Source organism: Oncorhynchus tshawytscha, linkage group LG02, assembly GCF_018296145.1.
Source record: "Oncorhynchus tshawytscha isolate Ot180627B linkage group LG02, Otsh_v2.0, whole genome shotgun sequence".
NCBI lineage: Eukaryota > Metazoa > Chordata > Actinopteri > Salmoniformes > Salmonidae > Oncorhynchus > Oncorhynchus tshawytscha.
Window position 1 is genome coordinate 50,308,163 of NC_056430.1, and position 144,179 is coordinate 50,452,341.

The 144,179-nt window shown below is 42.4% G+C and overlaps 4 protein-coding genes across 4 annotated transcripts; 3 read left to right on the top strand and 1 right to left on the bottom strand.

Annotated features, from left to right (window-relative positions):
- Window positions 1-19,262: 19,262 nt before the first annotated feature.
- LOC112267647 (thioredoxin reductase 1, cytoplasmic) lies at window positions 19,263-47,670 on the top strand. Its single transcript, XM_024445845.2, has 16 exons — window positions 19,263-19,687; window positions 19,882-19,942; window positions 23,558-23,667; window positions 24,688-24,795; window positions 25,331-25,403; window positions 31,323-31,445; window positions 31,738-31,880; window positions 32,335-32,450; window positions 36,713-36,938; window positions 37,469-37,561; window positions 37,802-37,878; window positions 43,109-43,265; window positions 43,634-43,741; window positions 45,267-45,362; window positions 45,726-45,860; window positions 46,416-47,670. The coding sequence occupies exons 1-16, from the start codon at window positions 19,571-19,573 to the stop codon at window positions 46,476-46,478; spliced, it is 1,806 nt and encodes a 601-aa protein (XP_024301613.1). The 5' UTR covers window positions 19,263-19,570; the 3' UTR covers window positions 46,479-47,670.
- Window positions 47,671-52,785: 5,115 nt separating this feature from the next.
- Window positions 52,786-82,139, top strand: LOC112267636 (carbohydrate sulfotransferase 11). Its single transcript, XM_024445837.2, has 3 exons — window positions 52,786-53,343; window positions 69,400-69,482; window positions 80,374-82,139. The coding sequence occupies exons 1-3, from the start codon at window positions 53,250-53,252 to the stop codon at window positions 81,220-81,222; spliced, it is 1,026 nt and encodes a 341-aa protein (XP_024301605.2). The 5' UTR covers window positions 52,786-53,249; the 3' UTR covers window positions 81,223-82,139.
- A 10,018-nt stretch (window positions 82,140-92,157) lies between these two features.
- On the bottom strand, window positions 92,158-117,185 carry LOC112267627 (solute carrier family 41 member 1). The gene is made up of 10 exons (XM_024445827.2): window positions 115,966-117,185; window positions 108,365-108,472; window positions 107,705-107,776; window positions 107,155-107,299; window positions 106,532-106,678; window positions 102,364-102,508; window positions 101,900-101,979; window positions 99,695-99,829; window positions 97,463-97,611; window positions 92,158-93,195 (listed from the first exon to the last, which is right to left on the bottom strand). Exons 1-10 carry the CDS (start codon window positions 116,158-116,160, stop codon window positions 93,013-93,015), a joined length of 1,359 nt encoding a protein of 452 aa, XP_024301595.2. The 5' UTR covers window positions 116,161-117,185; the 3' UTR covers window positions 92,158-93,012.
- A 14,191-nt stretch (window positions 117,186-131,376) lies between these two features.
- LOC112267616 (zinc finger protein 25) lies at window positions 131,377-136,105 on the top strand. The gene is made up of 2 exons (XM_024445819.2): window positions 131,377-131,683; window positions 133,277-136,105. Exons 1-2 carry the CDS (start codon window positions 131,491-131,493, stop codon window positions 134,101-134,103), a joined length of 1,020 nt encoding a protein of 339 aa, XP_024301587.1. The 5' UTR covers window positions 131,377-131,490; the 3' UTR covers window positions 134,104-136,105.
- Window positions 136,106-144,179: the final 8,074 nt, after the last annotated feature.

A 144,179-nucleotide genomic window follows, 5' to 3' on the forward strand; every position in this document is an offset into this window, starting at 1 on the left:
TAACTCATCATGTTAATCATACCATCGTCAAGGTAGATTGCAGGATGAATACAAAATATTATTTATTATATTGACAAGATGGTTGTCCACTATAACCATGTAAATACATATCGGCGAAAGGCAGGTGGGAGGGAATATTCTAGCTCAGTCTTTCCAAAACTCTGTGCTAGGACCCCAAGGGGTGCACGTTTATATTTTTGGCCGAGCACTACACAGCTGATTCAAATAATCAAAGCTCGATGATTAGTTGATTATTTGGATCAGCTGTGTAGTGCTTGGGCAAAAACCAAAACGTGCACCCTGTCACACCCTGACCATAGTTTGCTTTGTATGTTTCTATGTTTTGTTTGGTCAGGGTGTGAACTGAGTGGGCATTCTATGTTGGATGTCTAGTTTGTCTGTTTCTGTGTTTGGCCTGATATGGTTCTCAATCAGAGGCAGGTGTTAGTCGTTGTCTCTGATTGGGAGCCATATTTAGGTAGCCTGTTTTGTCATTTTGGGTTGTGGGTGATTGTTTATGTTAGTTGCTTGTGTCAGCACAGGTCTCATTATAGCTGCACGGTCGTTATTTGTTTTGTATAGTTTGTATTCAGTGCTTTCTTTAATAAAAAAATCATCATGAACACATACCACGCTGCATTTTGGTCCGCTCCTTACGACGATCGTGACACACCCCTTGGGGTCCCCAGGACCAAGTTTGGAAAACCCTGTCAGACGAATCTGGCCAATTATATTTTGTAGAAAACATCAATATACTCGTAACAACCTACCATTATAAAACTTAAATTTAATAAAATATTCCTCACCTATCAAAATACTGTTGGAATTCACTTTTATCTTGAACAAATTCGACACTCATTGCCCCCCATACAAAACCTCCTTACTTGTTCTGCTTAACATCTGCATGGTCAGACTTAGGGTAGAATCAACCTTCGCCATTTGCCTCTTCCTCTGTGAATACTCACCTGAGAAATATGATACCTTAATTATTTTACATTTTGCTGTAAAGAGCGGCAGGCAGCATCAAATGATGTGGATAGATAGATGGATAGCCATTCAATGTTTTTTTCTGTATTGTTTTTTTTTTCTGGTTCTATGAAAGTCAATGATCTAAGACCAGACCCAACTGCTATTGCATTGGTGTCTATGGGAGATATATTCAGTTATTAAGTATACTGGAACTGACCATTTTTTTCAATGGTAAACCGCCTAAGTGACCCATCTTCATTTATCCACCATCTTTGGTATCTTTTGCCAATCAAATCAAACTTTATTGGTCACATGCGCCGAATACAACAAGTGTAGACCTTACCGTGAAATGTTTACTTACAAGCCCTTAACCAACAGTGCAGTTCAAGAAGAGTTAAGAAAATATTTACCAAATAAACAAAATAAAATAAAAAAATGATAAAAAGTAACACAATCACATAACAATAATGAGGCTATATACAAGGGTTACCAGTGCCACACTGCATAGATAATAAACAGCGAGAAGCAGCAGTGTACAAACAAATGGAGGGGGGGTGGGGGGAATGTAATAGTCCGGTGGCCATTTGATTAATTGTTCATTAGTCTTATGGCTTGGGGGTAGAAGCTGTTAATGAGCCTTTTGGTCCTAGACTTGGCACTCTGGTACCGATTGTTGTGCGTTAACAGAGAAAACAGTCTATGACTTGGATGACTGGAGTCTCTGACAATTTTATGGGCTTTCCTCTGACACTGTGTCCTGGATGGCAGGAAGCTTGGCCCCAGTGATGTACTGGGCCATACGCACTACCCTCTGTAGCGCCTTACGGTCAGATGCCGAGCAGTTGCCATACCAGACGGTGATGCAACCGGTCAGGATGCTCTCGATGGTGCAGCTGTAGAACTTTTTGAGGATCTAGGGACTCATGCCAAATCTTTTCAGTCTCCCGAGGGGGAAAAGGTTTTGTCATGCCCTCTTCACTGGGCCCCAGTGTTGGGGATCAGGGGCAGACGTGTTGTTGCCTACCCTTAACACCAGGGGGTGGACTGTCAGGAAGTCCAGGATCCAGTTGCAGAGGGAGGTGTTTAGTCCCAGGGTCCTTAGCTTAGTGATGAGCTTCGTGGGAAATATGGTGTTGAACGCTGAGCTGTAGTCAATGAACAGCATTCTCACATAGGTGTTCCTTTCGTCCAGGTGGGAATGGGCAGTGTGGAGTGCGATTGAGATTGCGTCATCTGTGGCTCTGTTGGGGCGGTATGCGAATTGGAGTGGATCTAGGGTATCTGGGATGATGCTCTTGATGTGAGCCATGACCAGCCTTTCAAAGCACTTCATGGCTACCGACGTGAGTTCTACGGGACGATAATCATTTAGGCAGGTTACCTTGGCTTCCTTAGACACAGGGACTATGGTGGTTTGCTTGAAACATGTTGGTATTACAGAGCTACTCCAGGAAGTGACGTTGCAGACTAGCTCAGTGCTGCCCCCTCTTATTGAGTAACTCAAGCTGAAGGCCGACTGAGGTACTGCAGGCTGCCATTAGCAACTTTATTATCCTTATAACTTCTGTGTGATTTTTAAATAATCGGTTCAAGGACATACGTCTGGCGTATTAGAAGCAATTATTGGTACCTTGATTGTCTTCAAAACATTTTTATTTACACGAAGATTGACCAGTTGTCACTAATTACCACAGCCACAGTCATAAACCCTGCCTATTTCTACAAATGATCTTCTTAAAATGTGATTTTAAACCTAACCTTATCCCTAACCTTAACCACACTGCTAACCCTAACCTTAAATTGAGACCAAAAAGCAAAAGAAAAAGCCTGAAATTGTGGCTGTGGTAGAATGACCACGAAGATTGCAATTTTTCCATTCACTGTAATAGGGGATCATGTTTTCTGCTAACAATGCCTGCAGTACTGCGGTCAACCTTGAATTTCCGTAGCTTCAATGAAAGGGGGCAGTCATCATTCTCCCCTGGTAACTGTTTACGTGGAGAGTGTAAGTGGGAGGATCAAAATAAGAGGATCAACATAACTGAAAACATAGCTAATTGGGCAGATTGGTTGCCAAGATCGTTTTGCGTGGCTGCTTAATTGCTATTTCCTTGTAACATTTTAGCTAAGCTGGAGAGGCTGGTTAGGATAATTAACCTGGGAGGTTAGGAGAACTAACCTAGCAGGTATGAGAACTAACCTAGCAGGATAAATAAAAACACACATCACGACAAGAGAGACAACACAACACTACATAAAGAGAGACCTAGGACAACAACATGACAACAACATGGTAGCAACACAACATGGCAGCAGCACAACATGGTAGAGGCACAAAATAGTGTACAAACATTATTGTTTGTGCTTTGGGGACCTTTAACAGAATGTGACTGGCAGAATGGGTGTTGTATGTGGAGGATGAGGGCAGCAGTTGATATCTCAGAAAGGGGGGAGTGAGGCCTAGTCGGTTTTATAAATAAGCATCAACCAGTGGGTCTTGCGACGGGTATACAGAGATGACCAGTTTACAGAGGAGTATAGAGTACAGTGATGTGTCCTATAAGGAGCATTGGTGGAAAATCTGATGGCCGAATGGTAAAGAACATCTAACCGTTCGAGAGCACCCTTACCTACCGATCTATAAATTATGTCTCCATAATCTAGCATGGGTAGGATGGCCATCTGAATCAGGGTTATTTTGGCAGCTGGGGTGAAAGAGGAGTGATTACGATAGAGGAAACCAAGTCTAGATTTAACTTTAGCCTGCACCTTTGATATGTGCTGAGATAAGGACAATGTACCGTCCAGCCATACTCCCAAGTACTTGTATGAGGTGACTACCTCGAGCTCTAACCCTCAGAGGTAGTAATCACACCTGAAGGGAGAGGGGCATTGTTCTTACTAAACCACATGACCATTGTTTTGGAGGTGTTCAGAACAAGGTTATGGGCAGAAAAAGCTTGTTGGACATTAAGAAAGCTTTGTTGTAGAGCATTTAACACAAAATCTGGAGAGGGGCCAGCTGAGTATATGACTGTATCATCTGCATATAAATGGATGAGAGAGCTTCCTACTGCCTGAGCTACATTGTTGATGTAAATTGAGAAGAGTGTGGGGCCTAGGATCGAGTCTTGGGGTACTCCCTTGTTGACAGGCAGTGGTTGAGACAACAGATGTTCTGACTTTATACACTGCACTCTTTGAGAGAGGTATGCTTAGAATCAAGGGCAATGGTGACATCATCACCTGAGCGGACACCAGAGTGCATACCAGAGACAATACTATAGACATCAAGAAAGCCAGTCAGTTGATTATTGACATGTTTTTCCAACACCTTTGATGAACAGGGCAAAATAGAAATAGGCCTATAACAGTTAGGATCAGCTTGATCTCCCCCATTAAATAAAGGACGAACCGTGGCTGCCTTCTAAGCAATGGGAACCTCCCTGGAGAGGAGAGACAGGTTAAAAAGGTCAGATATATGCTTGGCGATTATAGGGGCAGCAACCTTAAAGAAGAAAGGGTCTAAACCATCTTACTCAGATGTTTTTTGGGGGTCAAGTTTAAGGAGCTCCTTTAGCACCTCGGACTCATTGACCGCCTGCAGGGAGAAGCTTTGTAACGGGACAGGGGAAAAAGAGGGAGGAGCATCAGGGCTAGTCGCATTAGAAGGGGTGGGAGATGAGGAAATGTTGGATGGGCAAGGAGGCATGGCTGAGTCAAATAGGAATCCTGAGTCAATGAAGTGTTGACTAAAAAGCTCAGCCATGTGCTTCTTGTCAGTAACAACCATATCATCAACTTTAAGGGACATGGGCAGCTGTTAGGAGGAGGGTTTTTTCTCCAGGTCTTTAAACGTTTTCCAGAACTTCTTGGGGTTAGACCCACAGAGAGAGAACTGCTCCTTAAAGTAACTAACTTTGGCCTTCCGGATAGCCTGAGTGCACTTATTTCTCATTTGCCTGAATGAGAGCCAGTCAGCCTGAGTATGCGTGTGCTGAGCAAAATGCAATTCTTGAGGGGGAGTAACTCTGCCAGATCACAGTCGAACCAGGGGCTGAACCTGTTTTTAATTCTATTCTTTTTTACTGGGGTGTGTTTGTTAACAATATCACTGAAAATATCAAAAAAGAAGGTCCTAGCGTCTTCAATCGTCTTCAATAGAGGGGATCAAGCTGATTCTATACCAATTTACAGAGGCCAGGTCATGAAGGAAGGCTTGCTCATTAAAGTTTTTTAGCAAGCGTTTATGACAAATCAGGACAGGTTGTTTCTCTTAGCAGCCGTTACAAACGCAGGCTGTAAAACAGGGATTACTAATGTCATTACATAAAACACTAGACTTGAAACCTATCAGGATTATTTGTGAGTATAACATTACGGAGGGTAGCCTTTTCTGGGTGTTTGGGCTCATACCTTGTGGGGTTGGTAATAATCAGAGTAAGATTTAGGAAGTCCCATTGCTTTAGGACTTGGTCAGGTGGTTTAAGTATGTCCCAGTTTAGGTTAGCTAGCAGGACAAATTCAGACCAGGAGAAAGCTTAGGGCAGGTAGGGTGCAGATGGAGGACGATAGCACCCAGCACCAGTCAACAAAGAGCTATTTGAAAGTTTAATGCTTAAAACCAGCAAATCAAATTGTTTGGGGACAGACTTTGCGGACACAACCGAGCACTGAAGGTGATTCTTGGTAAAGATTGCCACTCCCCCACCGTTAGAAGATCTGTCTTGTCGAAAAAGTTTATAACCAGAAAGGTAAACATCAGTATTCAAAACACTCTTTCTTAACCACGCCTCAGTAATGACCAACACATCTGAATTGGAGCTGTGAACCCACACTTTCAATTGATCCATTTTTAGGTAATAAGCTTCTCGTGTTAATGTGCAGAAAACCCAGACAGAAAACCCAGCAGAAATCAGTGAAGCAGATAGAGCACAAGTCAAAATTTGGGCTAGCAACAGTAGATGGGCCAGGGTGTACATGCACATTTTCAGATATCATCAGCGGTAATACAATCAGGGCACGGCAGAGGACAGGGAGAGCTCTGCCGTGTTGATTTATGACATGTGAATGTGCATTAGATGGCAACAAGATCATATTGTACAGCAAATTTCATCTGGTAACATGAATACAAAGCTGGCGAGAGGTGGTTAGAATAGGATGGGAGGCCAAAAGTCTGTGTAACCAATAGAGAGTCAGAGTCCCCAGTGTGGGAACAAACATGGTCTGTCCCACGGTTGGGTAAACAAGGAAGTTCATAGTCAACATGAGGCAAATAGCAAAATGCATAAGAAAAAAATATATAACGACTTAGGGCTAGCCAAGTTCAGAGTCACTCAACAGTGCCTGTGTGCTGGAGGCGAGCGAAAGCTTGGGAAACAGGGAGGAGTGTGGTGGGGTACCTGTACCAGACAGGGGGAGACAACCAGGGCAGACGGTGAACAGATCACCCGGTGGAATCAAAGCAGCAGTGCAGCAGGCAACAGGAGTAGGTGTCACACCCACTTGGGAGAAGCTTTTATTTCTGGAGGCAGATTTCTTGTAGAAAATGCCAGTGGATGGTCTCTGAACAGCAGGAGGGGGCTTCAAGGACTCTGGATTTGGGTCGGTTAGCCTGCCATTTTTGGGGTTTAAAGGTTTTGACACTGTTAAGGGAATTTTTATCAATGATGACAAATTATGTATACATTTCAATCAGGACTGACTAATCAGAATACTATTATGTTACTGTATATGTACTAATCAGAATACTATTATGTTACTGTATATGTATTCATTTTCTTTTTAATCCTAGTACTGAATATAATGTGTGTAAATATAATCAAGAATTAGAACAATGTCTGCCTGTACCATGGTAGAAATGAATGAACTTATAGCCAGACTGGCTAGAAGGCTTATCTACACAAGCTTACCTTGGCTCGGTCATATATAATCTTAATAGGGAGAGACATGTGAGAACCATACAGCCATTGTACTAGAGCGGAGATGACACGGCCTAGCACTGAAATTAATGACGTCATTTTCAGTTTATAACCTGTGGTAAAATGTGTAATAAAAGCTGCTGGTTGACTTTAAGACTGGGCTCTGTCCATTTTATACAAATAAGGGTCATACAATCTCTTATGAATTGACAGACACCTCTCACTTCACACATCTGTGCTAATTGAAGTTGTGTCTGGTCTGTCTCAGTTCCAGGTTGGATGGTGTTCTTGGCAGTATTAATCCTTCCAGGTAATTTTGTCCAAAATTAGGTTGTAGGTTTGGTGTTTTGATCTGGAGTGAAGGTTATGCTGTGGTGGATAGCATCCCATACATGTCCCTGCCGAAAAATCTAAGTTTATCTAACTCCAAATCTATCTTTTAGTAAAAAAACATCTTGAAAAATGTGAGAACTCACATTCAGCTGTGTCTCTCTCTCTCCTTCAGCAAGGGGGGCAGGGAAAAAAATATGTCATCCTATGCACTTCAATAGCGAATGGAGGACGCTTTTCTCGCAGTTCATTTTCATGCCAGCCGGTTGGAAAGCAAAGCAATGTGCTTAGTTTTAGGGAAGTTAAGAAATAAATATAGTAGGCCTCTACTATAGAAAGCTGATGGGATCCTCTTTTTAATAGACACCATCAAAACTATTGCATAGCCTATAGGAATGTTGCGCAACATGGGCTTATGGGCTCTTGTGAAGTGTTTGATTAGATTTTCGATTTCATTTCCATTGATGTCCGAGTGATTGTGGGGACAATAGAGCACTGAGTACCAGACCATTAGCAACTGGCAGTTAGCAAGTTTGGTAGGCTACTAATGGCCATTGGCGGCATCAGAGCGCAGTTTTGGAGAAGCCTAGTTACCATAACTAAATTATCACATGGTTTTTGAGGTCATGACTCGTGACTGCCAGTGTGGCGGCAATTCGTTCACCGTAACAGCCCTAGTCCAGCATAAAGGAGCAAGGCTTAATCTGTGTTTGGGAAGAATCTATTACCATGGCTTGCTGTGAAGTAACTGTTTTGTAATTGAACTCACGTTTGATAGCATTGCACACACTCATGTTTTTACAGTAAGTGCAATTTCCCCCCGTTTCCCTTTCAGGCTACAGTATAGTGCCTCCAAACTTGGCTCGTTGTGAGGGTCCTCATCACCCTCCTTGTACACTCTTCCGGGGTTGGACCCAGCTATAAGGCTGAGATGATGAGTCTGCAACGTAACAGGAATTGAATCAGAAATGCTGTTGGGAAAGGGCATAACGTTTTTAAGACAGCAGGTTTGATGTCAGCATTTGCACACTTGTGAAATTGTTTTACCGCCATAAAGTTGTGGCAGACAACAGAGCTGTGTGCCAGCCACACATTTGTGCTCATTGGCCATTGAGGAAGTAGACTAATGTTGATGGCAAATTGGTGAGCCTAGTTGATTTATTTCATGACCCATTTTCTAAATAATTATCGGGCCAAGGGGTGATATGGGGATATTGAAACTCAGTCAGAACTAACTGTTACATGGCCAGGCCAGGTCTCCTTGTTTAGCAGCCCACATCTTTCACAAATGAAGGAGGATCTCTTGTTGTGTTTCTTTAATGACCTTCACTTTTTGAATGAAAACCTGTAGTGTGTCTGTTTGAGATACTGTACAAAAAAGTTTAAAATATATATTGAATAGTAAATGATTGCCTCAATAACTACAAAATGCAGTACTTTATTGCAGGAAAACTTAAATCTGTTTTACCTCATTTCTACCAGCATGTCACATGTGCAACCAGAGGAAAAGCAACTCTCGACTACCTTTACTCCACACACAGAGACGTGTACAAAGTTCTTCCTTTTCCTCCATTTGGCAAATCTGACCATAATTCTATCCTCCTAATTACAAGCAAAAACTTAAGCAGAGAAATAACAGTGACTCACTCAATACGGAGGTGGTCAGATGTCGCAGATGCTAAACTACAGAACTGTTTTGCTAGCACAGACTGGAATATGTTCCAGGATTCATCCCATGGCATTGAGGAGTATACCACCTCAGTTACCGGCTTCATGAATAAGTGCATCGATGATGTTGTCCCCAAACAGAATCCATGGATTACAGGCAACATTCGCACTGAGTTAATTAAAAGCTAGAGCTGCCGCTTTCAAGGAGCAGGAAACTAATCCGGACGCTTATAAAAAATCCTGATACACTCTCAGACAAACAATCAAAGGCAAAGTGTCAATTCAGGACTAAGACTATTACGGATTACAAAGGGAAACCCAGCCGCAAGCTGCCCAGTGACGCGAGCCTAACAGACGAGTTAATGCCTTCTATGCTCGCTTCAAGGCAAGCAACACTGAAGCATGCATGAGAGCACCAGCTGTTCCGTAGCCAATGTGAGTAAGAACTTTAAACAGGTCAACATTCACAAGGCCGCTGGGCCAGATGGATTATCAGGACGTGTACTCAGAGCATGCACAGACAAAAAGGCAAGTATCTTCACTTGCATTTTCAACCTCTCCCTGACCGAGTCTGTAATACCTACATGTTTCAAGCAGACCACCATAGTCCCTGTGCGCAAGAACGGCAAGGTAACCTGCCTAAATCACTATCGCCCTGTACCACTCATGTCTGCAGCCAAGCAGTGCTTTGAAAGGCTGGTCATGGCTCACATCAACGCCATCATCCCGGAAACCCTGGACCCACTCCAATTCACATACCACTCCAACAGATTCAGAGATGACACAATCTCAATCGCACTCCACACTGCCCTTTCCAACCTGGACAAAAGGAACACCTATGTGAGAATGCTGTTCATTGACTACAGCTCAGCGTTCAACACCATAGTACCCACAAAGCACATCACTAAGCTAAAGACCATGGGATTAAACACCTCCCTCTGCAACCGGATCCTGGACTTCCTGACGGGCCGATAAATCAGCCCACATTCACATCGACGGGGTGCAGTGGAGTGGGTCAAGAGCTTCAAGGTCCCTGTTGTCCACATCACCAACAAACTATCATGGTCCAAACACACCAAGACAGTCATGAAGAGGGCCCAACAACGCCTATTCCCCCTCAGGAGACTGAAAAGATTTGGCATGGGTCCCCAGAGCCTCAAAAAGTTCTACAGCTGCACCATGGAGAGCATCCTGACTGGTTGCATCACCGCCTGGTATGGCAACTGCTCAGCATTCGATCGTAAGGCGCAACAGAGGTTAGTGCATACGGCCCAGTACATCACTGGGGCAAAGCTTCTTGCCATTCAGGACCTTTATAATAGGTGGTGTCAGAGAACGGACCAAAAAAAATGCCAAAGACTCCAGCCACCCAAGTCGCAGACTGTTCTCTCTGCAACCGCACAGCAAGCGGTACCGGAGCATCAAGTCTAGGTCCGAAAGGCTCCTTAACAGCTTCTACCCCCAAGCCATAAGACTGCTAAACAATTAATCAAATGGCCACCCAGACTATTTGCATTGACCCCGTCCCGCTGCTGCTACTCGCTGTTTATTAACCTCATCAAGTTTGCGGACGACACAACAGTGGTAGGCTTGATTACCAACAACGACGAGACGGCCTACAGGGAGGAGGTGAGGGCCCTCGGAGTGTGGTGTCAGGAAAATAACCTCACACTCAACGTCAACAAAACTAAGGAGATGATTGTGGACTTCAGGAAGGAGTCAGAGGGAACACCCCCCTATCCACATCGATGGAACAGTAGTGGAGAGGGTAGCAAGTTTTAAGTTCCTCGGCATACACATCACAGACAAACTGAATTGGTCCACTCACACAGACAGCATCGTGAAGAAGGCGCAGCAGCGCCTCTTCAACCTCAGGAGGCTGAAGAAATTCGGCTTGTCACCAAAAGCACTCACAAACTTCTACAGATGCACAATCGAGAGCATCCTGGCGGGCTGTATCACCGCCTGGTACGTCAACTGCTCCGCCCTCAACCGTAAGGCTCTCCAGAGGGTAGTGAGGTCTGCACAACGCATCACCGGGGGCAAACTACCTGCCCTCCAGGACACCTACACCACCCGATGTTACAGGAAGGCCATAAAGATCATCAAGGACATCAACCACCCGAGCCACTGCCTGTTTACCCCGCTATCATCCAGAAGGCGAGGTCAGTACAGGTGCATCAAAGCTGGGACCGAGAGACAGAAGCTGTTTTTCAATCTCAAGGCCATCAGACTGTTAAACAGCCACCACTAACATTGAGTGGCTGCTGCCAACACACTGACAATGACACTGACTCAACTCCAGCCACTTTAATAATGGGAATTGATGGGAAATGATGTAAATATATAAACAATGCTACCTTATATAATGTTACTTACCCTACATTATTCATCTCATATGCATACGTATATACTGTACTCTATATCATCGACTGCATCCTTATGTAATACATGTATCACTAGCCACTTTAACTATGCCACTTTGTTTACATACTCATCTCATATGTATATACTGTACTCGATATCAGCTACTGTATCTTGCCTATGCTGCTCTGTACCATCACTCATTCATATATCCTTATGTACATATTCTTTATCCCCTTACACTGTGTATAAGACAGTAGTTTTGGAATTGTTAGTTAGATTACTTGTTTGTTATTACTGCATTGTCGGAACTAGAAGCACAAGCATTTCGCTACACTCACATTAACATCTGCTAACCATGTGTATGTGACAAATAAAATTTGATTTGATTTATTATCTATGCATAGTCAATTTACCCCTACCTACATGTACATATTGCCTCAATTACCTTGACTAACCTGTACCCCCGCACATTGACTCGCACATTGAATCAGTACCAAAAACCCCATATATACTGTAGCTTCATTTTTGTTATTTTGTGTGTAACTTTTAAAAATATTTTTTATTTATTTAGTAAATATTTAATATTTTCTGTAAACTCTCCTTCAAGACTCATATCAAACATCTCCAATCGAAAATCAAATCAAGAGTCGGCTTTCTATTCCGCAACAAAGCCTCCTTCACTCACGCTGCCAAACTTACCCTAGTAAAACTGACTATCCCTACCGATCCTCGACTTCGGCGATGTCATCTACAAAATTGCTTCCAACACTCTACTCAGCAAACTGGATGCAGTTTATCACAGTGCCATCCATTTTATCATCAAAGCCCCATATACTACCCACCACTGCGACTTGTATGCTCTAGTCGGCTGGCCCTCGCTACATATTTGTCGCCAGACCCACTGCCTCCAGGTCATCTACAAGTCCATGCTAGGTAAAGCTCCGCCTTATCTCAGTTCACTGGTCACGATGGCAACACCCATCCGTAGCACGCGCTCCAGCAGGTGTATCTCACTGATCATCCCTAAAGCCAACACCTCATTTGGCCGCCTTTCGTTCCAGTTCTCTGCTGCCTGTGACTGGAACGAATTGCAAAAATCGCTGAAGTTGGAGACTTTTATCTCCCTCACCAACTTCAAACATCTTCTATCTGAGCAGCTAACCGATCGCTGCAGCTGTACATAGTCTATCGGTAAATAGCCCACCCATTTTTACCTACCTCATCCCCATACTGTTTTTATTTATTTACTTTTCTGCTCTTTTGCACACCAATATCTCTACCTGTACATGACCATCTGATCATTTATCACTCCAGTGTTAATCTGCAAAATTGTAATTATTCGCCTACCTCCTCATGCCTTTTGCACACAATGTATATAGACTCCCCTTTTTTTCTCTACTGTGTTATTGACTTGTTAATTGTTTACTCCATGTGTAACTCTGTTGTCTGTTCACACTGCTATGCTTTATCTTGGCCAGGTCGCAGTTGCAAATGAGAACTTGTTCTCAACTAGCCTACCTGGTTAAATAAAGGTGAAATAAAAATAAAATAAAAAAACATAAACACATTTAGCATCTCCTGGCTTCCAAATCAAATCAAATTTTATTTGTCACATACACATGGTTAGCAGATGTTAATGCGAGCGTAGCGAAATGCTTGTGCTTTCTAGTTCCGACGATGCAGTAATAACCAACAAGTAATCTAGCTAACAATTCCAAAACTACTACCTTATAGACAGACACAAGTGTAAGGGGATAAAGAATATGTACATAAAGATATATGAGTGAGTGATGGTACAGAGTGGCATAGGCAAGATACAGTAGATGGTATTGAGTGCAGTATATACATATGAGATGAGTATGTAAACAAAGTGGCATAGTTAAAGTGGCTAGTGATACATGTATTACATAAAGATGCAGTAGATGATATAGAGTACAGTATATACATATACATATGAGATGAATAATGTAGGGTATGTAAACATTATATTAGGTAGCATTGTTTAAAGTGGCTAGTGATATATTTTACATCATTTCCCATCAATTCCCATCAATTCCCATTATTAAAGTGGCTGGAGTTGAGTCAGTGTGTTGGCAGCAGCCACTCAATGTTAGTGGTGGCTGTTTAACAGTCTGATGGCCTTGAGATAGAAGCTACAAGCCACTGATGCAGACCTTTGAAACATCTCCATTTTAAAAAGTATAATAAATCCATGTAATATGAACTCAGCAAAAAAAAGAAACATCCTCCCACTGTCAACTACGTTCATTTTCAGCAAATTTAACATATGTAAATATTTGTATGAACATAAGATTCAAATACTGAGACACAAACTGAACAAGTTCCACAGAGATGTGACTAACAGAAAATTAATAATGTGTCCATGAACAACGGTGTCAAAATCAAAGTAACAGTCCGTATCTGGTGTGGCCACCAGCTGCATTAAGTACTGCGCTGCATCTCCTCCTCATGGACTGCACCAGATTTTCCAGTTCTTGCTGTGAGATGTTACCCCACTCTTCCACCAAGTTCCCGGATATTTCTGGGGGGAATGTCCCTAGTTCTCACCCTCCGATCCAACAGGTCCCAGACGTGATCAATGGGATTGAGATCCAGGCTCTTTGCTGGCCATGGCAGAACACTGACATTCCTGTCTTGCAGGAAATTACGCACAGAACGAGCAGTATGGCTAGTGCCATTGTCATGCTGGAGGGTCATGTCAGGATGAGCTTGCAGGAAGGGTACCAGATGAGGGAGGAGGATGTCTTCCCTGTAACGCACAGTGTTGAGATTGCCTGCAATGACAACAAGATCAGTCCGATGATGCTGTGACACACCACCCCAGACCATGACGGACCCTCCACCTCCAAATCGATCCCGCTCCAGAGTACAGACCTCGGTGTAACGCTCATTCCTTCGACGATAAACGCAAATCCGTCCATAACCCCTGGTGAGACAAAACCGTGACTCGTCATTGAAGAGCACTTTTTGCCAGTCCTGTCTGGTCTAGCGACGGTGGGTTTGTGCCCATAGGCGATGTTGTTGCCGGTCATGTCTAGTGAGGACCTGCCTTACAACAGCACTTCATGATGACAGAAGTGAGTGCTACAGGGCGATAGTAATTTAGTTCAGTTACTTTTGCTTTTGAAGCATGTGGGGACAGCAGAGTGGGATAGGGAGAAATTGAATATGTCCGTATACACACCAGCTAGCTGGTCTGCACATGCACTCAGAACGCAGAGGGGGTGAAGAAGGTGTTTAGCTTATCCGGAAGCAAGACGTCGGTGTCCACGCCATGGCTGGTTTTCCTTTTGAAATCTGTGATTGTCTGTTAGACCCTGCCACATACGTCTCGTGTCTGAGCCACTGAATTGCGACTCCACTTTGTCGCTATACTGACGTTTTGCCTGTTTGATTGCCATGCGGAGGGAATAACTACACTGTTTCTATTCTGCCATATTCCCAATCACCTTGCCATGGTTAAATGCGGTGGTTCATGCTTTCAGTTTTGCGCAAATGTGGCCATCTATCCACGGTTTCTGGTTAGGGTATTTTTTATTAGTCACATTGGGTACAACATCTCCTATACACTTCCTGATGAACTCAGTCACCGTGTCAGTATATACATCGATGTTACTCTCTGAAGCTACCCAGAACTTATCCCAGTCCGCGTGATCAAAACCATCTAGAAGCGCAGATTCCGATGGGTCAGACCAGTGTTGGATAGTCCTTAGCACAGGTACTTCCTGTTTGAGTTTCTGCCTATAGGAAGGGAGGAGTAAAAGGGAGTAATGGTCAGATTTCCCGAAAGGAGGGCGGGGGAGGGCCTTGTATGCATCCCGGAAGTTGGAGTAACAGTGGTCGACTGTTTTAGCAGCGCGAGTAGTACAGTCGATATGTTGATAGAACTTTGGCAGACTTTTCCTCAAATTTGCTTTGTTAAAATCCCCAGCTACAATAAATACAGCCTTAGGATATGTGGTTTCCAGTTTGCATGAAGTCCAGTGAAGTTCTTTGAGGGCCGTCGTGGTATCGGCTTGAGGGGGATATATACGGCCGTGAGTATAAACAAAGGAAAATCTCTTGGGAGATAATAGGGTCGGCATTTAATTGTGACGTATTCTAGGTCGGGTGAACAAAGGGACTTGAGTTCCTGTACGTTATCACAATTACACCATGAGCCGTTAATCATGAAACATACACCCCCGCCCTTCTTCTTCCCAATCCAATTGGCTGGACCGACTCAGACAGTATATCCCGAAAGATCCATGTTTCCATGAAACAGAGTATGTTACAATCCCTGATGTCTCAATGGAAAGAAGTCCTCGCCCTGAGCTCGTCAACTTTATTATCCAGTGACTGAACGTTTGTGAGTAATATACTCGGAAGTTGTGGGTGGTGTGCGCGCCTCCTAAGTCGGACTAGAAGACCGCTCTGAGTACCTCTGCCGTCATTGTTTTGGGTCAGCTTCTGGAATCAGTTCAATCGGGGTGCGAACAAAGGATCCACTTCGGGACAGTCGTATTCCTGGTCGTAGTGCTGGTGAGTTACTGTCGCTCTGATATCCAATAGCTCTTCCCGGCTGTATGTAATAACACAAAAACATTTCTGGGCTAATAATGTAAGAAATAATACATTAAAAAAACAAAATACTGCAAAGTTTCCAAAGAGCGAGATGCGAGGCAGCCCTCTCTGTCGGCGCCATTACAATCTGAGCGCTCTGAAGCAGGTTTTCATCAAGGATCTCTCTGTACTTTGTTCTGTACATCTTTGCCTCGATCCTGACTGGTCTCCCAGTCCATGCCACTGAAAAACATCCCAACAGCATGATGCTGCTGCCACCACCATGCTTCACCGAGATGGTGCCAAGTTTCCTCCAGACATGACGCTTGACATTCAAGCCAAAGAGTTCAGTCTTGGTTTCATCAGACTAGAGAATCTTGTTTCTCATGGTTTGAGAGTCTTTAGGTGCCTTTTGGCAAACTTCAAGCGGGCTGTCATATGCCTTTTACTGAGGAGTGGCTTCCGTCTGGCCACTCTAACATAAAGGCCTGATTGGTGGAGTGCTGCAGAGATGTTTTTCCTTCTGGAAGGTTCTCCCATCTCCACAGATGAACTCTGGAGCTCTGTCAGAGTGACCATCAGGATCTTGGTTCCCCCACTGACCAAGGCACTTCTCCCCCGATTGCTCAGTTTGGCTGGGCGGTCAGCTCTAGGAAGAGTCTTGGTGGTTCCAAACTTCTTCCAATTAAGAATGATGGAGGCCACTGTGTTCTTGGGGACCTTCAATGCTGCAGAAATGTTTTGGAACCCTTCCCCAGATCTGTTCCTCGACACTGTTTTCCTGTCTCGGAGCGCTACGTACAATTCCTCGACCTCATAGCTTGGTTTTTGCTCTGACGTACACTGTCAACTGTGGGACCTTATATAGACAGGTGTGTACCTTTCCAAATCATGTCCAATCAATTAAATGTACCTAAAGTTTTTTCTGATTTTTTTAAATAAATGTGCAAACATTTCTAAAAGCCTGTTTTCACTTTGTCATTATGGGGTATTGTGTGTAGATTGCTGAGGATCTTTTTTAGAATATTGCTGTAATTTAACAAAATGTGGAAAAAGTCAACGGGTCTGAATACCCAAGGCACTGTACATGTAAGTCGATGTAAAACATGGAGGACCACAATAATAACCCACAGTGGAATGCTCAAAAGTAACAAATATTGTTTCTCATCACACAAACTGTGACCACTTTGTGTGTGTCACACAAAACATTGGAGTAAAACAAGCTCATATTTTTGGTTATTGATAGCTTTTTTCAGTATCATGTTGAAAGAGTCAAACAATAGTTAAGTGTCAGAACTTATTTCATATCATTCTATTGCAATATGCAGTTCCAGAAACAGCCAATGGTTGTTTCAACAATGGTTGAACGCAAATAATCCAGTTTCTGTGCCAGATACAATCCTACCATTAGTTAAAGGAACCCAATCCAATGCAGTGCAATCCACCATCACTGTATAATGAAACCATGAAAAGTGATGCACCTAAGCTGAGATCTGGTGTTTGGTGGCTGTAAACCCAATATAAGTGTTATGATACACAGAATGCAATTTAAAACAGTGAAACAAGTTATCTTCAGTCTGAATATTGATGTTTAAGACACTTTTTGGGGTTTCAGTGTATGTAAAAGTAAATACTGTATGTATTTTCCGACACTGTCTCTCATACAATTAAATAAAATTGCAAATTGGCTTTCTTTTGTGTCACTTTATGCATTGTGTATGTTATTTATTTATATTTTAAAGGGGAATTTCACCATGGGGGAATATGGGCTTGTTTTCATCACGTCCGAGGCATTTCTAGGTCATAGGCACAGAGATTAGATTTAGAACAATATCTAGCCTAATAGAAAGAAATATGGCATAACCCTCAACCTTTGACCAGTGACCAGGCCATACAAATGTACCTAGGTAGGGAGGAAGACAGTATCTAGCTACAGCCATGTCTAGAAGGCATGCTTAGGAAAATAACATTTTATACATATTTTTGGGTTGGGGGGCGCCTGAACTTGCCCATTCGGTAACCCGGCCCTGGTCGGACCCCAGGAAGAGTAGTTGTTGACATTGGCATTGGCTAATGGGGATCCCAATAAAATCTAAATGTACACTTGGTTTCCAACAGATGGTGCTATGAGCCAAAACATTGGGACTGAGTAATGCATTTCTTATTTGTAATGGATTATGACTTTGAACAATAACATAACATTAGATGCAACAACCATTATATCAAATAATTAATGTAGCCTAATAAAAGCACAAATCCAGAAAAGTCAAGTTTATTGTAGTCTTTGAGAAAAAAATGTAATTTTTATACTAAGTAGCTAATACATTTTTAATGTGGACATATATGTAGATGGATAGATCCAAATAGATACATGTATGTATTTTTTGTGTGCTTTCCCCCTCAAGAATGTTTGTGGCAATCACAGGACTTTTCATTGGAGTGACAAAAAAGGTGGATAAATTAAGATAGTTCACTCTGGCCGTTTTCCATTTAAACAAATGGTCAGTTCCTGTCTATTTTAAGGGGTGGCTCTCCCATAGTTACCAATGCAGCTGGGTCTGGTGTACTTAGTTCATTGCCTTCAATTGAAAGAGAACAAATGAGGGAGTGGGACTTTTTGTTTCCTCTTCCATCTCTGACTCAGAAGGAATGCTGTCAAAAGGTTCAGTGCTATGCGGGATCCTTGGGACGTCCCTACACTAGACCTTAACCCCGCTTTTCCCAAACTCGGTTCTCGGGACCCTGCGCTAAAACCTTAACTATAATCCTTACCCAAATCCTTCATTCAACCATTTTACATTTAAATTTCAATGGGCTAGGGACGTAATTATAAATAAGATTTTATTTTTTACTGACTTGCCTAGTTAAATAAAGGTCGAATAAAAAAATATATAACGTCTTAACGATTCAAGATAGCACGGACCCTGCCAAAAGTAACGTTGTAGCTGTCTGAAAATATTGCCTGTTGGTCCGCGTCATCCTACAATGTAATACATTCTGATTAATATCACGTGGATTATCAATTTCACTGCTTCATCAATTTAATCGTATAATGTGGTTTGATCATATATAAATATATTTCTTTAGGGTAGAGTTTGAAACAATTGTTAGTATACATTCAGGCAAGTAAACAGACATACTCACCCCCCCTAAACCAGAGATTTTACCAGAGATACTGTATATAATGACGAGATGCTGTGTCTCCGCTTTAACACAATGATTCGTTGTCCACAGAGCGGAAACGGTGGGCTGTCAAACTCCGATATAAACTCCGATACAACTCCGATATAAACAGTACACTCGTAACAACCTAACCATTACGAAAATAGCTATACATGTTTATATTGACTAAATTCGACACTCTCATTGTCGCCCTCCAACCATACAAAAACTCATCACTTTGAATGATCTGCTTATCGTGGACAGATTTTGAGTGGGGTAAACCCTCTCGCTTCGCCTCTTCCTCTCTGATCCTAAACTAAATTTACGCAAGACATTTCGCGGGGTTGATATACCGGGCGGGTGCTGAAACGACATGAGGGCAAAAGTTGACCTGTTGGAATTATATCTAGCTAGCAAGGTAGTTTCTATCGATCTGTGATTCGCAAGGACAACTACTTGAGATATCGGACTTGCTGGGTCATCGTTTAACAGCTAGGTTGCGTGTTGGAGGGAGTTTCGCTCCACTCTTTCCCATTTTTCGCATACGTTCAAGCTTGCCAGGAGGCAAGCCAGGCGAAAATAGTCCAACAATGCCTCCCATCGACAATGACACTGGGAGGAATCAACTAAAAACTCGGATACAGGAGCTTATTGATTCAAACCAAGTGTTGGTATTCAGTAAAAGCCACTGTCCATTTTGTGTGAAAGTAAGTCCAACATATTTGTTTTTACTTTTTATCTACCTACCTTGCTAGCTAGTTAGTAGTTGCCGGTTACTTGCTAGCTTCTGACAGAATTAAGTAACGTTAAATGACTACAGTAACACGCAGGATAGATAGATGGGTAGTTAATCCAGCGAAGATAAAACGGGATTCAAGCAGCATATTTGTTTTGCTTTCAGGTGAAGGATCTGTTCAAGGAACTGAACGTGAGTTGCAATGTGGTGGAGCTGGATCTAATTGGTAAGGAATTGTTCACAGGAAGTGGTGGCAAGGTTCTTTCTTGGAAGGCCGGTGTACAGCATTCAAAAATCTGACATGAAGTTCTCTTTGTTATATGACCAGTATTTTTCTAGCCTCAGTAAAGTTGGCAATACGTTTTAGGATATCATTGAATTGGTAATGGAAGTTCAAAAGCTATTAAGTAGTACTCTACTAAGGATCCATGCCTCTAGACCAGTTGCCTCGTCATTCAGTCAGTGTGGACTATCAAGTGCTAAATTAGGAAATTAAATTAACTTGGGAAATGTTGATGGACCATACACACATTTGCAATATATCTTTTGAATGGTGAAACACAAAAATATGTACAGGACCTGTTATTCTACTAATGGGTTGTTTCCTCAAGCTCACCTTAAAGCTGTTCCTTATTGCTTTATCTGATATTTCTCACTTGTTAATGGTTGATCAGAAGGTTTAAAAAAAAAAAAAAAAAAAAAAGGCTAATGGGTGCCCTTTAATCAAATTAACATTGTTTTTACTTGCATAGTCAATATGTTAATGTTTGTTTTATCACAGAACACACTGTCAATGTTTGTTAGGGCCACCACAAAATGTGCTGAGTCACTCCCTCAATCTCTTTCTCTCCTCTGGATGCTTGGCCATTTTATCTCTCACTGGTCACAGCTGTTCTGGTAAATACACACTGGGCACTACATAAATTGCTCTGGAAAATACACTTAGAAAAGATTGCCAGTACTGAATTATGCAGTGTATTTAAACGGTTTTGTTTGCAGAACAGACCCAAAGTACATTTGCATCAGACTGAACCCACTGTCAGCACTTAGAATTCAAGTTGTATGTTTTACGTTTACTGCTGATCCCAATTAGTCGACTGGCCAATTGTTTGTTCGATAGGCTGTTGGTCGTGCTAGATTTGTTTTAATCGAGCAGAAGCAAATGTGTATATATTTTTCATAACACACGGGACACCAGTCTTATTCGACGACGACGATCTCAGTGTACTAATCGATTGCGGAGACTGTTTGGGATGGCGAAGTCCAAGAAGGGGAGTGTGGCTAAGATGCCCAATGCACCCCTCTCTGCAGAATGCACTCTCTCCTGCCAATTTGTGCACTTTCATTGTTTCATAAGTTCATTTGTGTGAAGTGTTTGCATTTGACTGTCAGTCTCAATCAGTTCCCCATTACATTTCACCATTAGTACATTTACTGTTAATTCCTATTATTTCTAATCTACGATGTTTGTTTTGCTAATTTCTGTTAATGCATTCAATATATTATTATTCCAGTCTTTTACCACTCATTGAGTGGAATGTTGTTTGCAGAGCGCACAACCTATACTAAAGTTTTTATTTATTTAATTCCATTTGTGAATTTTGTCAATTTATTAATTGTCTTTTGTTTGGAGCGCTCCTGTCAAGGTTGCGTTAGGACGCGCACCTGATTAGGCCTATAGGCTACCTGGCTTGCGCACAAATATAGGCATATAAATGTGCCCATTTTGGGGATTTGATAGTATTTCCGATTGAATTAACGCATCACCACAAATCTGCCGTAGAGCTTCTCAAAGTAATATTTTCTTCACCTCAAACATCAAGCAACGTTGTCTGTTTTTACATCATTGAGAATGACAACACATCCGCAATGTATTTGACAAATCTTATCAGCTCTCTCTGTTTCGTTAACCACTCGGTGTGAAAGGGAAAAATGTCATTCTGATCCATTGGAAATGTCATAAAATAGGCCTACCTGTTTTCTTTTTATCCCTTGCGCAAATAGCTTACAGCTGGGTCTGTCCTGAGCTCACTGGCACAGGAAACTGAGGACCCAGAATATTTTATAAAATGTTGCAAGTTAATAGTTGATACAGTGTTGCAAGTAGTTTTTTTTGTCAGGGACAACTGTAAAGTTTATACATGTACTGTTTGTATTAGAGGTTGACCGATTAACCAGAATGGCCGATTAATTGGGCCCGATTTCAAGCTTTCATAACAATCAGAAATCGGTATTTTTGGGCGCCAATTTCCGATTAAAAAAAATATATATATATATATTATACCTTTATTTAACTAGGCAAGTCAGTTAAGAACACATTCTTATTTTCAATGACTGCCTAGGAACGGTGGGTTAACTGCCTTGTTCAGGGGCAGAACGACAGATTCTCACCTTGTCAGCTCAGGGGATCCAATCTTGCACCCGTACAGTTAACTAGTCCAACGCTCTAACCATTGCACTCCACGAGTAGCCTGCCTGTTACGCAAATGCAGCAGAAGCCAAGGTAAATTGCTAGCTATCATTAAACTTCTCTTATAAAAAAACAATCAATCATAATCACTACTTATAACTACTAATCCAGTTTATCAGGCAATGTTAGCCAGGTGAAATTGTGTCATTTCTCTTGCGTTCATTGCACGCAGAGTCAGGGTATATGCAACAGTTTGGGCTGCCTGGCTCATTGCGAACTAATTTGCCAGAATTTTACGTAATTGTGACATAACATTGAATGTTGTGCAATGTAACAATAATATTTAGACTTAGGGATGCCATCCGTTAGATAACATACCGAATGGTTCCGTATTTCACTGAAAAAATAAGCGTTTTGTTTTTGAAATTATAGTTTCCGGATTCGACCATATTAATGACCAAAGGCTCGTATTTCTATGTGTTATTATGTTATAAATTAAGTCTGATTTGATAGAGCAGTCGGACAGAGCAGCAGCAGGCCCGTAATCATTCATTCAAACAGCACTTTCGTGCGTTTTGCCAGCAGCTCTTCGCAAAAACAGCGCTGTTTATGACTTCAAGCCTATCAGCCTAATGGCTGGTGTAACCAATGTGAAATGGCTAGCTAGTTAGCTGGGTGTGCGCTAATACCGTTTCAAACGTCACTCGCTTTTAGATTTGGAGTAGTTATTCCCCTTGCGTTGCAAGGGCCGCGGCTTTTGTGGGGCGATGGGTAACGATGCTTCGAGTGTGGCTGTGGTCGATGTGTTCCTGGTCCGAGCCCAGGTAGGGGCGAGGAGGGGGACGGAAGCTATACTGTTACACTGGCAATACTATAGTGCCTATAAGAACATCCACTAGTCAAAGGTATATGAAATACAAATGGTATAGAGAGAAATAGTCCTATAAATACTATATTAACTACAACCTAAAACCTCTTACCTTGGAATATTGAAGTCTCATGTTCTGAGCAAGGAACTTAAACATTAGCTTTTTTACATGGCACACATTTTTACATGGCACATATTGCATATTGGCACATATTACTTTCTTCTCCAACACTTTGTTTTTGCATTATTTAAACCAAATTGAACATGTTTCATTATTTATTTGAGGCTAAAATAAGTGTTAATTCAGTATTGTTGTAATTGTCATTTATTACAAATAAATCACTTTAAAAAAAAAAAAAATTTTTTAAACCGTCCGATTAATCGGTATCGGCTTTTTGGGCCCTCCAATAATCGGTATCGGCGTTGAAAAATCATAATCGGTCGACCTCTAGTTTGTATGAATGTGACTTATAATGACCCTAGTGCACATGTCAGAGATATGAATGGTTAATTTCATATACATTTAGCTGCTACTCTGCTAACATCTTTTAACTGTTGTCTAGATGATGGATCAAACTATCAAGAACTTCTGCTTGAGATGACCAGGCAGAAAACTGTCCCCAATGTCTTTGTCAACAAAACCCACATTGGCGGCTGTGACAAAACAATGCAGGTATGGATCGTTGTAGCGTAAGATTTCAAGAACATCTTCATTGTCATTTGTCAAACACTCGTGTTTTTGCAAATGCAACTAACTTTTGGAATTATCCTTTTTTGATTTACATTTTAGTCATTTAGCAGATGCTCTTGTCCAGAGTGACCTTAAAGTAGTGAATGTATATATTTTCATACCCCCCATATTGGTTCCCATTGGGAATTTAACCCACAACCCTGGCGTTGCAAGCGCCATGCTGCACCAACTGTGCCACACAGGACCCATAACTCAAACTTCTGCTAAAATGTCAGGTTTTGGAAATAAAAAGTGACATTTACATTTGATGTCATAGGTTCCCCTTGCATTTTAGTATGTGGTAAATTATGCCCACCTGCAGGCTTTAATTGCATTGTAATATTACTGACTAGTGTCTTTTGTCCATTTGCCAGAAACAAGGGTTGAGTGGATCTATTTGGGTCAAGTGGGGTTATAAGAGCCTGATGCCACTGCCAAACTTCTATTTACATGAAAATGGCTACTTAAGAACACCCAAATCTAGAGTCTCCTCTTCACTCTACACTGAGCTGCAATTAGCTTATGAAACTCTGTTTTTGTCTTTTCATGCGTAGCATAAGGTGGCACTTTGCCAGCATGACACAATAGCTTATGTTTTACTTGAAGCCACCAACACATTCTCCTTCAGTGTATAATGTATTTTTATCCTTAAAATGTACATGCGTTCTTTCTCCTGCCTTTATCTTGGAAATGCTGGTTTAGTTTCATTTTATGTGGCACGAAGAACGCCCTCTCCGGCATGAATGGCATCGCTATTGAATGTAGAATAACCACACAGCCATGCACATTTTTTGAATAACACCTTTTTTTTCTGGATCATAAATCAGCATGTCGGGTGTCCTTACTACATTACATTAGTTTTATTCCCACCACAAGCTGAAACATGTTTGTGTGCCTTTTTAAGATTTTGTTGGGTTAATGTTGTTCTTGCAATGGTAGCTGACCACCTGTCATCCTCTTCAGGCCCACAAAGATGGCATCCTGCAAAAGCTACTGTGCGGGGAGAGTGAGGTCTACGAGTACGACCTCATCGTCATCGGGGGCGGATCGGGAGGCCTGGCCTGCTCAAAGGTGAGAGCCTCCCAGACAGTGCATCTCAAACCAAGCATAACTACAGGCCTGTACCTTTTCAAGTGTTGCGGCCCTTGAAGGAAGGGTCTAGTCTATCATGGGCTGTGTCTGAAAGCATTACTAGCTGTCCAATCCTTGCTTCCTCTCCTTGTTTCCTCAATTCCTCTCAAAACGGATTGGAGGAGAAGGATCCAAGGTTTCCCTCAAACCTTCTTCTCTAATGAGCTTTGACTTCTAGTAATGTTTTCAGACTCTGCGAAATGAAGTTGCCACGAGCAGCACCGCAGATATTGAGATGAGCGAGATGCAAGACCTCGCTCTCACACAGTATCTGCGTATGGGCACGTGTTTGCTTCGCCCTGTTCACCTGAATGGTAGCCAGGGCACCAAAACAGTTGAAGTTGAGCCTCGAGCTTCAACGCTCTTCGTTGCAGAAATTTACCCTCTACGCTGTTTATTTTCTGAGTATTGCTGAGAACCTTTTAATCAAGTTGTCTAAATGGACATCTGCCCTCTTGTGATTCTCATGGGATAGGAGGCAGCGACGCTGGGCAAGAAGGTGATGGTGTTGGACTATGTGGTGCCCACGCCGAAAGGGAACTCCTGGGGTGAGTAGGGCTTCCCTGGCGTACTCCTTACGTGTCACTCTTCTTCAGCCAACCTTGTATTAACTTTAAGGGGTTACCGAGTTCGTTTACAGTGAATTCATTCAGATTGTTTAAAGAGTTTATTGACGTGCAATGGGAATTGTATTACTTTTATGTGATTGAGAACTACACGACATGACTAAGTATGGACACCTGATCGTCGAACATCTCATTCCAAAGTCATAGGCGTTTAATATTAGGTTGGTTCCCCCCTTTGCTGCTATAACAGCCTCCACTCTTCTGGGAAGGCTTTCTACTAGATGTTGGAACATTGCTGCAAGGACTTGCTTCCAGTCAGCCACGAGCATTAGAGAGTTCGGGCACTGCTGTTGGGTGGTTAGGCCTGGTTCTCAGTCGGCTTTCCAATTCATCCCAAAGGTGTTCGATGGGATTGAGGTCAAGGCTCAAGTTATTCCACACCGATCTCGACAAACCATTTCTGTAGGGACCTCACTTTGCGCATTGGGGACATTGTCATGCTGAAAAAGGAAAGGACCTTCCCCTAACTGTTGCCACAAAGTTGAAGACACAATGTCATTGTATGCTTTAGGGTTAAGATTTCCCTTCACTGGAACTAAGGGGCCTAGCCCGAACCATGGAAAAACATCCCCAGACCATTATTCCTCCTTCACCTAACTTTACAATTGGCACTATACATTGGGGCAGATAGCGTTCTCCTGGCATCCGCCAAACCCAGGTTTGTCTGTTGGACTGCCAGGTGGTGAAGAGTGATTCATTACTTCAGTTTCCACTGCTCCAAAGTCCAATGAGCTTTACACCACTCCAGCCGACACTTGGCATTGCGCATGGTGATCTTAGGCTTGTGTGCAGCTGCTCGGCCATGGAAACCCATTTCATTAAGCTCCCAACGAACAGTTCTTGTGCTGACGTTGCTTCCAGAGGCAGTTTGGAATTCTGAAGTGGTTGTTGCAACGGAGGACAGGCAATTTTTTTTTTTAAATTACCCGCTTCAGCACTCTACAGTCCTGTCTTGTGAGCTTGTGTGGCCTACCACTTCGAGGATGAGCTGTTGTTGCTACTATACATTTTCACTTCACAATAACAGCACTAACAGTTGACCGGGGCAGGTCTAGCAGGGCAGAAATTTGATGGACTGTCTTGTTGGAAAGGTATCATCCTATGACGGTGCCATGTTGAAAGTCACTGAGCTCTTCAGTAAGGCCATTCTACTGCCAATGTTTGTCTGTGGAGATTGCATGGCTATGTGTTTGATTTTATGCAATGGGTGTGGCTGAATTAGCCGAATCCACTAATTTAAAGGGGTGTCCACATACTGGTATGTATGTACAGTTGAAGTCGGAAGTTTACATACATTTAGGTTGGAGTCATTAAAACTCATTTTTCAACCACTCCACAAATTTCTTGTTAAACAAACTATATAGTTTTGGCAAGTCTGTTACGACATCTACTTTGTGCATGACACAAGTAATTTTTACAACAATTGTTTAGACAGATTATTTCATTTATAATTCACTTTCACAATTCCAGTGGGTCAGAAGTGTGCATACACTAAGTTGACTGTGCCTTTAAACGTCTTGGAAAATTCAAGAAAATGATGCCATGGCTTTAGAAGCTTCTGATAGGCTAATTGACATCATTTGAGTCAATTGGAGGTGTACCTGTCTATGTATTTCAAGGTCTACCTTCAAACTCAGTGCCTTTTTGCTTGACATCATGGAAAAATCTAAAGAAATCAGCCAAGACCTCAGAAAAAAAAATTGTAGACCTCCACAAGTCTGGTTCATCTTTGGGAGCAATTTCCATATGCCTGAAAGTCCAACATTCATCTGTACAGACAATAGTATGCAAGTATAAACACCAGCTCTGTCAGGAGGATTGGGCCAAGCTTCACCCAACTTATTGTGGGAAGCTTGTGGAAGGCTACCCAAAACGTTTGACCCAAGTTGAACAATTTAAAGGCAATGCTACCAAATACTAATTGAGTATATATAAACTTCTGACCCACTGGGAATGTGATGAATGAAATCATTCTCTCTAATATTATTCTGACATTTCACATTCTTAAAGTAAAGACCCAATGCAGGGAATTTTTACTAGGATTAAATGTCGGGAATTATGAAAAACTGATATTAAATGTATTTGTCTAAGGTGTATGTAAACTTCCGACTTAAATGTATGTGTGTGCATTTTTTCTGTATCGTTGGTTAGTATTGGATTACGCTATTGACTGGAAATGGCAGTAATTGGTACTCATTCTTTCAAGTGATTAGCCTGGCTTGTGCTAGCAACGTTATTTTGTTTGGTATGATCTAATGTGTTACACTTTTACGTGAACAAGTATTATTACTAAAAGGTGCACAGCCTTGAGGAAAGTTTGGTGAGCAGATTCAACATGAGCTCAAGAGGAAAGGACTGCTGCTCGCAGACTTTTCAGGATCATCACCTCCTGTACTCTCTGTCCTGATAGGAGCAGACTACTACTGGCAGATAGTCTCTCCACTTTGCTGGATACTAACAGAGATGCTAGTTGCTTTAGAGAGCACTTTTGGATGGTCGGTGTAGGCACCAGTGATGGACGATACCATGTGGAGTTACCATGAAAACACAAACGACTAGAACCCGAGACAACTACAGTTCAGACTGCACGAGATCGCATGGCAGACATCAAGAAAGCTTTTCTGCAGATATCCCTAGCTGAGAGACAGCGACTCCGTGAAAGTCCTGTGGGTCACCAAATGGAGAAAATTAAGAGGAGCTGTGTGCTGATGATGACGAGTGGTATTTGGAGCTTCCCCAAGTCCATTCTTGCTCTCAGCTATAATCAGGAAACACCTGAAACAATAAAAAACAGAACAACCAGGAGTTGTAGAGGGACAAAGAGTGACTCGATGTAGATTACTTAATTTCAAGTTCACGCAATGTTAGAGGCTTACTCTGTGAGCATTTGCTTTGCAGTTGAATCGACTGCAGGCATGGACCTCTGCAAGTGGATGACTCTACTGAGCTCAAAACAAAATGGGAGGAGAGTACAACAACTGACCACACGTTGGTGGCAGGGACACGGAGCAGTGCTGAAAATGTTAGGCTTAGTGTAGAAACAAGAAACCAATTACTTTGTTTGACCTCAGACCACTACTGTACATTCTAAAGCAAAAGGAGCACGCAAAGAGAAGGGTTTTGCAGTCATTTTGCATGCATCTTCGACCCTATTGGCTTCCTGACCCCCTTTACCAGGATCAAGTGTGTGTTCCAGGAAATGTGGGACTGGCTTGGACAAAAGAGTGACCACCGGATTTGACACTAGAATGTGTTCAGAACTACACCATCTTGCCATACCAAGGTGGTACAGAACAGACATGCAGCCTCAGAAAAACCACACCCTGAAACTAGACATGTTCTGTGACAAGAGAAAAGGCTTACAGTGCAGTATCTTACCTGTAAGGTGTAACACAAAACAGAGAAACAAGTCCAGGATGGCCCCTCTCAAGAAAATGACGCTGCCACGCCTGGAGCTGTGATTGTTTGCTAGTCTCACTCCAATCTGACCACACTGAAAAATGGTACAAACACAGATCAGAGTGTGGACAGACTCGATGATTGTGCTGCATTGGCTTTGCAGTTCAGCTCAAAAATGGAAACCGTTTGTCGCAAACAGTGACGGAGATCCAGTCCTTGACCAAACGAGAGTCCTGGTCACACAATGAAGGGAAAACAAATCCAGCCGATCTCCCAAAGGAGAACAAACTGTTCAAAACATTAGAGCCAGCAATGGTGGAACAGACCTAGCGATCAGTCAGAGGAAGCTAATAAGGTCCCAGAAGAGGTGATCACAGAACATAAGTCCAGTCACTAGGTCACTGTAGAGGTCACTGTAAACAACACAGACATCACTGAGCCATTGTTGGAGCTCTACGGGTACAGCAAACTGAAAGGAGTGTTCACAGTGACTGCCTGGATATAGCAATTCACAGCCAATGCTCATACAGACACAAGGTGAACTGACTGCTGGCAAACTGTTTGAAGCAGAAAAGTACTGGCTCAAAGTGACACGCGTTTCAGTCAGGAGATCAAACTGCTGAATGCAGGAAAAAACCTAAACAATGACTGTGAAATCAAACAACAAACTGTTCCTGGACAAGGAAGAACTACTCCATGTAGGAGGAAGAATGCAACAGTCCAACATACCATTCAGAGAGCAGCACCCATGGGTTCTGCCCAGCAAACCCAGGTACTCAGTAATGCTGATGTAGTACTATCATGAAGGTGATGCATTCTGGAAAACAGTCACTCTAGGGCAAATCAAAGATACTGGATCTTGCGTGCTAGTCAAGAGCACCATGGCTAGATGCACAATCTGCAAGAGATTCAAAGCAAAGGCCGGACAGCAGGACACTGCTTTTACCAAAAGACAGATTAACTGACTCCCCACCACAGATGTGGATCTTGCCGGATCATTTTACGTGAAAGCAAATGGTTCTGTGAAGAAGTCCTATATTGCGCTGTTCACTTGTGCTGTTCCCAGAGCAATAGATTTGGATCTGATCTCAGGTCAGTCAAGAGACATTTCATGTTAGGTTATGCAGAGTAACCCATTCTGACAATGCAAAAATCTTCAAGGGAGGTGGTCAGGACTTGGAAGATCTGTAGAAATCAATAAAAGATCTCCCAAGCCTTGGAGTTCTTCTCAGAAAGAGGCATTGCCTGGAGGATCATCATCGGCGAGTGAGCAGCCTGGTGGGGCAGATTCTGTGAGACTCGTCAGATCAGTCAAAACATGCCTGAGAAGTTCTCGAGAGCTTCACTCAACTTTTGAAGAAATGTACACACCAAATATGAAAATGCACTCACTAGTATAAATCGCTCTGGACAAGAGCGCCTGCTAAATTACAAAAATGTAAATGTAATTTGCACAGTCCTGACGGGTTGAAGCAATCCTAATCTTTAGGCCTCTGACCTTCAAGTACAATGAAGTGATTGAACCACAACTCCTGACACCAGCCCACTTCCTGGCGCCCAAGCTATTTCCGAATGATGCTCAACAAGGTAGGAAAAGACATGTAAGTACAGGCAGAGACTTGTGACCAGCTTCTGGAACAGCTGGCGAAGAGACTACTTGCTGGACTTAGTCAGCACACAGCCCACCACACTAAAAGTGGGTGACGTTTGCACTCATCGGAGAAGATGACACCCAGACAAACCTGGAAACTAGGGAAGATCAAGTAACTTTTTCCAGGCCGAGATGGCCTAGTTAGGTCATGTTCAGTTTGTGCTACCTCGGGGACATTGTTGAGACCTATTCAGTCGATCTAGGTGAACAGTTGTTTTATTGAGTTGTGGTAACTTGAATGGGTTACGGAGTTAAGTTTTTTACAGTTAATTCATTGACTATTTACAGTTATTTACATATGTACAAGAGTAATTGTATTACATTTCATGTGATGGAGATTGAGAACTATCTGTTTTGGATTACGCTATTGACTGCAAGTACCAGAATGGATTTGCGACAGGAAGTGATGAGAATGCTCCAGTTATAAACAACTGACGAGTGATTAGCCTGGCTTGCACTAACAACTTTCTTTATTGTTTTGAACTGTCTAAAGTGGTGAAATGTAGCGTGAACAAGTACTATAAGCTTTCATCTTATACCCGACGTCTCAAGTCATTACTTTGAAGATAGTTTTACTATATTACGAGTGTGTGTGTGTCTTCAACCTAACTTGCAGTTGTTTTTTTGTTGTTTCAGACATACAATCTTACAGAAACTGCTGCAGGGCCACCGACGCATAAATCAAAATAGCTAGCAGAATACTGCTGTTTTCAGTTGCAACATGTCTGCGTGTTTCAATGGGATCTAAATGAAATCTCCAAATGTGTGATTCTGTACGTGTCCCTGAACAGGCCTGGGTGGCACGTGCGTGAACGTGGGCTGCATCCCCAAGAAGCTGATGCACCAGACAGCCCTGCTCGGGACGTCCATGCAGGACGCCCGCAAGTTTGGCTGGGAGGTGCCTGAGGAGACAGGTAGCGTCTGTTAGGTTACTGTGTCTAGTTTGGTTGCAGTGTCTGTATTAGCCACCTCATCCAAAGTTGTATGCTTCTAAGGATATTTGGAACAGAGCCACGGTCAGTGCTAGGCATGAAACATGAGGTGTAAGAGTACACTTTTTTTTCTTTGAAAACATTCAACATATAATGAAGAGGTCAAAATGTAATACTTCCAGCTGAGTACTTTTTCAGTAAGGGCAATAAATGACTAAATACAAACATTTTTTTGACATTTTTGTTGACGTTGTCATTCTGGTCTGGTTTCCAGTGAAGCACAACTGGGAGACGATGAAAACGGCAGTGAACAACTACATTGGCTCGTTGAACTGGGGCTACCGGGTGGCACTGCGCGACAAAAACGTCAACTACGTCAACTCCTACGCAGAGTTCATCGAGCCACACAAAATCAAGGTTGGCACCCTATACATTTATAAGCAAATGTCTAACCATGGTTATTTTCTGATGCGTTTTAATTTTGAATTGACTTGCCTTCCATTTTCATACTTAATTTACTGCCTTCCATTTTCATACTGAATTGATTGTCTTCTAATGGTTAAAATTGATCAACTTTTTTTTTTAGATGCACGGCACAATGTATTCTGAAACTGGATAGAAACTGTTTTAGTTCCTTGGCTTATCGTAAACAAACCCCAAAGATATGTAATGACTCCATACAAACACACATCACAACACTTAGTACAGCAGCTCGTGGACGGTTTCAAACCACACCCTTGAATTGATGCATCGATGAATTAATTTAAACCATACTGTAGGATTGACGCAACAGACTGGGATACGCTGGGTGACTTAAAACGACTATTCTTTCAGTGTGTAAGAGAGCGTTTGACACCCTACTTCCCCTCAGGCGACCAACAAGCGAGGAAAGGAGACCTTCCACACAGCAGCTAAGTTTATCCTGGCGACGGGCGAGAGGCCGCGTTACCTGGGCATCCCCGGAGACAAAGAGTACTGCATCACCAGGTGAGACCACCCCCTCCCCAATTGCTCAGACGTTGCATGCCAATGGTTGTGTACCACGTCATTGACTGTGCCGTCAGGCACCAGATTGTTATAACATAAGATGTGGGTTGCTGATAGGTAAAATACAGATCTGGCATGCATCAGCAATTTGACTGCTGTCCAGCCAGTGGAAAGCCCTCATTATTCAATCAACACAACAAGATAGTGTATTCAGAAAGTATGCAGACCCCTTGACACTCTCCACAGTTTGCCTTATTCTAAAATCAACTATTTTTTCCCCCCTCATCAATCTACACACAATATCCCATAATGACAAAACAAAAACTTAAAATGTATATATATATATACGTTTTGCAAAAGTATTCAGACCCTTTACTCAGTACTTTGTTGACGCACCTTAGGCAGAGATTACAGCCTCGAGTCATCTTGGGTATGACGCTACAAGCTTGGCACACCTGTATTTGGGGAGTTTCTCCCATTCCTCTCTGCATATTCTCTCAAGCTCTCTCAGGTTGGATGGGGAGTGTCGCTGCACAGCTTTTTTCAGGTCTCTCCAGAGATATTTGATCTGGTTGAAGTCCAGGCTCTGGCTGGGCCGCTCAAGGACATTCAGACACTTGTCCTGAAGCCAATCCTGAGTCTTGGCTGTGTGTTTCGGGTCATTGTCCTGTTGGAAGGGGAGCCATCACCCCAGTCTGAGGTCCTGAGAGCTCTGGAGGAGGTTTTCATCAAGGATCTCTGTACTTTCCACAGAGGAACTCTGGAGCTCTGTCAGTGACCGTTGGGTTCTTGGTCACCTCCCTGACCAAGGCCCTTCTCCCCCGATTGCTCAGTTTGGCCGGGAAGCCAGCTCTAGGAAGAGTCTTGGTGGTTCCAAACTTCTTCCATTTTAAGATTGGTGGAGGCCACTGTGTTCTTGGGAATTTTCCTAGATCTGTGCCTCGACACAATCCTTACACGGAGCGCTACGGACAATTCCTTTGACCTCATGGCTTGGTTTTTGCTCTGACGTGCACTGTCAACTGTGGGACCTTATGTAGATGCACCTGAGCTCAATTTCAGGTCTCATAGCAAAAGGTCTGAAGACTTATGTAAATAAGATATTTCTGTTTTACATTTTTTGGTAAATTTGCAAACATTTCTAAGCCTGTTTTTGCTTTGCCATTATGGGGTATTGTGTGTAGATTGAGGGGGGAAATAATTTAATCAGTTTTAGAATAAGGCTGTAACGTAACAATGTGGTATAAGCCAAAGGGTCTGACTACTTTCCGAATGCACTGTATAAACACACTGCAGGTGGTTTCATTAGTGTACACTGTAGTAAAATTATTTCCATCGGCATTAGAAACGGAAGTTTCTTATTGGACAAGTTCAGGTAATCCCCCCCCCTTCAGTCAGAAAAAGCATAGTGAAATGTGGATGGACATAACTCCTTGATACTACCCATCCCGGATCCGGGAGCGTAATCATCGCCTGAAACTAATTAGCATAACGCAGCGGACATAAATATCCTATCAAATCTTCTTATTTATGAAAATCACAAATGAAATATATTGACACAGCTTAGCCTTTTGTTAATCACACTGTCATCTCAGATTTTCAAAATATGCTTTACAGCCAACGCTAGACAAGCATTTGTGTAAGTTTATCATAGCCTAACATAGCATTATGCCCTGCTAGCAGCAGGCAACATTTTCAGAAAAATAAGAAAAGCAATCAAATTAAATCATTTACCTTTGAAGAACTTCGGATGTTTTCACTCACAAGACTCCCAGTTAGATAGCAAATGTTCCTTTTTTTCCAAAAATATTATTTTTGTAGGCGAAATAGCTCCGTTTGCTCTTCACGTTTGGCTGAGAATTCGACCGGAAAATGCGGTCACTACAATGCCAAACTTTTTTCCAAATTAGCTCCATACTATCGACAGAAACATGGCAAACGTTGTTTAGAATAATGGCTACCTCTGTACTTTACGCAAGATTTTCTACAGGAGCCATCATGTGACCACTTGCTCAATGTGGTCCCTTACGGCTATTCTTCAACATAAATGTGTAAAAATACGTCACAATGCTGTAGACACCTTGGGGAATACGTAGAAAGCGTAAGCTCATTCGTAGCCCATTCACAGCCATATAAGGAGTCATTGGCATGCAGAGCTTTCAAAATATGGGGCACTTCCTGATTGGATTTTTATCTAGGTTTCGCCTGTAACATCAGTTCTGTTACACTCACAGACAATATCTTTGCAGTTTTGGAAACGTTAGTGTTTTCTATCCAAAGCTGTCAATTATATGCATAGTTGACAAAATATCCCGTTTTAAAACGGGAACGTTGTTTTATCCAAAAATGAAAATACTGCCCCCTAGTCACAAAAGGATAAGGGATGTGGAACATTGCCACTAAGCTTGTGCACCGGAACACACACACACACACACACACCTTCCCCAGGTGAGCTAAAATATCTAATTCCCACCACAGGAGGTCTTGTATCTCAGGTCATTCATTTAATAAGGCTATAATCTCCCACTTGTCTAAACACAGGTTGTCTAGAAGCTGAACCTCTTTGTGTTGGTGGGCTTTTGCTAACCTACATGTCATAGGGACAGACCCTGGTATCCAGACCCTGGTATCCATCTCTGTACCCTTTTAAAGCAAATTGTATGCCTGATAGTTGTTTTGTGACTGAATACATTTTCAGAGGACATTCTTGTCTACTGGCGTCAAAGTTCACACCCAGACCCATTTCAGACTACATAACCAGTCTTTAGCCTGACTTTTTTTTGTTTATAGTTTGGGAGTTTAACGGTTAAAGTAAGTTATTGTGTCTAATGCAGTGGTCACCAACCTTTTCTGATTCAAGCTCACTTTCGGAGTCAAAATCCAAGCCGAGGTCTACCACTCAGATTAAAAAAAGAAAGCATGACTTAAGCATGACTCATAAAATGTAAGCCTATGCAACATTAACCGAATATAAACTGTTCTGTAAGAGTGAGGTTTGTCGGCCTAATATATTATCACGCAATTACATATTGGCCATGCTTGGTCTGCCAATATTGTTCTTCTCAGACCATATATTTCAAAACTTGAGCTAAATAGATCAGTTGTAAGCTGAGCATTCTTTCAACAAAAAAAGTTGATTGTTAGTCTTAACGAATGGAAGTCGTTGCTCTCTCCCTTCCTCCGGTGAGACTGATCAGAGAGTGGTCAGTCTTCCACCTGTATTATTTCTACCTCCTGCACAAATTAACGTTGTTTCTATGGCCAGAGAAAGTTAAATATTCCTTGATATTAAAACGGAAACAACGAGCCCCTAAAAATAAAAATGCAAGCCTATCGATTGGCTACATATTCATTGCAGCTGCAGTGCTGGTTGGTTGGGAGAATGTAAATCGGGAGAAGCACGTTTTATGGTTTGTACAGTGTTTTATTAACTTTTTAAAAGAAAAAGAAACGCACACCTATTAAGACGAGGTGCTGGCTAGCGGAATAGAAACTTGAAAATAAAAGAGAGCCGCATACTCTAGGAGCTCAGAAGCAAAAATTTAATACCAACGTTTCGTATATACCCTGATGAAGACAGCTTGGCTGTCGAAACGTTGGCATTACATTTTTGTATCTGAGCTCCTAGAGTGTGCGGCTCTCTTTTATTTTCAAGTTATTAACTTTTTAAAACATGAAATCACTCATAAAAACAGCAGCTCTTTTCTGCCTTCCTTGACAGTCTCTCTCTCTGATCATAGTTTTAAAAGTTCTAACATCTCACTTTGTATCAAACTTTGCCGTAGAAGCTGCAGGCACAGTGATTTTGAGCTATCCTAATCCGATTTGGCCAGCAATAGGTGCACTTGATTTAGCACTCTGGGTCGGCCAGGTTTTATACCTTGAGACAAATGAAATGGTTCTAAATGGGAACAATTCGCTTACCTGGCGCGGAGGGCAGCTGAATCAAGTGAACCTACCACAAACTGCATGGGACAAATTTTAAACAAATAGGAGCACAAGGCTTTATCGTTGGAATTTCTACAGAAATGTTTGGCAATCGACTAGGAATGCCTTAAAGATCAACCAGGCGATCGCGATTGACTGGTTGGTGATCACTGGTCTAGTGAATGAATCTGACATTCCAGATATTTCACATACTAATCGCAGAAAGACTGGGTGAATTGTGGCGTTTTTATACATTTTTAAGTGCATTATGGGTTTAACGGAAGTGCACCCTACTATGGCTGATCTTCCCCTGTCTGTGGGTGTCTATGCTGCAGCGATGACCTGTTCTCGCTCCCCCACTGCCCCGGCAAGACCCTGGTGATCGGGGCATCCTACGTGGCACTGGAGTGCGGGGGTTTCCTTGCGGGCCTGGGCCTGGACGTGACGGTCATGGTACGCTCCATCTTGCTGAGGGGCTTCGACCAGGACATGGCCAACCGCGCCGGGGAACACATGGAAGAGCATGGCGTCAAGTTCCTCCGGAAGTACGTCCCAGTCAAGGTGAGCCAATGTGAGTTATCTACTACTAGACCTGGTTTCAAATAGTGTTTGAAGTCTTTCAAATACTATGAATGTTGCCTTAGCCTGGGTCAAGTTTGCACTCATGGGAATTTTCTATTGGTTCCCATTGCAACAGTTAAGCTTAATCATGCACGGCTAGTATTTGAAATTATTTCAATAGTATGTGAACTCAGGTACTACTACTACACCTACTACACCCTTTGTATCTTTACTCCGCTGTTCAGGGCTTTCTTTATGGCCTTTTTATGGTTCGGAAATGCCTGGACTAAATTGTTCTGTCATCAGGGAAGTTGTGTAATATTTCGCTATTTATCGGAAGAGTCCTGTCATCAGATTAAGTCTAAAGTTCATGGATGTTAGTCTTTGAAGGTGAACTAAATTAAAAACCACGATCTTTCAGAGTGAAAGATGCCTTCAGTTCACCCGGCCTTGGCAATTATAGTATTATAGAGCATTTTGTAGCTAGATACACATTTTTTTCCCCCCATACAATGAATTTTATATGTCAGGTGGAGGAGCTGGAGGCAGGCACTCCTGGGAGGCTGAAGGTGACAGCCAAGAGCACGGAGAGTGACGAGACCATCGAGGGAGAATACAACACTGTACGTACGCATTTAAGTCCCCTGAAATTAAACCAATACTGTTAATTAAATCTGCGAACAAAGTACTTTAACATATTGCATTAGGCATTATCAAACTCTGCATGATTGTCAGTCTTTGAGCCTTCACTATAAGATGTTTTGTCCAGCAAAATTGAGTCATTCTTGCTCTGTAGGGATGACGGGCTTTATTTTTTGGGTGAATGGTCCCTTTAACCCGGTGACTTCCTTGTCCTCCCTCAGGTGTTGATAGCCGTGGGGCGTGACGCGTGTACAGGCAAGATCGGCCTGGATCAAGCCGGAGTCAAAGTCAACCCTAAGTAAGTTTAACTTAGGGATAGGTGTCCCTTCAGACAGAACAGTTGTAAATCATTCAGCTTCGTGTGTCACGATCGCAGAAAGTTTAAATTCATGTTAATATAACTGCACTGTCCAATTTACAGTAGCTATTACTGAAAAAAAATGCCATGCTATTAGTTGAGCTCCCAACAACAAAACACTTTTTTCACCACGTTAGGTTTGATCAATTCACCTCTGAAGGTGAAATGTGTACTTAAATCAGAGCAAGATTTCAGAATGTATCATCCGTAGGGTCCCAGAGATAACATCAAGTGTAATTTTGTTAGATAAAATGTATTTTTCATTTCCTACAAATGTCCATATACGCATGCACGATCAATATTGTATTTCCATTCATTAAATTTGCGAAGAAAGGAATCGGTGAAAATCTAACCCTAAACGTTGTTTCAACCAGTCAAATCGCATTTCGATGTATTCCTCAGAGATCCTAGAATGTAACCAGACTTCACTATATTATTAGGAGTGTAGTATATCCTATAGGACACCAAATTTGTTCAGAGAGCAACACCTTCATAGCACGCCGATGACGTGGGCGGTCTTCACATGATTGACTTTAACTTTGGAAAATAAGCACCAATCGGGGTCAAACAAAGCTAGCTAGATAGCCAATGAGCGGGGCTTTAAGGGAGTATGCGGAAACCCAGTATCTGTCGCAAAATGTTGCTGCTAACCTTGTGCGACATCAAGCCTTTCCTTTTGGACAAATATTTAAGAGTATGGAGAGTTATGAAAACGGGGTGTTTTGCAAATGTTGAACTTATAATATGGCTACTAATACTGGAAAAGCTAAATCAAAGCCCAAGTATACCGATTTGACGATATTCTTGCAGACAAATTTAATTTGAATTTAAATGTCTCCTTCACGATTTGCCCAAATGTACCTGGGTGACTTCACACTAAATGTCATGTAGTTTGCTCATACTTCAAATTATCTGTCTGAAACTTTGCACATGCACTGCCATCTTGTGGACAACATCGCAATTACAACCAGAGTGATGGCTAGATGTAGGGACCTTCCTGTTGCATTTCAAAGATGGTGGTAGGAAACAACTGGTTGTTTTTTGTCTTTGTATTTTCTTCTACCAGATCTATTGTTATATTCTCCTACATTCCTTTCACATTTCCACAAACTTCAGTGTTTCCTTTTAAATGGTACCAAGAATATGCATGTGCTTTGGGGGCTGAGCTACAGGCAGTTAGATTTGGGTATGTCATTTTAGGCAAAAAAAACAAGTTTAAGTTAAAAAAATCCTTAAGTTAACTTTCCTTTTATTTTCTTCTATTCTCTCATTTCATTCATGCACCCTCGCGACTGTCACCAATGAGACAAGGGTGTGTGTGTGCACACGCCTGTACCTTTAAGGCTCTCTACAGTCATGGTGATTCAGCACTATTGCCTCACCAGATGTGTGTGTGAGAACTGAACGGGAGGGGTTTTGTGGGGATAAGAGTTTTTGTGTTTGTGCTTTTTTTGTGCTGTTACATTGGGACGTAACAGTATCTAAAAAATCTCAAGGTTCTTTAAAATATTGTTAACCGGATTGATTGAGGAAGAAGTGTTTTCATGGAGTTTCTAACATGCAGTTTGGTTATGAATGGGTCAGCCCTACAGAGTGCTCTCTCGGCCAACGGGATTAAGCAAGCGCATGAGCCAGGCTTAGGAGTGAGTGTGCCTTAGTCAGTCATATGCCTCAGTCATATGACCTGGTCCCTAGCAGCATTTAAGGACATGAATGTGTAGTTCATACATGCATTATCTGAGAAGAATGACTGTTTTACCTCAATTAGCTACGAAATCCGTAGTTTGAAAGTGACTGTTTACTGGAAGCTGTTCAGTGCCATTTTCCTTACATTTTCCCCCACGTGGGCCAGCCCCCTAGCAATTCATGTTCCAGCCAATGAGGTTCAGCACCTCACCATTTGAGTGAGAACTAGACCGATGCGCGCACACAGCAGAGCGAGAGAGAGCAATGACAAGATGCACATATGTGACGTAGCACACAGATTTCGGTGACCACTTTTGGCCCGTGAGTGCTCCTTTCAGCACTATTGGCAAAAGAATTATACAAATGTAACGGAGAATCTCTTTAACATGGGGCTGACTGACACACAGCTTAAGGTGCACCAGGTTCGGCCTCTCGTTTGCACTACATGAGTGTAGCTTACCAGGCTGGCTAAAGCGACCCATGTCAGGTGGACTTTGAGTTTGGTGTCAACCAGGCTCATCCTGACATGACCCTCCAGCATGACAATGCCACCAGCCATACTGCTTGTTCTGTGTGTGATTTCCTGCAAGACAGGAATGTCAGTGTTCTGCCATGGCCAGCGAAGAGCCCAGATCTCAATCCCATTGAGCACGTGATGGGTGAGAATTGTCTGTTAACTTCTTGCGACTAGCAAACCCGTATCCGGGAGCGTAATCAGCCTCAAACGCATTAGCATAACGCAACTTTTCCTATTCATGAAAATCACAAATGAAATAAATATAAATCACAAATGAAATAAATATATTCAAACACAAGCTTAGCCTTTTGTTAACAACACTGTCATCTCAGATTTTCAAAATATGCGTTACAGCCAACGCTAGACAAGCATTTGTGTAAGTTTAGCATGGCATAATGCTATGCTAGGCTCTGCTGGCAGCAGGACTTCAGATGCTTTCACTCAGGAGCCTCCCAGTTAGATAGCAAATGTTCCTTTTTTTTCCAAAAATAATATTTTTGTAGGCGAAAAAGCTCCCGTTTGTTCATCAGTTATGGCTGAGAAATCGACCAAAAAATACTTAAACTATAACGCCAAACTTTTTTTCAAAATTTGCTCCATAATATCGACAGAAACACAGCAAACGTTTAGGATCCATCCTCAAGGTGTTTTTAACATATATATTCGATAATATATCCGTCAAGGCAATTGTTTTCTCATAAGAAGTGATTGGGAAAATGGCTACCTCCAGTATTTTACGCAAGATTTTCTCCGGGAGACACCATGTGACCACTCACCAAATATGGTCCCTTACAGCCATTCTCCAATGGAAATGCCTAAAAAGACGTCACAGTGCTGTAGACAGCTTGGGGAATGCGTGGAGAACGTAAGCTCATTCGTAGCTCATTCACAGCCATATAAGGAGTCATTGGCATGAGGCGGTTTCAAAAAATGCCGCACTTCCTGATTGGATTTTTATCTGGGTTTCGCCTGTAACATTTCTGTGGCACTCAGACAATATCTTTGCAGTTTTGGAAACGTCAGAGTTTTCTTTCCAAAGCTGTCAATTATATGCATAGTCGAGCATCTTTTCATGACAAAATATCTAGTTTAAAATGGGAACGTTTTTCATCCAAAAAATTTAAATAGCACCCCCTATATCCAACTTGTTAATTGAATGATTAGAATATTCCGCCCTGAAACACAATTGTATGGAATTGATTAGAATGTATAAAATCATAATCAATAAATGTGTAGTCCTAGTCAGAATTAGGGTAAAACAATGTTTTTATGGTATTTTAAACACAGACTCTCTGAGCTTGGTGCCGTGTGTGTGTGTGTGTGTGTGTGTGTGTATGGCTGTGTGGGCGTGAGAAGTCAGTATAAAATGAATTGTTTTGTATTCTTGACTTTAGAACATTCCCGTGAATAAACATTTAACTGTGGTAGACTGGGCCTCTGCCTGTTTTCATTTCTATCAGTATCTTACAAATCCTGATTGAGTAATTACAATTAAATTGGGTTATTGAACCTGGAGAAGAAAAATTCTCTTATTAGCACGTCTCGGACCTATTTGATCGGAGGGTGAGGGCTAGGGCCCCCCCCAGAGATGTCCGGGAACTTGCAGGTGCCTTGGTGGAAGAGTGGGGTAACATCTCACAGCAAGAACTGGAAAATCTGGTGCAGTCCACGAGGAGATGCACTGCGGTACTTAATGCCGCTGGTGGCCACACCAGATAATGTGACTTGATTTTGACCCCCCCCCACCTTTGTTCAGGGACACATTATTCCATTTCTGTTAGTCACATGTCAGTGGAACTTGTTCAGTTTGTCTCAGTTGTTGAATCTTGTTCTGTTCATGCAAATATTTAAATACTTTAAGTATGCTGAAAATTAACACCGTTGACCGTGTGAGGACGTTTCTCTTTTTTTTGCTGAGTTTAGGTGTGCCAAGCTTGTAAACTCATACCCAAGAATACGCAAGGCTGTAATCGCTGCCGAAGGTGCTTCAACAAAGTACTGAGTAAAGGGTCTGAATAGTTATCTAAATGTGATATTTTATTTTTTATACAGTTGCACACATTTCTAAACTTATTTTTGCTTTGTCATTATGGGGTATTGTGTGTAGATTGGGGGGGGGGTAAATTTAATCAATTTTAGAATAAGGCTGTAACATAATGTGGAAAAAGTCTAGGTCTGAATTCTTTCCGAATGCACTGTATATGGTATTTTCTTTACTTAAATAATGCACCATTAAAAAGTGTGACCCGAACACCCTCTTATTGGTTTACCCTCAATCACGGAACCGTGGTGTTCTTTACATAGATATTTCTCAACCGGGAAACACACAACCACTCTTGTCAACATCCTATGGTCACATTACATAATTCTTTCACATCACACTGAGAATGTCTGTCGCAAGATCTAATTCTTTCATTTGCGAACATTTTCACCGAATAGCCTTAGCTTAATGTAGAATGCACGTTGGGAATGATAAAATATTTACTTTGTTTGTATTCCACTTAATTGTCAAGTGGGATTTATTGACTAAATTCTGTACTTGTTGGACCTTTCACTTTACTCTGTTCTCCAATGAGTTCCTATGATGCCCTAAACATTTTAATCCGGCGGCAGGATAGCCTAGTGGTTAGAGCGTTGGACAAGTAACCGAAAGGTTACAAGTTCGAATCCCCGAGCTGACAAGGTACAAATCTGTCATTCTGCCCCTGAACAGGCAGTTAACCTACTGTTCCTAGGCCGTCATTGAAAATAAGAATTTGTTCTTAACTGACTTGCCTAGTAAAAAAAATAAAAAAATCCGTCCACTGGATAATAAAGGTCAAATAGATTGTGTTCTGCAAACTGTTCTTATACATGTATGTGTAATAAGTCTTGACCAGGGATCTGCAACTTGTGGGGATCTATAATAGTCAAATGGGAGTCGCCAGTCATTTTACCCTAGCTAAGCTTCCACTCTTCCTCCCCCAGGAACGGTAAGGTTCCGGTGAACGACGAGGAACAGACCAACGTGCCGCACATCTACGCCATCGGAGACATCCTGGAGGGCAAGTGGGAGCTGACACCCGTGGCCATCCAGGCCGGAAAGCTGCTGGCTCGCCGGCTGTACGCGGGAGCCTCGCTCAAGGTAATTATTGGACAGCGGGCCTCGATTCACCCCTTGGGAGTTAACATGCTTTTCTATTGATAGACCATGGCTGTTTGTCAGTGTGACTCTTCTCTCTGTTGTCCCTCTGCTTTTAATAAGATAGGCTTTTGTTGCTTTCAAGTTCAAATCTTAATGTTGGCCCTCGTAGATGTTATATGGGGGGGCCTTTGCTCTCCACCTAAAATGTAAAAACGAGGAGAAACCATGTAAAAATGTTCCCTAGCTTCTATTGTCATACTGTAGTATATTCTGTCTGGTGAACCTCCAATGTGACCACCTGGTAAAGACTGTAAATTGTCATGTCTTGTTGTTTATTATTAACTGCGGTTGAATGTTGTTGTGTGCAGTGTGACTACGTAAACGTTCCCACCACTGTGTTCACCCCTCTGGAGTATGGCGCCTGTGGGCATTCTGAGGAGAAAGCTATTGAGCTGTACGGCCAAGACAACTTGGAGGTAGCTGCTGACGCAACACACACTCAGAGCCCACTTCCAGCCTAGTGGTACCACAGTCACATCACACACTTCCTTGCACTGAATGTTACAGACCAAAATCAACTGACATTTAGGCTCTGCTCCAATCTCCAATATGCATTGTAGCATACCAATTTAAATGTGGATATTGACTCGCCAGCTATTAAACGGTGATACGATCATATACACTCAGTGGTCAGTTTATTAGGTACACCACCCCGTTCACAAATGGTTAGCTCCTACAGAGTGACTCATTCAGTTACTGTTCGATTGAAAGTTAGAATGGGCAAAACTAGTGACCTAAGCGACTTTGAGCATGGTTGAGCGTTGTCACGCGCACCGGTTACAGTATCTCAGAAACGGACGTGTCGGGGCTTTTCACGCCCAGGAGCGTGACAAACAAAACCACAACATCCAGTCAGCAGCAGTCCTGTGGGCGAAAACAACACATTGATAAGAGGTCGACGGAGAATGGCAAGAATTGTGCAAGCTAACGGGCGGGCCACAAACAGGCAAGTAATGGCGCAGTAGTGGTGTGCAGAACGGAATCTCGGACCACATAACTCCGTCGATCCTTGTCACGAATGGTCTATTAGCGGTCTACACCCACACCGGGTTCCACCGCTGTCAGAGCTAAAAACAAGAAGTGGCTCCAGTGGTCATGCTATCACCAACACTGGACAATTGAGAGGTGGACAAACTTTACCTGGTCCGACGAATCCTGGTTCCGTCATGCTAATGGCTGAGTCACAATTTGGCATAAGCAGCATGAGTCCATAGCCCCATCCTGCCTGGCGTCAAATGTAAAGGCTGGTGGCTGTGGTGTCATGTTGTGGGGAATGTTTTCCTGGCACAGGTCCCTTGATACCAATTGAGCAACATTTCCATGTCCTGAAATTCCTGTTCTGGAAGCAATGGGGGGTCTGACCAGTACTAGATGGGTGTACCTTATAAAATGTCCACTGACTGTATAATACTATCATATATGTGTATATATATGAATTATGCGGCTAACGTATCACAGGTTAATGTTGTAGTGTTAGTGTTTCTGCAATAAAGAAGTTTACATTTTGTGTTGAAATGGATCCCACTGCTGACACCGTACTGTAACATGCTGTTAGAATGACAAAAAAAAACATAGGTCAAGTTCAATACCGGTAATACTGTTATAAATGGGGCCCTGTGTTTTGTGCAATCATGTGACCTAGCAGGATTTGATCCTGTATTTTAAGCCTTATCCAGACATGAGAATTGCCCATTAAATGAAAGGTATTGTCTGAGGATGGTGCTGGACCATCTGGCATAAAAAGAAAAGGTGACAGTTTGATGAATTTAACATTTTTTAAAATAATGGTTCAATAAAATAAACATGTCACACGCTTGCACAGAACACAGGGCCTAGTTATAACACCACACTCTAGAAACATACATGCATGACACTTTTAATGCAAGTTATTCTGCCCTTTCTGTACGTGTGTGTATTTAATGTGTGTCCTTAATTGTGTAGGTGTACCACAGTCTCTTCTGGCCTCTGGAGTTCACTGTCCCCAACAGGGACAACAACAAGTGCTACTCCAAGATCATCTGCAATAAACTGGACAATGTAGGAACCCTCCCCTCTCCTAACTCACCTGACTACCTGTTTGATTCATGGACACTGCAATTGTCACTTTTGCTGTGTAGAGTTTAAAAATTCTCACATTGAAAACTTCTAGGAAACCCGAAAAATGATTTTGTTGGAGGAACAAAAATCTTCCACCCTTGTCTCTGGTCAAGAAGCTATGTGAACACTTTGTCACTTTTGACACCATGTTTCTGAAAGCTGTTCTAGAATAACAGTGGACACGCATGTCGAATTCAATAGCCATATTGAAGAAGAATGCAAGTTCCGATATGCAGGGTATACATAACAAACTAGTATATTACCTATACACTTGATCTATCAGTAACATCACTCTCTCTGCAGGACCGTGTGATCGGGTTCCACTACCTGGGGCCCAACGCAGGCGAGGTGACGCAGGGCTATGGCGCGGCCATGAAGTGCGGACTGACTAAAGAGCAGCTGGACAACACCATCGGCATCCACCCCACCTGCGCTGAGGTAAGACTGATCGCACACCAGCTGCAGGCCGCGTTTTCATTCGACTTGCTCCCCCATTTTTGCCCCCGTTTTCTTTCCTCCTTGGATCGGGTGTAGACATAGGATGTGCGTCCTCTATCCATCTCCATCTTTCCCATGAATCACTTCTATGACTGCTTTTGATTGACGTAAAAAACAAAACATGTGAATGTATAACATGCAAGTCCCTCCACGGTGCAAAAAAGTAACTTGCAGAGCGTTTTCTGATTTGCCTGAGTCGATCTGGCAGTGAGCCACAACAGGTTATTCGACCTTAGAACCTATCAAATCAAGAATGTAATTGTTAACTAAAGGCTGGAAAACTAACTACTGTAACAGCTGACAGTTAGTGCCACAGGTTACTATTGCCATTACGTTCAAGGCTAATGTTATCACAGTATTTTGTAGCAAGTGTACCCTCTATCTCTATGGTTGTAGCTTTAATCGGTTGCTTTTGCTCAGTTGTTTTTACATTTGTGAACGAGCCGCAGCACCACACCACAGAGATCAACGGTCGTTCTGCTTCTTCTCTTCCAGATCTTCACCACCATGGAGGTGACGAAGAGCTCGGGCGGTGACATCACCCAGGCGGGCTGCTGAGGTTAAACCCTGCTTGTTTAGCAGGCTGTCCCGTTCTTCATCTTAGATATCTCCATCTCGCCCTCCCTCTCACCTTGTATCTCTGTGCCAACCTGGCCGCCACTCAAATTCTACATCCAAGACCAATCTCTTCTCAGGAAAAAACAAAGATGTGATTAGAAACCAGGGTAACGGGGTCTAAATGAATAAAACCACTCATTTTGGGAATAGAGGTGGATGGGGAAATATGACTCACTGTCTGAAAGATTGAGCCAAAAGATGCACTGAGGGGGCCTGTAGCGTGGACATACAAGGTGAGATAATGAGAGGAGGTGAGTTACGATCTATGGGATAGCCTACTAGACAGCGGGGTTACTCTGCTGCTTTTACAAGGTGCCACTTGTGTGTCTTGCTCAGAGGTGCACCACCCCTCTAGGGATGTGTGAGTGCTGTTTGACGTCCTGGCCCTTAACCCAGTCGCTGCGGTGGGCTAGGACCGATGTCCCTCTGTCCAAAGGCACATGGGGTGAACCGAACCCTTCGTCCAACTCCCCAATTTAAACACATTTTACACACGCATGCATACACTCACGTAAGATATTGTTACTTTTGTCATCACGTCTCCTGTCAAGCCATCAACATTCTTGGCAGAAGTGTACTGTCAAATATCTCGTATGAAGAAAAAAATCATTGAGGTTAATTAATGTGGGGGGCAAAGTATATGTTTGTTTTTAATCTGCTTTTCTCATGGTATCGACCTTTCTCCACATCAAGGTCGTTAGCCTTAGATTAAAGATGCCTCCCAGTTCCAATTTTTACCAAAGTGTTACCCAAAAAGGTGACGGAAGTCAAGAGAAAGCCTCCGACATTCAAAGCTCTGCTGCTTCAGGAAACACTTTCTGTTAGGACTTCCAAGGAATGAATACATAAAACTCGAATTGTACTGAATGTTAAAAATAAATACATCTCAAGTTTACAGTGGAGAATTAAACAAATGCTTATTTGGTTTGCTGTTTCGTTTGCCTCTGCGTTATTTGTGTATTTAAGATGTAGCCAATCTGGTAGAGGAATTTATTTACTCTTAAAATACTGTCCTATTTGACCACTGTTGAGCAGTGACACCAGTCAAATTGTATAAATGACTGCTTCACTGGTATCACCTTTGTAGATTATCTTTTGTAGACAAATAAAAGTTATGTCAACATGCAAGCTACCATCTTGGCTGTTCGTTTGCTGTCTCAAAGTGAAATTGAAGATTTTTTTTTTTTTTCTATCATGAAGCGATCTGTTCCGTGTGGTTGCCTACGTGGGGTTAGTGGTTGGCGTAATCTTGTGCATGCAAGAATGTCAGGTTTACAGGAAAGTACTGAAGGACGTGGGGTGATTAGGTTTCCTTAGCAACCCGCAAAGATACGTAGTCGGGTGTATAGTCTTCAGTCTGTGGTGTCGTTTCCTTCTTACTGGGAAGGGCCAGCAATGTAGCCTACACCGTGATCCGCTTGTGTCATCTTGCCAAGTGTGAAAGACATTGGAGCTGGGACATTACTTGCATATCAAACATTATTATTAGTACAAGTGTATTGGTAAAGGGAAAGATGTTGGCTATTTGTCAAGGAAATTGTTCTTCGACCTATTATTGAACCTGTAAGTTTCTAAAGTTTAATTATGACTGAGGGAGGATTTTAGAAAAAAAAATATTTCACATTGTTTACTGAGATCCCTCTTTCCATACAAGTGGGCGTGCTGTTTAATAGTGATGATCATTATTGGATTATTTTAATTATCTTCATTCATCGCCCACATCGGTACAGTGGATCAAGCCAGTCTGTTGAAGTGGCCACCCAACATCCGAAAAGGGAGGTTTTGAAACATTTTAAAATGGGGTGTTTCCTTTTCATTTTGTGTATTTTTATTTCTATGGGTCTATTCAGCCAGCCGAGTGGCGGTTATGATCAAAAGAAACTAGACTGGTGTGACGCGCTTGTTGGGTTTAGTGGTTCCGTCCTACGCTTAGCTGTATGAACGTTGTCACCTGCACACGCTGCCATGACAACTGGCCTTTGTGAATTTTAATTTACTTTAGTCCTACAGTTTAATTGAAACTCAATCTACCAGCAATATGATTAAATTAATCTGTTTGTCATTCAGATGAGAGATTTGTAAACATAAGTAGTTTTTTGGGCTATCTGTACTTTACTAGTTTATATATTTTGGACAACTTTTCAATACATTCCTAAAATATATATTTTTTACTCCATACATTTTCCCTGACACCCAAAAGTACTCTTTTACATTTTGAATGTTTAGCAGGACAGGAAAATGGTCCAATTCACACACTTATCAAGATAACATCTGGTCATCCCTACTGCTTCTGATATTGCGGACTCACTAAACACTTGTTTGTTTGTAAATGATGTGTGAGTGTTGGAGTGTGCACTTGGCTATCTGTAAATGAAAACTAATTGTGCTGTCTGGTTTGCTTAATATAAGGAATTTTAAATGATTTATACTTTTAATTTTGGTACTTAAGTATATTTGAGAAATTACATTTACTTTAGATACTTAAGTGTATATAAAACCAAATCCTTTTATCATTTTACTCATAGTATTTACCTAGGTGGCTCACTTTTACTTGAGTCATTTTCTATTAAGGTATCTTTTTACTTTTACTCAAGTATGACAATTGGGTACTTTTTCCCACCAATGTCTGGAGCTCTAACCCTCCGTTAGTCAACCTTTTCCCTGGGTGTGTTCAGGGTGATACCTGAGTAATTCAAGGCATAAGACAAGTTATTAGAAATGTGTGACAACGAACAATCCAGAGGTTGAATAAAGTGGGAAGTAGACTCTCTTCCGGTTTAGTTATGTATCAACAAAGTCTCAGAGTAGTAGTGCTGATCTAGGACCTGTCCGTACAATCTTATTCATGATGCTCTAAAAGGCCAAACTGACCCTAGGTCAGCACTCCTACTCGGTCTTTGTAGAAATGAGTCCATGTAAATGTATTTATGAGCTAAAAGGCTGATCCTATATAAGCACTCCTACTCTGAGACACGTTTTGAATACAGACCCAGGTAGGGAAAATACTGCTGTTTTGACTGTTTCAAGAACGAGGCTTGTTCTCCATACAGTTGTCTCACTGAGGAAGTTGTGTCAAGGATTGCAAATATGCAAAGCCCCAAAGCCACAGTGTACTTTTGTTACAGGACACAAGGCTGGCAGTTCCTGTGTTGATTCGCGATATGCTATCAATGACGAGACATTAGTCCTGTCCCACTGCAAACCATGACCACAGTTATGGCTGGCCCTCCTTATCAACATGCCCTAACCACACCATATGTTGTAATGAAGGAGTCTTTTGTTAAAATGTCTAATAGAAGGTATTCTGGTTTTACGTGCCATTATGTTATTCTTTTCATCAATCAGTGGTAGTTCACATATTTCCATTGAATGTAATTAAGTTAAGTAGCTTGGATTGCAACCTGAACAGGTAATGTAGTTTGCTGTATTTACAACTGAGTGTTTTTCAAACTTCCTTGAGCTGTAACTGACTCTTGCATCAGTGACTCACTGATCCTATCATTTAGTAAGAATGGATTGATCCTTCCTTATTACTGAGGTAATGAAGCGTTTGTATTTGGGGTTTATTTTCCCACTTCTTCCTCCTATGATCTACTGTGTTGTTCACACAGTGGCAGAGTGCGGGGACATGGACTCAACATTGCCCCCTACTGATGCTTTGGACTATTACATTCTCTGAAAAGCCTAGGTGCTATATAGAGTGAAGCTTTTGAAGGCTTCCATGAGCCTTTATAGGATGTATTTAGACTAGTTTAAAGTGCGACCATTCTACCAAACACCCTCGTATGAATGTGAGCAGTGGATAACTTTGATTCAAAATAAGTAGAGATGTAAAATAAGTAACATTTTCAGTTAGACTGAGTTGCGAATAAGGAGAATCATTTTGTTTCTCCTTGTCTCAACATGTTTCACTTTTATCAATGATGTCCAGCAGGGGACAGCACAGTCTCATATTCCTCTCCAACCACTACCTCCTAGTCCATGAAGGGTTAGTGTGTTCTCATTCCAAAACATCAATCAACTGCCACGGAGTAAAGTGATTTCAGAGAGCATTACTGTTATTCCTACACCCTTCCAATACCAGCCTCCTGGCCCCTAAATTGAGGGTGGTCCAAATTGACAGCCAGTGATCAATTAAGCATGAAAAGGTAATTGTTGTTCATCAGCATGATAAGGGAAAGGTTTTTAGCCCAACCGATAAGAGTTTGCAACTTGTCTAGCTCAAGTGAGAGCAAAACATGTATTTGCATAAAGACCAACACAGTCTGCATATTTTGACTCCTATTGATTTTTTTATTACTCATTGTATGTGTTTGGGACTATTCAAGAAGCACCATTATCAGCTAACACCTTGAACTTTTCCCCCAGAATTACCTTGGAATGGCTGCAGTTTGCTGTACAGTCTGGAAACATGATATTCCCAAATAAACAAATGTACCCTTCTCCTCCTCTGGAGAAAATGTGTTTCCAATGAAACCCTGGAGCCAGTGTAGGGTTTTCAAGGAGGAAGAGGTGGTAACGGGGGGAGGTAAGGAGTGAGCTCATATACCTCAACACTGTCAGAAGGGAGCTCAGCCTTGGACCTGTGTCAAGCGCAGAGCAAGAGACCATGCCAGGCTCTCGCTCACTTGCACTCTGCTGTCACCTTCTCCTTTGCCCTACTAATGCTAAAACAGTTATTACCACAGCAGATTTTTGTATTTTTTTTGCTGGGCAACTCAAGAAAAAATTCTTATTTACAATGACGGCCTACTCCAGCCAAACCCAGGCAACACTGGGCCAATTGTGCACCACCCTATGGGACTCCCAATCACAGCCAGTTGTGATACAGCCTGGATTTGAACCAGTGTGCCTGTAGTGACGCCTCTAGCACTGAGGTGCAGTGTCTTAGGGATCGGCCCATTTTTTTCTATTTTCAAACAGGTCCATCTGCTTTACATTTTAGTCATTTATCAGATGCTCTTATCCAGAGGGACTTACAGTTAGTGCGTTTATCTTAAGATAGCTAGGTGAGACAACCACATATCACAGTCATAGTAAGTACATTTTTCCTCAGTAAAGTAGTTATCAACAAAGGCAGTGCTAGTAGGAAAAGACTAGGAAGGTTTTATTTATTTTAAAATACATTTTTTTTTTGGAGGGGGGTCTAGTTAAACACAACAGACTAATTGGCCTCAGAGCTGACAATGAGCCCTCACCATTATCTCCCTAATAAACTGGCAAGCTTCACACCGTCTCCCTACGAGGGCTCTCGTTTGATCACTTGCATGGCTCCTAATCCACACTGGTTCCAAGCAGGATCTTCTGCTCTGAGACCCAGTGGGAAGCGGAGGTGCCAAATGTCTGGGGGGGTCAAGAGGCAAAGGCTGCTGTACAGGACATGTTACTAGCTCTTAATTAGAAGAAGTACATGCCCCGACCCGAACCTGAGTCCAACGACTGTCATGCCAACAAGTTAATTGTTACGCCAAGAGGTCCGAACATCTTGACAAGGTCGCTAGGTTTTGGGTTAAAGTCGCTACATTACCCTCTTCCTTTGTGAGAGCGTGTCCCCACGCTTCTCTTTACCGTGTCCCTCGTGTGTACACGCCTCTCCAATGGCCCAACTTCTGACACCAATGTAGCAATTTCGGGTCCAGCAACTGTCATGCCAATACCTTAACCGCTATGCCAAGAGGTCAAAACCTCTTGACGAGGTCGCTAGGTATTGAGGTCGCTACTATATGATCAGCAAACAGATTATTCAGTCCCTCTAACAACCGCATGTCCACTTAAGAATGTGTCCCTGATACATGTACAGGTATGCTGTAACTATGAGTAGATTGTTGAATATACATGCCTTTGGTGAGAGGTTACATATACACATGCCGAATGTATAAGAGATGTATAAGTAGGCTGCTATGCAACTATTTGTACCTCGACTGTAATTACACTATAACAGCGTATGTAGCTACCATGTAATACTAAATACTAGAATGCATCATTATCTTACTTTATTACTGATAACGTTTAGTTAGCCACTACTGGTAGATGCAGGGTCAATAAACACATGCCAAATATTGATTGGTTTCTAAAAGGCATTATAGCCTAAATATCACTGTAATCATATCGTTATCAATATCATTGCATTGATAGTGCATTGATACCAGAATGGTTAATTGAATACCGTATCATATTTATTTCCCAAATGTTCCAACGCTTGGGGGTGTATGTAGCAAAAGCGTCACCTGTTCCATACATGTTTCTGGAAAGTAAGGAGTTAACAGCAAAGCTCACATTTGGAAAGATCTTAAGCTCTGAAGGGTTGCTGAAGGGCATTATAAACCCCGTCGTAAGAGAAGTCGATTGCCGTTTTTATTTCGAATAAAATACCTTCTACCCTGGCCAGTAAATGTGTTCAGAACTCAAGCGACTGGCATGGCAAGTTGTGCCTGCAACTAATTGTTTGCTGACTTCACGTAACTGTCGCTCCTTTTGCGGTTGGACTGTTGTAACTTTTCACCGGCGCAGGATATGCGTGGATGTACATCAAAATGATGAATCGCACAAGTAACAACCAGCAATTTGACTTGAAGAAGAGACGGTTCTATCTGTACCCGAGCAATGTACTCGAATCTCCAAATCCCTAACCGTACTTGAGCGTTGAACGGTCCTTTTTCGCATGAACCACAGAAGGACTTGGGTCGGCTTTGTCGTTCCTAAAGATTCAGGATGAGAAAACCCAAAGTTAATCGGATGGTTCTTGCAATGTGCTTGTGGTGTTTTATAATGGTTATATTCTATTTTCACAGCAACCCGAAACCAGGTGAGTCAAATATCCTGCACCAAGCCTTTTATTGTATTCATGAATTTGTCACATTTCAGTACATTGAATGGAATATGCATGTTTTCCCATGTGTTTTGCATACAAAGTTACTTTTGAACTCATCTCTATTAAAACTCTTAAATTGCATATTTTAGGAGTAAAAAAAAAATCCATTGTATTTAGACAATGAATAATATTATAATGTCTCCTGCGTTCTAATACAGTGTGAATAGATGACAGGGGCATGTCATATCCCTACCATGGATGATAGCCAAGTAGCCTACATCCTTCCATGCCAGCACTTATTCACACTTTTCATTATAATGGGTTTAAAAGGCTCGATAGAGGTGTGCACAGTGTACAAAACATTAGGAACACCTATTTCCATGACATAGACTGACCAACATCAATAATCCTTTATTGATGTTGGTCCCATGTGGCTCAGTTGGTGGAGCATGGTGCAACGTCAGGGTTGTGGGTTTGATTCCCACAGGGGACCAGTACAAAAATGCATGCACTCACACTACTGTAAGTTGCTCTTCTCCTAAATTACGTAAATGTCATTTCACTTGTTAAATCCACTTCAATCAGTGTAGATGAAGGGGAGGAGACAGGTTAAAGAAGGATTTTTAAGCCTCGAGACAATTGAGACATGGATTGTGTATGTGTGCCATTCAGAGGGTGAATGGGCAAGACAAAATATTTAAGTACTTCGAAAGGGGTATTGTATTAGGTTCCAGGCACACCGGTTTGAGTGTGTTAAGAACGGCAATGCTGCTGGGTTTTTCAAGCAAACAGTTTCCCGTGTGTATCAAGAATGGTCCACCACCCAAAGGCCATCCAAACAACTTTACATAACTGTGGGAAGCATTGGAGTCAACATGGGCCAGCATCTCTGTGGAATGCTTTCAACACCTTGTAGAGTCCATGCCCCGACGAATTGAGGCTGTTCTGAGGTCAAAATGGGGTGCAACTCAATATTAGAAAGGTGTTCCTAATGTTTTGTACACAATGTATATGCCCATTTACTTAAACAGAAATTCTACTTCAGTGAGAAAGTTTGTCATTGTGCAGACTTAGACCACACGCTATACTACTATAGAAACACGTCTCCTTTCCCTTGCGGTCAGTGAGTAAGCCACAGAGATGATATGTTTAAAGTGTGTTATTGTTGTACGGTGTCTCCACCCCACTCAACAGCTTTCACAACTGTTTTACCTCATGTCCCACCCTCTGTCTCCGTTTCCCGTTGGGACGTAGAGCAGAATGGAGGAAAACTTGAATTACCAGCCTGATTGGTTCAGTGTTTCCTCTGCCATGTGGAATAACGTGGTGAGAGTTTGCTGCTGTCGGTGTATCCGTTCACTGTGAGTCCCGGCCTTCTCCTCTAGCCCCACACTGGTCCCTCTTTGCCCGCACAATGGCCTCATTCAGACATGTCCAACCAAACTCAGTCCATGTGGTCCTACAAGGTAACATTTTGGGCTTTTTCTAAAAACTTTTGAACAGAATGGTCACCTTTTGTGGAGCTCTGTAGGTGTGTGTTGCTCTACTTATGACATTGTTTTTAAGAACGTATTCCGTTTATCAAATCAAAGTCCTAAACTTAAAACGTTGTTGAAATTACCCCCTTTCTATCTAGCCTAATGCCATGAAAGGTTTTGCTCAAGCTAAGGTCAATCAATATGGGTTTGTCACTACTACATGTCTAACCAAAAGGCATTTTACGGGTGCATCTTATTGTAGGTCTTCAGCATGACAGAAGCACAAATGTATGCATGGAGTTCTGTAACAGGAAATGCCTCTGAGCATTCAGATGTCAATAGATCTACGTGAAAGAGCACACTTTCATACCGATGCACAGGTCTGGGTAACAAAATCTGCATCTTTTGCCAAATGAATTTGGATAGGCTTCTAAATGTTGCAGTCGGCCGTGCAGATGAGACTTTGGGAACATTTCCATTTCTAAGTCTGTTTTGTCAGACCCCAGTCTGACGTAGTTGTCTTACTATGTTAACAAAGGGAGAGTATCGTATCACACTGGACAGCATTGTTTAACTTACAAAAAGGGCAGCATCAATTTTCTCCCACTTGCTGAATGGGATTTCTGTGGGATTTCTCATGTTCAAGAAAGATAATTACATAGATTGCACCAGATGCTGGCTATAGCCTCTGATCCCCCTGACCCAGGAGACACAAATAAAATGTTTGTGGTGGCCACGCTAAAATCAATGTGTATTCAACCCAATATACCCTTTGTGGTTTGCAGCGAAAGCCAGTGGATCTTGAGGGTCCGACAAAAAAAGCCTTGGTGGAACAACACGACTTTTGAAAAGATGTGAGACAGCATGTGGCACTAAACCTCAATGGAATGTTATGTCTATAACGCAGACACACTGTCAGGATCCTTCCACCACTAACCTCTCTATATGCCCTGTAAACCAGTGCATGCTTCTGTGGTGTACAAGTCAGAAATATGTTTTACAAGTGGATGGGTGAAAGAAGACACACAAGGCTCCAACCAATGATTTCACTCATTTAGTTCTGTTCTGAGGCCTGATTGCCCTATCTTGGTCCCAACCATAATCATTATGGATAATTAAGGAAACCTGGCTGTAGATCAGTGCTTGGGGCAACTATCAGCTTACACTGTGAAGTTGGTCCCCACCTCATACCTGCCTTGCCTGGGCTTGACTCAAGAGCATTGGGGTCATAAAATACTTATCTGCTCAACACGCGAGTGTCAAAAACAATTGCAGTTCCCCAGACCTATAGAAATATCCTTAGCCACAAATCTGTACATTGTCTTACCTTTTAGAAGAGTAGGAGCACAAAGTGTCTTGAACTTTGTTCTGGGGAATGTTCCAGTCTCTCATATGTTTGTCATTGTTGTTTGACTTCAGTCTAGTACTATGTGTCCCAGAAGAGACACCGACTGACTGTCTGTCATGCAGATCTCGATGGTACTCTCAGGTTGCCAAGTGAAATTAGTTCTGCCTGAGATTGCCGTCAGATCTGTAGCCATCTTGGGATATTGATGACAGTTCAGTTCAGCCCTGCTGTTCCAACCTGTTCTTTTCCCCCTGCCAGTTGCATATTCATGTAGAACACAGGAGGTTGGTGGTACCTTAATTGGGGAGGACAGGCTCGGGTAATGGCTGGAGCGGAATGGGTGGAATGGTATCTGATGCCATTCCATTTGCGCCGTTCCAGCCATTATTATGAGCCGTCCTCCTGCTCAGCATCCTCCAATGATGTAGATCAATCGCTCCAGGATTAGATTAGTTTGTGTGATGTGGGAACACGGATTTCTTGGCTCACTCTGGTTTTGTTCATAATTGGCCTCTATTACTTCCAGCTGCTCTCACCATGGCACAAATCCCTATCTAGGATTGGATTATCTTCTCACACAGAGGACTACTGGGAATAGCAATGGGAATTCTCTCCATCATTTTGTTTTGTGGAATTTTGATGTACTCTGTCAACCCTGTGTTCTTGTTTTGTCCCCAGTTTGGCACTGTCACCTAAATGTTAGCTTTGAAGTTAAAACTGTTCCTAGATCTGTGCTGAAGGTCACTTTATCCCCCCTAGATTGCCCATGCTGACTCAGCAATTTCGCAGATCCCTGTGAAGCGCTTTGAGAGGCTTGTTCTCCTCACTAGGCAAAACACTTGTCTTCTGACCGGCACATAACGGGCGTAGCATGTAAGGTGTTCCCATGTCATCAACCTGGCACGCAATTAAAGACTTCAACCTTGGTGACGATCCAAAGAACCGTCTGGAAGACGGCCCTCGTTGTGGAACACCATAGTCTGCTTTGCTGCTATAGGCAGCCTTGCTACTCTTTTTACCCCCACAAATGTGCCTATACACAATATAAGCCCCCACCTGTTCTGTAATCCATACTATGTGTCTCGGGGAAAGACCAAGACGATACCTGCCCCACATCTGCTTGCACTCTCCTAAGACTCTCACTCTCGTTAAAAAAGGTAACCCCCCACCACCCACGCACCCGTGGATGTGCATTAACACCCTTCACATTAGAGGTCAACCGATTAATCGGAATGGCCGATTTCAAGTTTTCATAACAATCCGAAATCGGTATTTTTGGGCTCCAATTGTTTTGTTTTTTTGTGTGTTTTTTTTACACCTTTATTTAATCTTTATTTAACTGGGCAAGTCAGTTAGGAACACATTCTTATTTTCAATGAGGGTTAACGGTGGGTTAACTGCCTCGTTCAGGGGCAGAAAGACAGATTTTCACCTTGTCAGCTCGGGGGATCCAATCTTGAAACCTTACAGTTAACTAGTCCAACGCAATAACGACCTGCCTCTCCTACCTGCCTCTCGCTTGTTGCACTTGTTAGAAATTAGATATGTAGACGGGCGAGTCGGTCAAGGATCGATTCAGACAAGGTGGTAAATTGTATGACAAGCGACAGTTTATTCAGAGTGAAGATATCTAGAACAGCGTAATTACGGCTCTCCCGCTGGTTCGTACGGAACTGCAGACAAAGAGACCGTTACAATCAGTACACCACTTATATATAGAACAGAAAGTAGGTTGATTCTGGAAGATCGGATCTTTGGATTGGTTCAGCTGGGGTGTAGTCTGTAGTCTTCCGCCATTGGCTCAGTTGTCTGTCCGTCATCGTAGAATCCTCTTCGGGCACACAATGTTCAGCTACAAAGGAGATTATGTGTGTGCGCTAGTTTTGGCAGTTAGTGTAATGCGGGAGCTATCCTGTAGGGGACCCCACAGGCTTTACTTTAAGTTGTAGCCCTGTATTCGCAATAGGTTGGTCACCTGCATAAGAAATAGCATTTCTCTACACACTCCACAAGGAGACTGCCTGTTACGCGAATGCAGTAAGACAAGATAAGTTGCTAGCTAGCATTAAATGTATTTTATAAAAAAACAATCAATCCTAATCACTAGTTAACTACACATGGTTGATGATATTTCTAGATATTATCTAGCGTGTTTTGCGTTGCATATAATCTGACTGAGCATACAAGCATACAAGTATCTGACTGAGTGGTGGTAGGCAGAAGCAGGCGCGTAAACATTCATTCAAACAGCACTTTCGTGCGTTTTGCCAGCAGCTCTTCGTTGTGCGTCAAGCATTGCGCTGTTTATGACTTCAAACCTATCAACTCCCAAGATGAGGCTGGTGTAACCGAAGTGAAATGGATAGCTAGTTAGGGCGCGCTAATAGCGTTTCAAACATCACTCGCTCTGAGCCTTGGGGTGGTTGTTTCCCTTGCTCTGCACGGGTAATGCTGCTTCGATGTGGTGGCTGTTGTCGTTGTGTTGCTGGTTGGAGCCCAGCGAGGAGAGGGACGGAAGCTATACTGTTACACTGGCAATACTAAAGTGCCTATAAGAACATCCAATAGTCAAAGGTTAATGAAATACAAATGGTATAGAGGGAAATAGTCCTATAATAACTACAACCTAAAACTTCTTACCTGGGAATATTGAAGACACATGTTAAAAGGAACCACCAGCTTTCATATGTTCTCATGTTCTGAGCAAGAAACTGAAACATTAGCTTTCATACATAGCACATATTGCACTTTTACGTTCTTCTCCAACACTTTGTTTTTGCATTATTTAAACCAAATTGAACATGTTTCATTATCTACTTGAGGCTAAATAGATTTGATTGATGTATTATATTAAGTTAAAATAAGTGTTCATTCAGTATTGTTGTAATTGTCATTATTACAAATTTAAAAAAATTTAATCGGCCGATTAATCGGTATCGGCTTGTTTGGTCCTCCAATAATCAGTATCAGCGTTGAAAAAATCATAATCTGTCGACCTCTACTTCACATACATTGCAGCAGCAGCGGGGATCGGCCTCCACACAGCAGTGTCTCTCTCAGTAAAGCGCCTCTCTTTGGCAGACCTGGAGAGCCCGAGGAGGGGGATGGGGCCCCTGCTCCCCGAGGGATTTCCACACAGAGCAGCGTTCATGGCAGGGACAGGAGAAACACACATTGGCCTTTCTACATTCTGCATCTCCTAAGATCTTGCTACTGTACCAGAAAGGGAGAGTGGGAAAGAGAGAGGATCAGCATGGGTTCTAACTTCACAGTGTTAGCTAATAGGACTTGGTCAGCTCACATTAAATGGGTTTTTGGTTGAGTGCAATGAACACCTTTATAGAGTACCACGGCATGAGTCATAATACCCATAAAACCATGTGGTCAAAAAAAGAAATGATTCCAATCGTTTTTCCACCATACATTTTTCCCATAGGGATTTTAGAAACACTTAAAATAAGGGCTGTGTTTCATGTAGGCTTAGCCTGGCATGACGTTTTAATAACCGTGTAAATCTTTTCAGGACAAGGTGACTTATCAATATACAGTATGCGGCTGTATTTACTCCCCCAAAATGAAATGCTAATTAGCTGCTAATGTGGCTATCATATAGAACTACAAATGCCATGATGATATGGATGAGACTGCCGAATACAAGCAATGTTAAGAATCTCTGGATTAACTATCTAATGTTAGCTAAATTTAGTAATTAATACATTGGCTACATTTCTTTAAATTGACAATTCTGTAAACTGTTTAAAACTGTTTAAAATTTGAAGTTTTAAATTGACTAAATACCTGTTAGCAAAGGTGTCAGCTAGAGATGGCGTGCAGGAGCTTTCAAGGATTTGTGGTCTTGCACAATGTCTACTTTGATGCTAATTAGCATTTTTGAATCTGAGAGTAAATAGAGCCAAATATATTGATAAAACTCATCTTGTCTGATTGAGATTTAACTGGTTATCAAAATGTCACGCAAACGTAAGCCGACATGAAACACAGCCCTTATTTTAAGTGTTTCTAAAATTCCCTATGGGAAAAATGAATCGTGGAAAAATGATTGGAACCATTTCCCTGTTTGACCGCTAGGTTTTATGGGTATTATGACACATCCACTGTGGGGCTCTATTAGGTAGACAAGTCTGTACTTGGGTTAATTTTTTTGTCACTTAACTAGCAGATCTTTTTATTTATCCGTTATTTTACCAGGTAAGTTGACTGAGAACACGTTCTCATTTGCAGCAACGACCTGGGGAATAGTTACAGGGGAGAGGAGGAGGATGAATGAGCCAATTGTAAACTGGGGATTATTAGGTGACTGTGATGGTTTGAGGGCCAGATTGGGAATTTAGCCAGGATACCGGGGTTAACACCCCTACTCTTACGATAAGTGCCATGGGATCTTTAATGACCTCAGAGAGTCAGGACACCCATTTAACGTCCCATCCGAAAGACAGCACCCTACACAGGGCAGTGTCCCCAATCACTGCCCTGGGGCATTGGGATAATAAAAAAAATAGACCAGAGGAAAGAGTGCCTCATACTGGCCCTCCAACACCAGGTCTCCCATCCAGGAACTGACCAGGACCAACCCTGCTTAGCTTTAGAAGCAAGCAAGAAACAATCTTATTCTGAGCAATACTCAGTCAACATATACAATGAGCAATTTTTGGGGTTTACTTATCTTCCGTAATTGGATGGGAAACTCCTGAACGTATTGCTCATTAGTTTTCATCCGAATAAATTTTAATTCATCAGAAGAATAGCAAATATAGTGATTTGTAGATTTTTTGTGTAACTTTCCATGGTTGTAGAATGATAATAACTAGTGCTGTGACAATACCAGTATCGCATTTGTTTGTTTTTTTCATGGCAAAAATTAAAACACGAAGCAGACCAATTTGGTACTTTAAAACCTGCTGTTTGTAAAATATTGTGTGCTGTAGCTTGGAAAATAAATTAAAATGACTAGAAGACAACATAATGATGTCTGTTTCCAACATTATGACTGTTTTCCTAAATAAGTTACATTCACTTCATGTTTTATTTCCTTGCCACGATACTAATAAGTATAGAGATACTGGTATCGTCCCGGCCCTAATAATAACAACAGGAAGTTAAGGTACTAAGAGCGCATTGATTCAATGTGTCATCTCTGCTCGTTCCTGGTATACAGTAGCTATAGTCATCACATTCTGCCAGGTCCTGCTTCGCATATTCAAAAATAGTACTGACGTCACCTGTACTCCTGGCATTTAATTAGGGAAAAAATGAAAATGTTTGGGAGGGGTCATATTTAAAATGTGTGCTGCCTTGACTGACAGTGGCAATTTCCATAAGGAAGTTGTAATGTGTTTATAAAACAGTTTGAAATACATCAATGTACTGTATCACTGTTCACCACAAAATGCCCCCACACCTTGGCACACGCTAGGCAAGGGCCAGGCCAAAGTGACAACATTACCCTTTGGAGACCCGTTCTCTCTCTATTACTGTACAAGTTGACTCCACTGGCAACACCTTTTTTATCATCAACATTATTTAAGCATCAACATTATTTTTGTCATTGTGATTGGCCCACAAATGGTAAAGCTATGTCTGTAGAGAAAGTAACCTTTAAATGGTCTTCTATACTGAACAAAAATATAAACCCAATGTAAGTGTTGGTCCCATGTTTCATGAGCTGAAATAAAATATCCCAGAAATGTTCCATACACACAAAAAAAGTATTTCTCTAAATTTTGTGCACAAATTTGGTTACATCCCTGTTAGTGAGCATTTCTCCTTTGCCAAGATAATCCATCCACCTGACAGGTGCGGCATATCAAGAAGCTGATCAAACAGCCGGATCATTACACGGGTGCACCTTGTGCTGGGGACAATAAAAGGCTACTAAAAAGTGCAATTTTGTCACACAACACAATACCACAGATATCTCAAGTTTTGAGGGAGCATGCAATTGACATGCTGACTGCAGGAATGCCCACCAGAGCTGTTGCCAGATAATTTCATGTTAATTTCTCTACCATAAGCCGCCTCCAACATCGTTTTATAGAATTTGGTAGTACGTCCACTCCAGCCCAGGACCTCCACATCCGGCTTCTTCACCTGCGGGATCGATTATATATTTGGTCAGTATAATTTCAAGTTCCACAGTCATGTGTAATCCACAGTAAGGTGAAATGCCTTTCTTGCAAGCTGTAAACCCAACAATGCAATGATCAATATCAATGTGGTACTAAAAATAACATAAGGTAGAACAAAAACACACGAGAAATAAAAAATAAGAAGAAGAACACGAGAAAGTAAGAAGTTACTGTATATAAAGGTCAATTGTTCAGCATTTGTTGTTTCTCCACACAAATAACATGTCATTTCTATTAGCAAGACATCAGTTAGCAAGACATCAGCAAGTTTTCAAAAAATATTATATTTTGCAGTTATTCAGATCTAGCTTACCAACTTAGTAGCTGTTGGGTTTATAGGTTATCCCCAGCTACAGTGGTCTACAGTATATCTTTCCCGCATGCCTTGCTCTGGTATGGAGAGTGTGAGTGTGTTCATTGTTCACAAGTGGCTTGACATTCAGACATGCCGAGTCTCACATGGGCGTGGAGAGAGAGACACACACATCGTCCGTTTACCTTTTTCCTTGCCACACATACATACATTTCCCTCTATACTCTTCATGTTACAAAAGTAGTATTCAATTGCCTTTATCCTTGGTGGAACTACCATGTAATGCAGAAACAGCATTGTAGACCACAGTGGCTGTCCCTGACCTTTAAATGAACCCTAACCTTAACTAAACCCTTAACCATGACCCTAACCTTAACCTATTTTTAACCAATTTTAAAATTAAATATTGGTTTGCAGGTCAGGAGTGTGCATATAGCATTTCCCCTCCTTGAGCCTGCCGCACACGTTGCTTCCTGCTTATACGGTGTATCTCTATAAAGTCACTCACTCCTGACTCATGTCACAACAGCATCATCAAATTGGATCTAATGCTGCTTAGCCTAATGGGTATATATAGAGCTTGAAGCTCAACAGCCTTATAAATATTGCGATAGCATGCTATTGGTTGATTGGATTGGGATCGGACAAGATTAAGCTGTCAGAGCCAGTCCATTCAATGTGATAGCATGAATGCTAAGAAACAAAACATTTTTCCTTAGCCATTCTTTACACTATATCTTCTTTAGCATATTACCTCAGGACTCCTAGAGTATATACCGTGCACACGCACAAGGCACCTATTCTTAACTCTCCCTCATCCTTGTTGCAGGTGAAGGTTTGATTGCGTGGCAGTCTTACTCTGCTGGATTCCTGATGCACCCAACCTTTCCTCTTCTGTCAGTGTGTGTGTGTTGAAGTTAATCCACCCTGCAGTTAGGTGTCACTTTCCTCCCTCTTTTAGAACGTATGCCTTTTGGGTTAATCCAGCCACAGAACATTGAGTTGTGTCGTTTACAGACATGGGGCACCTGGTTTCAAGTTTTAATGTCATGTGCACAAGTATAGTGAATTGCCTTTGTTGCAAGCTCTAAACCCAACATTGCGGTAATCAATATTAATGTATCACTAAAAATAACATAAGGTAGAACAAAATGACAAAATAAATAAAAATAAGAAATAAGAACATGAGAGAGTAAGAAGCTATATACAGGGTCACTTTCAATACCATATTTACATTGTGCAGGGATACTGGAGTGATAGTTACTGTAGATACTGTATGTATAGGGGTAAGGCATCAGAATATATGATAAACAGAGTAGCAGCAGCGTAAATGATGATTGCATGTGAGTGTAGTTAGTATAAATGTGTGCATCAGTGTGTAGAGTCCTGTGAGTGTCTACAGAGACAGTCCAAAATACACATTTAACACAAGGGTCAAGTCAGATAGCCTGTTGAGCCATTCTGTTATCTATTTAGCAGTCATATGACTTGGGAATAGAAGCTGTTCAGGAGCCTGTTGGTGTCAGACTTGATGCACTGGTACTGCTTGCCGTGCGGAAGCAGAGTCTTTAACGATTTTCCGGAATTTCCTTTCACATCGCCTGATATAGAGGTCCTGGATGGCAGGGAGCTCGGCCCCAGTGATGTACTGGGCTGTATACACCGCCCTCTGTAGCGCCATGTGATCGAGGGCGGTGCAGTTGCCATACCAAGCAGTGATGTAATCAGTCACAATGCTCTCAATGGTGCAGCTATATAACTTTTTGAGGATTTGAGGGCCCATTCCAAACCTTTTCAACCTCCCGAGGGGGAAGAGGCGCTGTCACGCCTTCTTCATGACTGTACGTGTGTGAGTGGACCATTTTATGTCCTTAGTGATTTGGAGACCGAGGAACTTGAAGTTCTCGAACCGCTCCACTTAAAGGAGCAGTTCTCTCTGTGGGTCTAACCCCAAGAAGTTCTGGAAGACGGTGAAATACCTTGAGAATAAACCCTCCTCCTCACAGTTGCCCATGTCACTTAATGTTGATAATCTGGTAGTTACTGTGGCTGAGCTCATTTATCAACACTTCATTAAGTCAGGATTCCTATTTGACTCAGCCACGTCTCCTTGCCCGTCCAACACTTCCTCATCTCCCAGCCCTTCTGGGAGCGACTAACCCTGATGCTCCTCCCTCTTTTCCCCCTGACCCGCTAAACAGCTTCTCCCTTCAGGCGGTCTCTGAGTCTGATGTGCTAAAGGAGCTCCTTAAAAGTTGACCCCCCAAAAAAACATCTGGGTCTGATGGTTTAGATCCTTTCTTCTTTAAGTTTGCTGCCCCTATCATCGCCGAGCCTATTGCTGACCTTTTTAACCTGCCTCTCCTCTCTGGGGAGGTTCCCAGTGCTTGGAAGGCAGCCACGTTGCGTTCCTTATTTAAAAGGGAGATCAAGCTGATCCTAACTGTTATAGTCCTATCTATTTTGCCCTGTTTGTCAAAAGTATTTGAAAAACTTGTCAATAATCAACTGACTTGCTTTCTTGATGTCTATAGTATTCTCTCTGGTATGCAATCTGCTTTCCACTCAGGTTATGGATGTGTCACTGCAACCTTAAAGGTCTTAAATTATGTCACCACTGCACTTGACTCTAAGCAATATTGCTGCTATATTTATTGACATGGCCAAAGCTTTCTCTGCTTTTAACCTTGTTCTGAACACCTCCAAAGCAAAGGTCATGGGGTTCGGGAAGAAGAATGTCTCTACCTTCTTGCCCTTCATGCTCTCGTCAGTGCCTAACAATGTTTGCACCATGTTTGTATTGCTACCATGTTGTGTTGCTGCCATGTTGTGTTGTTGTCATGTGTTGCTACAATTGTTTTGTTGCTACCATTGTTGTGTTGTCTTACGTCTCTCTTTATGTAATGTTGTGGTGCCTCTTTTGTCGTGATGTGTGTTTTGTCCTACTTTAAAAAATGGTTTTATCCCAGCCCTCATCCCCACAGGAGGCCTTTTGCCTTGGTAGGCCATCATTGTAAATAAGAATGTTATCTTAATTGACTTGCCTAGTTAAATAAAGGTTAAATACAAATAAAATAAATAAACATACCACAATGTATATTTATATTTTCTCTGTGTGATGTCTCTCCTCTCTGGGGAGGTTCCCAGTGCTTAGAATGCAGCCACGTTGCGTCCTTTATTTAAAGAGGGAGCTCAAGCTGATCCTAACTGTTATAGGACAATTTCTATCTTAAAGTTTCCTCTTAAAACGGACGAAATGCATAGTCATTTGCTTCGGGTTAGTCTCACCATACCATACTCCCATACTCCTGAAATCGAGGCTAGCGTTGGGTCAACACACAGATGCCACTTCAAATTGTGATGCCAAGTCTTAAACCAGTTCTCTTCCATTAAAGAATATGAATTGTGAATTCTCCCAGTAAAGAAAAAACTGACAAAATATTGAAAATGCTAGTTTTGCCAAGTGTCAAACACTGCATGTCTCAGCTGGTCTTTTATGCCGTAAAATCACATCTCAAGTGTTGCAGTCAATTGTAAAGTGGAATAAGAAAATTCAGGCGATACAAATGTATACAGTGATACAAATTTATGACGGTCGTAACTTCGCAGGTAGAAAGTCTCCTCAATTCCTTTTGACAGGTTTGAGAAGTGCCTCCGTATAGCTTTACTCGAGAGTTGAAACATGTCGGACCACTGTCAGAAGAGGCCCTCTCTTTCTCTTTGAACTGGACAGAGACTGACTGCTTTTACGGCCTAAACAGGGCTGAGTTAGTACCAGTCATATTGACTTGGAACAGCGGAGGTCGTTAAAGCAGGGGATAATATATTCAAATCGGGTATACTGAAAGCAGGTGGACAGGTCTTACGAGCTGGGAATGACTGTGTAAAATGTCATCTGTGTATATGTAGCCCCATACCTTTTTTCAATGTCTTGATGCAAGGACTAAGAACACACCAGATGGCCTTTACACTGCTAGAAGAGAAGTGTTTCCTGAAAATGTTATGGCATGGTTACAGTATGTGCTTCAGCTGTTTGCAATGTCCTTAAACTTAACATAAACACTGTCTTGCGTTTGCCAAAAGATCTGAACATATAGAAACATACGGGATGACTGTATAAACATCTTTTCTGAATGTTGATGTCCTCTTGAAGTCATGTGCTGAGGGATCTCTGGTGTGTAGTGAGTAGACTGCACAAACTGGTTGAATGGTAAAAACTGGTTTAATAAACATTGTTTCCAGGTCATTTGAACAACAAACAAATGTATGTGATGTTGAATTAATGTGGAACTGATTGGGTTTGAAAAAAAGTCATCAACGTAAGGGAATTTCGTCTTTATTTCACACAACATTGAACCTAAATCCAATCACGTGGTCATTTTTGTTGTTGAATTCACGTTAGTTGACAACTAAACCGAATGTAAAACAAAACTAGACGTTGAAATGACTTCTGTGCCCGGTGGGTAAAACTCAACGGACACTATGAAAGCTTAACCCAAGTTTATTCTTCCCAGAGGATCAATACAGCTGCATTAGACAAAGACATTTTCACAGAAGAACTGATATTTAACCCTTCCTCCTAGGCTGAGTCTCCTCCTACACATCTGAACAGACAACGCATCTCTGTTGCTAGACAGAACCTTTGTGATATCTGTTCTTCCTCACTTCCATTGACCTCTACCCCAAATTCCTCACTCCTCCCCAACTCAAGGCTGTCATGGTGATTGGTACCAGACTGTGTCTCTTCTCCCAGAGGATCCCTCCCATAGGATCCCTGATGTCTAACAATAACATATCCTGACATAATGTAAACCATTATACATTACCCTCTCTTCCTCAGTGACATGAATAAGTGTATTTCATATTCTCAGAACCCAACAGTAGTGACTAGTACGAGAATGTTACATTTTTGTGGAGGAGACGCAGGGAGTCAGAAAGCAGGTGCAGCCTGTGAGTTTAATAGGAACGAACATGGACTGAATACAAAAACAGGAGTAGCGTCTAAACATGAAAACAGGAAACAATACTACCTAATGGGTGATACAACGGAGTGCTAGATAAAAGGGAAGTAATCAGGTAGTAATAATGTCCAGGTGTGCCTCATGATGGGGCGCAGGTGTGAGTAATGATGGTTGCCAGGTGAGCGTAATGATGGGTTGCCAGGACCGGCGGTTAGTAGACTGGTGACGTTGAGTGCCGTAGCGGGAGTAGACGTGACAATTTTAGACCAAACTACAGTAGTTGGGTGCATAGGAAGACTGTATGCCACCAGTTGTAGTCTCTCCAGTCTAAATCTTTCCACCAGACTGGTGTACTGTATGGTGGCTAAGTTGGTCCTGTTGACCTCCTTAGTGTTGCAGTGCGTGTTTGTGTGTTCCACTCATTTGGTCAGAGTGACACATCAGTTTGTTTTATCCTTTTCATACTTTTATGTTCAATCCCAGTCATATTTAGTTTTTTAATTAGCTACTGGAAGTCTTGCTAATTAATTTAAGTTTTAAGCAAATTATTCTCAGTCGGTGAATGCTCCAGTCTTGTACAGTAACATTAAGGAATAAATTGGTGCCATTTATGATGTCGGATTTCTGAAGACGTGCTTGATGGCACTGAAACACAGACAATTATCTCAGCCATGCCCTGTCTGGCTGCACCCTCACCAACCCTCCCCTGTCTCGAGAGACCATGTCTGTGACTCTTTGTCTCTCTCAATTCCGATGTGAAGGTTTCTTGTCAACCCACACTGTCTGACAAATGTGATTTTTTTTTTACCAAACACAGTAAATTGCATGCTTGCACCGCCAACCATTTTGTTTTTATAGAACATCACATGAGCCACAGCATGCGAAACAGAGGCTACGACAACAACAGCCTATACAACAACAATCTACATGCCACGTCATGTAACTCTAAAGTAGTCCCAGAGGCTTCCTACCTCTGTTTATCCTCCATCTGCTCTCTTGGTTTTCTATGATTGCAAGCAAATTTTCACCCTTTTTCGCTTCATACTTCCTTCCACCTCCTCCTCTGCTCCCATAAAGGAGTGCTGTTTTCAGTAGTGTTGCTGCCTTGTATGTTTAGGAGAGAGCTACAGTAAAAGATACAGTAGTCTGAATGGATGCACAGTCCTTTTTGAGGCCTGGTTTTACATAAAATACCCTCTCTTTTCTCTGTGTGCTTCTATGACAACCTGTAGGTTGTATGTAAGTGTTGTATGGAATGTAGTTTGGGTGTGCGCACCTCTTTGTTAGTGTTTAATGACCCTCAGGTGTGTAGTAGTGTGTACAGTATGTAAAAAATTACACATGGGTGAGTTTCTCTTTCTGGTCTCCATATGACTCAACTGTATTTGTGACTTTCTATTAGGCTATGTTAAAGTCTCTGATTGTGATTACATTCATACCTTTACATTTAACATGATTCAATGATTATCTTTCTTGCCCTTTTTTAGGAAGTTGCACATTTTCACTAACACTAACTAAACTATGGCACGGATGTAAAATACATTTTGCCCTAGTTTCAACTAGGCTGTGTCAGAGTGGTCGCTTATCAAGCATTGGGCTCAACACTAAACAATCATGACATTTGCATTCAGATTGAAAGTTCAGTAATAACTTGCCATACCTGATGATTTGCCACAATGGCATAACATGGAGTGTGTGGATACCAATTTAGAATGCAGCAGAGATGGCTAGCGTTCTTGAGTGTGTACTATAGGTAATCTGCCTGTACTGACCTAGATGTGTGTACCTGTGTGTGTTTTTTCAGCCTCAGCGCAGGGCAGTGGGAGGAGCAGCGGCCAGGGAAAGTCAGGGAGAAGTCCACTCCAGATGCTCTATGACAGTGACCAGGTAAGTCCCGCCCACCACCAGGTAGCCTTCACATCATTGGCTGATGAATTTATAGCTACATGAATGTTGATAACCACTGAACTTGTTTTGCTCATGTTGTGTGAGTTTTTCAAGTTTTTTTTTTAAATATTCGGAGCCTTTGCTGTTTACTTGCTGAAAGTTCTGTATAATGTGAGATAGTTAACCTCATTGGTTGAGGAAAGCTGACATTTAATTCTGCTGCTGCTGCGCTCTCTCGTTGAATGACAGCAAACACTTAATTGAAGAATCCCGTCCATATTTCCCACCCCTACTGTTGACCTACTGTATCACCGCGAAGGGTTGTAGACTTCGGCTACCGAACTTCAATTTACCTCATGAAAACATTTTGTGTGCGCGGACAGCCGAAATCTCGAATTAATATATGCGTGATCTGTTTCATGTTTCATTCCATCTCTGATGTGAATGGTTTGTCTGTAAAAGCAGATTTAGATTAAATCATAACTATTAAGCCCACATTGCACTACAGATGTACCTTAAGCTACAAGGGTCGGGTGTCTTGAAATCTGTACATCTTAAGCCTTTGAAACTGTCTGCTGTAGTTACCGGTGACAGTCAGTGATTGACACAGGTGCGACCCTTGACCTTTTTTTGAGGTTTGTTTACTGTCTAGTACAGCTCTTTTGAAGTTACTCATCAGACAAAAGTTCAAACGTCTGCGTAAAATTTCACCGCAGAAAATTATTTGAAGATGATTCATTCCTAGCCCTGACTTGGCGATTCCAGACTGCAGTCAGACATTGGTTAGCAAAATACAATTATTTTAGATGCTTAGGATGAAAAAAGATGAGTTATAATGCAAAGCGAGTTCACACAGTTATTTTTGCCTGCTTCTCAGGTGTGGTAGGCATAAAACCATCTTGTTCAAAATAAAATAACTGACATAGATGCTAGCAAAGTTACAATCTCCCCCTCTCTCTCCCTCCCTCTTTTGACTTGTCATACCACTGTTGAAAAAAAGTCCAGACAGTGATAGGGTGCAGTATAAAGTTTCCTATAAATAGTTAGGGATTAACATGGGTAACTGGGATCCCGGGACTGTCCCAGGAACACTCTTCACATTTCCTGAAAAAATTGAATGACAAGATCTGGGAAATTACAAAAAAAACGTTTCCAATGTTGCACTTCTGCAATACTACAAAATACACGACATGCGCAGCAGCAGATTAGCAAAAAATAAAATGCCACCTTATCCGAACAGGTTGTCGCATGGAAGCCTTAAACCTAGTGTATTTACTTCACACAAAGTCACCATAAATTCAAAGCACACTGTTACATTCGTTGTTTGAAGGATTGGACCAAGGTGCAGCGTGGAAAGAATTCATCATATTTATTAAAGTGAACCAGCAACAAAACAAAATAAAGAGTAACGAAACGTCCAACTAAATATGATCACCAATCAGAGACAACAAAAGACAGCTGCCTCTGATTGGGAACCATACCAGGCCAACATAGAAATATACAAACTAGAGTACCCACCCTAGTCACACCCTGATCTAACCAAAATAGAGAATAAAAAGGCTCTCTAAGGTCAGGGCGTGACACACAAGCATAATTGATACTGCAGTACTGCACACACACCAGAATGCAGTTTATAAGCCCTACAATAAACCCCTACAGTATGGCCTATAAAATAACGTGTGCCTCTTTGAGCTGTCATTGTGGATCTTCAGACAGTCACAAATTTAATCTGCACAATTCACTACATAGGCATCTCTGTCTGTTAACAATTCACGAGGGGAAATTCTAACTTCTCCTGTCCTACAGCCTAAGCTATTTTCCTATCCAGTCCCGATCCCACTGAAACCCAAAATCCTGAGTCCTGTCCCTCATGAAAATTCCTAACCTTATTCTGTAATCGCCTATGGCTGTCAAAATACCGTTATAACATTTTCCCTGCTTCTCTGCGCTGTCTCGTACTTGCTGCCCATATGAGAGCTTCAGTAGAGAATGTGTGATCAACAAACGGTATGAGAGTAGATATGGATATTTTTATCTTGACATTTAAACTTTTTCCACTCTTCAGCTCCCGGTTATTCATGAGCTGATCTGCAAGCTGTATAATCATCAACTTGATTTTGCCAAATAGAGGAGATATTCTGACATTCGTTGAAGGAGGTTACCTAGCAAGCGTAGCAACTTTGGTCGTTTGACCTTTGTTTGACTGCCGTTGCAAACTTTGTTTGATTCTACAACGCTTTATTTGGGGTGCGTCCTGGGGGCCTCCGTGTCGAGATAGCCTACCGCTGAAATGCGATGAATTAATTGAGGAACATGATAACGCTCAGAATTTATGAATGGCCTGTTTTGCAATTCACAACAATGGCATTGTCGATCAAAGATAGTTACTATAACATTACTAAAATATCTGTTTAATTTGCTCTGAAATCTTTCCATAGTGGCACAACCAAGCCGGTGCAGCGCCCCTCTTAACCCTGGCATAGTGACCATATCTTTGTTTGAAACACTTTAAGTGGGTAATTCTTTACGTGGGTATTTTTGCGGTATTTCCCCGGACTCTCTCTGTTAGTAGGAATTATTCCCGGTATTTAAACTCCAGTATTTAAACGGGAAAATATGAATCCCTAATAAGTAGCCTATAGAGTTGTACTTTATAGGCTACTTAAATACCGCATGGCATTCTTCTTCTAAACAAACATCTATACAGTGTATCACTATGACGGTTTGACATTCTGGTGTCAGCAGAGGCAAAAAGCTAACCTGTGGCCTGGAACTCTCTGCAATTACTTTTCATCAACACAAGGTTCGCTAAAACCTTATGGCAACATTTTACATTACATGGGCATTACTCCAGGGTAATTGTAATGTAGAAAACATACATAGTTCCGGGATGTGTTTGTATGTACAGGTTGTGGTATATTATACAGTATGACATTACGTAGGGACTGTTCCAGAACTATGACTCGGAGAGAATGTGAGAGAAATTAGCTTGGCTGTTGCCAATTAAATCATACAGGGAGGGTAGTCTGAGGCTCATGCCAAATGACAGAACTGCTTGAGACATTATTTACTTATAATCCCTTGCAGTTTTCTTTTTGTTATTTTGCACTTAGCTTGTCCAAAGTGGAACTCTGTGCTCTTGCTATACTTTGAGGAAATGTGTTTGAGTTTATGCAGGCAGCAAGCAAAAATGGTGGAAGATTTTAACAAATATTATTCTGATTTGTCTAACTTTAGTTTTGGAACACGGAAGGGTGTAATTACTTTATACTGGAAATGTAACTTAGGCAAAGGTTTTACAATGCATGGAGAGTTGACCTTGCATGCTTAAGTTACCCTTATATGCTGACTACCCTTATATGCTGACTACACTGGCCATGCACGTACGTCCGCATGCGCCATCGCAAGCATTTAGATTTTGTTCATCCATACCAGACGCGATCATGACTCGCAGGTAAAAATATTTAAACCAACTGTGAACCAACTATATTAATTGTGGGTCATGTCAAACACACATGAAATATTCATGGACATTTATCTAGCCTCTATTGCTAACTTATTTGTCCTGGGAGATAAATATTGAGTTGTTATTTTACCAATGTACGATAACCAGAAGATGGTGGCTAGTTGATCAACAGGATTTTCACCCCAGGTCGAGGGCTTTGAAAACAGGGTTAAACTCCAGAATGGAGACCTCTCTCTCACCATTACCTCAGCTGGGCTACTATGAGTGTATCTGCAATAACAACATTTTACAGGATGTAGAACTAGTCGTTTTGGTCCCCAATGTAAAATCTGCTCATGTTGGAGATAACGTGAAGCTTACTTGCCACGGCTCAACTGAAAAACAAACTCCTGACTAGGGTTTGGACACTTTCCGTGGGAATTAATGGAAATATATGCAAATTAACATTAATACCATTTAAATGTAGATGTTTTTAGCATTGGATATATTTACCATATCATATAGAGACAGAAACATAAACCTTTTACCTTATCATAAGTTGATATAATTGCAAATGATTCAATCCTTCCAGTAGAAAAAAATAAAAACAAATTGTTACGAATTAAACTTTAATTAAATGAGTTGACTCTTCACATGGGATGATTTCACTGAACAACAAAAGAATATTGAATGATTCCCAATGATCCATCGCATCTCCCAAAAACGTTTTCAACATACATCTGTAAAATGATAGTCTAGAAACTAAAGCTTTGGTTGTCTTCCTCTCAGGCTTCCATGTCTTCTTCCTGGACCTCCTCAATGTCCACCTTTTGAACATCAGACTCTGAGGCCTCATCTTCACTGTCACTTTACAACCTTGTTGAGGATGGCTTGTTGTCAGGCTCAAAAAGCCTCAAATTTGCCCGGATGGCCACCAATTTTTCAACCCTTGTACTGGTCAGCCTGTTGCATGCTTTGGTGTGTGTGTTCCCAAACAAGGAACAGTTGCGCTCTGAGGCGGCTGATGTTGGTGGGATTTGAAGGATGATGAAGGCAACAGGGGACAGAGCCTCAGATCCACAAAGTCCCTTCCACCAGGTGGCTGATGAGATATGTTGGCACGACTGCCATATTGCATCTCCATCCCAAAGCCCTTGCTTGAAAGTATACTTCACCAGAATGCCAAGAACCTTGCCCTCATCCAGGCCAAGGTGGTGAGACACGGTAGTGATGACACAATAGGCCTTGTTGATCTCTGCACCAGACAGGATGCCCTTGCCAGCATACTTGGGGTCCAACATGTACGCTGCAGCATGTATGGGCTTCAGGCAGAAGTCTTCACGCTTTTTGATGTATTTCAGAACTATAGTTTCCTCTGCATGGAGCAATAGTGTAGTGGGCAGGGCAGTACGGATTTCTTCTCTTACATCTGCAAGCAGAGTCTGAACATCAGACAGGACGGCATTGTCTCTCTCAATCCGTGCAATGGCCACTGCTATAGGTTTCAGGCTGCTTTACTACTCTCTCCCAAAATACATCATCCATGAGGATCCTCTTGATGGGGCTGTCCATATCGGAAGACTGTGATATGGCCATTTATTGGAGAGACTCCTTCCCCTCCAGGAGACATGAAATATGATGACAACACCACCCCAAAGTGGTGCTCTTATTCTGCTCAGTTTGCTTGGTGAGGTAAGTTGCTGCTATAACTTGATGACTCTTCACATACCTAACCATTTCCTTGGTTCTCTTGTAGAGTCTATCTATAGTTTTCAGTGCCATGATGTCCTTGAGGAGCAGATTCAATGCATGAGCAGCACAGCCAATGGGTGTGATGTGAGCGTAGAACTCATCCACTTTAGACCAAGTAGCCTTCATGTTTGCAGCATTGTCTGTCACCAGTGCAAATACCTTCTGTGGTCCAAGGTCATTGATGACTGCCTTCAGCTCATCTGCAATGGAGAGACCGGTGTGTCTGTTGTCCCTTGTGTCTATGCTCTTGTAGAATACTGGTTGAGGGGTGGAGATTAGAGGTCGACCGATTAATCGGAATGGCGATTAATTAAATCGGTAATCTGCATTTTGGACACCAATCAATGCACTCCACGAGGAGACTGCGTGACAGGCTGACTACCTGTTAATGCGAGTGCAGCAAGGATCCACAGTAAGGTGCTAGCTAGCATTAAACATATCTTATAAAAAACAATCAATCTTAACATAATCACTAGTTAACTACACATGGTTGATGATATTACTAGTTTATCTAGCTTGTCCTGCATTGCATATAATTGATGCAGTGCCTGTTAATTTATCATTGGATCACAGCCTACTTCACCAAACAGGTGATTTAACAAGCGCATTTGCGAAAAAAGCACTGTCGTTGCACCAATGTGTACCTAACCATAAACATCAACGCCTTTCTTAAAATTAATACACAAGTATATATTTTTAAACATGCATATTTAGTTAATATTACCTGCTAACATGAATTTCTTTTAACTAGGGAAATTGTGTCACTCTCTTGCATTCTGTGCAACAGATTCTGGGTATATGCAGCCATTTGGGCTGCCTGGCTCATTGCGAACTGTGTGAAGACAATTTCTTCCTAACAAAGACAGCCAACTTTGCCAAACGGGGGATAATTTACGAATTTGCGAAAAAAGCACAATCGTTGCACAAATGTACCTAACTATAAACATCAATGCCTTTCTTAACATCATGACACAGAAGTATATTTTTTTAAACCTGCATATTTAGTTAAAAGAAATTCATGTTAGCAGGCAATATTAAACTAGGGAAATTGTGTCACTTCTCTTGAGTTCATTGCACACAGAGTCAGAGTATATGCAACAGTTTGGGCCGCCTGGCTCGGTGCGAACAAATTTGCCAGAATTGTACGTAATTATGACAACATTGAAGGTTGTGCAATGTAACAGTAATATTTAGACTTATGGATGCCACCCGTTAGATAAAATACGGAACGGTTCCGTATTTCACTGAAAGAATAAACGTTTTGTTTTCGAAATGATAGTTTCTGGATTTGACCAAGTTAATGACCTAAGGCTCATATTTCTGTGTGTTATTATATTATAATTAAGTCTACGATTTGATAGAGCAGTCTGACTGAGTGGTGGTAGGCAGCAGCAGGCTGTATTGCCAGCAGCTCTTCGCAATGCTTCAAGCATTGCGCTGTTTATGACTTCAAGCCTATCAACTCCCGAGATTAGGCTGGCAATACTAAAGTACCTGTTAGAACATCCAATAGTCAAAGGTATATGAAATACAAATGGTATAGAGATAAATAGTCCTATAATAACTACAACCTAAAACTACCTGGGAATATTGAAGACTAATTTTAAAAGAACCACCAGCTTTCATATGTTCTCATGTTCTGAGCAAGGAACTTAAACGTTAGCTTTTTTACATGGCACATATTGCACTTTTACTTTCTTCTCCAACACTTTGTTTTTGCATTATTTAAACCAAATTGAACATGTTTCATTATTTATTTGAGACTAAATTGATTTTATTGATGTATTATATTAAGTTAAAATAAAAGTGTTCATTGTTCATTCAGTATTGTTGTAATTGTCATCATTACAAATATATATATAAAAATCGCCCGATTAATCGGTAGTATCATTTTTTTGGTCCCCCAATAATCGGTATCGGTATCGGCGTTGGAAAAAACTTGGCTAGATGATTCTGCATCTTTGTTGCATTCTTCACATATCATTTGGCACAGTATTTGGAAATGTACACAGCTTTTCCTTCATTAGCTGCAGTGAAATGTCTCCACACATCAGATAGTGCCCATTGCGTTTTCCTGTAAAGATTAGAAAAAAATGAGTTAAAAAACCCCAAATACAATTCCATGTACAGATAAATAGTTAAGCAGTTAGATTAAACAACTCCTTTGTAAGATACATGTTTTAAAATGAAACATGTATGGAAACAGGTGAATTAACACTCCTCAGTTAGCAGGCTCAAGCAAGCTAAAATCCACATGATAGCAAAAACTAACTAGCAGAAATTGTTAACAAGTTAGAAATGATTTAAACACACTTTGCTGTAGGCAACTATTTACTAGTTAACAAAAAAATCTAGTATGCCATTTTAAATATAATCATAACTTACCAGAAAGCATGTAGTCCTTGGCTCAGACAGTGTAGTAGTGTGGGCTCAATAGCATCTCATTAGTGTACAAGATCTTGAGAATCGGCTGTACATGTGATGGAAGAGTGCACTGTGCATGCAGAGGGTTGCAATTCTATTGAACTGGGGGTAGTTTAATTAAAATATGCCAAAGACCTAGAATTGCCTTATGTGTATCCCACAAAAAAATTCCCCAAATTTCAGGGCTTAACTTCCCATGGAGAATTTCCAGAAAATGTACCAGAATGTTTCCGATTCTTTGCAACCCTACTCCTGACAGTGAGGTACAGGTCTATTGGAAAAAGATCAGAAGAATGTTTTGTCTGTCATAGGAGATCATTTTTACCTATGGCCCTAGATTTTAGAACAGGGTATCTGGGTCAAATATCATAGATACTTACCGACAGGGAGACCTTTCTCTCACCCTTACCGATTTAAACCTTTCTGATCAGGGCATTTACCAGAGGGGAATTCCAGATGCTGTCACCTTCACAGTCACTGTCCCTGTTCAAGAAAAACACTCTGAGGACACAGGAATGTTGCCAATTGGTATCACGTTCAGCACACCTTATCGATCGGACGACAGAAGAAGGCAGAGAGAGTTTGAATGATGATCGTACTGAGGAGGAGCCCCTGAGATCAGGAGAGAACAGAAAGGTGAATGATCCGCCTGTTCACATAGAGATGAAAGAGCTGCCAGTGCCAATCCCTAAACCAGAACATGTTTCCCAGAAAGAAGAAGAGAAGGGAAGAACCATAGAATAAAGGGAAGGTTCTGTATTGCTATCACTCTGTGTATCCAAGACCAAGAAAACATATCCCCTAATGAACAATAGAGCACCAGCATTTTGTGCAGCAGCGGCGTAACTCTCTCTACTCTCTACTGCCGACACCAACATGACTGACACACACTTCATCGGTGTCAATCATGTGTTTCTGTACTCCGATTATTAAACCCTCTAGAGTCTAAACCTAGTCTAAGCCCTCTCTAATTTTAAGAACACTTAAGGTATCAAAAAAAATACAGGGCAATGACATGACCTCCTAAAACTGTTTTTAACACAAACTCAAACTGTGATATCGAAATTCGAACAATGACTTTGAAATAGGCAATTAAAATCTTTAATTCATATGACCTCCAAATTATGATCTCTGAGTTTTTAGTAAGTTATCTATGATTAGTCGTTCATCCATGTGGGGTTTTATGCTCCTGAAAATCAATGAGAAGATGGGAGAGGCGGGACTTGCAGCGCGTCATGTGTGTCTAACAGAACCAAGTTGTATTTTAGCGCTTGGCTATGCAGATGCTCGTTCACGCGCATGAGTGGTGTGGGTGAAATGGTTGAATAATATGTATGTGTAAATGTATTTTACAACGCTTGCACAAGCAACGGGGCCCGGTGTGGTTTGCATGTTAGGTTTACGAGGAACCCATTGCATCTACTTGAGGTCAGTCGTAGCCGACAAGGTAAGAGTATGTACCATACAAATACATATTGCTCCACTAATTACACTCAAGATTGTCATATAAGATAGTCTTTACACTGTTATTGATAATGGATGACATTGATAAGTAATTGCTTACCTGGTGCCAAAAGATAAAGTGATAGTTTTTACTTGATAACTTCTGCTTGACAAAATTGTGTTTTATAGAGAGATATAACTTCCCAGCTACACAATGAGTGAAGGCTCAGAGTTGGCATCGTTGTAGCCTGCTTGAGTGTGTCCTTGAGCTTTCAGTGTAAACAGTGTCTTCTCAAACCAGCTCAGAGGACCACATGCCACCAGACACAGACACAAACTGAGAGCCTCTGCATTTGGCTGAGTAAATGGAAGGAGTAAATACAGGTTTTGTACAGGAAGGAAGCCAAGTTGAACTGGTTGACCAGTAGTGTTGGTATTGACGGTGTGTCGATGGGAGAGATTTACAGTATATATGATTATGACATCCAGCTACAGTGTGTGTGCACATGGGAGAGAAATGGGTCATTAAAACTCAACTATCAAAACTCAACTATCAAGTCTTAAGTTTGACAAACAATAAGATCATTTAGAGAAGATGTAATTCAGAGTCATTCAGCACGAACATACTCGTCTCGGATGCAGATTCCCTAATGCACACATTTTCATCTTATTTTCTACCTCTCCGCATACTCTCAATTTTCTGGAGATTAGCTCCATTCTTGGACAGATTATACCTATTACGGTTAATCTCCCAGACATTTATACTATTACATAAGCACGTAGCGAACTCCTTTTCAGAATGAATTTTCTGTGCGGGTAAGGACAAGGTGTAGAATGAATTCTATGAAGTGACGTTGGAATGCGAGGAGCGTTTCTGCCCCTGCAAGTAACTTCCTAATGTCAATAGGCTGAGAAGGTCCAAGCCTTACTTTTGAAAGGGTGTTTTTTCCCCCCCCCATATTCGGGTTGAAAATGGCTCCATACAGAAACAACCCCTAGCCCCTAATAAGGCACTTGTGTAAATCTGAAAGAATTGGATGGGTATAAGCAACATGTAAACAAAATTCCATCCATCTAGCCTCTCTGATTCAGAGGGTTGGGTTTAATGCAGAAGACACATTTTGGTTGAATGCATTCAGTTGTGCAACTGACTAGGTCTCCCCTTTCCACCTTCATTTTTACATTTGACATTTTAGTCATTTAGCAGACACTCTTATCCAGAGTGACTTACAGTTAGTGCATCCATCTTAAGATATGTAGGTGAGACGACCACATGTCATAGTACATACATTTCTCCTCAATAAACTATCTGCAAAGCCAGTGCTACTAAGAAAATACAAGTGCAAGTTGTTAGTTCGAGAAAAGCAAGGGTGTTATTATACTTTTGTTGATTAATCAAGATACGGGCAAGGTGGCGCTACAACAACATTGCCTATACCTATCCAATTATTTTGGATGTACTTGAAGTGTGTTTCGGCTAGGGGTTGTTGTGGGGCCAGAACCCTTTGTAGATTGTCCAGCCTTGTGTTCAGCCTCATTAAATATTTTTTTTCCCGTATTGTGTAGACCAGTTTCTTGTCTCCCATTCTGCAATCTGATGAGTGTTGAAACTTCCTGCGTTAACCTGTTGAAATATGCCAATGTGTTCAGTAACATGGATATAAAGTATCCCCCGGCCATAACCATCTCACTTTCTACTCACCTCAAGAAAACAAACTGTGATCAAACAACACGAGACATCTACCAGAATTTCAGACAAATTCAAGCTGTTTTTTTTATGTCACTACCTGGAATACTCACTGAATCCTCTCCTCTCTTCTCCTGTAGCTGGAGCAGTCGGCAGTGCAGGTGACCCACCAGGGTCGGCGGGAGCTGCTGGAAGACGCCTGCCGCTCGTACACGCGCAAGCGCCGCGTCCTCATCCCTGAGGACCTCAAGCACATCATTGTGGACGACCAGCATGGCCTGCTCTACTGCTACGTGCCCAAGGTGGCCTGCACCAACTGGAAACGAGTTCTCATGGTCCTGACAGGCGCCGCTGGCCCCCACCGCGACCCCCTCGCCATTCCCGCCAATGAGGCCCACGTGCCGGGCAACCTACGCACCCTCTCTGAGTACTCCACCTCCCAGATCAACCAGCGACTGCGCTCTTACCTGAAGTTTGTGTTTGTGCGCGAGCCTTTTGAGCGGCTCGTCTCGGCCTACCGCAACAAGTTCACACGGAGCTACAACACAGCTTTCCACAAGCGCTATGGCACCAAGATCATCCGCCAGCATCGGCCTGACCCGCAGGCCGAGGCGCTGGAGCGGGGTGACGACGTCTCCTTTGAGGAATTTGTGTACTACCTGGTGGACCCGGCCACGCAGCGTGAGGAGCCCTTCAACGAGCACTGGGAGCGGGTGCACACGCTGTGTCACCCCTGCCTCATCCACTATGATGTGGTGGGCAAGTACGAGACGCTGGAGCAGGACTCCCGCTACGTGCTGCAGCTGGCCGGGGTGAGGGGCCAGGTGACCTTCCCCACCTCAGCCAAGAGCACCAGGACTACGGGAGACATGGCTGCCCAGTTCTTCCACAGCATCAGCCCCTTCTACCAGAAGAAGCTGTACAACCTATACCACATGGACTTCCTGCTGTTCAACTACTCCACGCCAGAGTACCTGAAGTTTCGATGAAGTAACTTTTCTTAGGAATAGGCTTTGTTTGAACCGTCTGTCATAAGGACTAGGTAATGCAGTTGTAAGCATGAAGTCGTGCCCAGTCCCCACTAGCTTATTGCTTGTGTCATGGCAGCTTGAAGTAGTCAAATATCAGACAGCTGATATCAGCTGTTTGTATGACTTTTAGCAGCTGTTGCTTTATAACAACATTTGTATAACCTATGACAGAGGGCTCAAGATAATTGTTACAGACAATTTTAACATGGATCCCGGGACTCTCCAAAGCACAATAACACTTGTTACTGAGAGACCTAACCTGGTGAACTCTAAGCAACTAACTAAAGATATCTTTCATATCAAAGGTAAGAGTGGCTTTAAGATGAGATGTCCTCACAACCGGGAATTGGACACTTTCTCAAGATGGAGAAGTTGACTAAACTAGGCAAATTATTTTGTACTGTAACAATGAGCCCCTGGAGATTGAACTGTTGCCTTTGTATGTGTAAAATGCACCTACAGTATAGTGCACATTATCTCAAAATGACCAAACTCTACGACACCACCAACAAACCTTGTTTTTTTCTTTCAAAGTTTCTATTGTCACCAACAATGTTCCATTCTACAGTCAGACTAAGAGGAACACAAGCAGTCTGAAAGTAGTATTTATCTCACAGGGGTGCTGAAAGTCTTCATATTAGTGCCTTTGAGTGTTGGCCTTATGACTCAAAGGTGTATGACATCCTTTGGAAATGTGACTGACGTCAGCGTCTTCTTTGTACTGTAGCGAGTGTCTCTGGTGTGTACAGAGCATGGCATTGACTATCATTGTGATATTTGCGTCTCAATGTCAACAAACTGCGGTTAGATCACACAGAGACATTTGGAATATCTACCATAACTTCACACATATTCAAATAAACACATAAACACTGCTGGTTTTGTGTGTCCCTGTCTGGAATGCTGGTGGACCGGTCAACATCAAGGATAAGAATCCAGCTGTGCAATATGTGGAATTTACTGTGTGAATGTTTGAAATATTGAGGTATAATCAAGCTGTTTTGTAGTTGTTTTGAAAGAAAGTATGGAAAGCCGATTTGTGTCCAATGTTCAGAAAGATGAGCTGTCATGATAGTCATTATTATTACCAGTCTTCATGTCTACACTCTTAATATTGTGCTAGCATCAACAGTGACACCCCTGGAGGCTTGGAACCCTGTCTGATAAAGTATACCTAAAGGCCCGCCCCGACTGTACGATTTTAGCCATCTTATGCCACGATTTTGCCATCCCAGACCAAATGTCCACGTCGTAGGCAAATTCTTAGGTCGTAAATGATTGTCGGAGGTCTTGGCTCGTTCAGTATGACAAGGCCTAGGTCTGCCAATTAAGTACCACTACGTGCGGTTGTAGGCTTTGTCAAGTTCTGTCAGTGTCCAATTTTTGTTATGCCTTCATTGTATAGTGTGGCTGGTGTTACGAGCCGATCCCGGTGACTGACCAATAGGAACACGGCCAATGACGCCATGCTGGCGTGCCCATACCGCCAACATCACAGCAACAGCTTGTTGTTGTTCTTTTGACGCCATGCTTGACACGCCCAGTTGATGTAGCCTACATCGCAGTTGACGTAGCCTCGCAAGGCAGTCACAAAATGTGATGACAGAGCTGAAGAAAATCTATAATCTGGCCAGGTTGATATCAATATTTTAATTTGTAATAATCATAAAAGACTGAATCCAAAGTATGGTGTGGGAAGGCCTTAAGACAAGGGATAGTACATAGAAATTACATTTGTTGGCAGTGGGTAGTTTAACAAACCCAAAGTGTGGACTCCTTGTCTATAAACTGCTTTCAAGGTAAAGAAACATATATATAAATATGTAATTTCACCAAAATATCCCTTTAAAGGAGATATATGTAATATTTTTGCATTGTAATTTCAGAAAATGGCCTTTATATACTGTATTTACAACAGTAATAGTGGAATGATAGTGTTTCACAATATTTTTTCCACCAAATGTTTTATTCGGCCCACATAAAATTGCATTCTAATGGTGCAGCCCTCTTATTGGTCAACAAAAGACAGACTGGCTTTTGTTGTCAAATTGACTGGGTTCAGCAAATCTCTTGTTGTCAGTTCAACAACAGCCCCAGTCAATTTGATAGCGATAGACTTTAAGTTGTTGAATTGTTTCATGTACATTGAACAAAAATATCAACGCAACTTGTAAAGTGTTGGTCCCATGTTTCATGAGCTGAAATAAAATATCCCATAAATTTTAGAAAACACACAAATGTATTATTTCTCTCAAATTTTGTGCACACATTTGTTTACATCCCTCTAAGTGAGCATTTCTTCTTTGCCAAGATAAGCCATCCATCTGACAGGTGTGGCATATCAAGAAGCTGATTAAATAGCATGATCATTACACAGGTGCACCTTGTGATGGGGACAATAAAAGACCACTAAACTGTGCAGTTTTGTCACACAACACAATGCCACAGATGTCTCAAGTTTTGAGGGAGCGTGCAATTGACATGCTGACTGCAGGAATGTCCACCAGAGCTGTTGCCAGATAATTTAATGTTCATTTCTCTACCATAAGCCGCCTCTAACGTTGTTTTAGAGAATTTGGCAGTATGTCCAATCGGCCTCACAACTGCAGACCACGTGTAACCACGTCAGCCCAGGACCCCCACATCCGGCTTCTTCACCTGCAGGATCGTCTGAGACCAGACACCCAGACAGCTGATGAAACTGTGGGTTTGCACAACCAAAGAATTTATGCACAAACTCGGGGAAGCTCATCGGCTTGCTTGTCATCCTCACCAGGGTCTTGACCTGACTGCAGTTCGACGTCGTAACTGACTTCAGTGGGCAAATTGTCCCCTTTGATGGCCACTGGCATGCTGGAGAAGTGTGCTCTTCACGGATGAATCCCGGTCATCGTGTGGGCGAGCAGTTTGCTAATGTCAACGTTGTGAACATAGTGCCCCATGGTGGCGGTGGGGTTATGGTATGGGTAGGCATAAGCTACGGACAACGAACACAATTGCATTTCATCTATGGAAATTTGAATCCTCCAAAATACCGTGACGAGATACTGAGGACCATTGTCGTGCCATTCAGCCGCCGCCATCACCTCATGTTTCAGTATGGTAATGCATGGCCCCATGTCACAAGGATCTATACACAATTCTTGGAAGCTGAAAATGTCCCAGTTCTTCCATGGTCTGCATACTCACCAGACATGTCACCCATTGAGCATGTTTGGCATGCTCTGGATCGACGTGTACGACAGCGTGTTCCAGTTCCCGCCAACATCCAGCAACTTTGCACAGCCATTGAAGAGGAGTGGGACAACATTCCATAGGCCACAATCAACATCCTGATCAACTCTATGCGAAGGAGATGTGTCGCGCTGCCTGTGGCAAATGTTGGTCACACCAGATACTGACTGGTTTTCTGATCCACGGCCCTACCTTTTTTTTTGAGGTATCTGTGACCAACAGATGTATCTGTATTCCCAGTCATGTGAAATCCATAGATTAGGACCTAATGAATTTATTTCAATTGACTGATTTCTATTTATGTACCAAGCTAAAAACACAGAGCCTAACATAAGCTATATAGCTATATATATATATAGCTGCTATGTAATGTAATTGAAGGAGTAGGTGAGTGACTGACCTTTTCCCCTCATGTTGTTTTTCGGTGGCTATATACAGTTAGGGATGCAAGTGTCATTTGGTTAGCTAGCAAGAACTTGAAATACTGTTATCCAGTTAGCATACCTCATGCATTCGCAAATTCACTCTGGCTATCTACTCCGATTTCAGAGCACTCTCGTCTGTGTGCCAGAGTGCAGAATAACTGCTCAATTTACGAATGCTCAACACTCGCTAGATATGACCGGTGTCAGTAAACTTAGGCAAAACATATAATTGTTAGTCATGAACGCGCTAGATAACATGTTAACAGCTTAACCAGCTGTGCTACGGCGAGTAAAATGGTCAGAGTGAGGCATTCATTTGTGTCTGGATGTAGTTAGCTAGCAAGCGAGCCAACTTTAGCCAGTTAGCTTGGGTGCTTGGTTGGGACAATAATTCATGCATTGGTAGGCAAGCTGCTGCAGAAGGACAAGTAGGCTACAATTCCCCATGATTTATTAGTGCAATTTTGACAGGGAACTAGCTAAACAAGTTTGAGGGTTTATCTAGTGTTCATTCTTTAAATTTTAGCTCATATGTATGTATATATGTATATGTAATTCCATTCTAAGAACTTATGAAAACCATATCTAAGTGCTCACTTGTCAGATTATATATATATTTTTTAAAGTGTCATATTCTTCCTGGGGGTGTGTATGAACAGATTTGAATGAGATTTCATGTTGCTAAAATGCCGTCAGTTATACTTTAAGCAAAGGTCTCGCCATTTGTCAAAGGCTTCACTCAATCTGGATACCTGTCATGTTCTCTGACACAAGGTCAACAAGGCTCCTCTACCCTTTTAGGTGCTATCTACAACCTAAAAGGGTTCTTCAGTTGTCCCCATAGGAGAACCCTTTGAATAACCCTTTTTAGTTCCAGGTAGAACACTTTTAGGTTCCATGTAGAATAATTTCCATAGTGTTATCCATGGAACCAAAAGGGTTTCTCATATGGGGACAGCTGAGTAACATTCTTTTTATAAGAGTGCTGTTTGTGTATTCTTCTACAGTATGTGTACTGTATGTGCTCCACACACAGCTGAGAGCCACGAACTTTGACCCCGACATGGTTCTATACCTACAGCAAAGGCACAGGCATTGCTTTAGGAAATCTGCACCGTTGTAACTGGCATTTTACCGTATTGTGTGAAATAACTGTGTTCAGCACAGATATTTACAGTATATCCCCTGGGCACATTCTGGTCTGGAGGTGGAGACTGACGAGCTCCGCCCCGTGTTGCAGAGGATGGGCCTGAGCAATGCTCATTTTGCACCGATTTGCTCATCTACATCACTGAGGATGTAATTGTTTGGAACGCAAAGTGATTTGAAGATCAGTGATTTTGCGCACCACTCAAACATGGAGATAGTTTAGTAATTATTTCCCAACATGCACTGTGTGCCGTGGTGTTGAAATACAGGGCTACCACAAAGACGCGCATTTGAGTGTTAGTGGTGAGGTCGTTTTTTTTATTCTGTTTTGTAAAATCACATGAGGTATTGATTGTCCTGTAATATAAGTGGGGTCATAAAATGGAAGACAGGCATTGTATGTGAATGGTTTTATTCCAACAAAGGAACACATTGAAACAAAGTAATTGTGTAACTACAATAACCTGCTCTAGGTATGATCTAGTCAGATGAGTCATTAGCATACATACTAAGTCATCATGGGTCCTGTACAATTTAAAATATGATTCTATACAATTTCTATATTTTATGGAAGTCATATTGTCATGTTCAATGCAGAACAGCTAATATGATTTAAGCCTGTTTTTAAAAGTGCGTATTCATTTATTTAAAAAGGGTCGATTTATTTTAAGAGAAAAATCATAACACTTATTTTATGCACAAAAAAATGATCATTGGGAAATGTGAACAATGTCAAGCAGTGGTATGTCTTAGATACATTGATACAAACATGAACTTTTAAACCAATTAAATGTGGCAGACTAACTGACTAATAAGCAACATTGCTGATGTCATAAAAAATACATGACTCCTCTAGCTTGTACAGTAATGGGTTGAAGGCACAACTGAAAATAGCAGTGCTTGATCATTGGAATTGTGACACCGGATACACCCTATGTCATCTATTGATTAATATTGTGTACATCCAGAGAGTGGCGTTGTGACCATTTTTGAGCATGAGTATAAATGTATAGACAGTCAACAAAACAAGTACAGACAACATTATTGCTTCAGTACAGTACATTTGCCAGTTTACTATGAAGCATATACAGACATTAGAGCACTTCAACAGTTCTATATGGTTATTGGGTGCTCAAAGCACATTGAGCTACAGTATACAGGTACTCTCTTAGCAGCATAAAAAAAAAATACACATCTTTTTTTTTTACCCATTTTTCTCCATTGTCTTTTACCATTGCTTGCAACTGCCGTACAGACTCGGGAGAGGTGAAGGTCGAGATCCGTGCGTCCTCCGAAACACGACCCCGCCAAGCCGCACTGCTTCTTGACACAATGCTTGCTTAACCCAGAAGCCAACCACACCAATGTGTCAGAGGAAACACCTGGAGAACGTGTCAGCATGCATTGCGCCAGAGCTAGAGCGTAATGGGACAAGGACAACTCGGCCGGCCAAAGCCTCCCCTAACCCGGACGATCCTGGGCCAATTGTGTACTGCCTCATGGGTCTCCCGGTCGTGGCCGGCTGTGACACAGCCTGGGATTGAACCAGGATCTGTAGTGATGCACTGCCTTAGATCGCTAGACACTTGGGAGGTCCAGCAGCATTCATTCATTATCGGAGACTAAAGACTATGTGAAGTCAAGCTTGGTGGTTGTCGGTAAGCTATGTTGTTGAATCTTTTCTCCCTCACTTCTTAATTCCAGCCACTTGCATACAGTTGTTTATACAACGGGTGGGTCTAATCCTGAATGCTGATTGGTTAAAACAGCATTCCAGCCGGTGTCTATTCCACAAGTTACCACCGGCTAAATCTATAAAGTTAAAATGTCTATTTACTCTGTTCCATCTGACTGCGCAATCCATTGTCTCATCAACCCCAGCCAAGCAATTTATAAACTTGATCTCAACTATAAAAAGCATTTAGACATTCTCATGTTTCTTTTAGACTAACATTTTGTTTTCAACAGCGGAGATTTGTATAAACCTTCCTGTCTGTCTCTTCGACATTTGCAACATTGTTTCAATATTCAAATTTGATCTTCAGCTGTCCCATAGTAATGAACATAGCACTCACCTCCGTCATCATGAAGTGCTTTGAAAGACTAGTCAAGGACCATATCACCTCCTCCCTACCTGATACCCTAGACCATGGGTGTCAAACTCTGGCCCGTGGGCCAAATTTGGCCCGCGGGGTAATTATATTTGGCCCGCGAGACAATACCAAATTACTACTAGAGCTGGCCCGCCGGTATTATACAGCGCATTCACCACTAATACTACGAATCCCATAATGCTCTGCTGTTTTCGCGCGCCAATCAGGACAGGACCCAGAAACGCTCTCTCCTCTGTGACAGTAGTCATAGCAACATAGACGCTACAACTGTCAGCGAGCTAACCCTTCCCAAAAATGGCGAAAAGAAAGGCAGAAAACAGGAGCTTTCTGGACAAGTGGGAGGCAGAATATCTGTTTACATATGTAAAAGACAAACCTGTTTGTCTTGTTTGTGGAGTCAACGTGGCTGTAAGTAAGGAGTACAACATTAGACGACACTATGAAACGAAACACCATGACAAATACAAGGACCTGGACATGACTCAAAGGAGCCAGAAAGTAGAGGAGATGAAAAGAAGTTTGGTTTCACAACAGAATATGTTTAAAAAAGCCACATCACAAAGCGAGGCTGCTGTAAAGGCTAGTTATATAGTGGCAGCAGAGATCGCAAAATCAGCCCGGGCCTTTAATGAGGGAGAGTTCATGAAAAAGTGCATGATGAAGGTTTGTGACCTCGTATGCCCAGAGAAAAAACAAGCATTTTCAAACGTGAGCCTGAGCAGGAACACAGTAGCTGATCGCACATGTGATCTTGCCACCAATCTGTATGACCAGCTGATGGAAAAGGGAAAAGATTTTGTTGCGTTCTCCCTCGCTGTGGATGAGAGCTGCGACGCATCTGATACTGCTCAGCTGTCAGTCTTCATCCGTGGAGTGGACTCAAATCTGTGTGTTACGGAGGAGCTATTAGGATTCAAATCAATGCATGGCACAACCACAGGAAAGGAAATCTTTGAGGAGGTTTCCAAATGTGTAACTGAAATAAAGCTGCCGTGGGATAAACTCGTTGGATTAACGACAGATGGTGCGCCAGCGATGTGCGGTAAAAAGAGTGGACTGGTGGGCATGGTTCGGGAGAAGATGCGGGAAGAGAACTGTGCAGGTGAGCTAACTGTTTACCACTGCATCATACATCAGGAAGCACTGTGTGCCAAAGCCCTAAAGATGGAACATGTTATGACCACAGTAACACAGGTAGTTAACTTTATAAGAGCCAAAGGTCTAAATCACCGCCAGTTTAAATCTTTTCTGGAGGAGTGTGGTTCGGAATACGCAGACGTGCCGTATCACACAGAGGTGAGATGGCTAAGCAGAGGAAAAGTACTGAACAGATGTTTCGAGCTGCGTGAGGAAATATGTCAATTCCTGGAAACCAAAGGGAAGGATACAGCAGAGCTCCGGGAGCAAAAGTTCCTGTGTGAGCTGGCCTTTCTCTGTGACATCTCGAGCCATCTCGATGCGCTGAACCTGCAGCTTCAGGGGCGGGCGCATCATCACAGACATGTACGCTGCAGTGAGGGCCTTCAAAACTATACTGTGCCTGTGGGAGAATCAGATGCTGCAAGGAAACCCTTGCCATTTTCCCTGCTGCCAATCCATAAAAGCGCAGATCTCTACCGCCGTGTTCCCATGCGCACAGTTTGCTGAAAAACTCAGTGTTCTCGCCGCTGAGTTTAGCCGGCGATTTGCCGACTTCGATGCCCAGAAATGCAAGTTTGAACTGCTTAGTAATCCCTTCGCAGTTGATGTGGAAAATGCACCAACCAACATCCAAATGGAGCTGATTGAACTCCAGTGCAACGACACGCTGAAATCAAAGTATGATGCTGTGGGCGCCGCACAGTTTCCACGGTTCATCCCTGACACAATGCCTCAGCTCCGCACCCAAGCTGCTCAGATGCTCTCCATGTTCGGCAGCACTTATCTATGCGAGCAACTTTTCTCCTCAATGAAGATGACCAAAACAACTCACAGGAGACGTCTGACTGATGAACATCTTCGCTCGATACTGAGGATTTCTTCAGCTCAGAGCTTGAGCCCAGACATTGATGAACTAGCATCCAAGAAGAGATGCCAGGTATCTGGCTTGGGCACATCAGATTAGACCAGTGTGCAATAATTAACGTTTTCTTTATGCACTTTTTCTTGCTACAAGGCATGGGCTTGAATGGTTGATTGATTTATTATCATTTTATTTGTAAAATTATTAGCCAGTGGAAAAAGTTTATTTTGGTATTTAAATCAGAAGGCTGCAAATAGAAAAGAGGCATACAATTTTTATTTAAATTTTATTTATTTAATAAATGAATGCCATTGATGTGTTTTTTCATTTGAAATTCGATTTTGCATGTCTCCACTATTAAATTATATATTGTATGGTAATAAGCGATGCTTGTTCCATATTCAATGTTAAAGCAAAACTTGTTTGGGTCCATATTAAAAGGTTAATTTGTTCAATGTTGGCCCGTGACTTTCTTCAGGTTTTACATTTTGGCCCACTGGGTATTTGAGTTTGACACCCCTGCCCTAGACCCACTCCAATTTGCTTACCACCCAAATAGGTCCACAGACGACGCAATCGCAACCACACTGCACACTGCCCTAACCCATCTGGACAAGAGGAATACCTATGTGAGAATGCTGTTCATCGACTACCGCTCAGCATTTAACACCATAGTACCCTCCAAACCCGTCATCAAGCTCGAGAACCTGGGTCTCGACCCCGCCCTGTGCAACTGGGTACCGGACTTCCTGACGGGCCACCCCCAGGTGGTGAGGGTAGGTAACAACATCTCCACCCCGCTGATCCTCAACACTGTGGCCCCACAAGGGTGCGTTCTGAGCCCTCTCCTGTACTCCCTGTTCACCCACGACTGCATGGCCATGCACGCCTCCAACTCAATCATCAAGTTTGCGGACGATACTACAGTGGTAGGCTTGATTACCAACAACGACGAGACGGCCTACAGGGAGGAGGTGAGGGCCCTCGGAGTGTGGTGTCAGGAAAATAACCTCAACAAAACAAAGGAGATGATTGTGGACTTCAGGAAACAGCAGAGGGAGCACCCCCCTACCCACATCGATGGAACAGTAGTGGAGAGGGTAGCAAGTTTTAAGTTCCTCGGAGTACACATCACGGACAAACTGAATTTGTCCACCCACACAGACAGCGTGGTGAAGAAGGCGCAGCAGCGCCTCTTCAACCTCAGGAGGCTGAAGAAATCCGGCTTGTCACCAAAAGCACTCACAAACTTCTACAGATGCACAATCGAGAGCATCCTGTCGGGCTGTATCACCACCTGGTATGGCAACTGCTCCACCCAGAACCGTAAGGCTCTCCAGAGGGTAGTGAGGTCTGCACAACGCATCACCGGGGACAAACTACCTGCCCTCCAGGACACCTACACCACCCGATGTCAGGAAGATAAAGATCATCAAGGACAACAACCATCCGAGCCATTGCCTGTTCACCCCGCTATCATCCAGAAGTCCGAGGTCAGTACAGGTGCATCAAAGCAGGGACCGAGAGACTGAAAAGCAGCTTCTATCTCAAGGCCATCAGACTGTTAAACAGCCACTACTAACATTGAGTGGCTGCTGCCAACACACTGACTCAACTCCAGCCACTTTAATAATGGAAATTGATGGAAAAATATCACTAGCCACTTTAAACAATGCTACTTAATATAATGTTTACATACCCTACATTACTCATGTATATACTGTACTCTATATCATCTACTGCATCTTTATGTAATGCATGTATCACTAGCCACTTTAAACTATGCCACTTTGTTTACATACCCTCCATTACTCATCTCATATGTATATACTGTACTCGATACCATCTACTGCATCTTGTCTATGCCGTTCTGTACCATCACTCATTCATATATCTTTATGTACATATTCTTTATCCCTTTACACTTGTGTGTGTATAAGGTAGTAGTTTTGTAATTGTTAGGTTAGATTACTCATTGGTTATTACTGCATTGTCGGAACTAGAAGCACAAGCATTTCGCTATACTCGCATTAACATCTACTAACCATGTGTATCTGACCAATAAAATTTGATTTGATTTGATTTAGTAATGAACGGGACAAGACGGGAAGCGTGTCTTAGCCAGTCAAAATAATGGATCAGCTGGCATCATTTTTATGGTTATATACAAATAAATGTAAATTGAAACAAGGTCAAACGAAACCAAGTGCAGCTAGTTTTCAGGCTTTCCAGCTTCAGTTTGAAGTAATTGTGTTACTGTGTTTGTGATTGTGTCACTTTTTGACTTGACTGTAAGTTAGCACTAATTGGCTAGCTAGCAAGCAAGGAATAAGAACGTTGCCAGTCAGTATGGCAGTGGAACATTTAGAACGAACGACTGGAACGCGTCTCTGGCAATCGAACCGATAGAACGGCTTGGATAGCAACCCTAGATTTGTGTCGGGATTATATCTTGTAGAAGGTTGAAATGGTATGAATAAATTCATGAAAATGACGTTTTTAATTCATATATGTCAATCATTATATGAATATGTTGGTAACCTGTTGTATAAAAGTGATAATGTTCTCGAAGCCGGTGTATGGAGGATATATTGGCATTTCGTCTCGGGCCTAACAACAACCCTGCCAATATAACCTCTGAACATTGGCTTCTCGGGCATTATCACTTAAATATGACCTGAACAGAGTTGCTTATGGATGAACAGAACAACATATAATATGTCAGCATAACTGACATATAACTACAATAGCTAAATGTCTCTATTTGAATATATTCAATAAGACCATGTTAGACAGAAATAGGCTGATGGATTAGCCCCTTCTCTCAAACCCCCTTCATCCCAGAGGAAATGCCCAATAGAACGGCTCTGAATGTCAGGGCCAGGAAGCCGGTCCCCAACAGGTCCCCCAGAGCCGTGAGGTACGGGATAGAGTAGTTGTCCGGGTCCAGCCCCCGCCGCCACATCCAGCGCATCATCAGGTCAGCCGTGTACAGCAGAATCACCACCTGTGAATAACAATAAACACATTACAGTGGCAAGACAAAGTATGTGAACTCTTTGGAAATACCTGGATTTCTGCATAAATTGGTCATAAAATTGGATCTGATCTTCATCTAGGTCACAGCAATAGACAAACACAGTCTGCTTACACTAATAGCACACAAACAATTATACGTTTTCATGTCTTTATTGAACACCCCATGTAAACATTCACAGTGTAGGGTGTAGGGTGGGGAAATGATGTGAACCCTTGGATTTAATAACTAGTTGACCCTCCTTTGGCAGCAATAACCTCAACCAAACGTTTTCTGTAGTTGCGGATCAGACCTGCACAACGGGCAGGAGGAATTATGGACCATTCCTCTTGACAAAACTGTTTCAGTTCAGCAATATTCTTGTGATGTCTGGTGTGAACTGCTCTCTTGAGGTCTAGCCACAGCATCTCTAATGGGTTGAGGTCAGGACTCTGACTGGGCCACTCCAGAAGGCATATTATCTTCTGTTGAAGCCATTCTGTTGTTGATTTACTTCTGTGTTTTGGGTCGTTGTCCTGTTGCATCACCCAACTTTATGGCGGACAGATAGCCTAACATTCTCCTGAAAAATGCCTTGATAAACTTAGGAATTCATTTTCCCGTCGATGATAGCAAGCTCTCCAGGCCCTGAGTCAGCAAAGCAGCCCCAAACCATGATGCTCCCTCCACCATACTTTACAGTTGGGATGAGCTTTTGATGTTGGTATGCTGTGCCTTTTTTTATCCATACATATTGTTGTGTGTCCCTTCCAAACAACTCAACTGTAGTTTCATCTGTCCACAGAATATTTTGCCAGTAGCGCTGTGGAACATCCAGGTGCACTTTTGAAAACTTTAGATGTGCAGCAATGGTTTTTTTGGACAGCAGTGGCTTCTTCTGTGGTGTCCTCCCATGAACACCATTCTTGTTTAGTGTTTTACGTATCGTGTATCGTAGACTTGTCAACAGAGATGTTAGCATGCTCCAGAGATTTATGTAAGTCTTTAGCTGACACTCTAGGAATCTTCTTAACCTCATTGAGCATTCTGCGCTGTGCTCTTGCAGTCATCTTTGCAGAACGGCCACTCCTAGGGAGAGTAGCAACGGTGCTGAACTTTCTCCATTTATAGACAATTTGTCTTATCGTGGACTGATGAACATCAAGACTTTTAGAGATACTTCTGTAACCCTTTCCAGCTTTATGCAAGTCACAATTCTTAATCTTAGGTCTTCTGAGATCTATTTTGTTCAAGGCATGGTTCACATCAGGCAATGCTTCTTGTGAATAGCAACCTCAAATTTTGTGCGTGTTTTTTATAGGGCAAGGCCGATCTAACCAACATCTCCAATTTTGTCTCATTGATTGGACTCCAGGTTAGCTGACTCCTGACTCCAAATATCTTTAGCCTAGGGGTTCACATACTTTTTCCAACCTACACTGTGAATGTTTAAATGATGTATTCAATATAGACAAGAAAATACAATAATGTGTGTCTATTGTTGTGATTTAGATGTAGATAAGATCAAATTTGATGACTAATTTTTGCATAAATTCAGGAATTCCAAAGGGTTCACGTACAAAAACACATGTATTCTTCACACTACCAGCATCAACTTATTTTTGCTTGTGCAAGTATTCATCCCCATTTTCAAAGGGCCTCTCTTGTCGGACATCTACAGTTGAAGTCGGAAGTTTACATACACTTAGGTTGGAGTCATTAAAACTTGTTTTTTCAACCACTCCACAAATGTCTTGTTAACAAACTATAGCTTTGGCAAGTCAGTTAGGACATCTACTTTGTTCATGACACAAGTAATTTTTCAAACAATTGTTTACAGACAGAGTGAATTACAAGGGAAATAATCTATCTTAATTCCAATGGGTCAGAAGTTTACATACACTAAGTTGACTGAGCCTTTAAACAGCTTGGAAAATTCAAGAAAATTATGTCATGGCTTTAGAAGCTTCTGATAGGCTAATTAAAATAATTTGAGTCAATTGGAGGTGTACCTGTGGATGTATTTCAAGGCCTACCTTCAAACTCAGTGCCTCTTTGCTTGACATTATGGGAAAATCAAAAGAAATCAGCCAAGACCTCAGAAAAAAATTGTAGACCTCCACAAGTCTGGTTCATCCTTGGGAGCAATTTCCAAATGCCTGAAAGTACCACGTCCATCTGTACAAACAATAGTACGCAAGTATAAACACCATGTGACCACGCAGCTGTCACACCACTCAGGAAGGAGACACGTTCTGTCTCCTAGAGATGAACATACTTTGGTGCAAAAAGTGTAAATCAATCCCAGAACAACAGCAAAGGACCTTGTGAAGATGCTGGAGGAAACAGGTACAAAAGTATCTACATCCACAGTAAAACGAGCCCTATATTGACATAACCTGAAAGGCCGCTCAGCAAGGAAGAAGCCACTGCTGCAAAACCACCATAAAAAAGCCAGACTATGGTTTGCAACTGCACATGGGGACAAAGATTGTACTTTTTGGAGAAATGTCCTCTGGTCTGATGAAACAAAAATAGAACTGTTTGGCCATAATGACCATTGTTATATTTGGAGGAAAAAGAGGGAGGCTTGCAAGCCGAAGAACACCATCCCAACCGTGAAGCACTGGGCTGGCAGCATCATGTTGTGGGGGTGCTTTGCTGCAGGAGGGGCTGGGGCACTTCACAAAATAGATGGCATCATGAGGTAGGAAAATTATGTGGATGTATTGAAGCAATATCTCAAGACATCTGTCAGGAAGTTAAAGCTTGGTCGCAAATGGATCTTCCAAATAGACGTTGACCCCAAGCATACTTCCAAAGTTGTGGCAAAATGGCTTAAGGACAACAAAGGACCTCAGTCCTATAGAAAGTTTGTGGGCAGAACTGAAAAAGCATATGCAAGCAAGGAGGCCTACAAACCTGACTCAGTTACACCAGCTCTGTCAGGAGGAATGGGCCAAAATTCACCCAACTTATTGTGGAAAGCTTGTGGAAGGCTACCCAAAACGTTTGACCCAAGTTTAAATTATTTAAGGCAATGCTACCAAATACTAATTGAGTGTATGTAAACTTCTGACCCACTGGGAATGTGATGAAAGAAATAAAAGCTGAAGTAAATAATTCATTCTACTATTATTCTGACATTTCACATTCTTAAAATAAAGTGGTGATCCTGCCTGACCTAAGACTGGTAATGTTTACTAGGAATAAATGTCATTAATTGTGAAAAATGGATTTGAAATGTATTTGGCTAAGGTGTATGTAAACTTCCGACTTCAACTGTATTACCAAACAAGCGCTCCTCTGTTCCATTTTATGCCACTGTTATGTTCATACTGGTTGGAACTGAACGATTAAGCTTTGGTTATGTTCATGGAGCAATGCTGAGAAGAATAACTGATACAGTAATTTGGCAACACTGGGCCTGACAACCCACTGTGTATGCTGGACTTTAGTCAAACCCAATCTTTATTGAGCAGTAATCATTCCATTGCCTCTTGGTTTAGATCTTGTTTTTTATACGGTCTAGGTTTAGATAGTTACTATTACACATATGCTCTTGTACGCACATTTATATCACATATGGTTTTTGTAAGCCACATCTGTCTGTTGCTGTATACGGTGTATAATTATATTTATACGTCCCCTACTGATAAGCGGCTATCAGGTTTACACTGAAAAGTTGCAACACTGGTCATTTCAACTGTACTGAAAAAGACCATTTGATGTGATAAACAGCAGGACTAAAACACTGTTGTGTTCTAGACAGACGTGTCAGTCTGTTGGTCGACCTGTTTCAGCAACATGTGGTTTGAATTGCAGCGCTGGAGTTTGGCCAAGCAAAAGGGCTGAAAAACTGTAAATCTTTTTTATGAAACATTTCTACTAAGGCCATTGTTTGTCTTGACGTGATAAAGCCATCCAAATGATTTTCTTAGTGTACACCTATGATTCCCTGGCCTCAAACCCTCCTTAATGTGTGAGATCCAAACAAAAAAAGATGTCAAGAAAATAAACATTCCTCCATGAAACTGACCTAACTTTTTCACAAAGTTCACAGGTTCACAGCTATCATTGAAGTTTATAAACCCAAAAACCTAAATAAATATTTGCACTCTAATTAATTATTATTATGTCCATATGTCAGATATAGATTTTTCAATTTACAGTATGTCAGCTGTTACAGTAAGAGTTGTATACAGTCTATGGTTTAGCTAGTTTAATGTCTGTGGTACATATATATTTGACATCTGACCTGTAGCAGGGCTGCACACAGGTATAGGCAGACGAAGGCAGACGTGAGGGCGCCGTGGCCGCCCTTCAGTAAGTGGATGGTGTAGAGGAAGAGCAGGTGACCCGGAACCACCAGGAAGACCAGAACTCTGGCTGACTTAGAGTTGACCCCTGTGGATGTAAACAGGAAAATTCGAGGACTTAAAAACGGTTTAGATTAAATGACAGCACTCTTGGTAAATTAATAAAAAATCATCTAAAACTTTAAAAAGTTAACTATCTTATTACTGTCTAGGTCAGAGGAAGTGTGCAAGACAACTGCTATGGGTAAGTAAAATTGTGTGTGGATGTGTGCAGTCGTCAAATTGGGATTTTGTACTGTTTGTGCTACTTTTGAAGTTTGTTTTGACTGGTTAGCTGAGGAGCTGAAGGTCAGGCAAGGGTCAGGGCAGTGTTGTGTCATGTTGTGTGTTCGTGTGGGTATTTAACAATCTCTATTTACAGTTGAAGTCGGAAGTTTACATACACCTTAGCCAAATACATTTAAACTCAGTTTTTCACAATTCCTGACATTTAATCCTAGTAAACATTACCGGTCTTAGGTCAGGTAGGATCACCACTTTATTTTAAGAATATGTAATGTCAGAATAATAGTAGAGAGAATGATTTATTTCAGCTTTTATTTCTTTCATCACATTCCCAGTGGGTCCGAAGTTTACATACACTCAATTGGTATTTGGTAGCATTGCCTTTAAATTGTTTAACTTGGGTCAAATGTTTTGGGTTGCCTTCCACAAGCTTCCCACCGTAAGTTGGGTGAATTTTGGCCCATTCCTCCTGACAGATCTTGTGTAACTGAGTCAGGTTTGTAAGGCCTCCTTGCTCGCACATGCATTTTCAGTTCTGCCCACAAATTGTCTATAGGATAGAGGTCAGGGCTTTGCCTCCAAACATAAAGATGGTCATTATGGCCAAACAGTTTTTTTTTTGTTTCATCAGACCAGAGGACATTTCTCCAAAAAGTACGATCTTTGTCCCCATGTGTAGTTGCAAACCATAGTCTGCCTTTTTTATGGTGGTTTTGGAGCAGTGGTCTGCTTCCTTCCTGAGCGGTATGACAGCTGCGTGGTCCCAGGGTGTTTATACTTGCATACTATTGTTTGTACAGATGAACGTGGTACCTTAAGACGTTTGGAAATTGCTCCCAAGGATGAACCATACTTGTGGAGGTCTACTATTTTTTTTCTGAGTTCTTGGCTGATTTCTTTTGATTTTCCCATGATGTCAAGCAAAGAGGCTGAGTTTGAAGGTAGGCCTTGAAATACATCCACAGGTACACCTCAAATTGACTCAAATGAGGTCAATTAGCCTATCAGAAGATTCTAAAGCCATGACATAATTTTCTTGAATTTTCCAAGCTGTTTAAAGGCACAGTCAACTTAGTGTATGTAAACTTCTGACCCACTGGGTCGTATAAGTGAAGTGATCTGTCTGTAAACAATTGTTGGAAAAATTACTTGTGTCATGCACAAAGTGGATGTCCTAACCGACTTGCCAAAACTATAGTTTGTTAACAAGACATTTGTGGAGTGGTTGAAAAAACAAGTTTTAATGACTCCAACCTAAGTGTATGTAAACTTCCGACTTCAACTGTAGATGTCCGACAAGAGAGGTCCTTTGAAAATGGGGATGAATACTTGCACAAGCAAAAATACGTTGATGCTGGTAGTGTGAAGAATACATATGTTTTTGTACGTGAACCCTTTGGAATTCCTGAATTTATGCAAAAATTAGTCATCAAATTTGATCTTATCTACATCTAAATCACAACAATAGACACACATTATTGTATTTTCTTGTCTATATTGAATACATCATTTAAACATTCACAGTGTAGGTTGGAAAAAGTATGTCAAACCCTAGGCTAAAGATATTTGGAGTCAGCTAACCTGGAGTCCAATCAATGAGACAAAATTGGAGATGTTGGTTAGATCGGCCTTGCCCTATAAAAAACATGCACAAAATTTGAGGTTGCTATTCACAAGAAGCATTGCCTGATGTGAACCATGCCTTGAACAAAATAGATCTCAGAAGACCAAAGATTAAGAATTGTTGACTTGCATAAAGCTGGAAAGGGTTACAGAAGTATCTCTAAAAGTCTTGATGTTCATCAGTCCACGATAAGACAAATTGTCTATAAATGGAGAAAGTTCAGCACTGTTGTTTGAAGTTGAAGTGTGTTTTGACTGCTGACCTGAGGAGCAGAAGGTCAGGCAGGGGCCAGGCCAGTGTTGTGCCATCTTGGAGGGCAGGGTCCCAGGCATGCTCCAGTAGTGGAGGTAGGTGGAGATGCGGCTGGCCTGGATGGCCACCAAGTTACCTCCCACACCTGGGTGAAGGGATGGAACAGAACAATCATTGGAAATAGTTTTTTTTTTCTGGGATCATTTGTCGAAATGGTCTGTTACATATTTAGGCTTGAGCTCTGGGTTTAATAAATGATAGGTATTTTCAAGGTTATGAAGCATCTTTAAGGTAATTGTAGGTCGTTTTGGTTTTCTGCAACTTTTTATAGTTCCTCAAGTAGGGCTTGTTCGGCTGTAACTGTAATGGCATATCTTCAAAGTGAGTTCGTGCAAAGAGAGAGCATGATCTTGTATCCATGAGATTATACTGCTTCTCTTCAAATCAGAGAAGTATTAAAAGCGTGGTAGCAAGCACAACGCTACAGGTGTTGTTGAAGACTGTATCATCCAGTCATGAATAACTCAATATGGTCCTTATTATCTTAACAACATCCTCACTCAGAAACATGTGATGGGATGATGAATGCATATCTTATTGCCTTGGGCGCATCTCTCCGAGAGGAATACAAACATGTCTAATAGCCTTGAGCGTGTCTCGCTGTAGTTCCCTGCAATAGCTCTTAAAATTACATTCTCAACAGCCATGCTTCCACAGCCAACAGCTAAGTCTTGCATATTATTGGATGGGGTTGAGAGGAACGGAGAGAGGTGGAGAGGCAGAGAGGAGGAGAGGGAGAGAGTGATTGGAGAGGCAGGAGAAAGAGAGGAAGAGAGAGTTTGTGAGGGAGGCAGAGGGAGAGCGGCGAGAGAGACATAAACAGTGATGGAGGGAGAGAGAGAGAGAAAGAATCACTGAATGGCAATGCAAATGTACTTCCTGTCTTGAAATGCAGATAAAAGCGAAAACCTTTGGTATCGCTAGCTGAGGCTGGAAAATATGCAGTATAGAGGAAATCCGAAGCAGAGAGTGCATAGTTGTCATTCTAAACAGGCTGAGGTTTATGTAAACCCTATTGTTATTCCTCTCCAGCGATGGTGGCTAGCCATGGGTAACAAACATCGCCATACTAAGAGTCTTATTTACAGAAGATGTGGGAACTTCAATACTTTCCTCCTTCCCCTCTGATGTTCTGACTAGGCTGCTGAGTGGTTTAAATTAGCGTCCTTTTATTCCGTATAAGTAATGAACATCTCGGGAGGCCTCGTAGTCATGGCTTTCAAGACTCATGCATTTATAAGTGATATTCTTCACAATTAATGGGTATATATCACTAATTTAAATGGTCAAAAATGGCTGTAAATATCACAGACTAGGCCTTTAGTGACATGGCACTCTGCAACTTGTGTGAAAACCAACTTATGACTAATGAAATAAATGTTGATGCCATTTAGATGCTTTGCATTAAGCCGTTGTGCTTTTGTAAACAATCACACAAATTATAGTAATTTACTGTCATACTTCAAAGACTGTTTAAATAGGACAAGATCCCACGCCCATCTATTTTGTCATACGTCATATATCTCTCTACCAAGAAAACCAGATGTTGTCTTTGAGGGAAAAGAGTACCAGATTTTACATTTAAGCTTACATAATATCTTACAGTAGTGGACAGGCTAAGGATAACAAACATATGTAAAGTAATGCTGTGTTTATAACAATTTGAGACCAATTAAGCTATGGCTTCTCGACTCGAACCCATTTCAAATCAGATTTAATGGTGGCTTTACGAGAGACATATTTAGTAATGGTAAACAGCATTGCAAAAAGGTTAAACCTGTTTCTAGTTTTTCCCATACCCCACTGAGCACAGACGTAAGTTCAACTTCTAGTTTTGATTTACATTTGGTGGAGTTGTCAACAAACATGAATTCATCGTGAAATCAACAACAATGTCACCATATCATTGGATTTAGGTTAAAAGTTGTGTTAAAAAAAAGACTAAATGCCCTTATGTTGACGACTTTTTGCAAATCCAATCAGTTTTCCATGTTGATTCAACCAGTATTTTCCCAGTGGGACAGCTGTTTCTCGGGTGGTTTCTTGAGGATATTTGTTAGTTAGGAGGAAGTAGGAACTATTCAACATTCAACATTGAATTACACACAGGTCCCGCCCTTTCATTTGTTTGAGGAGTAAGGTTCGGTCCACTCACCGTTGATTACTGGGGTGAACACCGCCATGCCCTCAAAGTTCGGGTCGCTCACGGTCTTGTCCAGAATAAGACCTCCGATACTGTGGTTTAAAAGGACACAATGGGACACAAACGTCACTTAACATGTCCAAAGCTGAAAGGTGTCATAATAAAGTATTTTTTAAATTATCTGCACTGATCTGAAAGGAGAGGATAGATGAAAGCGATATGGTACATGGAAGCCTACTGAGAAGTATATTTTACTTGTCCAGTTATATCAAATCAGTTTAGATAAAGGTGAGGAAAGAGGAAGCGATTAAGTCCTTCAAGATGCACTTTAAGTGTGTGTGCTGCACGGTTGTCTCCTTGAAGGAAACTAGTTGGAAACTCCTGAGTCTTTTGTAGATCATTAATAGAACATTGATTGAATATTGATAGAATGCTGATTGAATAACAATAGATTGTTGAAAGCTCCAGGCCTTTACCTGCTGATGGACATGGCTACGATGACGGGCTGCCACCCAGACCTCAGGACCTCTCTAATTGGAGGAGAGCGCCGGGCAATGACCACCCACAGCGGGATGAGAACCAGGAAGAAGCCACACACCAGCACAGGCAGGTACCACATCTCTGGAAGACAGGACAGGTAGCGAGTGTGTGTGAGAAAGTGAGCACATTCCACATACACATTTTCTTATTTTATACCTGTGTATCTGGAACACACCCAATGCACTGTGTTAGACATTTATCAAGCAGACCTGCAATAGCCAGCCTAACGGAATGTTATGACTATAACTACTGTTCCCTGAAGCAGGGAAACTAGGTACAACACAACTATGGGGAGTCGTACTTACGCCTGACAAGGGTAATGAAATCCGCGCCTGGCTGGAAGCCCAGCCTTCCACAGGTGATAAGCCGAGGCTCAGATTCGTTCCTTTAATTCATTTCCCCATAGTTGTGTTGTACCTCGTTTCCCTCCTTCAGGAAACAGTAGTTATAGTCATACCTTTACATTCCTTTTCAGTGGGGAAAGGGGGAAAGGAACTATGGGGAAAGGAAATCCCGCCCCAAGCCGGCCCCAATGGACACCAAGTTAAATGGCCCATGGCATTTATACAGGGCTATTAAAGGCCCAGTGCACTACTTTTGTGCAAAAATTCTTATTATTAATTTATTTTGGATTTTCCAGGGTGTGCTGCTGTCCTCAGCACCCCTACTTCCGGCAGCTATGCCTCATAGGGACTAGTGAGCTACAGGCAGGAATCAGCAATGAATCCCAAAAATGAGCCACCTATGGGGAGGGGTGCCTCCTTGTGGACAGAGAGCAAACCTATTACTCTCACCCTGGGTACCTGCCGCCCCTAGGCAGGTAGCCTAGGGGCGGCAGGTAGCCTAGTGGTTAGAGCATTGGGCCAGTAACCGAAAGGTTGCTAGATTAAATCCCGAGCTGACAAGACAAACATCTGTAGTTCTGCCCCTGAACAAGGCAGTTAACCCACTGTTCCTAGGAATTCTTATTCCTGTGAATAATAATTTGTTCTTAACTGACTTGCCTATTTAAAGAAAGGTAGAATAAAATAAATAAATACGTTGTGCTTCCTTGAGACTATATAGCCTGCACAAAGCCCGGGCTCTGGCGATGGCTGATGCCAGCAGCATACCACCCTGCATACCACTGCTGGCTTGCTTCTGAAGCTAAGCAGGATTGGTCCTGGTCAGTCAGCAACAAGAAATGAATTATTATGTGGATTATAATTAATGGATTTTTTTTGTAGGGGTTGATACTATTTTTGTCAAGGCAAATCAAGTCGGACATTTTAAAGTGGAAATTATAAGCTGTAGATGCCTTTTTAAACCTCAATACACTACAGGAAAATTCTCAACAACAAAAGAGTGATCAAATTAAGATCCTACATCTGTCAATAGGACCAAGCCAGCAGCATACCACTGCTGGCTTGCTTCTGAAGCTAAGCAGGGTTGGTCCTGGTCAGTCCCTGGATGGGAGACCAGATGCTGCTGGAAGTGGTGTTGGAAGGCCAGTAGGAGGCACTCTTTCCTCTGGTCTAAAAAAAATGTCCCAATGGCAGTGATTGGGGACATTGTCCTGTGTAGGGTGCCGTCTTTCGGATGGGATGTTAAACGGGTGTCCTGACTCTCTGAGGTCATTAAAGATCCCATGGCACTTATTGTAAGAGTAGGGATGTTATCCCCGGTGTCCTGGCTAAATTCCCAATCTGGCCCTCAAACCGTCACCTAATAATCCCCAGTTTACAATTGGCTGATTCATCCCTGTAACTATTCCCCAGGGTCGTTGCTGCAAATGAGAACGTGTTCTCAGTCAACTTACCTGGTAAAATAACGGATAAATAAAGTACCCCGTTTGGGCTGTAACCAAATGTGGAGGTACTGTTGTCACGGTAATGTTTTTGTGGAGGGGCGCACTGGTCCCTCAGACCCGTGCTAAAGCCAAGTGCTCGGGGGCTTCTTCCTTATCGGAGGTGCACGCAAGCCCCGCTTCCTCCACTCCAGGAATTGGAAATAGGAACGAGTTGCCATAATCCTGGGGGAAAGCTAGGAAGTTTCATTCACCAGAAGTTATGCATGCTAGCTGACTTTAGCCAGGAGATGTTTTAGTCTAAGCTAGGTTAGATAGCCTCTTTGACTGCAACAAGGTCTGTTTAGAATAATCAAGCGACTTAATGCTACATATATTAAACAAGATAGCTATCCTAGCAACTCCACGTGGGGTGGCAGGAATAGCTTGGCGAGTTAGCTAACCTGGCTAGCACGCTATGCAGCACTTGTTTAGCTAGGCTGTTCTCGGAAGTCTGCATAGGACCGGATCACTGAGGTAGGACCGGACCCATCATTGACAAGTCTGGGAAGAGAGGCAAGCAGTGCTTGACCGAGGCAGACACAGGCAGCAAGGGGTACCCACCGAACCTTGCCACCCTCTCTCTTCGAGTAGCCTCCCGTAACTGGCGACAGCAACCGCGTACACCACGCCCAGGCAGACAAGGTATTTGCTCCAACCAGACCCAATCCATCTCTGCGTCCAGCAACTCAGACTCAGCCGAGGTACGGGCACCAGGGAGAGGAAGTCACTATCGGAAACACCAAGCCCCCTCAAGAATGCTACACGATTGTCAAGAGAACCTGCGCCCTGGACTAAGGGAACAGTTCCAGCCGCGGGCAAGCCACTGTTACTGACTTCATCCCCTAGTCCCGCACACAAACTGATTCAAGTGAGGGCAGCCAGAGCATGCGTTGAGACATACAAGGCAACAAATGTGAGTATCTTTATATTCATTTGGGCATGGTCGTGAACCCAAACCTGGGTTGTTAGCCTGTCTTTTCGGTCACGTCAGCGATGTTATTCTTTGCTACAGCCAGGCCAAGCAATACGAAGAAAAAGTCATTGGTTTGTGGTTAGGAAACTAGGAGAACAAATACAAAAACTCCAGCCCACAAAGCCCAAGGGGTGAGCACGCACTACCACAAAATGTTCCCAAAGGGTTTGTTTTTAGTCGTGTGAATCGTTGCTGCTCACGTCAAAGTGAAGAGCAGAAGAATTAAAGGAATGAATCCGAGCCTTGGGCTTATCACCTGTGGAAGGCAGGGCGTCCAGCGAAATGCAGATTTGATTGGCCTTGTCAGGCGTAAGATTTTTTATTCACTGCAAAGGTCAACAAGATTTTTTTATTGCCTGGAAAGGAAATTAAATGTAAAGTGAACTAACGATGTAAAATATCTACTTTATGATCATAGTCTATTCCAGCTGGAAACAATGAGAGATCCGTTTTAAATCAACTATTTTCTACCAAGCACCTGGGCTTCTGTCGGATTCTTTACCCTTCTCCTCAAAGTGTGCAGTCATTAATTCCCCTTCATGGACTGGTGTAAAATTATTGTGGAAACTACATCCAGTCTAGCCCATGCCTGTGGGGTGCTGTTGACGGAGGTGCAGTCGACAGAGGGGGTTCCTGAGGAGTATTTTTCTCCGCTCTGCTGACAAGTATTTTTCTCTTTTCATACAGGAGTAATAAAGGTAATAAAAGTTCTAATTTAGTAGGGACATTTAAAAACAAAAAATAATTAATCAGGGGGTGCTGCAGCACCCTCGTCACTCCTACTTCCCGTGGCTATGGTCTAGTCCATGCATACATTAATCCAATACTTTTAAATCCATGAGGGGTTGAACAAGTGCCCATTTTGGGAAGAAGTGTAGGGAATCGGAACCTAGGCATATGAAAATAGCTCTACCCAGAGCCATATATTTAATATAATAATGGCTCTGGCTCTACCTAGGCTTAGCTTAATATTGCATCCAGTCCTGGCAATCTTCAAGATGGGTCTAGTCAGTGGTAGGTGTGAAGGTTCAGATAAAATGTGGGCTTATTTTTTTTAAAGGAAATCAGAGATTCAAACGTCCTTTTGTACTTTACTGTAACTTTACTGTAACAGTTTTTTTCCCCGACAGGACAGTAATGAAGTGAGGGGGACAGACAATGAAGGAGGAATGACAGGTAGGAAGGACACAGACAGCGGCCGAGCCGAGGCTGGAACATAAGCATAAGTGGTCCGGCTGTTGAGAGAGTTACAGCTCGACCAGATTCCGGCACATTCCATTTATTCTATGGCGATTGATCTGACCTTTGAACCTGAAGAGGAAGCTGCTGACCCCGGCCAGCAGAGAGAGGGTGATGAGGTCACCCAGGCTGGCAGCGATGGGTGTTGCCACATTGTCAGGGTTGATGCCCACCTTCCTGGAGCCGATGATCACTCCCACCATCACTAGTCCTACCGATACAGAGAGTGGACACACATACTATGGCCTACTGTCAATCTAAAATAGAATCATCCATATCAAAGTGCATATTTAGTTTTATTTATTTATTCAACCATTTCAGCAGGACAACTCTTAAGGTTTGTAGGATTCCTGACTGTCATCTATTGCCAAAAGATTGATATTTTCTCTCTCAATTTCCGGTATACCTAGTAAATATACAGCTGCTAAACATCGGAACAATCTAAGTGATGACATGGTGTAGCAATCTTCACTAATGAGCCCTGATACAATTCTCACAAAGTGGCTTAACCATGGGTGGTATATAGGATTACGCTGGTGCAATGGGTAAGGTGCTTGCCTTTTATGCTAGCAACCTGGGTTCACTTTTCCATTCCCTACAATTCTACCTAGAATTACTGGTGTCAGTCAGAGCTTGTATATCAGCTAGTGGCAAGTATACTGTTGTGCTTTTGTTATGTTGACCTACCCAAGGACAGGGCAGCTACAAAGGCTGTCGTGACACTACTGCCACATAGGACAGCAGCCTGTAGAAAGTCTACACGACCCCTGGTCAACGCACCCAACCCCACTGCGGCTACCGCAGCCAGGAAACCCACCACTGTTGCCTGGACCTATGGAGGAAGAGAGAGGGGGAATAAGAAACTGGCAGTGAGAGAAGGGGGAGAGAGAGAGATAGGCAGGGAGAGGGAGAGGGAAAGGGAGAGAGAGGGAACAGGTGAGTCAGCAAGGGAAGGGTATGGGAGGCAGGAAAGGAAGGAGGGAGATCGAGGGGGAAAGGTTAGAGTAAGGGAGGGAAGAGGAGAGAGCAAGAGAGAGAGAGAGAGAGAATGAAGCATGGTACTGAGACATGTCATTGCCTTGATACAATGACACCCTCTTGTGCCCTCTGTTGGATTCACAGATAAACTCACTCCATAATAACTTGTGTGGTTGACTGTACATGCTAGCCAAAGTGACAGCACTGGTTTGATAAAATGCCATTGGCTGTGTTTGCTGGACGGAGACGTCGGTGTCACCTGAATAAGAGCCAAGTTGCTACACACCATCCTCCACTGCTGCTTCGGGTCATCCATCTGCCCAGTGTTTGCCTGATAGGGAGGAGGGAGGGGGAGTTGGAGAGGAAAAGTGGTGAGATATAACATTTCAATTCAATTAAATACAATTTTATTGGTCACATACACATATTTAGCAGATGTCATTGTGAGTGTAGCGAAATGCTTGTGTTCCTAGCTCCAACAGTGCAGTAGTATCTAGCAGTGTAGTATTATCTAAAAACGATTCACAACGATACACACATCTGAAACTAAAAGAATGGAATTAAGAAATATATAAATATTGGATAGAGCTATGTCGGCATACAGTAGATTACAGTAGAATAGCATACAGTATATATGAGAGGAGTAAAGCAGCACGTAATCATGATTTAAATATTATTAAAGGGACTAGTGTTCCATTATCAAAGTGGCCAGTGATTCCAAGTCTTTGTATATATGGCAACAGCCTCTAAATGGTTGTGTGTGTGTGTATTAAATCATATGTTTTAGTTTGAGCGTTAAACATGTCGTGCCAGCATTGAGTGTGTGTGCGTCAGTGTCTGTGTGTGTGCATGCGTGCCTACGAGTGTGTGTGTGCATGCGTGCCTATGAGTGTGTGTGTGGCAGTGTGTGTCCACTCACTGCTGTAGACAGTCTGGATGCCAGTGTCATCTCTAGGTTGCCTTTCAGTCCCACCAGGGCTGGCACCAAGATAAACACCTCTGTGATCTCCTTAAACACCTCCCAGTGCTGAATAATACACAATTAAACACTAGCTAGTACTGAAACATACCACTCTGAATAATATCCATAAGAACTTACCAGTGCTGAAACATTCACAATGATCTCCTTAAACACCTCTCAATGATGAAACATCCCAATCCCTCCCAACATATTTTCTGCTAGACTGATTGCCAGATATACAGTACTTGTGCTTTAGCCAACTGTTTGGTCGTTGTCATGTTGTCAAAACAGAAAGGAGTTGGCTCAAGCACAAACAGATCTGGCAAGCAGAATAATTCACTGTAACAGGACATGATTAATATTGGTATTATATAATTTCTTTATTCAGATTAAAATCATTCTCTGTTGCTGTTGTCATGACTCTCCTGGTCAAGGATCCAAGGCCTCAGAGGTGGGGGGCTGGGCCAGTTTTATGACACCTTCACACCCTGTCGTAAATGGTTTTTCGTGTTCCTGGCACATTAACTAAGCCATGCCCCTAATGAGGTCAGAATAGTGTCAGTGTGATGGAACCGCCTTTCCGACCAGAGTGCTTAAATGGACTCGTCAAGAATTAACATACCATGACAGAAGATGTGAGACCATGGTCCACACATTGAAATGTTTGGAAACTCTGAAAACCAACACGAGATGAGAAGATAACCTCCACGATGAGACTAAAAACATTCACAGTCTGCAGCTGTGCATGTAAAAGTGGTCATAGAAATGACTAAAGACACAAGGTGGAAAGGAAGAAATCCCATCTCAGACAATCACTGTTGCATCTGAGCAGCGGTTCTATTTAAACACCACTACCAGAGAAGCTCTACAACTAAGAAGGACATTGTAACCTCTGGTGGACAAGCCGAGCCTTACACCGACGCCGAGACGATCGCCGAAGTGTGAACAACACCAGTCCCCATAGAAGGGTTGATTGGTTCAACAGAGATAGACAACAAACAAAGACATCTATGCGTAAATATATACATTACATTTCTTATCCGAATGGGCAGTGGTTCATGAGCAAAGTATTAATATTACTTTGAGGAGAATTACAGAATGTATCCACAATAAATGTCTATTTCTCTATCTCTCTCTTCCCCCACCCCCTCTCCATATATCTTGTCAGTCCACGAGGGACTTTTGTCTCATGATAGAGTGTATGTGTATTCTGTGTTATTGTTTAGTTAGTTAGTTAATAAATAATACAATTAATTTGTGTAGTACTGAATCATCAGAAAATACTGTTATTCTTGCAGATTCAATTAGTCTGCAACGTTCAGAATGAGAATGATATGAGGTTATGATTAATAAGTGACTGTTATCGATACATACAGTGGGGCAAAAAAGTATTTAGTCAGCCACCAATTGTGCAAGTTCTCCCACTTAAAAAGATGAGAGAGGCCTGTAATTTTCATCATAGGTACACTTTGACTATGACAGACAAAATGAGAAGAAAAAAAAATCCAGAAAATCACATTGTAGGATTTTTAATGAATTTATTTGCAAATTATGGTGGAAAATAAGTATTTGGTCACCTACAAACAAGCAAGATTTCTGGCTCTCACAGACCTGTAACTTCTTCTTTAAGAGGCTCCTCTGTCCTCCACTCATTACCTGTATTAATGGCACCTGTTTGAACTTGTTATCAGCATAAAAGACACCTGTCCACAACCTCAAACAGTCACACTCCACACTCCACTATGGCCAAGACCAAAGAGCTGTCAAAGGACACCAGAAACAAAATTGTAGACCTGCACCAGGCTGGGAAGACTGAATCTGAAATAGGTAAGCAGCTTGGTTTGAAGAAATCAACTGTGAGAGCAATTATTAGGAAATGGAAGACATACAGTACAAGACCACTGATAATCTCCCTCGATCTGGGGCTCCACGCAAGATCTCACCCCGTGGGGTCAAAATGATCACAAGAACGGTGAGCAAAAATCCCAGAACCACATGGGGGGACCTAGTGAATGACCTGCAGAGAGCTGGGACCAAAGAAACAAAGCCTACCATCAGTAACACACTACGCTGCCAGGGACTCAAATCCTGCAGTGCCAGACGTGTCCCCCTGCTTAAGCCAGTACATGTCCAGGCCAATCTGAAGTTTGCTAGAGAGCATTTGGATGATCCAGAAGAAGAATGTCATATGGTCAGATGAAACCAAAATAGAACTTTTTGGTAAAAACTCAACTCGTTGTGTTTGGAGGACAAAGAATGCTGAGTTGCATCCAAAGAACACCATACCTACTGTGAAGCATGGGGGTGGAAACATCATGCTTTGGGGCTGTTTTTCTGCAAAGGGACCAGGACGACTGATCCGTGTAAAGGAAAGAATGAATGGGGCCATGTATCGTGAGATTTTGAGTGAAAACCTCCTTCCATCAGCAAGGGCATTGAGTCTTTCAGTATGACAATGATCCCAAACACACCTCCCGGGCAACGAAGGAGTGGCTTCATAAGAAGCATTTCAAGGTCCTGGAGTGGCCTAGCCAGTCTCCAGATCTCAACCCCAAAGAAAATCTTTGGAGGGAGTTGAAAGTCTGTGTTGCCCAGCAACAGCCCCAAAACATCACTGCTCTAGAGGAGATCTGCATGGAGGAATGGGCCAAAATACCAGCAACAGTGTGTGAAAAACTTGTGAAGACTTACAGAAAACGTTTGACCTCTGTCATTGCCAACAAAGGGTATATAACAAAGTATTGAGATAAACTTTTGTTATTGACAAAATACTTATTTTCCACCATAATTTGCAAATAAATTCATAAAAAATCCTACAATGTGATTTTCTGGATTTTTTTTCTCATTTTGTCTGTCATAGTTGAAGTGTACTTATGATGAAAATTACAGGCCTCTCATCTTTTTAAGTGGGAGAACTTGCACAATTGGTGGCTGACTAAATACTTTTTCCCCCACTGTGTGTGTATATATATATATATATTTATTTATTTATTTATTTATATATCTTTAGAGTTTAATTTGGGAGATGGTAACTCATGAAAAACGTATTCCGTGTTGCCCCAAATTCCTAATGAGTTAATTGTTACATTATTAATTTAATTGGGTAACAATTAAACATAGTTAGTTTATAAAATAAATACAGTGATCAGATTAATGCAAGTCACCTCACGACACTGTTGTCATCTCATAATAATCTAATAACTATAATCTGAAGATTAAGGTTACAGTGAAACTAAAATACTCAGTATGTTTTGCTATTTTGCCTTGATATAAAGTAACTATTATGAGTTACAGGTGAATGTTTGAATTAATGTATTTTCCCCCTCCCCCCCACACACACATTTTTGTCATTTCCAATTCAAATGGGGGGGTGAAATAGCTTTCAAGGCTAACTTCAGTCAAAGTGACTCCCAACCCACCAACCTATTCCATTATTCAGGGAGTTAGTCATGTCATGCAACTGCTGGGATCTTTCCAAAAGGTTAACCAGGGAAAGAGCTATTGCGCTGCTCTACTCTTATCTGCCTCTATGTCCTTTTGCTATACTACTAGCTACACGCACTATGCCTTTCTGCATGTCTTACAGAGTATACTTGGAAAAAGAATACAAAAAAAGAGTTGTCATCTCCAAAATGTTCCATGAGGTATAGCCACAAGTACCCTGAGTCCCAGATCTTATTGTGCTGTCTTGCCAACTCCTATTGAAAATAACATGTGAATTGGCAAGACAGCATTTTTTATACGATCCATCTTGAAACACCTATATTTAAATAGGCGTCCTTTGTTTTAAGTACAAGGAGTCGAGCTACGACGTCCGCAGAGCCATCAAACATTCTGAAAGTATTCAGACCCCTTGACTTTTTCCAAATGTTGTTACGTCACAGGCATATTCTAAAATGTATTAAATATTTTTCCCTCATCAATCTACACACAATACTCCATAATAACAAAGCAAAAATGTTTTTATTTTTGCAAATTCATTACAAATTTTAAAAACTGAAATATGACATTTACATACATTTTCAGACCCTTTACTCAGTACTTTGTTGAAGCACCTTTGGCAGCGATTACAGCCTTGAGTCTTCTTGGGTATGACGCTACAAGCTTGGCACACCTGTACTGAATTTGTGGAGTTTCTCCCATTCTTCTCTGCAGATCCTCTCAAGCTCTGTCAGGTTGAATGGGGCGCGTCACTGCACAGCTATTTTCAGGTCTCTCCAGAAATGTTTGATTGGGTTCAAGTCTGGGCTTTGGCTGAGCCACTCAAGGACATTTAGAGACTTGTCCCGAAGCCACTCCTGTATTGTCTTGGCTGTGTGCTTAGGATCGTTGTCCTGTTTGAAGGTGAACCTTCACCCTAGTCTGAGGTCCTGAGTGCTCTGGAGCAGGTTTTCATCAAGGATCTCTTTGTACTTTGCTCCGTTCATCATTCCCTCGATCCTGATTAGTCTCCCAATCCCTGCTGTTGAAAAGCATCCCCACAGCATGATGCTGCCACCACCATGCTTCACCGTAGAGATGGTGCCAGCTTTCCTCCAGACGCATTCTGGAGGTCAAAGAGTTCAATCTTGGTTTCATCAGACCAGATGAAACCAATCTTTCCAACTATTGTTTACAGACAGATTATTTCACTTATAATTCACTGTATCACAATTCCAGTGGGTCAGAAGTTTACATACAATAAATTGTCTGTGCCTTTAAACAGCTTGGAAAATTCAAGAAAATGATGTCATGCCTTTAGACGCTTCTGATAGGCTGACATCAAATCAAAGTTTATTTGTCACATGCGCTGAATACAACAGGTGTAGACCTAACAGTGAAATGCTTACTTACAGGCTCTAACTAATAGTGAAAAAAAGGTGTTAGGTGAACAATAGTTAGGTAAAGAAATAAACCAATAGTAAAAAGACAGGCTATATACAGTAGCGTGGCTACATACAACACCGGTTAGTCAGGCTGATTGAGGTAGTATGTACATGTAGATGTTGTTAAAGTGACTATGCGTATATGAGGAACAGAGAGTAGCAGTAGCGTAAAAGAGGGGTTGGCGGGTGGTGGGTGGGACACAATGCAGATAGCCCGGTTAGCCACTGTGTGGGAGCACTGGTTGGTTGGGCCAATTGAGGTAGTATGTACATGAATGTATAGTTAAAGTGACTATGCATGTATGATAAACAGAGAATAGCAGCAGCGTAAAAAGAGGGGTTGGGGTGGGGGGGCACACAATGCAAATAGTCTGGGTAGCCATTTGATTACCTGTTCAGGAGTCTTATGGCTTGAGGGTAAAAACTGTTGAGAAGCCTTTTTGTCCTAGACTTGGCACTCAGGTACCGCTTGCCATGCGATAGTAGAGAGAACAGTCTATGACTGGGGTGGCTGGGTTCTTTGACAATTTTTAGGGCACCGCCTGGTGTAGAGGTCCTGGATGGCAGGCAGCTTAGCCCCAGTGATGTACTGGGCCGTACGCACTACCCTCTGTAGTGCCTTGCAGTCAGAGGCCGAGCAGTTGCCGTACTAGGCAATGAATCAACCAGTCAGGATGCTCTCGATGTTGCAGCTGTAGAACCTTTTGAGGATATCAGAAACCATGCCAAATCTTTTTAGTTTCCTGAGGGTGAATAAGCTTTGTTGTGCCCTCTTCACGACTGTCTTGGTGTGTTTGGACCATTCTAGTTTGTTGGTGATGTGGACACGAAGGAACTTGAAGCTCTCAACCTGCTCCACTACAGCCCCGTCGATGAGAATGGGGACGTGCTTGGTCCTCCTTTTCCTTTAGTCCACAATAATCTCCTTAGCCTTGGTTACGTTGAGGGATAGCTTGTTATTCTGCCACCACCCGGCCAGGTCTCTGACTTCCTCCGTCTCGTCGTTGGCTGTCTCGTCGTTGATCAGGCCTACCACTGTTGTGTCGTCTGCAAACTTAATGAGGGTGTTGGAGTCGTGCCTGGCCATGCAGTCGTGGGTGAACAGGGAGTACAGGAGTGGACTGAGCACGCACCCCCGAGGAGCGCCTGTGTTGAGGATCAGCATGGTGGATGTGTTGTTACCTACCCTTACCACCTGGGGGGAGGCCATTTGTTTTGTACACTGCTGATACTCACTGTTTTTAAAAAATCTATGCAGAGACACTTCACCCCTACCTACATGAACAATACCTCAACTAACCTGTACCCCCGCACACTGACTCGGTACCGGTACCCCCTGTATATAGCCTCGCTATTGTTATGTTATTGTGTTACTTAAATTTTTTTTTTTTTAACTTTAGTTTATATGGTAAAAAAAAATATTGAACTACACTGTTGGTTAAGGGCTTGTAAGTAAGTATTTCACGGTAAGGTCCACACTTGTTGTATTCGGCGCATGTGACAAATAAAGTTTGATTTGATGTGAACCTCCACGTGGGGAACCGATATGAGTGACAAGAAAAAGGGGACAAAATAGGTCACTTTTTCAGGTCTAATGCACCCCCTTTTCATCAGAATTGTTCTAACTAAAACAATAAACCTGCATAATATATTTTCTTTCTAGAGGAAGTCTTTACATATTTTACATCTCGGTAAGGAGTTTCGTGCATGAAGAAGGATTTTTTTGTTGTAAGGTTTGATAATGTGCTAGCTTATTAGTTAGCTTGTTAGCTAACTGAGCAATGCAGTCGCACACACTTCATATTAAACAAATGGGGTGTTAAGTGAAGAACAATGCACACAACACTTAATGCTTTACCAAGCTAGCTATCTGGCCACTGTAGCTAGCAACATTGTAATTAAATCACAATGGATTAGTTTCGATGTAGCAGCTGCTTGTAGCTGGCTGCCGAGAGTCAATGCAGTATCTTTACTTTACCTAGCTAGCACAACAGCTAGTTAGCGTATCATGCTAACATTAGCCAGATAGCTAAACATTTATCTGAGGCCTGTATGTGATTATGGAGAGGGAATTCAATTGTTTATTTGTGATCTTGCCATCTGTCTATTATCAACAAGGGCAAACTGTGTGCAGCTAGCTAGGTAGCTAGCTAACATTGACTAGACCATATAGCAACACACATAAACGTGCATTGCCAAACAACACTACTGCCACCTTCTGGTTTGGGGTATCTTAACAAGGCTGGGTGGCTGACGACTTCAAGGTCTTTGCTGTGTAAACATAAGAGATTGACTGCCGACACTGTTCAGAAGTGCTAAGTACTGTGGCAGACAAACCGGTGTGTCTGAGATTTAAAGGGATCAGTGTGCCATTTGGGATGTAGCCAGTGTGCCCTTTTCTAACCCCACCAGTTCCCACCACTGGTGGGCTATTACTGATACAAAGCAATGTAACAATGTAGGTGCCCAAACATCTGTGGAGCTGCACCTCTCTCACCTGTTTTTTTGCTTAAATGCAAGGGGATTTACAACACATTACGTCATGCCCTGATACACACAAATATACTGTTTCAAAGCCTAACAATAGGTCAAGAAAAGACATGCATACATGGATATTGTTCACAGATATTACATACACACACATGCACACAAATGTACTTTACAAAGACACACAAACACAAAGTTAGCCCATACTTGCACCACGTCCATGACTATGCCCGCTGCCACCATGCCCAGGCCGGCCACCAGGAAGGGCAGTAGGATCTGGGCTGCGATGAGCCAGGCACTCTCAGGCAGGTAGCCATAGGGGGAGCGGGTCAGCTTACAGGTGAAGCCTCTCAGCTTCTTCCCTTGGTAGCACAGTTCCAGCTCCAGATGTGTGACCACCATGGTCTCAGCAGGTCCCAGTTACCCCATCTCTTCCTGTGAAGACGAGTAGGGGTTTAGGGAGCGACACCTGCCCCTTGTCACACTAACCTCCAGCAATCTCCACCACTAATATCTTCTCTATGGTAAACTTTATAGTTTAGTTTCGCGAGTGGAAGTTTCTTCAGAGGAGGGAGGCCTAGCTTTGACGAAAACAAGAGGAGGGCAGGAAGTTCTTCCAGTCGACAGCAGCACAACGTCTTTTGAGTCACAGTTTGTTGCCTTAATGTTCTGAACGTGAAGTAAATGTAATGACAGTCTGTTGTCGTAATGTTCAAAAAGTAACAGTTCAGCTGCTGCCTAATGCTTTTCCCCAAGGTAAAGAATCCGGAGGGAGCCCAGAAAAGAAGAAGAGGGCATTTGACGAACCTCCCTCTTCTTGTCCTTCACCTGTCGCTCTCTCTTGTGCTTCTGTCTTTAGCCAACGTTACTAATGTAACAAAAACATTTTTTTTTTTGCTTATGGTGGATGAAGCTGAAGAATGGCACGGACTGCCTTTGGCCTCTCGCACTCCTCACGCCTCGCTCTTCAGCAGGCGAGCTGCGGAGGGGCTCCGCTGGAAGCAGCCAGTGCGTTCGCCACTGCGGGGCCTGAAAAATGTCCACGTCCTCTGGGACAAGGACAACCAGAACGCTACTAACTTTTTCTCTGCCCTCCCCAGCTGCTGCTGCTCGTGATGCCTCTCCTCTTTCCTCTCCTTTTCTTCCCACTGCCCTGTGTGAGCAGCCTGGCTTCCCTGGAGCCCCTTCCTCATGTTGGGTCGGAGAGACGAGACGGTGGTTGTTTGTCGGTGTGTCGCAGAAGAGAAATGAGGTAATAAGGTGATGGTCCGTGGTTCTAAGGCTCCGAAGAAGGACTGCAGTGAGACATTGAGTGAGAACGATAAGGTGTGAGTCGCGAGGCAAAGCGTTAGAGTACCTGTTTCATTGCCACCAGGGGTTTCCTGTACTCTGGTATGCAGACAGAGTTTGTTGTGATGGTGCTTCTGTGAGGGAGGGGGAGGGGGTGCTTCTGTGAGGGAGGGGGAGGGGGTGCTGCTGGCTTCTGTATGAGCAGGGCTAACAGACTGAAACGGGGTCTCTTTCTTTCTCTCTCTGCAGTTTTATTGCTCTGCTTCACTCTCTCTTTCTAAATCTCTCTCTCCTTTGCTCTCTTTTTATTTTCTATCTCTGCCTCCCAGCGACTCTCTTTCTCAACTCTGTTTTCTTTATTCTCTCTCTTCTCTCGCCCTCCTACCCTCCCTGTCCCCACTCTGTGACACATACTCTGTGACACATCCTCTGTGCCAGCAGGTGTTTCACCTCTCACAAACACGTGGCACTAGCCCGGTCTCCTCTAAAGGACATCTACTCTCCTTTTTGATTGGTGGGTTGACTGTCTCCCCTCCATTGGCGTGGCATCTAATGGGGTTTTGGCTCTTTCTGCGTCAGTCTTTATTAGCAAGTCTGCCTCTCTCCCCCTCCTCCTATCCCCCTCTCCTTCTCACTTAAATTCAGATTTTAAAAAACATTTAAAAAAATATTGACCGGAAAGATATTTAGTAAATATTAGCAAAACACTGGAAGTGAAGTAAAAATCAATAACTTTTTAATCATCCATGACCATGACAGAGATTTGAGTCTTGCATGCTGTTAAAGAGGGAGAGTTAGGAAACTGAGCCCAGCTCTTTATATCTCTACCTTTTAAGTGATTATGCATGCACACACACAAAAATCACCCACACACACACACACACACACACAGAGTGACTCAGCTGAAAGGTGTCCCTGAGACGTGATGTGTACAGTCTGCTCTCTCCTTCCTGCTCCCCCCACTGACACTGTGTTGCAATACGGATTGTAAACTCAGGGTTTAGACGACTCTGAGACACAGTTATAATTGAGAGATTATGTGTTGCTTGTGCCCACAAGATATTTCTCATAGAAATATAACTACTTAATTAGTCATTCTATTTATATGATAATGCCTGCTCTGATTAGCCTGGAATAAAAAATAATAATAAAAGTTATCTAATTGTTGAGGGACACAAACAGAGATAGTCTCCCGGAAATGTCATGCAACTTCTTGTACTTCAGTCTCACAACATACGCTTCTGAAGGATTAGTTGTGGTACAGTAAATCCAGTTCTTGAGATTTCACAAGGACACATTTAGGAGAAGGGTAGCAGGAGCTTATTGGTAAGTGCCAGAAGCTTATTGGTAAGTGCCAGTAAGTCCTGGTAGGGGTTTCCTCTATGACAAGAAAACAACTACCAAAAACGGCCAGAAAACAACTGCCAAAAAAAAGTCAGAGGAAAACACAAAATCTTAACCTGAAATGTCAAAATACCAATCACTTTAGCTTCTATGGCCCCGTACACACGTAGTTTGTACAACTAACCTGTCTCACTTCACTGTAAAAGAAACCCACTATGTCTGGAGATGACTGTTAACATATAACAAAAAGTCAACGCTGTCACGGTTGTGTTGAGGGAACATATGTATGGGACTCCGTTCACTGGGTGAATGGCTCCAATCCGGTGTGACTCTTATTTATTTTTTAAATGAAAGACTCCACCAAGGTTAACATTATACCGCAAGAGACCCAGTATGACCCACTGGGTGGTATCTGTAACATATTACGATTAACGAAGGAGTATGTGCCGGCATATGTCTAATGTTATTAAGCATGGAATGTACGACCTAAGTGTATGAAAGTGTGAATTCCGATTTGAAATGTTTTGTGTGGACCCCAGTAAGAGTAGTGGCTGCGTTAGCAGTTAGCTAATGGGGATCCTAATAAAATTCTAAAATACTCTTACTCATTTGACAAAATGGTTGTGGCACAACTGCTATTATTGTGATATAACATAAATGTACAGTAAACACAACCATTGTGCAGTCTCCACAATGCTTGTATAATTATTTTTCTGAAGAAAAACTATGCTGTATCAAAAACCATTGTGCCAAATGTGCTGTACATCAGTTGTACAACTTGAGTGTGAACGTGGCCTTTTTAGACCACATAATCCTCAATGTGTGCAGTGAAAACAACGTTTAGGGCTCTATTGAATCTGCATCGTGGAAGTTCAGCTTTACAGCATGATTGAAGTTAAACGGCAATGTTCCCACTTTAGTGGAGACTGCATTCATGGTAAACGCTGCATATGTCGGTTCAATCGGAAATGACCTTTACGTTTATATTGCGGAATCTGTAACGCTTCAGCTTTACAGATTGAATAGAGCCCTTAGTCAAACGTACAAGTACACACTGGATTATTTATAGCGATGGCCTTTCGGGGTTTGTTGTTAAATGACAAAGCGACAGGTCTATGGGACTGTATATCACAGCGTAGCGACCGCATTACAAACACATTGACTGGGTTCCAGGATTGCATAATAAAATCCAAGGGAATACTGTCTGGCACTTGCTATGCAGAACTTGCCTCTGGTCTGAGGTTGAACTTGGTGACATTTAAAAAAAAAATAGGGCCTGTAGAGACAGAGACGGATGCATTGCATTTTTGTATGCTTATACATCCTACTTTGTCTGACTGGGGTCCATGAACAGTTTAACCCTTCTAAACTTTTAGACGTATGCAAACGCTGCATTAAGTTTAAGCTGCGTAAAAACTGCACACAACGTAACAGACCTCGGTCATCCCATTGTGACAAAGACTGATGTGTTAGTGACAGCGTGCCCAGCGAGATCACCTTATCAGGTTCATTAGATCACAGCGACCTAAACCCCCCAGCTCCCCTCTTCCACTGTTCAGCCACCTCACAACCACACAAACAGAAACCGGAAGATAAGCATCTACGGTCTACACAGACTACATGCGAGAAGGAGTGAGAGGCTAAAAATAGAAAGACAAATGTGCAAAATGTGAACACCGGAGAGTCACAGATGATTCACTCTCCTAGTATTACTGTGACTTAGAAATATGTAATGTGTTACGACCCACTCTGATTTGATGTTTTATGATTTAATTAAAAGTAAGGAGTAAATGAGTGTCGGTAGGCCAGTTTTGTGTATGTCGTACCTTTTCTTGGCATCTATCGCAATTATCTTTCATTAAACCAGATAAACATACTGTACATCAACTTAGTATATAAAGTATGACGACATGACAACAGGCAGCCTACATACTGTCTATCAACTCAAACTTTTTCCCCTCCAGACATAGAATCCCTTCACCCACCTGCACAGCATCCTATTATTAGTCCAGGTCAGGATACCTCCACTGAGGATCATCCTCGGTATGTGAGACAAACTGACGAACACATAAAAGTATGCAGAAAACAAATACACACAAACACACCTGCTGCCAACCAGGGATCCTCCCTTGACTGTTGTCTGTTGACCTCGCAGTGTAAACAGCCTGGCCTCTCTCTTTGGTACAGTCCACATATCAGAGATAAAAAGCCGACCAAACAAGAAGGAAATCTCTCTTACATTGTACTAGGAATGACTTCAAAATAATGTGACATCAACCCAGGATTTGTGAGGTGAAATGAGGGGAATATAAGGGGCAATACTCAGACGTTAGATATGATTCTATGTGAGAAAACATTTAATTGCATTCATGTGTTTAAAATAAACAACTTTGAGTCAATCGGGGTGCATGATGACATTTATAACAAAACAAAAGTTCTCTCCCTTGTTGAAGAATACTGAGCTCATGTCACGTTCTGACCTTAGTTCTTTTGTTATGTCTTTGTTTTAGTATGGTCAGGGCGTGAGTTGGGTGGGTTGTCTATGTTCTTTTTTCTATGATTTGGGATTTCTGTGTTTGGCCTGGTATGGTTCTCATTTAGAGGCAGCTGTCAATCGTTGTCCCTGATTGAGAACCATACTTAGGTAGCCTGGTTTCACTTTTGAGTTGTGGGTGCTTATTTCCTGTTTAGTGTTTTGGTCTTTCACCTTACGGGACTGTTCGTTTGTTATTTATTGTTTTGTTCAGTGTTCTAGTACGTCATTAAAAGCTATGAACACTAACCACGCTGCGCATTGGTCCTCCTCTCTTTCTCCCAACGACGAACTTTACAGCTCATGCCATGAAATACAGTAAATACACTGGTATTGATGCCTTTAAATATTCAGAACAATGTATATTCATACATCTTCTTAGGGCTAGGCGTCCCATCAGCGGGATACCCGTCGACAACATCCGGTGAAATTGGAGGGTGCGCAATTCAAATAAATCGTAATATTAAATCGTAATCGTAATATTAAACATTTATGAACATACAAGTATCTTATATCGTTTAAAAGCTTAAATTCTTGTTAATCTTACGGCATTGTCTGATTTACAATAGGCTTTACAGTGAAAGCATACCATGCGATTGTTTGAGGATGGGGCCCCACATCAACATATTTTTCAACCAGCACAGGCTTCATAAAATCACAAATAGTGATTAAATAAAAATCTTCCTCTGTTTGCAATCCCAATTGTCCCAGCTACAACATGCATGGTCGTTCTTTTAGATCCTTCTTTATATCCCAAAAAGTCTGTTTAGTTGGCGCCATCGATTTCAGTAATCCACTCGTTCAACATGCAGATAAAGGAATCCAAAAAGCTACCACTAAACTTTGTTAAAACAAGTCAAACTACATTTCTATTTAATCCTCAGGTACCCTAAAATGTAAATAATCTATAATATTTAATACGGGCCTCCTGGGTGGCGCAGTGGTTAAGGGCGCTGTACTGCAGCGCCAGCTGTGCCATCAGAGACTCTGGGTTCCCGCCCAGGCTCTGTCGTAACCGGCCGCGACCGGGAGGTCCGTAGGGCGACACACAATTGGCCTAGCGTCGTCCGGGTTAGGGAGGGCTTGGCCGGTAGAGATGTCCTTGTCTCATCGTGTACCAGCGACTCCTGTGGCGGGCCAGGCGCAGTGCGCGCTAAACAAGGTTGCCAGGTGCACGGTGTTTCCTCTGACACATTGGTGCGGCTGGCTTCCGGGTTGGATGCGCGCTGTGTTAAGAAGCAGTGCGGCTTGGTTGGGTTGTGTATCGGAGGACGCAAGACTTTCAACCTTCGTCTCTCCGGAGCCCGTACGGGAGTTGTAGCGATGAGACAAGATAGTATTTACTACAAACAATTGGATACCACGAAATTGGGGAGAAAAAGTAGTAAAATTCAACAACAAAAAATATATTTAAAAAAAAATGTAATACGGAAAGAAGTTGTGTTCGATAGAAAAGTAAAATGAGCAAGTGTCGCGCGCCCACAGACTGATTTCCAACTGTGACTCCCAGTACCAAAACTCAAAATTCTTCCTCGTTTTGGAAGAAACAAGCCTGAAATCTTGAACAAAGACTGTTGACATCTAGTGGAAGCCATAGGAATTGTAATCGGAGTGCTGAAATTGCATAGGACCCATGGCTTTAAATCAAAATCAAATCAAATTTATTTATATAGCCCTTCGTACATCAGCTGATATCTCAAAGTGCTGTACAGAAACCCAGCCTAAAACCCCAAACAGCAAGCAATGCAGGTGTAGAAGCACGGTGGCTAGGAAAAACTCCCTAGAAAGGCCAAAACCTAGGAAGAAACCTAGAGAGGAACCAGGCTATGTGGGGTGGCCAGTCCTCTTCTGGCTGTGCCGGGTGGAGATTATAACAGAACATGGCCAAGATGTTCAAATGTTCATAAATTACCAGCATGGTCGTATAATAATAAGGCAGAACAGTTGAAACTGGAGCAGCAGCACGGCCAGGTGGACTGGGGACAGCAAGGAGTCATCATGTCAGGTAGTCCTGGGGCATGGTCCTAGGGCTCAGGTCCTCCGAGAGAGAGAGAAGAGAGAGATTAGAGAACGCACACTTAGATTCACACAGGACACCGAATAGGACAGGAGAGGTACTCAGATATAACAAACTGACCCTAGCCCCCGACACATTAACTACTGCAGCATAAATACTGGAGGCTGAGACAGGAGGGGTCAGGAGACACTGTGGCCCCATCCGAGGACACCCCAGACAGGGCCAAACAGGAAGGATATAACCCCACCCACTTTGCCAAAGCACAGCCCCCACACCACTAGACTTCAAGACAAGGCTCCTGAGACAAGGCTGAGTATAGCCCACAAAGAACTCCGCCATGGCACAACCCAAGGGGGGGCGCCATCCCAGACAGGATGACCACATCAGTGGACGCACCCCTTCCAGGGACGGCAAGAGAGAGCCCCAGTAAGCCAGTGACTCAGCCCCTGTAATAGGGTTAGAGGCAGAGAATCCCAGTGGGAAGAGGGGAACCGGCCAGGCAGAGACAGCAAGGGCGGTTCGTTGCTCCAGAGCCTTTCCGTTCACCTTCCCACTCCTGGGCCAGACTACACTCAATCATATGACCCACTGAAGAGATAAGTCTTCAGTAAGGACTTAAAGGTTGAGACCGAGTTTGCGTCTCTGACATGGCATTGCGTCTCTGGCTTTACATTGAAAGAGCATGGGATCTAAAAAATAAATAGAATTCTGGTTAGTTTTTCTTTGGATTTTTGCCCACCATATCAATTGTGTTATAGTCTCATACATTATTTTAACATTTATACAAACTTCAAAGTGTTTTCTATCCAATGGTACCAATGACTAATTACTGACTAACCGGTAGTTTACTTTGGGCACATCAGTCAGGCGGAAATTCTGAAAAAAGGACCCTAGCCCTAAGATACACTGTTATTGATGCCTTAAAATATTCGGAAATATGCATATTAAAGAATATATCAAATATTCATATTTTTATATTACTGTTAGGTACTGACCAGCATTGAAATTGCAGTAACATATGAATGATTTAATGAAGACACAGTGAAGATCCACTGACCATGTGCACAGCCTTGTCCATGTCACAATCACTGAAGATGATGAAGAGATGTACCCCCCAGTTCAAGTAACACCTTCTTCACATTACTGACTGCACAGCTAGGATAGAGGAAAACACAAACAGGTGTCAAGGTATACACACATAGAGACAGATACTATACTACATACACATCCTGTACAAACAGTATGCTATTGAAAGTCAAGGTCAACGCCAACCACTCAGAGCCTAAAGTCATGACCTCTCTGGACTGAGGTTAACCCCCAAAATAGTGACCTCGCACCTCTTCATGATGTGTTTGCCTATCTCAGTGGAGCCGGTGAAGCCCAGCTTCCGGACGTCCGGGTGGTCAGACAGATGCTGGCCCACCAGAGCACCTGACAGACAGCAGAAGATGTACCAGCAAACTGTCAGCATTACAACACAGCCTTGTATAAAGTCAACCAGTCAGGCATCTAGGAATTATTTTCGCACTTTCCCAGATTCTCTATTAAAAGGGGTTGAGAGGAGAACTGAGATGCAGCTGAAAATCGAAGCTGTGTAAAGAAAAACATGGGTTCAACTCTCTTGATATGAAAATGTTTGTCAAATGTACCTGATCCAGGGAGAATGTTGATCATTCCCTTGGGGAATCCTGCCCTCGCTGCTAATTCATCAAACTTCACTGCTGTCAATGGAGTCACATGGGGAATGGAGTCCCCTGGGGAAAATAGGAACATTTTGGAATAACCAAAATGATTCAACATGCTAGCTATGTGTTATTTCCAAACATATTTAATATACCTTGACAAATGTTTTCATTTCCATTGCAAAACATTTTGCTACTGTGTGACCTAATGAACATGACCTAGAGAAAAGGTAGTCTGATGGTTGGAGGTATTGGGGGTGCTCCTCAACTGAGCAGGTTTGAGGACCACAGTGTTGCCAGCAGCCAGACAAGCAGACGTGTTCTATGCCAGCATCATCAGAGCATAGTTCCAGGGATTAACAATGGCGCACACTCTGAGAGGTCAAAGGTCAAACAACATGTTTATTCTCAAATTCTGGTGGTGTATGTCACCCAATTAGTTATTTCTTGGTGAAGGAGAGGTTAAGATTGGGCTAAGCCTGGTTGATGGGAATGGTGCAGCCCTGTCGAAAGAAAACTGTGATCACCTTTACACATCATGAAGTGTTATATTGCTTTAAAAACATATTTATAGCACCTTATAGTCATAGAGCATTATGAAACTGTAGCCTTTAATAAATTAAACTAGGAATGACCGCCCCTCTGTCTGTGATATTCACAGTAGAAGTAGTATTATGATGATGAAGGTAAGGATAATATTCACTTTCCTCGAAGCACCTTCTTATAAGTTGCTATATAGCCTATTGTTGCACAAAATGAAAAATACTGGATAATGGACATTGTGTCCATGTTCCTCTCTCTCTCACCTGGAGCTTGTCACACCAGTCAGTGAAGTAGCAGAAGGTCTGGATGGACATGCCTACATGAGTATGGTGGCCAACTATTCCTGGTTCTCCTCCATCAGGTCAGCCAGCCTGAAGGGGTCAGTGAGGGGTCACATAGAACATTTACGACTGTAAATGAAATACACAGCACCATTCCTAGGTACAAATGTTAACCTTGACCAGTTCATGATTGTGTCAGACAGACAGACCGCTAGCCACCTGAATATTGTACTGGTATGAGTATTTGTGTCTAATATACTGACCTGTATATGAGTCTGCCTCTGTCACCGGGGTTCACCTTGTCCCACTCTCCCTCCTCGAACGCCTCATTGGCAGCCGTCACAGCTCGGTCCAGGTCACTGACTTGAGCCAGAGACACATTACAGACGGCCTAGAGCAGTGGTTCACCAACCTTTTTCGGTGACTGTACCACCAAATGAATTTAGCTCTGCCCGGATTACCCCTGAAGTACCCGCTCATGTGCATTTTACCAATAAGCCTATTGTCTCATGAGTCTTCTCAAGTACCCCCTGTGGATAGGCCAAGTTCCATGGTTGAGAACCACTGTGAGAGAGAGAAGAGAGAGAGAGAGAGAGAGAGAGAGAGAGAAAACACACTCAATACACTGTCAAAGAGATGTAGTAGCTTTAAAACTACCAGGTTGTCCCTCTGTGGTTAAAGTACCTCTTTATATATATATATATATATTTTTTTTTGTTACCCCCTTTTAATCCCCAATTTCGTAATTTCGGTGTTGTGCAACTCCCCAACGGATCCGGGAGAGGCGAAGGTCAAGTCATGCATCCTCCGAAACATGATCCGCCAAGCCGCGCTTCTTAACACCCGGTCACTTAACCCGGAAGTTAGCTGCACCAATGTGTCGGAGGAAACACTGTTCAACTGACGACTGAAGTCAGCCTGCAGGCGCCTTGCCTGCCACATGGAGTTGCCCCCCCAGCCCAAACGCTCCCCTAACCCAGACGATGCTGGGCCAATTGTGCGCCGCCACATGGGACTCTGGTCACGGCCGGGATCGAATCCCAGGCTGTAGTGATGCCACAACTCTGCGATGCCTTAGACCTCTGCGTCACTTGGGAGGCTGTAAAGTACCTCTTTTTCAAAGAGGACCTGGGTGGATTCATTTGTCATTGTCAAGGAGCAGATCAAGTAATGGAGGAAAGAGGGACAAATTCCTAATGTATTCAAACTGGCTCTCCTACATCTTCTCTCCCTACCTTTCCGTCTGTGGGGTTGAAGGTCTTGTAGGTCTTCCCACCCTCTGCGTCCACAAACTCCCCATGATAAAGAGCTGGTGGGGCATCCGGATGGTTATGTTGTTAACGTTCTTTTCCACCTGGTTACATTTGTTATGCTAAATAAAGTTGTTCCTATCCTGTGCTACCTAATCCAAAGGCTAAGTGTGCTAGCTACAGTTTTTGCATTTAGAAGCTCTAAATAATATCTTTAGTAATCCTGTTACTAATTTATAGTAGTGCCTTACTAATAAATATACAATAGTTTTACGTACAAATGTAATTTATGTTGAATCCCTTTGTTACTAACGTAAATAGGGCTTTATCCGAGTACTGAGGATGATTTTGGTGGTGATGGCCCAGTGCAGTCAAAAATGTGATTTGGCTGTGTTTTATATGCGTTTCCAGGTTGGAATAATACAGTGAAATTATTGAAATTATGATAATGTAAAAGCTGTTTAAAAGACCACCTGAAATGTCAGCACGTTTCGGTGGGATGGAGTTTTGGCCTGCCTGGTGACGCCACCAGGTGGTAAATTAGTTAATAGACCAATAAGAAAGTTCCAAACCTCTGTGTCAGTAACAGCAGAGATGTTCACAAGTCTTTGACGTAGAGTCCAAGCAAGTCAAGTCTTTTAGGGCCAAGTCTAAGTCAAGTCTCAAGTCCCTTTTGGCAATGGCTTTCTGCCTGCTGTGGGTTAGGCCTATAAACCTTGTATATTATTTGAAGAGACTCCCTTGCATTAGTCCATACTTGTATGAAAGAAAGCACACCAGGCACTATTTAAATCAATATAAATGTCATTTTAAAATGTAGACAGTTTACATAAATACAAGTAATTGTTCCGGATATATAAAAAAAGCTAACATAACACTTTATTTTGTGGCAGACCTTGTCTATATTTCTATTCATTCTGTCACACAAACAGAAAATCTGTAGGTGAGGGAAGATAAATGACAAGCATGAATGTAAACCAAAACGACTGACAACTGTTCAATAACTGCACTACTAAAGTGTCCTTTTTATCAAACGTAATGACCTTTATCCCTAAAATATACTTACTGACCTGGACACTTAACAGAAACGCAATTTCCTGTAACAAGTAGTACGTTACGTTCTGTGCCCTTAGGACAGAGAAAATGTATGTTGTAGACAGGTTACATTTCAGAAAGATCAAGTTTGTCAGCGTTCTTGCACTGAGCCTGGCACGATGAGGTCGCATGATGAGGCCTCCATGACTAAACACTCTCTCCACTGGGGGCACTGGTGGCAGGCACAGCCAACACTGTCATTGCTACCTGCTTGAGCCTTGGAAAGTCTCTTGCATGGATTCTCCACAAATCCAAGCAATCAACTTCATTTTCATCAGAAGATACCTCAATATAGCGGAAAAAAAATCTCTGCTCTGACAGATTACTTTATGTCTCCTTTCTTCTTGCTGATCTTGTTGCGGAGGCCAGAGAACAGTCTAGATGTTTTGGCAGGTGGTTGTTGTTCTTCTTCTCTACTACTGCTCTCCGTAATGGTGACTTTCCGTGCTTCAGCCAGAACAAGGTCTGAAAAAATGTCATTAAATGATGTATATAATCAAGAATAACAGTATATGGAGAAAAAAAAACCATTATTATTTGATTGCAAGTGACATAGAAAACGTTGCATGTTGCAATGCATTGTACCTACCAATCAGACTCCTTCAATTCAGCTTTATGCTCATGTGGTATGAGGACATTATAATCAAGCCAGAACAGGCAGAAAGATGGGTCCAGCAGTACAGCCATTATGTATACATTGTCACCAAATGGAAGTTTTGTTGCCTGTTCATCCGAGTGCTCCATTCTGACATTCACAAACACCTCCTGGAATCAGCATCTGAGTGACCGCTGCAGTGTTTTTACAAGACTGACTAGGTGACAACTTGTGCTCAGTATACTTTGCAGATGATAGTTGAGTGACAGTACACAAGGAAGGGCAGCACTGAGAGTCACCACAGGGTCCAAAATGTCCACTAGCTCCAATAGCTGGCTCCTTTCCCTTGGTGATAAGCAGAGTTCCTTGTGTCCTTGGGAGGATGGAATTCCATCTGGTAGACACATCAGCAGGGATACAACGATTGGCTCCGAACTCAGCTTCAAATGCTTCTTTCAGACCTTTCAGTTGCAAAGTTTAGTTACCTTAGTCAGCAGGCTGTTTATGATTGGTGTTTCCTTTAGTCCATCTCTAATCACTAGTTGTAATGAATGGGCAAAGAACTGTAAGCGCTGTTGCCTGCAGTTGGTTCGGATAGCTTCTACATCAGCATTGTACTCTTCACCAAATTATTCCCATAGGCTGGGGTTATCCACATCATCATCATCATCATCATCATGATCATTGCTTACTTTGGGGAAACAAACTGTGAAGGCCTTTTTCATATTTGCAGCGTGATCACATATATAAATCTAATTTATGTTTTATGCCAAAATGATCACATATTACTTCAAATGTATTTCAGATTCTTTCCCCAGTGTGTGACCCTGTGAATCTATCACAGCTCAACGGAACTGACTCCAGTCAGGGAGTTTTTTCTCTCTGTCATAGCCATGTAATGGGCCGTTACTCCCATGAAGCCCCTCATGATCATGTCAGTCCATATATCTACAGTGACAGACACTGATTCTGTCTTCTCTAGGGCACTTTTGATTGTAGCCTCTTTGTTCAATGTTAAGTCATGCAGGCACCTGGTCAACGTGGGCCTTACTTACTGGTCTATATTTATCATTTACCACTGACAGGAAATGCCTAAAGTGAGGGTTGTCCACTAAGGACATAGGCAGTTTGCAGGAAATGATCAGGTCTTGCAGTATAGCCTCTGTTATGGCCTTCTGCCTGGGGTGGCCCTGGCTGTACACATGGACACCTGTGGTGGTCAAGAATGAGTCAATGCTGCTCTGTCCTTCTGTCCCTGCGCTGGCCACCTTTGCAGAATTCAGTGAACCTGCAGAGGAACAAAATGATGGATAGTTGTTGCTGACTTGAGATGGAAGAACAAGGACACAAACAAAATACATACAGTTGAAGTCGGATGTTTACATACTCCAACCTAAGTGTCATTAGAACTCGTTTATCAACCATTCTACAAATTTATTTTTAAGAAACTATAGTTTTGGCAAGTCGGTTAGGACATCTACTTTATGCATGACACAAGTAATTCTTCCAACAATTATTTACAGACAGATTTCACTTATAATTCACTTATAATTCACTGTATCACAATATCACAGTGGGTCAGAAGTTTACATACACTAAGTTGACTGTGCCTTTAAACAGCTTGGAAAATTCAAGAAAATGATGTCATGGCTTTAGAAGCTTCTGATAGGCTAATTGACCTCATTTGAGTCAATTTGAGGTGTACCTGAGGATGTATTTCAAGGCCTACCTTCAATCTCAGTGCCTCTTTGCTTGACATCATGGGAAAATCAAAAGAAATCAGCCAAGACCTTAGAAAGAAATTGTAGACCTCCAAAAGTCTGGTTCATCCTTGGGAGCAATTTCCAAACGCCTGAAGGTACCACGTTAATCTGTTACAAACAATAGTATGCAAGTATAAACGCCATGGGTCCACGCAGCCATCATACCGCTCAGGAAGGAGACGCGGTCTGTCTCCTAGAGATGAAGTGCAAATCAATCCCAGAACTACAGCAAAGAATCTTGTGAAGATGCTGGAGGAAACAGGTACAAAAGTATCTATATCCACAGTAAAACCAGTCCTATATTGACATAACCTGAAAGGCTGCTCAGCAAGGAAGAAGTCCCTGCTCCAAATCCGCCATAAAAAAGCCAGACTACAGTTTGCAACTGCACATGGGGACAAAGATTGTACTTTTTTGGAGAAAAAAGTGTGTGGAGGCCTACAAGCATGGAGGCCTACAAACATGACTCAGTTACACCAGCTCTGTCAGGAGGAATGGGCCAAAATTCACCCAACTTCTTGTGGGAAGCTTGTGGAAGGCAACCCAAAACATTTGACCCAAATTAAACAATTTAAAGGCAATCCTACGAATACTAATTGAGTGTATGTAAACTTCTGACCCAATGGGAATGTGATGAAAGAAATAAAAGCTGAAAGAAATCATTCTCTCTACTATTATTCTGACACTTCACATTCTTAAAATAAAGTGGTGATCCTAACTGACCAAAGACAGGGAATTTTTACTTCGATTAAATGTCAGGAATTGTGAATAACTGAGTTTAAATGTATTTGACTAAGGTGTATGTAAACTTCCGACTTCAACCGTAAACAGTGCACACATATTCATCTGAAAAGAAGCTTGCAGTTCAACATGTCTGCATGCACTGCAGTTTATTATGTTTATTCCAAACAGTCCAAAGTCATACCATTATAATACCCTGAATCAGGACTGAACTGTATTCATAAATGGTGTACAGTACTAGGACAGAAAGGTTATTGACTATATGGAACTACCAGAATCTTAACCAATAGCCAGCGTGCAGCCCAAGTTCCAGTCTGGAAAGTGTTTTAGGAAGAAATAGCCATTTGAGAGTCATGTCTGTCTCTTACATGTGAACCAAAAATATAGGTTGAAAAACGTCAGCGCATTGTCAACCTTTGTTTCCACTCCGGACAGCAGGCGGCGGTAGTGCGGTATTGTGTTGCCGTGCACGCACAGTGAAAAAGTATAGCGAGCAGTGTTTACTTCCTGGCAGGCACATTTAACAAGAAGGGTTTCAAAAAAAACTTTAAATTGAAATAAATTGATAATATAATACTAGTGACAGTGCATTCCCAACATGTCAAAAATACAATTGCTCAATGTGTTTCTGCGTGAGCGATTGATCGCGGCTGCTGTAGAGATATTTGGAGTAGTTGAAAATACGATAGTAGAGTATCAAGAAGAAGTCTCCCGTTCGAAGGAGGAGAACAAACGGTTACAGAACATGTTGGATTTGGTCATGAAACCACAAATAAAGTTACATAGAGCAGGTTTGTAACGACTACTACTTCAACTTAGTGTTTGACTGGCTTGTATCCTACTCTCTTTCACTGCCCTTGCTTGACGTTCCGCGCACTGCAAGCTCACTGTGTGTGTCACTTCTCTTGTCACCTGTTAATCAACTTGCTGGAACCCAATATCTGTGGACAGTTTTGTGTTCGAGTCCACCTAAAGCGAGAACGATTCAAGGCCGGAGCGAATCGAGTCCATACCGAGACCGGGTGGGGACGAGAGGTCTGAGACCGAGTCAAGACCGAGACCAGAAAAATGCGAGTCCAATTAATGATCATGACAGTAATTTTGTAAAATCGTCACCATAATAAGAGTTCAAAATGTTTAGTATTTATGTTAATATTTCAGAAGAACATATGGGTTCTTTAGACAATAAGAATGGTGAAAAAATGCATTCTGAGGGCAAAAAGAGCCACTCTACAAATGTTTACTAACCCAAACACAGTGGGGAACAATGGGGGCCTGCTCTGCTTTCAGAGAAAGGCTAAGGATTTATAAAATTATTATTATTATCAATTATGTTTTTTGAATCTTTTCAGTTTGTTAGAAAGGAAATGGTTAACCAACGAGAAAAAGTTTGAATCAGGATTTTTCTTTGGGGGTCTCTTGGGGAGATAAATTTAGCTAACTAAGTCAGCTAGGCCAATGTAGCTGACTTGCCTAGTTATGGATGTCACCTTTCCAACATGTCAAATTGTCAAATTTGCTAGAGTTGCCCCGGTCAATTGTGCTCTCATTGTGAACTGGAAACGTCTAGAAGCAACAACTCTCAGCCGTGAAGTGGTAGGTCACACAAGCTCACAGAATGGGACCGCTGAAGTGCGAAGCACATAAACATTGTCTGTCCTCGGTTGCCACACTCACCACCAAGTTCCAAACTGCTTCTGGAAGCAACGTCAGCACAAGAATTGTTCGTCTGGAGCTTCATGAAGTGGGTTGCCATGACCGAAAAGCCGAACACAAGCCTAAGATCAGTGGTGTTAAACTCGCCGCCATTGGACTCTCTGGAGTGATGAATCGCGCTTCACCATCTGGCAGTCCGATGGACGAATCTGTGTTTGGTGGATGCCAGGAAAATGCTACCTGTCCCAATGCATAGTGCCAACTGTAAAGTTTGGTGGAGGAGGAATAATGGTCTAGGGCTGTTTTTCATGGTTTTGGCGAGGCCTTTTAGTTCCAGTGAAGGCAAATCTTAATGCTGCAGCATACAATGACATTCTAGACGATTCTGTTCCTCCAACGATTCTGTGAGCGTGCAACTTTACAACAATTTCCCCCACTCTACTAGCAAGTCAAGGGAATTTTAACAAAGTTTGAGGGATATTTTTCAATGAAAGTAAAGGACTGTAATGTTACCAGTACACTATGAATCCCAGTTTTCAATAGGGGAAAATATATAAATGTTTAAAGAAAGGAGTGTGTGATATATTGTATTTGGCCAGACAAAGTGCTTTTATGCGCCAACTGAATTGAAGCTGATCATTTAGATTTTTTTACTCCGCTGGTCTCAGTAAGATATATTAATATGGCTCTCTGTTGACTAACATTTATTTGCCTTTCCTTCCCTCCAGAACCTAGGCATCATGTCTCAGAAGAGGAAATGAAGGGCCTCAGTCTGCGGGAAGAAAGTTCAGAGCCCGCACAAAGTACAGTGGAACAGGACTTCAGGACGAGACTGGTAGAAGAGCAACTGCAAGGGCCTGAGTCTCATAGTCATAACATAGAGTTTGTATTCACTCCTCCTTGTGTGAAAAGTGGGTTTGAACAGGACCCTTGGCCCTCGCACCTTTTTAAAACCCAGATTGTGGAGGACAATGAGATTAATAATCTGTCGAGTACCCTAGTGGAACACATGAAAACAGAACCTGATGGAGAGGGCTACGGAGTACCAACGAGTGACCCACAGTTCCTGTTTGCAGTAAACGCACACTGTTCTGCAGCTCCGAGTGAAAACATGAGCCCCCTGCAACGGAAAACAAAGAGAGGAAGACCATTTAGGCATATAGGAACACTGTCTGAATTTATGAAGAGACGCGCTTCATATGATCGATTTCGATGCCATGTCTGTGGAAAGGGGTTCCCAGCCAGGAAGGGTCTGGGAGACCACATGACGACTCATACAGGGGAGAGACCACACAGCTGTCACCTTTGTGGGAAAGGTTTCAAAGTGAAAAGTCATCTGAATGAGCATATCAGAGTTCACACAGGAGAGAAACCGTTTGTCTGCCCAGTCTGCGGGAAAGCGTTCAGGCAGGACGCTCATATGAAAGGGCATTTGAGGAGGACTCACAAGGAGAACCCATACCGATGCCATGACTGTGGCGAAAGCTTCAGTCAGATGGGAGAGCTGCAAGTGCATAGGACAGTGGCCTGTGGTAAGATTGTCCTGGGCCTTTGACGTTACTGTCCTTTCCCTGATGCCTTTGGTGACACAGACGTTTTAGTCTGGCAGTCATGATAAGGACAATTGAAATGTGTTATTGAAGGAAAAAAGGAAGCATAATCTGTCCACAGAGTAAGAAAGGTTTGAGGGCGAAGCTCCTATCTTAGCTAAAATTCATAAATGGGAGGGCATTTCTAGAAAGCATGTAGCCTATGTGGTTGGTTGTCTGTACAGTGCTGTGGAAAAGTATTTGCCCCATTTCCAATTTTCTCTACTTCTACATATTTTGGATACTGAATGTTATCAGATCTTCAACCAAAATCTGATATTAGATGACAGGAACCTGAGTGAACAATTTTTCTTCTCAGAAGAGTGGAGGCTGTTGTAACAGCAAATGTCCATGATTTTGGAATGAGATGTTCGACGTGCAGGTGTCCACATAACTTTATGAAATACATTTGTGCCATGTAGTGTATGTAACACCCAATGCTCCTGTGTGAGAAAGTAATTGACCCCTTACACTCAATAACTCACCTTTAACTGCAATGACTCCAACCAAATGCTTCCTGTTAGTTGATCAGTCTCTAACGTCGCTGTGGAGGAGTTTTGGCCCACTCTTCCATGCAGAACTGCTTTAACTCTGTGACATTTGTGGATTTTCAAGCATTGAACTGCTTGTTCAAGTCCTGCCACAACCTCTCAATTGGGATTAGGCCTGGACTTAACTTCAAATGTGTTGCTTTTTAGCCATTTTCACGCAGACTTGATTGTGTGTTTTAGATCATTGTCTTGCTGCATGACCCAGCTGCATTTCAGCTTCAGCACACAGCCGGATGGCCTGACATTCTCTGATACAGAGCTGAATTGAATCCAAAACGCACAAGTCTAAAACAACCAGTTATTGTGTGTAAGGGGGCAATGACTTTTTCACACGGGAATTGGGTGTTGCATAACTTTATTAATAACACAACAAATATATACTTATTTGTAAATTCAGGTTCCCATTATCTAATATTAGGTTTTGGCTGAAGATCTGATAACATTCAGTTCCCCCCAAAAATGAGAGAGAATCAGAGAGAGGTCAAATACTTTTTCACGGCACTGTAGGTGGTTCTCCATCCAATCTTTTTAAGCGAGTAAAGTCCGTTGGGGAAGAAATATGTCACGACAGCCCTGATGGAAGCAGCTAATTTGTCGGTACAGTTAACTTTCCAAATGTCGACACATGCTATACAGAGTGGGATCTTTTTGTGTCGGTAAAGTAAATTATGCAACAAATGGCGCTGGAAACGCCTTTATGCTCAAATATATCGAAGTAAAAGTCAGAAGATGATATGTTGTGTGGTCCTCCCACTGCGACTCAAAACGCATGTCTTCTATTAGGCTACAGATTCAATAAATTATGAACTTCACAGGCTGGTGAAAGTGCACAGTGATGAGCTTGATCAGTTCCAATAAATATAGACTGTCTTAAACTCTTATTCTGGTCACATGATGATCGATGCTTGGCTGTTTTGACAAATCGAGGTAATCTCACCATGTAGGAAAGCCTACCTGCACTGTATCTGCAAGCTGTTGGCTAGAGTACACGTGCCAAGACCAGAGTGGGCATATAAACTATATAACGCAATTTTATTTTTGACAAAACCATCAGTAGAGTTGAAAATGCAATGGAAACCCATTCAACTTGTATTTTTAATTCAGTTCATGGGAATTTAACCACACGATGTCTATTTTATGTCCACTACGTTATCCGCAACAAGTCAATTTTATGTAAACATCTCTGGTGGGAAAGTTTTTGAATATTCACATGAAAATCTGTCGCCAATTGGATGGAAACCTAGCTAGTGAGTTCCATGAGGAAAAAGGAAAAAGTCCATGTAACTAAGTTCTCTGGTACCTTGTATTGTATCTATCATTTATGGATACTTGGAGCACTTCAAGGTAGTCAAACAGATGGATATCCATAGCTTGGGGGGAGTCACTAATGGAGTGCATATCACTGTCTAATATATTTTAAAAAATCTGTACATCTTGGATGTCGTTCTCTTCCCTATGTGTGGAAGACAGAGGTTTATATATTTAAAATGTAAACAACGTAGCCTAACATTTGACTTACACCTATTCAAAGAATGCCAGTTCTCAATCTGACAGCTACAGTATATTAGGAAAATATGACATATTATTAAAGGGAATTAACTTGCTGTATGTTTACCAATTCAACTATGGAGGGAACGTCATTACCGATATGTTCACTGAAAGGGTGTTTTCAGACAGACTTCAAATTTGACTTTACTGTCCAAACACGCATGCAGGGTAACTTTATAAATAGCTATAGCAAGTCCTATCTATTGCAGCATGATTTTGGGCAATGTTAAAACTCCAGGGGTGTGTTCATTAGTGCACACGACGGAAAACATTTAACAATTTAATGTAATTTAAAAAAAAATACATTACTGAAATGTTGATTCGTGTTAACTGTCCCTGTAAAAATAAACTCAATCAAGTAAAGTAAAACAAATTAGTATTTCTTATTGAACAAGACTAGGTAGTCCCTCCATTTTAGTACATTTTCTTCAGTGTGGTGCCTAATGAACACGACTAGATTCCCCTCGTTTTTACAATGAGTCACGTGAAGTTTGTATACGGGAAGGAGGTCCCCATAATTTGTAGACTCCTGAGTGGCGCAGCGGTCTAAGGGATTACATCTCAGTGCTAGAGGCATCACTACAGACTCTGGTTTGATTCCAGGGTGTATCACAACTGCCCGTGATTGGGAGTCCCATAGGGCGGTGCACAATTAGGGTTTGGCCGGGGTAGGCCGTCATTGTAAATAAGAATTTGTTCTTAACTGACTTACCTAGTTAATAAAGATAAACTAATTGAATTTAGCTCCACTTGTAGTACAGTTATGACCAGTAGAGGTCAGAAAAGCCCATCTTTCTTTCAAAGAGTGGTAGAGAAGAGTACTGTATTTCCCCTATCTAGACTGAGACCATGTGTAGTAGACTTGGGTCAAAACTCTTGGGCAAATAAACCCCTTTGTTGCAGCACTCATTCTGGGCTTGGATACATCACGTCTGCATATAAACCCTGTGTGGTTTGCAGCTCTATAAACCATGTGTGGTTTGCAGCTCTATAAACCATGTGTGGTTTGCAGCTCAATAGCATATCTTACAAATACAGCTAGTCTTAATACTCATGTTGGGCAATTCAGGTGGATGAGTGTGTTTCATATGATTGTGTTTTGCTTTTTGTGTTCTGTGTTTGCTTTTCATGCATTGTGTAATTGAGGTGTATACAGATATGTATAGTATAATTGTTGTTTATTGATGTGTTCATGCATCTGCAAAAGAAACCGTGGTCTTAGTGCTTAAATAAAGGTCAAAAATAAAACGAAATAAAAAATGAATATGCACAAAAAGCGTATTTCTCTCAAATTTTGTGCACAAATTTGTTTACACCCTGTTAGTGTGCATTTCTCCTTTGCCAAGATAATCCATCCACCTGACAGGTGCAGCATATCAAGAAGCTGATTAAACAACATGATCATTACACAGGTGCACCTTGTGCCGGGGACAATAAAATGCCACTCTAAAATGTGCAGTTTTGTTACACAACACAATGCCACGCTACCATAAGCCACCTCCAACGTCATTTTAGAGAATTTGGCAGTACGTCCAACTGACCTCACAACTGTAGACTACGCCAGCCAAGGACCTTATCCGGCTTCTTCACCTGCGGGATGCTCTGAGATGAGCCACCCGGACAACTAATGAAACTGGGTTTGTACAACCAAAGAATTTCTGCACAAACCGTCGGAAACTGTCTCAGGGGAGCTCATCTGCGTGCTTGTCATCCTCACCAGGGTCTTGACCTGACTGCAGTTCGGCGTTGTAGTAGACTTCAGTGGGCAAATGCTCACCTTCAATGGCCACTGGCACGCTGGAGAAGTGTGCTTCTCACGGATGAATCCCGGTTTCAACTATACCGGGCAGATGGCAGACTGTGTGTATGGCGTTGCGTGGGCCAGCGGTTTGCTGATGTCAACATTGTGAACAGAGTGCCCCATGGTGGCGGGGGGTTATGGTATGGGCAGGCATAACCTACAGACAACGAACAGTATTGCATTTTATCGATGGCAATTTGAATACACAGAGATACTGTGATGAGATCCTGAGGCCCGTTGTCGTGCCATTCATCCGCCTCCATCACCTCATGTTTCAGCATGATAATGCATGGCTCCATGTCGCAAGGATCTGTACACAATTTCTGGAAGCTGTAAATATTCCAGTTCTTCCATGGCCTGCATACTCACCAGACATGTCACCGATTGAGTATGCTTGGGATGCTCTGAGCCAACGAGTACGACATCGTGTTCCAGTTCCCGCCAATATCCAGCAACTTCGCACAGACGTTGAAGAAAAATGGGACAACAATCAACAGCCTGATCAACTCTATACGAAGGAGATGTCTTGCTACATGAGGCAAATGGAAAACCAGACTGACTGGTTTTCTGATCCACAGCCCTAACTTTTTTTTAAGGCATTTGTGACCAGATACATATGTGTTCCCAGTCATGTGAAATCCATAGATTAGGGCTTAATTCATTTCCATTGACTGATTTCCTTATATGAACTGTAACTCAGTCAAATCTTTGAAATTGTTGCATGTTGCGTTAATATTTTTGTTCAGTGTAGTATGACATGCATATTTCTCTCCCTGTGCGGTACTCACAATTTAATATGCTGAACAATTGAATGTGTAAACAGTTCTACTATGGGGTTGTCTGATTTTGCTGTTGCTTCTCGTGTTGTTGGCTGTTGAGAAATAAAATGTGGACAACAATTTTTCCTTAGATAATTCAAATAACCATAGGTGCCGGGTGGGACCCGGCCCAATTTCATGCTTCCACACACACACACACACACACACACACACACACACCCTAATCTCCAACCCTTTGTGATGCAGCCCTCTGTCCCCAAAATTCTCTTTCAACACATTTCCCATAAACTGATGCAACACTAACAAACTCTCACTCACACTGGCCCCAATCTTTCCTAACTTCCTTGACTCACAATCTCTGAACCCTTCTCTCTATCCCCTGACTCTTTCTCTCAGTTGCTCCTAGAGAATACATAACACCTCACAGAGAGCTTTCCAGCGCAGGCCTAAGGTTCGACTGGAAAACATCCAAAGTTATTTCTCCTGCCAGGAGAAATAACTGGGGGGGAACAGCCAGAATCGGTGCGGGATCCAGCCCCGAGAGATTGCAGGGAATGAACGCCACTGAAACTATGCCATGATAGTCCTGATCTCAAGGCCAGGTAGTACAGCATGTCTACATGCAGGGATGCTACATAGGCCTATGTTTAAATCCAAAAAGTTAGAAACGAATGCCCTCAGAAAGATTTGGAAGTTTTTTTTTGTATTTGCAAAAATAAACAGGGTTTCTTCTTCCAAAGCATATAGGGCCAAAGTTAAATGTCGGAAGCCTTTAAAACATTTTTTAATTTTTTAAAGAGACAATCTATGGTAGCAACCCTGGTAATAAAATGTATGTCTAAATAACATTTGTGTAACGTTTTGCGACTTACCGTTTGCGACTTACCGTCTTGCCGTCGTGTCCAAACTGCACCAGGCCTGCCTTAGTGACCAGACCGGGTCGACTGACACCAGGGATCTCCAGGGGTTGTCCGTTAGCAGCCGCACTGTTGTCAACCAGAGTGGAGCCGTAGAACGTTACAATCTAGAAGGGAGACAGTAGGAGAGACCACAGTGGAATTAGCCTTTTGAGTGCATCTCATTTTGTGTTTGTATTTATTAGGGATCTACATTAGCTGCTGCCAAGGCAAAATGAAGGCAGTTTATACAATTAAAACATTACAATACATTCAGACTGTGTGCCCTCAGCCCCCTACTCCACCACTACCACATATATACAGTTCGTGTACGTGTGTGTATAGTGCGTATGTTATCGTGTATGTGTGTATGCATGTATCTGTGCCTACGTTTGTGTTGCTTCACAGTCCTCGCTGTTCTATAAGGTGTTTTTTAAATCTAATTTTACTGCTTGCATGAGTTACTTGATGTGGAATAGAGTTCCATGTAGTCACGGCTCTATGTAGTACTGTGCACCTCCCATAGTCTGTTCTGGACTTGGGGACTGTGAAGAGACCTCTTGCGGCATGTCTTGTGGGGTATGCATGGGTGTCCGAGCTGTGCGCCAGTAGTTCAAACAGAAAGCTCGGTGCATTCATCATGTCAATACCTCTCATAAATACAAGCAGTGATGAAGTCAATCTCTACTCCACTTTGAGCCAGGAGAGATTGACATCGATGTTATTAATATTAGCTCTCTGTGTACATCCAAGGGCCAGCCGTGCTGCCCTGTTCTGAAACAATTGCAATTTTCCTGTCCTTTTTTTGTGGCACCTGACCACACGACTGAACAGTAGTCCAGGTGCGACAAAACTAGGGCCTGTAGGACCTGCCTTGTTGACAGTGCTGTCAAGAAGGTAGAGCAGCACCTTTACAATGGACATACTTCTCCCCATCTTAGCTACTGTTGTATCAATACGTTTTGACCATGACAGTTTTACAATCCAGGGTAACTCAAAGCAGTTTAGTCTCCTCAACTTACTCAAATGTTTTATTTATAACAAGATTTAGTTGAGGTTTAGATAGTGGCCTCCTTTCCTTTTCTTCTTTACCTCATCTGCACTGATGTCACTGAACTGCACAGGTGAGACCGTGGCAATATTCTTACCTGTCCATCAACCTCCACTCAGGCGCCAGGCACTTTCCTCTGATCCAGTTGCGTAGGGCCGCCGTAGACTGGTTCTAGTCTATCTACAGGCAAACATCGACCACAAGTCTTTTTAGCATTATTTATTAGCTGCAATCAACTTAGACACACAAATTATCTGAATCAAATTATGGGAAATACGTGGTCCCAAACATGTCAACTCAAACATAGTATTACAGGAGTACTTTCGTGGTTCACTGTTCTTATGAGTTGAAGATAATGTTAGATGGCAGGAGCAGAGCATCGGTCCTTGGTCAGGGTCAGGCCTACCTTGGTGTTGTCTTTCTTCCAAATCCTGTGATGGAAAATGTTATCTTGTGAAGTGACAGTCTTTCAAATGTTAATCTTGTCTTTAGTGTCATAAATAATCATTGGTTCCTGCCTGTGCTTGGTAAAGATATTGGGGGGGGGGGGCACATAACCAGAATGAATATGTTATATAAGTTAAGATGGAGAACGGTGCCAGATACATGCCGGAACCAACCCTATGAACTATGCCTATGCAACATGTCTGTAGGCAGTATGTAAGGGATCTAGATCTATAACGTTTAGATCTATAACCTTATCTAGGGGTTCTGTCCACCACCGCCCGTTGATCTACAGGTAGTGAGCACAGACAGGAGAAGCCGTTGAAAAGTTTGAGAGGGTAACAGTTGAGATGGGTAAGGGTTGCAACAATGTTCATTGATGCCCCCTCTTCGTGAAAATGATATGTGTACCTCGTGGGCTGCTGCGCTGTGATCGTTGCTGGTGGTGTGGATGTGAATACCTGAGATGTATAATGTTGTATAGGGATTCTGTATGGAGAGATGGAAGAAGAGAGTACTATTTCCTGAATATGCTGTTAAATGGAACACTAGTGAATATTTAAACCTCTGTATGAATAGAACTATGGTGTAGAGGAGGAATTTGTGATGTAACACACATGTATAATGGGTTATTAGAGATAAAGTAACATAATATTGAGTATAATGGGTTACTAGAGATCTGATGAAGTAACAATATAAAATAAAAAATATATATATACAACTTGCACACCCACCCATGTAATTAAGTAGTGTAAAATGTACTAATAGTATTAGTATTAATAGTATATAGTATAATAGTATAATGGGTTACAACATTTTATAAAGTAACAGTGTATGAAAGTATAATGGGTTACTAGAGTTTAACTTGCTTGGTAGAGACTTAGTATGGACAGAGCCCTCCATCTTTAGGGGACTGATAGACAGTGCAAGCCCAGTTATTGTGAAGGTTGATCCCAGAAAGAGAGACTAGTCTCGAGAGCTGATTTATTTGATAAATTCAGCACATTACATGTTAATCTTAAATTATACATTTAACCTTTTCATACGTGAAGTTCCGAATATCTCTAACGGTCGCCCCAGCGTGAGTTGTTTTATGCATGTGATGTCAGAATGCACTCCACAGAATGCACACACAAAACGTGATCGTTACGTAACAGAACAGTTAACATGCCTGTTAATTATCTATAGTCTATGTTGAATTGAGGTGTGTTAGCTCTGTCGGGGAGGGGACTGTCATTGAGAGTGTCTAGCGCCCACTTCACCGATAGACCTCATTAGAGTACTTTTTTTCTCTAGGTATCAGCTTTTGGCTGATGCACATGATGGGGTGCTCCTCCCCATCGTGTATCTGGGACAGAACGGCCCCTAGTTCCATATCACATGCATCCGTCTGGACCACTATCGGCACATGGAAATCGGGCGCTACGAGAATCGGATGGGAGTACAGCGCTTCCTTCAGATGACTGAAAGCCGCTTTTGTCTCGTCCATCCATTTCACTGTTTTCGGGAGGTGGGCCCCTGCTAGATCGGTGAGGGGGGAAGCTAGAGCTGCAAGTTGGGGATAAACCGGCTATAGTATCCTACCAGTCCCAGGAAGGACTTGATCTGTGTCTTGGTGCGTGGAACGGGCCAGTCACATACTGCGTGAACCACCCTCTCCTGGGGCTTGATGTTCCCTCGTCCGATCAAATACCCCAGGTACTCCACCTCCTCAAACTCTAGTTTGCATTTCTTGGGGTTTGTGGTCAACCCGGCCTGTCTGAGCGTGTCCAGCACCGCCTGGAGGTGCGTGAGGTGCTCTTCCCAACCTTGGTTGTGGATGATGATATCATCCAGATAGGCCGCTGCGTACTGCTGGTGGGGTCAAAGCACCCTGTTCATCAGTCGCTGGAATGTGGGCAGGGCTCCGTGGAGACAAACAGTCTGGTGTCGAGAACACCGTCTTCTCCCCGGAGGAGGCTGCCAAGTGTACCTGCCAATATCCTTTGCTCAGGTCCAGGGTGCTGATGTACCGGGCTGATGTACTGATATGGCCTCTTGCTGTTTTTTTTCCAGGGGTCCCACTATGTCCATGGCGATGCATTCAAAGTGCACCCCGATGATCAGTAGGGGGACCAGTGGGTTTCGGAAGTGTGCTTTCGGGGCAGTGAGTTGACACTCCAGGAAGCTGCGACAGTAGACTTCCATGGCCCTCCTCATCCTGGGCCAGTGGAACTGGGCGGCGATCCATTCCCGAGTCTTCTCCATTCCCAGGTGCGCCCCCAACAGGTGGGTGTGGGCCAGCAGAACGGTTCCCACGTACCGTCGGGGCAGCAACAATACCTCTCGAAATTCCCCCTGTTGGCACGACACCTGATACAAAAAAGGTTATTCTTGATTTGGAAATGGGGGTATCACCAGTCACTCACCCCCGGAGGTAGCTGTCCATCCACCGCTATCACTTGGGCTGCGGCGGCTTTCAAGTTTGGATCCTCCCACTGGGGCGTCCCGAATTGTCCCCTCAGTTGGGCCCCAGCGGGTGGGGAGGCTGGACTCCTCCTCCAGTGGTTCCTCAGGGGGAGGGGGGTTCAGGCGCCCCCTCCGCCTCAGACCCCGGACCCGTAGATACAGGTTAGTTAACCGGTTGCTTCCGGGCCGCACAGGCGATGGGTCGTCCCCGCTCTCTTCTTCGGTCAGCTCGTACCTTTTTTTTCAACTCATGCCCCCATGGGGCCGCGAACAGCGGACAATCCCGTCCCACTAGGAGAGGTACCGGCAACTCTGGTACTGCACCCACCATCATCTGGCAGCTCCCTTGTGGCTTCACGATGTTGGTTCCTACAGTTGGATACCGCTTTGTGTCACCGTGAACACAGGAAATGGACATCTCCCTACCCAGTTCGCTCTCCTGATTCAGCAGGCTCGTGGTTACGAGCATAACCATCTTTCGGAGTCTAATAGCGCTTCCGTGTCGTGTCTGTCAACCTTCACCG

What these genes read in the sequence shown, in the direction of transcription:
- LOC112267616 (XM_024445819.2), top strand. Translation starts at nt 131,491, where the DNA reads ATGTCAAAAATACAATTGCTCAATGTGTTTCTGCGTGAGCGATTGATC. An exon ending in AATAAAGTTACATAGAGCAG is followed by an intron (nt 131,684 to 133,276) that starts GTTTGTAACGAC and finishes CCTTCCCTCCAG; the next exon opens with AACCTAGGCATCATGTCTCA.
- LOC112267627 (XM_024445827.2), bottom strand. Translation starts at nt 116,160, where the DNA reads ATGGTGGTCACACATCTGGAGCTGGAACTGTGCTACCAAGGGAAGAAG. An exon ending in TAGTCATGGACGTGGTGCAA is followed by an intron (nt 108,473 to 115,965) that starts GTATGGGCTAAC and finishes TGTATTATTCAG; the next exon opens with CACTGGGAGGTGTTTAAGGA. An exon ending in TGTGTGCAGCCCTGCTACAG is followed by an intron (nt 93,196 to 97,462) that starts GTCAGATGTCAA and finishes TGTTATTCACAG; the next exon opens with GTGGTGATTCTGCTGTACAC.
- LOC112267636 (XM_024445837.2), top strand. Translation starts at nt 53,250, where the DNA reads ATGAGAAAACCCAAAGTTAATCGGATGGTTCTTGCAATGTGCTTGTGG. An exon ending in TCACAGCAACCCGAAACCAG is followed by an intron (nt 53,344 to 69,399) that starts GTGAGTCAAATA and finishes GTGTTTTTTCAG; the next exon opens with CCTCAGCGCAGGGCAGTGGG. An exon ending in TGCTCTATGACAGTGACCAG is followed by an intron (nt 69,483 to 80,373) that starts GTAAGTCCCGCC and finishes CTTCTCCTGTAG; the next exon opens with CTGGAGCAGTCGGCAGTGCA.
- LOC112267647 (XM_024445845.2), top strand. Translation starts at nt 19,571, where the DNA reads ATGCCTCCCATCGACAATGACACTGGGAGGAATCAACTAAAAACTCGG. An exon ending in GCCGAAAGGGAACTCCTGGG is followed by an intron (nt 25,404 to 31,322) that starts GTGAGTAGGGCT and finishes GTCCCTGAACAG; the next exon opens with GCCTGGGTGGCACGTGCGTG. An exon ending in GGAAGTACGTCCCAGTCAAG is followed by an intron (nt 36,939 to 37,468) that starts GTGAGCCAATGT and finishes TTTATATGTCAG; the next exon opens with GTGGAGGAGCTGGAGGCAGG.